The following is a 142,699-nucleotide window of genomic DNA, read 5'->3' on the forward strand; positions in this document are numbered from 1 at the left end:
ATGATGCAGCTTTAGCACTTGGACCAGACGTTGTCAGTCAACCAGCGATGCCGTCAGCAGCTCATGGGATCAAAGAACAGAACACGTGAAGTGGGTCAGCGCGGGCGGGTGGGCACTATGGCAGCGCTTGGCTGTAAGAAAAGGACCCGCTGTCCAGTGTGTGCTGTTTAATTGTTGAATTTTAGCTGAGAACAGCACGTAGAACAGCATGGAATAAAATGTGCCTACATTGGTATAAAAAACCCTGTTCAGTCTTTTTAATTTAAAGAAAGCAAAGGCCAAAAAAAAAAAAGTAAGTAAATACATAAATAGAAAAACTGGAGGTTGCTGTACCTCACCATGAATTAGAGGTGCTTTGTCCTGAGCAAACAGAAAAGGAGTTCATGCGGGGCTTTTCACCGGGGAAAGAACACCGGCTTGAGGCACGACAGCAGCACCAGCAGCCAAACACGGGACCGACCGGGCGGCGTGGGGAGTTCATCCCGGAGGAGTCAGTTGTGCTGCACAGGAGAGAGCCGGGAACATTTCCATTAACAGCATTTCTAGCAGCCCGGCAAAGGGCAGGGGAATGAAACACCCGGAACACAGAAAGGCCACCAGCTCTGCAGGCATTTCCCAGCTGTGGAGCTCCTGGTTTTTAAACAAGCAACCTGTGAAATGCTGTCTGAAATTAATAGAAGACTTGTAATGAGATAATATAGTAGACCAAAAACTACAAGCCTTTTCATGAATGTTTACAGCCTCTAACCAGTGATTAAATAGTTTAGTTCTTCCTGTGCCACCTGCTTGGCGAAGGGGATATCGACCAAACAAGCTCTGTAGCGTGGCAGAGAGAGAAGGGGCTGTTCTGCTGGGTAAGCGAGTGCTGCCGTCTGCTCCCACCATCGATCTCATGTCGTCTAAATGGTGTAATTAGGCTTCGAAGTAATGGGGCAGAATGGAAAGTTAAACTTTGTGAATGCTACTTATTTATTTCCTTGCAGTGGCTGTCAGGAAACGCTTCTGTCCTACAGCTTTGATGCTATTTGGTCCAGCACACTAACCTGAACAAAATCACTGTGTTCTGCGTGCTTCACCCCCGGAGAGCTGCACAGGCAGAGCTGGGCACCCCTGACACCGGGGCATTTCATCCTGCGCTCCATCATTGCCTCGGAGAGCTGTGAGCTGGGCAAGGTGGAGCATCGCAAGCAGCCAGGATCACCAGGCAGCACCGACACCACCACGGTGTCTGGAGCCCACGGCGTGGGGGGCACTGCACACAACAAGGCACTTTACAAAGGAGATGGCAGTGTGCGGTCAGATGTTTTATGGCTGCCTTTACAAAATCCAATTTAAACTGCAATTCATCTTTAGTGGCAGTTTACAAATCGATGATCGGCATTTCCAGCTGACACTGGGGCCCTGTGAGACACTCGTGCACTTTGCAGCCTCTTTCCCTTCCTCGGGGTTTCTGTGCAGCCCTGGACAGCAGCGACCCTGCCCCGTTGCTCGAGGTGCGGACAGCACAGCGACTGATGCGCGGGTGCTTGGCATCTCCTGGTCCTCCCCAGTGCCTGGCACTGCCCGGCTCCATCTGCCAACTCCAGGACCTCCTGCTTCCCACCAGCGTCTCAACGCACCCGATCAGCTGCCTCTGGAGCATCGCTGCTGTTCTGTGCTGCTCAGCTCCTTGGCAGCCGACAGCGCTGGCTCTGTCCAGCGTCGGCTCTCGGGAGAGTTTGGGACTATTCCCAGCTCTAAAGCCCGCTCGTTTGACTCCAGACAAGGACCACCCCTGCGCCTCGCCTTCCTGATCTGTCAGGCTGATCAGGGGCTTCACGTCACTGCTGTAAAGCTTTTACCATCCACAGCTGTGAATGTGGATGCCTGCTTTAGGGCTTACCTTTTATATTGCCATTTTTGCCATGCCTGAAGATGCAACCAGAACAAAACCTTTGCGCTATACAACATTTCATACATTGCCCTCCCATGAAAAATTCTCCTGATGTGTATTTTTCAATTTCAAAAGGAATAGAGGTTGTTGTACTGTTGTAACATCTCTCTGAGAGGTCAAAAATACAGTCTCTAAAGTCACAGTAAGGAGCAAGTTATATATTTGGATTATAATCCATATCATAAGCCACTCACACCAAGCCCCTTCTCTGCATAGGACACAAAAACCCAAAAGCTAGGAAAGTTCTTTTTAATTATACCTTACCTTTTCTTTGCAGGACGAACAGACAAATTAAATCATAATGCAATGATAAATCCCCTCTTTTCCAGCCCACACTGAGCAGGAGAGAGCACCATGTTCAGGCTGACCTTGCTTGGGAGATGGGGAGGGCAGCAGCCACCTGCGACAGGGCTCTGGAAAGGACCCTCAGCCTGGTCCTCCTCCTCCTCACACCAGGTGAGCACACCCCACTCACCTCAGCACAGCACCAAACCTCCCCAAACTTCATCAGGCCAAGCATCCCCTACCAAATGGGAGTGAAATGCAGGGTTAATTAGGCTCAGGTGTTCACAGCCTGCTCTTACCTCTGCTTTGATGAAACTCTCGGAAGGACCATTACAAAACCAGACCTCAGCAGCCATGAAATAAGCTTTCGTGAGACAAAGAGCACCTTCCCCTCTGCCTGTGTCCAGCCCCCACCCGCGGCTAAACAATAACCAGTTGTTCTCTCACCCAATGTCCCTTCCCCAACCAAGAAAGGGAATTGGGAAAAGGACAAAGACTTGTGGGTTAAAATTTAAACAGATTTAATAAAATAAAGAAACCATTATCAATGCTAACACAAAACACACAAAATTATGCTCAGCCCATAGAGGGGTGGCAAGTCACTCCAGGGACAGCAATTGTTGAGACGAAAGAGAAAGAAGAAGGAGGGAAGAGAGCAGAGCAAAGAGCCCCCCATCCCCAGCAGCTTTCCCATTTATAGTGAACATGACATTAATATTATAGAACACACCTGGGCCAGCCTGGGGCAGCTGCCCTGGGTTTAACTGCCCATGGCCTCGATCACCAGCCCACAGCTGGGCACACACTGAAACAGCGTGGAACAGAAAAGGGATGCTATAATTTTATCCCCACAAAACCAGGACACCCTCAAAGCCTGGGCTTAACTTTTATGTCTTAATCAATCTCTGCAGTTAGACTAGCTGTGCCATCAGGACGGACGTGTTTGCCCCGGCAGTGGGCAGGTGCTATTTTTTTCTTCACATCATCAGTCGTTGGCTAAAAGCCTCCAGCGTAGCGATGGTCCCACCGCCGCTGCCGTCCTCTTGTGAGCCAAGTGCCGCAGCCTCGTGCGACGCCAAGAGCTTCGGTCGCTGCCTTCCAAGCACAACAGGCAACAGGGAAATGCTGATAACCTTTCACTAGCCAAAACGTTCACAGCCCGCGTGCTGAAACATATTTATCACCCCCGGCGGAGGCTATACTGGCAGGTAACGCCGCGCCGACCCGCAGTCAGCTCCCTCCTGCTGCTGCTCATCTGTGCCGCAGGTCCCTGACGATCTGCTCGTTTCACACAGAAATGCCTTGAAAGCACAAACAAAATCCTTTCTTCTTTTTTTTATTCAGTCTACCTCAATGTTTTTAGGCCAGTGTAAACCAGTGGGAAAAAATCTTACAGTTTTACAGCGCAGCATGGAAACTTCCATGGAAAAGCTGTTAGAGTTAGCGGCTGAAGGAGCCAGGAATAATATTTAAACTTTCTCTTGAACTGTTTTGAGACAGGCACAACGAGTAAAATCACTCTGGGCATTTCATAATAAACCGATGCTGATCGAGTTGGACCTGACCTAAGGGCAGCACGAAATGCCAGTGGCTGCTTGACAGGCAGCTCGGGGAGAGGAGGCAGCAGACGAACCCACCGCAGCCTGCACTCCAGACAGGGGCACAGATTCAAACAATAAACCTTTGCTGGTTTTGGTCTTCTGCCACAGCAGATGCTTGTTGTCGTTAGAGAGCCGTTGTTCTAGCACAGGCAGCTACCTCCCATTTGGACACTGATGCTGATCCAATAGATGTTATGAAAATCATGAGTAATCTCACCAGCTCTGAGTTGTTCCAATACAAGAACTATTCAATTAGATGTATTGCGACGTCTGTAATATTTTCCATTCTGTTTGATCATCTCCAACAGCTTATTCTTTTGCCAGCTTTTTGGTTTAGGGTCTGTTTGGCTGCTTGGTTCTCAGCCTGGGTGCAATTTCTGTTTTTTTCCCCCAAAAAAAGCTGAACAAAAGTGCTTTTGAGAAATAGCACCAGCAAAAAGACCCTATAATTAGTATCCAAGCACCAGGAAAGGCAGCACTAAGACCCTTTGTTTCTCAGCATGAGATTACTTTCCAGTGCTAAATTTCTTTTACTAATTTCCTATGCAGCTATTCCGTGTCTCTGGGTGTGCACAACATCCAGTGCTCCATGCTCACCCCCAGCGAGAGCTGCAATTAAGGTAACAGACAGCAGCTATCAAAGAGGAAACAACATTTTCATGCCCATGCAGAGGAAAAATGGGTAAAAGAGGTGCAATACGAAGGCATAAATGTCAGTACATTAACAGAAGTGTTTCTCGGTTGATATTTCAGCTCTCCTGCACAGATTTAGCCTTTTAGAGCTGAAGGACTCGGGAGCAGAGTTTGGATACAAATTGTTCCCAGTCCCTTGTGCCGCACGTCTGCTGATTTGCCACTGAAACGCTCGTCAGTGGGACCTTCTGCTGCTGCTGAAGATCACGTTTGGTTTGTTCTGCTGCTGTAGTTACCGTTCCGCTGCCGCCTCCCCTGCTCCTGAGCATTAAGCAGTTCTCGGGCTGTTCTGCGCCGTCCCCAGAGCCTGGGGGCTGCACCCTGGCCAGGGCAGGGTCCCCGCTGATGCCAAGGGCAGCACCAGGCAGGGCAGGCGGCACAGGCAGCGGTGCTCCCTTTCCTATGAAATATCACAGATGGTTAATAATCCCTTCCCCACCAAAAATCTCCATTCAGCTTTATCTGCAAAATCAGGGTACACAAACTTGTGTGATATGTGCCCTTCTTTAATTCGCAATTTAATCAGACATCTCTGCTAATTAATTATCTACGAAGCAGCAGGAAATATACACTAACATGTGACCTCATTGTGAAGTGCTATAATTGACATCGCTGTCCCCTGACTTTTATGTGCTGCTAATTGTAGGAAAAAAACTCTTTCATGCATTGTTAGATTTATTAACCATGAGCCGTGGGTGTCCCTGGTACTCCTGCCATTTGACGGGGCACCCCTCAACCCAGGGCTGCCGGGTCCCGCTGCCCTCCTGGGAGAAAGTGGGTTAAATAAAAAAAATTTTAAAAAGACATGATAGGAAGTTTGTATTTCTGAGCCTCAGGAAGTGTTATGAACAGATGAAAGAAACAAAAATGATTTTTAAGTAGCCTTATAATATGGTATTTTAATATTTTAATTAATGGTATTAATTAAAAATCTATTGGAAACACAAATCAGTGGAAGTGCAGCGTGGCAGATGGTCACAGAGGTCGTGCCCAAGTTTTCTTGTTCGTTGAATATTTTCACCATAAATTTGCACCTGCTAAACTGTGTTTCCTTCTCTGCATGAATCCGGGGTAAGAAAAATTGCATTTTTTGCTTAAACCAATTTTCTCCGTATTGCTCAGAGCTTCTCACTAAAGGGAAAAGCTCTTCCTGTGGTCGCTCCACAACAGACAACTGCAGCAGCCTCCAATAAACCATCCGGCTCCTTCCCCAAGAGCAGCCCTAACTCCTGCGTTACTGCTGGAGATCATTTACATTTATAGAGAGGCTTCCTTGCTGAATTTCACTGAATATGGAAACGTTATATAGGAGTCATCCTTCTCCCAGCTCTGAAATTCAGCTGACTCCAGGGAGAAACAGAGCAACTGCTTAAAAATGGTGCACGAGTGTGCACCACCCTCTGGGTCATTTGAAATTAATTCACAGGCTAATTTGGGGCTCATAAAAACCGTTTCTGGGTGAAGTTATTACTTGCTAAAAAGACCCAAGCCCAGAAAACCCACATGTCTGTTTCTCTAACGCTTCCTCAGTAAGTACTTGCAACTCTGGTTCTGAATATACCAGGGTCGCTGCAGGTGCCAGAGCCCACAGAAGTGAGGACAAAACAGGTGGTTCCAGCCAGTCCGTTATCCCCAGCTCTAGCGCAGGGGAATCATCATCCCGGGGTGGGAAATTCCTGCATCATCTTTTGCAGGAAAAGCGTTTGTGCTGTCGGGGCTGGCTGTGCTCGGCGGGGTCCGGGTCCAGCCCGCGCTGTCGGACCTCACACCGCGCGCCTGAGCTTCCCACTGGGGAAGCACGACCGTCTCCAGGTGCAGACCCCCAGCATGTGCCATCCCATCAGGAAAGAGGCTCTACTCTCCCATTTGCAATGGGACGTAAACAGCTCGTGTTTCCGACAGCTTGGCCTTTCATCGGGGCTAATTTGCACATTTGTATTTTGAATCAAACGGCGCCTGGCCGCTCTCCCCGGCTCGGTAATGAGATTTTCTGCCCATCAGACATCCTGCACGCTCAGTGGCTGACATGTTTTCTAGATTGCATAATTTATTGTGGCTAATCAGCCTCGCTACTGGCGCTTCTTTTTTCATACATCAGCTCACCGGCAGTAGTCAGAAAATGTTCTTTGCTATAAACCACTTCATTATCGTACTGAAAGTCTTCTGGAGGAGTGAGCTACTAAGGCAAAAAAAAGCGAAAGCAGATTCCCCTCCTTAGCAATGCTGACTGATGGTTTCTTTTCCCATATAACTTCAAGGAAGAAACGGTGCATTTGAAAGAAGTTGTGGAAACCTCGTCTCTTTAAGCTGTTCCAGAAGATGTGCAGCTCCGCAGCGACGCGTTTGTCCTGTCGGGGACACGGCAAAGGATCAGCAGCGCGGGACTCGCTGGGTGACACCGTCAGAGCTGTGGCCTGTTACAGTGATGGAATGCTCAGGATTTAAAGCCCGTTCTGCTCAAGACCCCAGAAGTTGTCTGGAATATTAAATTCTGCCAGCCAGCACAACGCACAGCTCTGCTGCCCGAGGGATCACGCTCCGCGCCAGCAGCGAGGACGGCACCGGCCAGAAAGCGCCAGGACAGGGGCCGGCGGTGCCCCATGCCACCTCCCAAGCCCAGCTACACGGGGAGGGTGAGCTCCGGGGGCAGGAGGGTGCCCAGCTCCTCGCATCGCCTCACACGTCCACCTCGAACCCGCAGGGCAGAAGGGTTTGGACGAATTATCACGGTCGAGCCTGGGGTAAGACTCACGTAGGGTTTGATGCCAGCGGTAAAAAACAAAAAGCCTCGTATGTTGACAACTGAAACACCGGGTAATTACTTAATTGCTCCACAATTCCTACCTGGGTACAGAAGCCTGCAGCACTCAGGCTAAAAGCAGGAGTCCATTAGTAACGTGAGCAGCAGTTACTCCCAGACCACAGAGGAGCACAGACCAGGAGCGCGTCCTGCGGCGGTGCGGCGTTTGGCAAGCAGAGAGACGGCTGCCACAGCCACGGCCGAGGGAGGGCGAGTGCTCGGGGGAGAGGCATCGGCTGCAAGGAACAAACCAACCCGGTTCCCCCAGCCCTGCCCACAGCGGGGTCCCCGCTCCAGCCCCCCCGGGACAGCCCGTGCTCCAGGTGCTCCGGCTCCTTCTGCCAGGAGCGCCCGTCTCTACCCTCACACCATTAAGCTGAACGCAGATTTTGGAGTCAATGTCTCTGAAAGAACGTCAGTGGTCAGTATAGACACACTCCTCTTTCTTCAGCTTCTTATGCCAAAAAGCTTGTTCTCAGAAAAGGCCCAGAAACCCTCAGGCTGAGGGGTCCCTGCTGGCACCCCGAGCCCTACTGCCGTGGACATGCGAACTCACACCAGCCTAAACAGAGCTACAGACCCAAACCATCCAGAACTGAGAGATCCACACGGGAGAACGAGAACAAAACTCAAGCAAGACATACCATTAAAAATGCAGCATAAAAGTGATGCTTTTATGGCCGTACTGGGCAGACTGGCAGCAGCGTGGGATGCAGGAGGGGAGGGGGGATTCTGGTACCGTCCAGCTGGGCAAGGGGCACCCCTCGCCCCCTCCCACCGCACAGGCCAGCAGGACCCATCCAGGGCTGGACTGGCAAGAGGCAAACAAGAGAGCAAAGACATTAGAAAGACATTGCAGAGGAACACTGCCAGAACGGGGACGTACAGCTCAGATGAAATAATGCCGGAGGCTGGTGTAGCTGTCAGGGCTTTAAAGCGTTTCCTTGCGCTTCTCGTAAGCCAAACACACCGTAACTCTCCAGGCGCTGGCCAAGGCCCGGCCTGAACCGAAACGGTGCGAATCCCCGGCTCTGCCACTGCGCTGGCTGCCGGGCAGCCCTTCCCCAGGGACGGCACCGGCTCCTACGTGGCAGGCACGGTGCCCGGGGTGGTACAGCGGCCCGGTGTGGCACAGCGGCCCGGCGTGGCACAGCGGCCTGGCGTGGCACAGCGGCCTGGGGGTGGCACGGCGGCCTGGGGGTGGCACAGCGGCCCGGCGTGGCACGGCGGCCTGGGGGTGGCACGGCGGCCTGGGGGTGGCACGGCTGCTGCCCCAGCACTACCACCCGCCAGCGGAGCCTGGCTAATTCAGCTGTCAACGCTGCGTGTCGATAACCGCCGCTACAAAGCACAGATAATTGTCCCACTCCAGTTGGCTTTGCCAGGACTGGAGCCACCCTTGCGCCAGGCGGGCCAAGAACAATAGGTTCGGGCTTGGTTCTTGTTCCCGGGGCAGCTGAGTGTGTTCCTCAGCTGGAGCCACGGCTATTAGTAACGCTGCACGGTAATAGAGTGCTGAACGCCAGGTTTGTCCCCAAAAGACCTATGAACAATGTATAATTTCTTACAGGAAACAATCATTTATATAATTCCCGTGAACTTCTGCTACCGCGCCAGGGGAGGAGGGAGGGGGAAGGCGTTAGTCATGCACTAGCAGATGTTTTGACTTAAGTGACTTTTTTTTAATTTCTTTTAAAAACAAAGGCTGCATCTCACCCCGGAGGCTTCCCGAGAGCCCCCTCGCCCTCTGCAGAGAGAGCTGCTGAGCTGGGGCTCTGCTCCTGCGAGGAGTAACGCGACTGCTCCTGCTGAGTAGCACCGTGAGCTGCTGCGGAGGGAAGGGCAGAGCTTTCTGCCCCCCCAGCCCCGGAACATGAGCCCGTGGTTTAGTGATTCAAAGCGGTGAGGAGGGCAGAAAGGAGGCGACTTCCACCTGGGTGCACACCAGCATCCCTCTCCCGACCGTGCGGGACCCCCCCGGGCACAGCACGCTTCACTGTGAGCCCCGCGGAGCGCCTGGTAGCCAAGGACTAAACCAGAGGATGCTCATAATCCCACCAGCACGGGCTCTGCAGTTGTTTTCAGCCTCCTGGACGAGCAGCCAGAGCACCAGCGCCAAGCTCTCACTGCTCATCTCATTTTCAAAATCCCCCAGGCAGCTCGTTATCTTAATTAAGATATTTATCTCTGTTAAATAGAACCGAACACATTTGCGTGTCCACAGAGACGTGTCTTACTCATACTGATGGTGGAATTAGGAGCTGCCAGGAAGGTGTCTGGCCTTGGGACGCTGACAAGGGGCATGATTGCATTTAAAGGGCTGGGGTAAGTTTTGCTCCAGTGCTGGAGCTTCATTTCCAAGACACAAACCTCCACTGATTTTGTAGCATCAAGTATTCCAAGAATGAGGCTTTTAAAGATTTCTGGGGAGGGACGAGATGTCTCTATAGTACAGAGCAACACCGGTTTACCTGCAACGCAAGGTGCAGCCGCCCCACGTTGGCACCGTAGAGCCCAGGGCAGAGCTGCAGCTCCAGGGAGGTGGGGGACATTGGTCTGGTTACGTGCCAGAGCAGGAAGGGAGACATTCAAAGAAAAATGTTAAAATTAAAACTAAAACCAGATTCACCGAAGCCCAGAACGTCCCGCAGCGGCACTAACCGGTGCCACCGTCCCCCAGCTGACTGCTGTCACCAGGCAGACCCCAGGGAATTTGCTTTTTAAAAAACGCTTTGCCAGTTTCACGAGTCGATCTCACCTGGCAAATCCTTTCCCCTCCCCAGAGGAAATGAACCACACGCTCGCAGGGAACACCTCCAAACCACGCGCACCCACTCAGGAAAACCCCCACGGCCTGGCTGGGGACGCGCTCGCCCCCACCGTGCTCCGAGCGTGCCATGGGCAGGGGCACCAGGGAGGAAAGAATGCACAGAGCAGCCCAAGGGGAGGCAGCCCAGCCACAAGTGATGAGGGCACTTTTAATTTATACCCGTAGCAATTAATATACACCCTTATCAACCAAGCAAACGCACTAGAGCAGCTGCCAACTGCAACCTGGTCTGGTGGAAGGTGTCCCTGCCCATGGCAGGGGGTTGGAACGAGAGGGTCTTTGAGGTCCCTTCCAACCCAAACCCTTCTGTGATTCTATTCTAGCAAACAGGGCAGCACTGGGCAGGCTGGGGCAGAGCCCAGCAGCTCACTGCTGCCCGCAGGGACCCCCAGCCGCAGCCGTGCCCCAGGGCTGAAGGCAGCAGCAGGGTCTGTAAATCCCCTCCGAAGTGGGATGCCCGGGGTGAGCCACTGCCCCCCGCGTGGTCCCAGGCACCCCCCGGGCCCAGGCTCTCCTGGGAGGGGATGCTCCTCTCCCCGAGGGACGGGCGACCACCCCGGGCTCGACACCGGCCCTGCAGCCACCAGTCACAGCGTGACCCGTGCGCGGGTGCCACGAGCTACCCACACGCCTTGGGCACGCCGCGGCACAGCGCTCCAGTTCTGTGTCAAACGCAGATGGAAAATCTTTACCTCATTTGCTGAAAGCAATTTAATGTCTTTACACAGGAAAAAAATTAGAATGTATTACTAATTTGGATTATTTAATTCAGTCAGCAAGACTGAAAGCACTCGCTGCACTTCAAGTCCAGGTTCAAAGCATTAATCACTCTGAGTTCCGCCACCATTTCCTCTACATTTCATTTCTATGTCATTTTTTCATTCATTAGCTATGAGCATGACAAGTGGCAGGCTGCCCTTAGGTGCATCTTTAAGGCACATACTGTGAAGGGTTGTTGGATCCACCTAAGGATTGAATTATTGGATCCACCTCAATAAAAGGCAAATTACCCTCCGAGCATTTCCTGACAATTAATTGCCCAAAAGATGACTGGAGGAGGCCAAGGTTTCATTTCAGCACCTCAGAGCAATCTCATGCTGAACCGTGAGGTCCTGGGTGGGGCTGAGACGCACGGTCAGGGCCCTGCACCAGCGTCATCTTTCCAGGAGCATTCGCAAAGTTCAAGGCAAGTGCTGTGCGGTTCCTCCTTACCGGTGAAGAACACGGCGTTAGTTCAGTGTTTTCAGCCCAGCCTTCGCTTTGTCTTCTTCTGGGTTTGCACTTAAACAATTTTTGATTAGAAGAACTTACCAGCCCTCAGCCCACTGAAAAGCAGGACTGGGAGATCCAGGGGCCCGTCCAGCTGCTCTGCACTCTTGCCTTCGTTGTGATAACAACTGCACAGGAGCGCTACGGGATCCCCGACACCTCTAACACCTTGTACCTCTCCAGCTCTGATCACCTCATGCTAATGAGAAGCATCCCTGCGCTGTGGGACTGGGGGTCAGGGAGCCCGGGGGCAGCCCATGGGGTGACAGTGCCGGACCCTCTGCTGGCCCCAACCCGGCGGAGCAGGCACCACGTCCGTGTGCCACCTCGTTAGCCACAGATAGAAACAGCTTAATTCATCCTGTGATTTGCCACCTCAGGCGTGTCTGTTTTATCTCGGGAGTCGGCGCTTTACAAGGGAACACCATTTATTGAGGAGAAGAAAACAAAAGAGTCCTCGGGAGGAATCGATGGGAGCTGCTTCCCCAGCCAATATTGTCTAAAAAACAAATGGGTCCCGCTGCAAAGCAGAGGCGCTGCCACGCGTGCTCCGTGAAATACCGCGCTTGTTCCCACCCAGCCAAGCAAGAGTCACTGGCCCCTCTTCACATCATCGCTCAAGAGTAATGTTGTCATCCAATTTTCTATGAAAAAAATATTGCAGAAGAGATGATACACTCTGATGCACATATTTCACAAAAGACAGGCTGCTCCAGGCAGAGCAACTTATTTAACAAAGAAAAAATATATTAGTTCCCTTCCCAGATCACAGATCAGCTTCATTCCTCCCTTGGCACCATTGTTTGCACCACTGGGGCTACACGGATTACATCCGTCTTCGTGTCAAGCAATTTGCATCCAGAAATGGAACTGTGGATGTGCATGCAAATCAGCATGCAAATCATCTCTCCTTTGATTTGCATATGCTGTTAGATTCACGAGGCAGTGCTCAAGTGGACCTGGCAGATAATTACAGTGCAGTGCATAGGCCAAAAATACAGATTTTAACGTCCTTTTTGGTAAGTAGCAATGTAGTAAACCAAGTTAAAGGCACAATGGGACTGTAAATACGAAGAGCCAAGTGGTATTTAACACCCAAATGGTGCGTCTGCCTCCAGTTTCCTCCCCCCTTTTCTTTTCTTAAAGAAGTCTTGGTGGAAAAAAATCTCTCCTAGCACTTCTGTACAGACCTCAGTGATGGGAACCTCTGAGGGGTTCTACAATATGGGGCAAGTGCAGCATTTGCATTTAAATTAACTTTCCACACTGCTGCACACTCAGGGTTCCTCCTGGTCCCAAACCCCACGTTCTTCTGATGGGCTTCACCGTCCCAGCCCTGTCACGCTCCCGCGGTGTGGGGGACATAGCAGCTCTGTGCAGTAACTCTGATGCACCAGGCTGGTACACACACGTATTTGTGTGTGTTTAATCTTAGAGGGAAATCAACGCATATGTGAGTGTGCAGTAGTGTGGAAAGTTAATTTAAATGCAAATGCTGCACTTGCCCCATAGAAATTAAGTAATACACTTAATTTATTGTCTATACTTAAAGTTAATGATTATTACTGCTTCAGCCAGGTAACTAGACCTGTTGGAGAGAAATTACCCAGGTCTCAGTTTTCAGCTAAGCAGAACCACGCTCGGATTTAGGCACCTAACGCCTAAACACGGGCAGGGGGCCGAGGGGCCCACGCAAACACCCCATCAGCACCAGCCACGCACGCAGGCTGGGCAGGGCAGAGCCGCAGAGCCCGGCGCTGCGCTGCGGGAGCTCCGTGACCCGCACGACGGCCCGGGGAGCCCGAGCGGGCCCCGCCGCTGCGGAGCTGCTGCCACCTGCGGGCGGGACGCGGGGACACACGCGGGGACGGGCCCGCACCGACCCGCAGCGGCGGGGAAGCCGGGGGGGGGCTGCGAGGGGCGCGACCACCGGGCACGCGTCGTGTCGCAGCCCCGCACGCCCCCACAGCCCACCCGAGAGCCCGGCCAGGCCCGGCCCCCCGCACGCAGCCGCTGCCCGGCCCCCGCCGAGCCCCCAGGGGCTCAGTTCCCAGGGGAGGTGCCCAGGAGCCCCCCAGCCCAGGGAGCCCCTTCGGCGAGCGCCGGACCGTGCCCGCTGCTCCCGGTGCCCGGGGAGGGGGCGGCAGAGCGGCCGCGGCCAGGGCGGTACCGGCAGCCCGGAGCTGCCCCGCAACCCCCCCCCCCCCCGAGGCCGCGCTCACCCACCGGGAGACGGGGCGGTGGGTCGCTGCCCTCCGGAGATGCGGGTCGGGTCCCACCCTCTCCCCATCGCGGTCCCACCCTGGTGCGGGGCTCCAGCTGCCGCACGTCGGGGGGGATTGAAGGGATCGGGGGTCTCCGCTCCTCTGGCTGCCGGGACGGGGGGAAAGGGGAGCTGTGAACCAGCGGCAGAAAAAAAACAATGGGAAGAAACATAATACAGCCCCGAACTAGCTGCCAGCCGCAGCCGCTCGGGTGTGAAGTGCACTCTGACTTTACTGGAGCTGTTTATTTAGACATGGAGATTTTTATCCTTTCAGCAGCCAGAAACACGACGAGGGCCACGGCTCTCCGGGGAGGCAGGCGGCGGTGGTTGTCGCTGGGTGCTCTGGCCGTGCAGGTGCTCTGCGAGCCCAGGGGGGGCTGCGGGGAGGGGGGCAGAGCCCAGGGGCCCCCGTCTCCCCGGGTGCAGCACCGCCTGCTTCGGGGTGACCCTTCCCCACCCCGCTGCTCCCCGAGCCGGGCAGCGCGGATGGGCTCTGCCGCAGAGATCGCTGGTGAAGGCTGAAACGTCATGTCTGCAGCACCGCGCGTCGCAGAGGTCAGCAGAGCAGCAATCAATCAGGAGGGATTGTAACAAGGACTGAATTGAGAACGTACACGGATGGGATGAAATTAAATATTAATGGCCACTCATCGCTCAAGCTCATCTCTCCTCGGCAGCACGCTTGAGTGAGGCCATACGGGACACGCAGCAAGGCAACGCGCTGGCTACGAGCGGCTCCCCGCTCTCCGCGGTGTAACGCCGGCACGGCCGGGTGCTCCCCGCAGCACCGAGGGCTGCTCGAGCTGTGCCAACGCCGCCCGGCCCCGCAGTCACTGCGGCAGGAGGCAGCCCCGGGAGCCAACGCTGGCCGGGCTGGTTGGTTACCCCTGGCAAGACCATGGGCGGTGAGTGGCTGGAGGGACATGAGAGCAGAGAGTCCTGGTCCCCTCTCCACCCCTCCAGTGGTAATTAACGTCTGCGTAATGAGCTTTTGGAAAGAAAAGCAAGCGACTCGTCCCCTGCTTCGCTGCCAGAGCAGCCCTCCGCGTTTGGAGAGCAACGCTGGCCTGACGCTCCTGCGCCGCGAGCGCCAACGCGCTGACCTGCTCGGAGGGGCTCGTGGCGTGAAAGGCTGGGGAGAAACGAGGCAGCAGGGAGCTTCAAGGCAAAGCCTTCTTTGGAATAAAATGGAAGAACATTCCCGTTTTTTTTACCTAAATGCATTTTAAATAAAATTTAGAAGAAGAAATGACACCTCTGAAACGCGGGGCGCATCCCGGCTGCTGTAGATCGGCACAGGTCCTCCCACGCCAACGGAAACGGGCAAACTCACACCCCGCCGAGGCAGTGGGTTTTTTTAATTGGCCTACATCTCTCTTCCCTGCGTATTTTCACCATATGCCCAGGGCTGGGAGGAAGGAGCCCATCTGTGCTCTCCGTGGTTCGTCTAAACAAAACACTGCGGAGCACACCGAGCCAGCCGTGGTGAGCGGCCGCGGGCCTGCAGGGGCAGGGGCAGGGGCAGGCAGGGGCAGGGGGGTAGGCAGGGACAGGCAGGTGCAGGCAGGGTGCCGGCCCACACGGCTCCCAGAGGCAGTAAATATTCTGAAACCACAGCCGGTGTTTTTGAGAAGTTAAGCAGTTTTATTGAACGGGATGAGCTCACACCCAGCCAGTGGCTCCATCTACACGGCATCATCAGCACACAGGACAAGGGGACCCGCTCGGATGCTCCAGCTGCCCGGCATCCCACCACACCTCACAGAGACAAGGCTAGAGGAGGAGGATGGCCATCACAGCGGGCACCAGCTGGTGGTCCCATGGCTACCCAGCGTCACCCAGCCCATCACAGCCACACCGTGAAACCACAACGCTGCTGGTTAAATCACACGGGCCGGGGTTTACAGAAATGACCCACGAGGGTCCTTCAGCCGAAGGAACAAAGCGCCCTGTCACCACCCCCCGGGGACTGACACTCGTGCACGTCGCTGAAGGTCTGTGCAGAGGCGAGATCCACGTGGGTGCCGCAGCTCTCGAGGCAGGACCATCGAGGGGACGCCGAGCCCCGGGGAGGGTGGGCGAGTGCCAGGCTGCCCCTTGGGGGGCAGCCACGGCCCCGTGGGACGGGAGGGGAGCGGGCAGGCCCGCAGGGACCCGGGGGGTCTGCAGGAGCTGAGCCACAGGTCGGCACTCGCTCTGCACAGCAGAGGAACAACCGCCCCGTGAAGCCGCCCCGCTCTCGGGTGCCGCGTCCCGCGGAGGGGCTGTGCTGGGCTGGGGGGGCAGCAGCATGGCCCCCGGAGATGCTCCCCCTGCCTGCTCAGGGCAGCGACTCACCGTGTCGCTGGGAGCCCTCAGGGCTGGCGCTCTGACGCCTGGAGAGGCACCGAGGGTCGGGGTAAAGCGACTCACAAACACGAGCGGGTTCCAGTTCCGACACTCCTACAACGTACGTGTTTCCATTTCAGCTTACAGAAAAATACATTTCTTCCCTTAAATTTACAGTAGTTAAAACTACAATTTGAATACCGTATGAAAAAGGGGTAGTTTATTCTTCAACAAAACGTCTTGGTTTTCTTTTCTTTAAAAAAAAAGAAAAATAAAATCAAAAAGGACTTTAAAAGCAATCGATCACCCCCAGCACAACACAACTGTACAAAGGAAATCATGACGGGTACAGCTCCGAGGACATCGACTCCAAGCATTTGTTCTGGTGCTCAAAAAGGCACTTAAAGATAAGAAAACAATTGTATTAAAAACCCGCAACAAAACAAACCAAAGGAAAACGAAAGGCAATAATTTAATAGAAAGACACTGGGACTTGTACCGTATCTCCAAAAGTAAGAAGGGAGGGGGAAAAAAAAACCCTAACGAACATGGGTTTGCTATCAAGTCATCTCTGAAAGTGTATCAAGAAAGCAGAAGACTGACAGAGTGTTCTCCAGGAACTAAATGGAAAGAAAAGAACAACGACTGGCCATGAACACGCAGCTCTCTGCCAAACGGGCTCCCTCCCTCCCCCCTGGGTCACCCCCAGACCAGCCCGAGCGGCTGCTGCCTGCGCTGGCCTCGGCGTGAGCCTGTGTGTGGACACGGGGGGAAATCACGGAGGAAAATAACCATCAGTATGAGCCAGCCGCGGTGATTACAGCTGTCAGCGGAGTTACAGACAGGTACATAAACCCCCTTTCCCCTTACAGCATCCTACGAGAACAAGGACAGAGTCACCACACACACACTGCTCCCCACCGCGCACCCACAGGGTCGCTGCGCGGCTTCTTTTTTTTTTATTTCTTTTTTATGATTATTATTGGGGTTTATTTTTACATTGAGCTACCTACTAAGTGCAAAGATTTGGTGAGTGGCCTTGGCTTTCACCTAACCGGAGCCTATTTTTTGTACAGTTTACATGTTAACAGTTACTTTCCAGCGTTTAAGCAAGTACAGCGATATATACAGAGGGGCAAGGGGGGAGTGGGGGGTGGAGGGGGGACAAACGCCGGGTGTGTGACACCGGGTCTGTACCCAGCGCACAGAGGGATGTGCCAGCGCCCAGACACGCGCCTCGCACGGCATGGGGGCGGCTGATGGGGCACGGCACACGGGCGAGCCCCCAGCCCAGCGGGAGCTGGGGCAGGGCCGGGGGGCTCAGCCGCCCCCGCGGCCCCTCCGCTGCCTCCTGGGAGCCGGGCTGCTCCTCGGGCCACGCGAGCTGGGCTCTGCAGGGGCCTGGGGAGAGGAGGGAGGTGAAGGGGGGAGCAAAAAGAGAGCCCCGGGCAGGGCAGGGGACTGCTGGGTGAGGCAGGAGGGCGCAGGAGGGCCCAGAAGGGCGTAGGAGGGCTCAGGAGGGCTCGCTGGCTGCTGGCCCAGGGACAGACAGACCAGCAGACACCAGAGCGAGCGGGAGGGAGGGACGAACACTTCCCAGTTTCCCACTGGGCTTGTACGTGATCGTGTGGAAGTGACCAAATTAAACCGCGGGTCATTGCAGGGAAACCTGTACAAGAAAAAAACTGCAGGAGAAGCACAGAGTGTCTTGAATTCAGCGCTTAGAGAATTGATTATCAGACAAAGTACCATGCAATGCCCAGCTCTTTCTGCATATTTTTTTCTCTAGGTTAAATGTTCAGAGGGAAAACAAAATGTAGATTCTTTTGCATAAACTCAAACTGTTGTATTATATAGTACAGTACAGAAAGTGCAAAATATCACCCCATCATCAGACCGGTTCCGCATCTGATATGGTCAAATATGGCTCATGCTTTTCATGCAAGAAGACGCAATCTGAATCAAGACCCTCATGTGCAACTTCAACTAAAGGAACGTTGTACCAGAGCCTCCTCGCCTGCTCGGTCCCAGCTTGAGATACCATCAGCTTTTTTGAAAAAAACAAGGAAAAAAAAAAATAGTGTGTGGGGAAAGGGCAGTGAAGCATCTCAGAACTGTGTGAGTGACTATGCTTTACCACAGGTTTGTCACTCGTCCTTGTTCAGTCCGAAATCTCCAGTGAGGTCAGGGCTCCGTGGGCGCCGCGGCGCGGGCAGGGGGCACCGTGCCCGGTGCAGCAGCTCCGTCCCCTCCCGGGGCGACGCCGGTCTCTGTCCCCGTGGCCTCACACATGCTGGCAGCAACGAACCTCCAGCTCTTCTCCAGGGGCCGGCAGGGAACAAACCCCACTGCATCTGTATCTTCCCCCCTGCCCATTTATTTTTTTAATGTCAAGAGGTGCAGAAAATAAATTCCAGGATTGGCCTCGTATTGCTCGACGCACAGCTGCTACGTACCTCCACACACACACACGCACACAAATAGCCTGGGAAACATCCCAAATCAAGCCAACATCTCTAGAGAGGACATTTCAGAGCCAGTTTCTGAGGTAAAACTACTTTTTAAAAAAAGTCCCCGGATTTTGTACACTTTTTTTTAATATATACTTCTACATATCACGTGTATTCTCCAGTGCCAACACACAGACCCGCCGCCTCCTCCTGCCGTAGGGCTGCAAGCTTGGGAAGTGTTTCTGCGTGGGCGGGGGTGTGCGCACACGTATGTACAGACACACACACGTATGTACAACCAACCGCCGGGCCCCGGCCACGCGCCTGGTGCCCTTTGGGAGAGGTTCCTTCTGAGCACGGCTCTGCTGAGCCGCTGGCTCTCCCCGCCACGTTCCCCATGCCTCACCCTACATGGTGCCCGATTTATCCGCCGAGCTGCTGGGGAAGAGCTTCTCGGTGGGGGTGACGGCGGGGCTGCCCACCCCCGAGCTGCTGCTGCTGCTGGAGCGGTGCTGCACCACCGGCCGCACCGGCCGCATGGGCGGGGGCCGCAGCTGGGCCCCGGCCAGCCGGGCCGACAGCGCGGGCTTGAAGGTGGTCATCATCTCCGTGGTGGAGCTGCTGCTGCGCCGCATGGCAGCGTCGGGGTCCCGGATCAGGATGGTGTGGAGGGGGCTGGCGGGCTCCGAGTTGGCGGCGCCCATCGGGGGGTTCTTCATGGGCTCCAGCGTGTCCAGGACCACGTCGGGGGCCTGCTTGGCCGTGTTCTGCCTCTCCAGCTCCCGCAGCTCGTTCAGCGCCGTGCTCATGGTCTTCTCGATGTCCTGCAAACGCCACCGACAAAGGGACGTCAGCACCGTGCCGCAGCGTCACCCCGCTCTCCCGCACCCCACCCCAGGGAGAGGGCCCCCGTCCTGCCATGTGTGTCTGTGTGGGGGTCTCTGACCTCAAACAGAGCCTCCGGGCAAAGGAGCAGCTTTAGGGGATGTAAGGCCCAAACTCTGGCGCACAAAGGCACCCCGTGTCTCCCATGTCGACAGGAGTTTGGTCGCCAGCTCCAAAAGGAGCAAGCACCACGAGCGGTGGGGTGAACACCAGCCTGCTCACACCTCCATCGAGAGGGCACCTCCCCTCTCCCCCGCAGCAATGAGGCTGGTTTTTCCCCATAAAGGAGGCCCTGCAGCCTCCATCAGACGCACGGGACCCCGCTGTCCCTCTGCCTGCAGGGCAACGGCCCGTGCGGGGTGGAAGCGCGCAGGGATGTCTGTGTGGTGAGCAGCACGATGGCAGCTCACCATGAACACAAGAGAGGCAGCGACAAGGCCTCTCCTGGGCAGGGGGAGGCAGCCGAGGTGAGGCCGGCCCCAGCCCCTCACCGCCCGCCGTGTCTCCTAGGCACGGCCCCCACAAGTCCTCCAGAAGGTGAACCCAGTTCAACCAGAAGTGCCCATTTACAGTAAATCAGCTAAGCTGCCCCCAGCTGTAGTGCTGACAGTCACAGCCAGACACAGAGAGCCCTGGTCTGGCTTTGCTTAAATCCACCTGAACTGATTCAGGCCCCTCTGAAAGGGGATTCGAGGCAACTGAATCGGTCAGCAGCTCTAGTGAGCTCTCCTCGCTGCCCTTGTGCAGATGAGCCCTTCATTTCATAACGTGTACAAGACACTCAGTGAGCCTCAGATAACGTTCAGCAGAAGGGAAATAATTATCAAGTCAGCTCCAGTGAATTCTATTAAGCTGTTCAGATAATGAGTGAAAACATTCTCCCAGAGCTAAGCCTCAGGACCACCAGGTCCAGCAGTCCCACAGACTTCAAGGTAAGTATCGATTTATGTCAGCTGAGTGAGAACCTTTTTCAAGGTTTAAAAACCCAACCCAAACCTCAAGATAACTGTGCACAAGGTGCTCCATCCTCAGCATTCACCCACCCCTCTGCAGACTCCAGGACCCCACAGCCCTGCACTGCCCCGGGGTGCCACCCTACTGCCCACCAGCCGAGCCCGGGGACTTGGTGCGTGCTGTCACCCCGTCCTGAGGCAGATGTGGTGGCCCAGCTCGAGCATCGCTCAGGGCACGCGCTGTGCTACAACCGTGACTCTAAACTGACCCCACCAAACGCAAGGCGACGGACAGAGAAGCTGGGCAGCGTGCTGCAGAGCAAGAGAAGGAGCGTGGCTGGTGGAGAAGCAAACAGGGCAGTAAGAGCTCTTCCTTCCTGCAACCACCATCAATTATCCCACTGAAAGCAGCTGACTCGCCATACCCCAGCCTGCCAAACCCCGGGGCACGGGAGCTGCTGCCAGGGGTGGGCAGCGGCTTCCTCAGCAGCTGCACCCCTCTGCCTGGGCACCACCGACCGTCCCGCAGCTCCCGTGCCCAGAGGGTGGCATGAAGCAAACCCCCTGGGAACTGCCGAAACAGGGGATGCTGAACAGCCTGTCCAGAGCACGCCCAGCCCCTGGGCCCCAAACCAGCCCAGCCCACGGCTGTTGGCACACATCCACAGGGACTGGGCACGAACTACGTGGTCCCCGAGGGGCTGGAGCGTTCTGCAGCCGGCTCCGTGAAGGGACTGTTCTCCGGGACGTTAACAGGTTTGGCACAACCCGACTGGTACCTGGCTGGCGCCTCCTGCCAGCGGCAGGGAGGGGAGACCTGCAGGCCACGCTGGAGGAAACGTGAATGGCAGCGCCGTGGAACCGACAGCCCAATGTGATGCCGATGCTGCTGCACGGCTGGAGGTGTCAGACTGGGATTAGACACACTTGGAGGTCCTGGCCCCAAAAAGCCACCAACAAACCTGAAGCACCTTTCTCCAAACACTGAGCATCAGTCAAATTCTGACTGGGCAAATTCAGTCTTCTCCTCCTCAGCTCCTTATGGAGCAGCAGAGGAAGATAACGCGCTTCCCTCTCTGCAGGAGCTGCCAGCGCACTTCAGTGGCGGATCGAACGTTTCTGTCCGTTGTTTCAGAGCAGCCAGGTTTGTGGAGGGAGGCAGCATCATTTATTAGCCCAACCAGTACAGCTGGGAAAGCAGGGAAGCTGCTGGTTGCTCATTTTTATCTTTACACCGTCGCAGCCCCCACAGCACTGTAATTGTGCAGTGTGTTGGGACAAAGGGGCTCTGCGGCACGACCCAAGTGAGTTTCCTTTTACAGCCTCTCGATCCCTGGGCACCGAGAGCCGCTTCACAACCCTCTTACCTCGGCAAGCGCTTCTGCTTCTAGAGATTTCTGATCTCCGAGACTACTGTGTCTAGTCGATCCACAGGTCGATCTCAGCGGGTGGCCATCAGCCAAGGCCTTCCTGTCTGGGAAATTGATGCTGCCTGCGCTGCCGAATGTCGCCATTCTGCGCTTTTCGGGGCTCTCAATCCTGCCCCTGTTAAGGGGTATTTTGTGGGGGCTGCTAGGGCAGGCCGCCGCTCGAGGAGGAGTGTCTATGCCAGGACCCATCCCTCGGGGTGGGCTGTGGGTGTCCCCCCCGCTTCGACGGCGAGGGATAGCTGCGCCGTCAGACCTCAATCTCACTCTGCAAAGAATCCATCACAAGACTAGGTCACCGGCCGGCAGATGGAAAGCGTCTGGTTGCATGCTGCAAGACAATCGCTCAGCTCCGAGAGTTCAGATCAAACCAAACTCGAGCCTTTCGGCTCCAGAAGACTAAGGCAAGAGGGAAGACAGACATTTTAGCCAGTGCCAAGAAAGGGACAGCATTGTATCTGCTTTTCTTAAGATCTACATTAGCAATGCACGTGAAAACCCCCTCCACGCTCACTCTACTCTGCAGCGCTCACTGGAGCCTTCCCCTCCGTCTTGCCCTACACCACACACCGACTCTCCCCGCAGTGGCAGCGACCACCAATGTGTTCATGGGAAAATGAGCGTTTCCTTACCGGCCCAGCACTCCCCCGAAGCCATAGTCCACGATATGATCCGTCGGAGACTGGATGTCGTTCTTGGAGGAGGCTTTATCGTCCAGCAGCGGCCCGCTGCTCGCCTCGCTGTCTGCCTTCTGGCTCAGGCTGTCGGAGAACGCATCGTCCCTAGGAAAAGGAGACTCCCCTCAGCAACAGGGCTCTGCCCCGGGAGGGAGGGCAGGGCCCAGCCACAACGTGGATCTGAACATCACCGCTCCAGCAGCTCCAGGCTTCGTTAGCGAAGGGCTGGACCAAGGCCACAACCCCAGACAGTGCCCAGAGCCTGGAGAAAGCGAACACCACGTCTCCACATCCCCCCACGCTGCAGCTGACACATTAACGAGTGTGGTACAGGACTTGTAACACAAGTGGAACTGGCGAAGGACCCTGGGACCTGCCTCAGGGCAGGGGGGCACCGAACCACGCCAGCTCAACGTGCGCAGGGGGCAAGGCCAATATTAAGCCTGGGTCATGCCGCTTTCAGGAGTCAATGACAAATGGGGTTTGGGCACACTGAAGTATTTAGTGCTTGGCTTTATCAGCTTGAACGAGAAGCAATCTGAGCCAATCCATGGAGAGGCAGGTGTGAACAGGTCCAGACTTCTCAGCAAAGGCGTTAAATGTGGGAAAATCTGACCACATATTTTAGGCAGCTGAAGTGGAGGTTTGTGATTTAACATCCTGGGCCAGCGCATGCCACTTTACTCACATGTCTTGCACCACAATGTACTGGTGGGGTATGAGGCCATCCACACCGTTATGCCTCCCTTCCCACCAGTCTTCCGACGCCCGGTGGTACAGGAGGAGTGAGGCCCCTTTCTTAAAGGAGAGCTCTCGGGGAGATCGTCCAATGTAGTCAAACTTTGCTATGGCTTCAATCTGCTCCACTTCTGCAAAGGAGAGAAGCACAGATAGAGAACAGCTCAGGTCAACAATCACGAGGACACAATAAATCCTAGAAAGAGGCATCTCACCAGAACAGCACTAATGCTGCTGCCCTAGTTTCCCGAGGGCATCTTACACTGACTACAAACCATCTTATTTTTAGACTGATCAATTCTTTTTGTTCTTCCAGCCTTCCCGGAATCTCTTACAGACTCACAAACTACCAGCAATTACAAAAAGCTACAAACCAGATGGGGAGTAGTTGAAATTTCCCTGTGTGCATATGGCATCATCACCCGCCGTCCCATTTTCTACCTATGAAGCGATTTCTTCGGTTACAGAACCCCATTATCCTCCAGATGGGGATCTTGTCAAGCCGTGTCAGACACGGTGATCAAAGCCCCCCTTACCTTCTCTTCCTTCCCTTATCCTGGAGACAGTTTGGCCTGAATTATTGATGAGTAACGAATCCCCCTTTGGGGATCCATACAGAAACGATGACAGCAGCTCTGGCCAGGCAGCTGCTCTGCATCACACCCCCACATCTGCAGACCTTCCCAGCACTCCACCTCACCACTTCTCCACTTTTTCTAATTTAAGCTCTACCAGACACCAGGGATTCACAAACTGGGAGCTCAGGGCCTGAAATTCAAGAGGGCTGAGGCAGGACTTCACTTTGGGAGGTCGTGAGCACACCAGGAACCTCTGAGTCCCTCGCCAAGGGCGTCGCAGTGAGAGCTGCTGGTGCACCCGAAGAGGAGCCCGTGGAGCAGCCCAGCTCTTCTGCAAACCTGCTCCCAGTTGGGAGCACCGAGTCCCACAGAAACCGCTGCAGCGACTGCAAAGCAACGACAGCATTTCTCTCTGCACTGGCAGGAGCGACCTGCACTGCACCTCACTTCGCTCCCAGACCCAGCTACCTCTAGCCACTACTGGAGCCAGCAAGCACGCAGTTAATGTACCATGATTATTTGAGACACCCCATCACTTTAAACCCCACCTGGAGACTGGCAGATGGGCAGTGACAAAGCTAAGCAGGGCAAATCTGCCCAGTTCCTCCAGATCTGTTACATTCTCATTAAAACACGGAAACTTGCTCTGCTCCATCCACCCCATCACTAACCACAGGCTCAGCACCAGCAGCAATCAGGATGCGACTCGTTACTCTGCTCGGCAGGCTGATTTTCCCCAGCTTCAAATACACACCCACACCAATGCAGGATTGGCAGGGAATGCTCCGGAGGAAACGGAGCAGGGGAGGTACCCAGGAGGGCTCTCACAGCCCTGCTAAGATGTTGGGTTTCCCAGCAGGGAGGGTGCATGGGGCGAGGCGAAGAAGGAGTATGTAAATTCACAGAATAAAGCTGCTCCTCTTCCCCACACTTGCACTGCAGTTAATCACCCAGAAACTCCTATCAGGGCTATTAATGCGGCCGTCCAAGCATAAAATTGGCTGAATGGCAGCTTGCTCTCCTTCATCTCCTAGTCCTGTCAGCTCCTGTCTGCAGCTGAAAGCAGGTCCCTCTTCTGTCTGGGCTCACCGTCATCGCTGGTGTGTGGCTCCGTGCCGTTGTCATGGTCAGCCTCGTCGATGGTGCCTGGCTCGCTGTGCGGGCTGTCACTGAAAGAAAACACACCCTGCTTTCAAAGAAAGAACGAGGTTCTGTTCCCCAGGCACTCAGCAAAAGTAAGTTGTGGAGGGAAATTCTGGCCCCAGCGACACTTGGAAGAGTTATGGGTTTATTTTATAGGACCGAGGTGGTCATTTTAAATCGCAGCAGATCTCTGAACTCGCTCTGAGAACAGCAGACACTCGCACCACGACCTTCCGGCCCAGAACATCATGTTCTTTGCTCACCATCTTACTCCTATTTAGCAAAACAAACACAAAGTGATACCGAGTTAAAATGTCCCACTCGCTCGTTCACAATGAGTTTTAGTATTTTATCCTCCGCTTGCATCGGTGAGGATGGCGGCGGGTGAGCAGTCAGGGAGGATCAGGGCTCAGAAATGTATAAAACTGGCACACAAATCAGCTCCAGCCTGTTACAAACGCCGCTTCGTTAAAACTCAGACCTGAATGTCAGTTTAGAACTCCAGCACCCTCCAGACAAACACGTAACATCACTCAAAAAACAAAGGGAACTGGAAGGTTCAGATTAACTTTGGGCTAAGGGTTTTCATCCAGCTAGCCAGTTATGATGGAACTGTGGGACTTTACTCAAAAATTCCAACCTAAGAGGAACTGGGTTAGAATTGACCCAAAATTCTGTTTCGCTCTGAACACACTTCTGTGAACCTGCAGCTAAAAGATTTTTTTTATAAATATAAATATTCACGCTGGAAACAATTTTCTTCTCACATTTCTACTGAGGTTTGTGATGCTGAGTCAGCATGAGAAAAATGAAAAGTAAAACTCGGTGAAACTGCCTCTGTTTTCACCGGCAAGGCTAAAATGAAAAGCAAGACTGATGTAAACCAGGAGAGACTAATTGGTTAGGTGTGCAAAGTCCTCTTACTTTTATGAAGGTATTTGTAGCTAAGAACCATGGCCTGGTATGGAGTAAGATTCTTAACCAGCACGAGCATACCAAGTGTACATCACCTGAACACCTAACTCTAACGTGTAACAGGAACACAGGCACAAAGGTGTCCCCCTTCTGCAGAGGGGCAAATTCACCCCAGCACCGTGCTCAGCTGCCCTGACTACTAAGTCTGAACTTCCCAAAGCTCTCCTCACACCCCATCCTCCCGGGGACCTGCTCCCAAAGCCCTTCTCCTACACTCGTGTGAGCTGGGCTCAGTTCTCTAACCACCAGGAATCAAGGCACAGCCCTGCATTCTGTCACAGGTTCACTCCCCACGTACAGCGCCAGAACAACCCTAACAAGGGGACCTGGCTTTAGGTCCTGCAAGCCGTGAAGTCCTGCCCCCGCTCCTTACCAGTACTCCTCTCCTCCAGTCATGCACTTCTCGTAGACAGGTCCTTCCAGCTCTCTGTGGCTGGGGAAGATGCCCTCGTGGTTAATGATGATGGTTTTGATGACCTCATTGACATGGGCCTGGCAGGACACCGGATCCTGCCCGTCTGGGATGTGCATCAGCGTGGGCCCAAAGCAGATGGCCAGGTTGTAGGGATCCATCATGTTCTCGTCGCTGTACTGCGACAAGCTGCAAGCACAAGCGTTAGGGAGGTGCAGTGACAACTTTCCCCCTTTGCTCAGAAAAATCTCCCATCAACAAACCCCCCCCGCCCAAGAAAGCGACCATCGCCGTGCTGTACATCTTCCCTGAGCACCCAGCCATGGCCAGGCAAGGCTGAGGAAGGAGCAAAATACAACTCTCCATGGCAACAACAAAAAAGGACCCATGCAACAAAGACAGGGAAGCCCTGAAGAACAGGAGGGCAAGGAGAAACTCAATGAAAGAGGAAAAAAAAGACTCACTGATTAAGGAAAGCGAAAAGATATCTCATGACAATGATGACAGCCCGGGGCAGAGTGACGATGATCTGCTGGATCTGGTGCACTCTCTCGGTAGGGCTCTCGATTTCTGGAACACATGGAGAGAATGCACAGCTTTAAACCTTCTCAGGGCCAGACAACACGGCACCAGAGGGCCTTGCTCCAGGTCTAGGAGCCCCCACGCAAGGAAAACCACAGCCCGTTCCCAGATTTGACCCACCACTGAAGTGCAAGCAGAGAAACAGTGCTCCTCCACGGGGGAATTCATACGTACATTTAGATTCAGTATAACAGCAAAGACATTTCCATAGTTTTATTTTTAAAATAACTGTTTAAACATTATTTAGCTCATTCCTCAACAGCTTCTCTACCTCTCCAAACCCTGAGTCAATACAGCACTGGAAAAGGGGAGCAGCGCTTGGTTTTCCAGGGCAGATTTTTAAATGAGGTTTTTATTCACGTTACTCTTACGGGTTAACCATCAGGTCCTTCCTGAGATGCTTACTTTATTATGCTGGCTTAAACTTTGACATTTGCTAACCATAAAAAAATCCTCTGATAACGTGTAGCTGGGTTGCCATTTGTTCAAAAATTCTGAGCAAAACATGGCTTCATCCCAAAGATTGAAATCTTTATACTATTTCATTCTGGAAATCTTTCCTTTTGAGGAATGTATTTATCCCCTGTTATTGCTTACTGGGTTCTCTGCTGCTTCAGTTTGGTTTCACTTGAGGATGTTTGTAAAAAAAAAAAAAAATCAAATAAATAAGAAGTGGATAAAACCCTACAACAATACATATCTGTTCTGAAACCCGGAGGAACAAACTGTCTCGAAGCACTTGCCTTTTTTCCCTTAGCAGAAATGTTTCAACTGGCCGTAATTCAGAGGAATTAACAGAGTAATCATCAATCACTCGACAGCACAGGCACACCCCTGAACGAACCTCCACAAAGTGCTTTTTCTATCCATCTGTTTCTCATGTGCATTTGAGAAACGCCTCCAAGTAAACTCCCAGTCCCCCAGAAGGCAAAAGGAAAAGCCAGCCCGTCCCCCGCCACCAGCACGCCCGGCTTCCCCGGCACGGCGGCAGGAACGACGCGGCTCTGCAGATGCAGAGCTCCAGATGCACTTAAGGTCAGATTTTTAATGGGAACAAGGCAATTTAATTCATTTTAAATCTATCCTTAATCGAAAGGTAGCAACGGCAGCAGGAAAAAAACAGAGGAGGAAAAGGAAGAGTCTTGCTAAAATGAGAAAAAATAGAGAGAGAAGATACTGCTATCCAGAAAACTAACAGATGATGTTTGCAATGAAAAGCTCCCAAAAGCTTAATAAATTGTGCAAATTGGCATTAATTAGGGATGGTTCCAAAGCACAAGCCTATCTGCAAGCACACAGACGCTCCCATCACCGAGCACCGGGCACATTTCCTGGCACGGAAGGGGACTCGTCCCCTCCTCTGAGCTCGGGGTCCCGCTCTGCCCGCTGCCAGCCCCTCGGGGAGGGCAGCCGGAGCGAGCGCTGCAGCCCAGGCTGGAACTGCTGGCCCGGAGCATGGAACTGGTGCAGAAACAGCTTGTGTGCCGTGTTACGGGTGTGCTGCGCTGCTTTACACACCAGAACGGAAAGGCAACAGCGAAATTTCCTAAAGCTACTACATAAAACCACTGTTCTTGAAAAGTAAGAGGAAATTCTTCTCCTCCTGGAACAAGCCCATCCCTGCGTCATTCCCCTCTAGATATCATCTGTCTCCCCTGACATCACTAAATCTCTAGCAGTTACACCCATTAACACTGAGGAGGGGGGAAGGAGCCAAACGAAGGGCTTCAGCACATGTTCACCAGTCAGCCCCCCTGGAGCTACCCACGTAACGAGACACTCGAAACCCCAGACAACCCCGATGCCTCTCCTGTGAAATAAAGTCATCCTGCAGCCAAAGCGCGCCACACGCTCCTCCATCATCTCTGAAACACCAGATTCATTCTGCCTTCTTCCTTTCCCCCAGGGGAGTCATTTCCACGACTTGCCAATAAATAAGTGTCATCACTACAAGGTACTGAGAGAAATAAACCCCAGCTGGGATATCTCTTTCTCCAGTTGCAGAGGAACGAGTGGAGCTGGGAGGAGAATTCAAGACAGAACAAGAAGCAAGCAGGCTCTCCCTGACATCAGTCCCAGACCCTCCATGATTAAAAACCCTCAGCTTCTACCTCTGCTCACATCCCAAAGCACCTTCTGGTTTTCTTTGGGATGGGAAATGCACACAGCAAACACCTGGAGAACAGCTGATCAAGTGAGGTGGAAAGCAATTCTGCAGACCTCAGGGGTCGGAGAAGCTTTGTGAGTAGCCATGAGTTATTGATGTCACTATGTTTAGTAGAAGACACCGAGCTAGAGCAGCGAAACCCCTTTGGGTCCCAGCAGCCACGGCCGCCTGACACGTGTACTTGCCCCCTGTTTATTGCTTCTCTTGTCCCACCCTGTTCTCCAGGAAGAGCCCTCACATATACTTACTTATAGTAGATATCAAATCTTGAAACCTTTCCTTAGGAAAGAGGGGGTTTTCCAGTCCTCGGAAATACAGCTTCAAGACTCCAGCCACTGAATTGATGTCACGTTCATTTTGATCATCAGCAAGGGGATCTTCACCTGCCCAGAGAAGAGTTTTGATTTCCAGCATTACTATCAAGTTGGACTAACACAAGTGTTTGTTACTAACTCAGTGGAAACCCCAAATTTCCCCCAGTTCAGACCCCGCCCCGTGTGTGGAATGCTAATGCTGTGCATTTTGCCGGCAAGAGGAGAGTTTAATGAGGTGCTCTGTCACACAGCATCGTGCTGAGACATGCTATAGCCCTACCTACAAAAGCCCAGTTTATAGATGTCATTCATCGATTTTCCTTCACAGTTTCCAGCCCAGTGCATTTTAGTGTTTAAGGCAACAGCTCAGAGCGCTGAGCAGATCTAAACAACGGTGGGTGACAGCTGGAGAAGACAGGCTTGGCTGGAAGATGCAATTATGCCTCTGGAATAGATTGAACAGTTCTGGATAGCATTGTACCGACTTAAATCTATGAAAGGCTTCCAAAACCTAAGGGATTTGGGCATTGATTCCTCTTAAATTGGCAAATCCTCCAGCCTCTGACAATCTCACCACTGCCTTGTTCATTGGCCTGGCCACCTTCACCCTGATCCTTCCATGCTGCTCAAAGGTTAATGCCGTGGAGGCCATTACCCCCCTCTAGACTGTCCCTTTCACAGCTTCACCTTCACTACAGGGCAGGGCAGAGCCATCCTGCTGTCACCCAGCCTCACATCTTTGATGTGGTTTCCTCAACAGAATCTCTGGCAACTCCACAACCGACGCTGCCACCAGGTACACGTGGCAATGCTGCTCCTCCCTTGTCAAACCGCTGCAGGAAGGAGGAAAATGGATCTCCAACAAACTATTTTATGGTTCTCAGCTGAGGTTTTCATGCTCTGAATGACTGTGGAAAAGATCTCTGCACCTACCCCTACTTCTCGTACTCTTTCCCTAAGTGACTCTTCACTACTGCTGGAGATACAACACTGAGATACCTAGAACGGGAGAAAACCTCCTCGTGTCTCGTAGCACAAAGGCCTTCAGCACAGACCTTACACAACGTCTGATGCACCCAGCACACACTGAACCTCCCACCGCCGACCTGCTCGGACCCGGCGTCCCAGCGGCAGCCGCACACCCTGCCAACCCACCTCTCTCAAACGAATTCTTGATGTCATTGACTTCCACCTGGGAGCCAGGAACTCTGAAAATGCCCTGCTGCTGAAGGCCTGCAAAGGAAGAACGCTTTAGAAAAGATCTGTGGGACTGTTACACGGCACTTTCTGGTAAAGAACAGCAGAAACCAGGAGTCAGTGCACCTGGAGAGAAAGGCTCAGAGAGCAGGAAGGGGACAGCCTGCTACAATTCAGTCCTGCTCATATTCCCCAATCAAGGCCCCCAGATCAAAGCCCCGAAAGGGCTCCTGTTGGCCAAGGGCCTGAGCGAGCAATTTAACCTGAATAAGTGCTAACGAGACCTAAATATTTGTCAGTCATGCAGTGCTACATCACAGTCAATGCCACTGTAATTATAACCTGAGCCCACGTAGCGAGGGCTGCGGGCACCTCTGCTTTATTTCACTGCTAACTACAAGCGTTTAATTCCTTCGCAGAAAGTTTCTGTTGATATTACTGAATCAACTTACCGTACAAATTGATGTAACGAATGCAGCTTTCTACTACAAGAGGAATAGCCTGTCCTGAATCCTTTATGAAAGGAAAAAGTAAAAAAAAATCACTGGTTTATTGATCACAAAGCATGGGAAATGCGTTAAAGATTGCAAAAACAGAGACTTGAAAATCAGTGCCATTGAGTTTAGTAAGAGGACAGGCAAGAAAAGGAAGCGTTACACACACCAAGCCATCAAAAAGTGCTGAATACACTATGTGTGGTCAGTTATGCACAGACAAAGCTTTCCCTGAAGTGTGTGAGGGACTGCTGCTCACTGCCTGGCTGAGACAGGGGACTGATGCAACAGGATCACAGCTATCCCATTTCAAAGGTGTCATGCTGAGCCGAAACGAAACTTGTGCTATACCTGTCTGATGAAATAAGCTTCCAGTGACAGAGCTTACAACAATACTTCCACCTAAAGAAAGAGCTATTGTCAGCAGATGCTAAAAAAAAACCCCAAACCACCACAGTGTGTGAAATGAACTGCCTGCACCTGAACCTGTGATGGCTTTTGGCTTTTGTTTCAAAGCCGCTTCTCTCCAGGCCCCTCGCGGAGGGAGCTCAAGGGGGAACAGGAGCTCTGTCTGACTGCCTACGTGGATGTTTATTCCCCCTGGGGCTTCGTTTGGTTGTTTTCCCAGTAGGGTACAGTTGCATCTCTCTGGTTAATTCACTCCGTCTCACAGACGGGCCTCCAGTAAATACCTGATTTCTCGTTCGCGCATTCCTCCTTCCTCTGAGAACACAAAAAAGCAGCAGAGTGGGAAAAAAAGAAAAGATTAAGCAAGGGTAAGTTCAGTTAGAGGTAAGCATCTCTTTCGGAGGCCATGAACGCTCAAATGCAATGGCAGCTTAGCAAGGTCCAACTCAAGCCTTCAGGCTGTCCCCCCTCCCTCCCAAACCCGCCTGGGATGCTGCACCCGAGCCTTGGCAACCCACACAAAGAGCCTCTCCAATTTCTTCCCTCCCTGAACCTGCGGCACTCGCAGGAGCCCGAGGCCAAGGCCAGCCCCTGCCTGGGCACGGGGGCACCGGCAGCCACCTGCAGCCCTGCGCCCCACGGCACCGCAGGGTCCCCAGCCCCCAGCACCGTCCCCTGAGGAGCCTCCGCTGGCACAGGACACCCATCCGCTCAGCGAGATTTCCACTGCAGCCAGTTCCTCCTCCACAGCGCTGAACAGGCTGAACTTTAATGAGCATTACTTTCTAAAAATCAGCTTAAGTAAGGAATAATTACAAGTATTAAAAAGATTACCGGCTTTGTCAGCCAGGCCTGTGCATTACTCGTGACAGCACACTGTTTATAAACACTGCCCTGAGGCTTACGGCTGCACTAAGAGAGCCTGAGAGAATAAACCGGGGCCGGACAGGGCCTATCAGTGTACCTAATCCAGCAGTTTGTCATTACTGCTTCCTACAGCATTTTCACTAAAGCTTTCTTCAGCGCAGGTTAAACACTGAGCAACTATCAGCAGCTGGCACGGAGACGAGCCAGTGGGACAGTTATTATTAATATCTTTTGTTGAAGGATGAAGACAGCACGTCTACCCTCGCACGCAGCCACCCATAGGCAGGGTATTTCAGCTCAAGGCTGCTGGTCCTTACAGCGGGGAGATGCTTTCTGGGAGCTTATAAGTCTTTTTACCTTCCCCCTCAGCCACGGGGGAAGACGACCACCAAAAACGTGTGTAAAAAGGGCAGGGGGGGGGGTTTGTGGATCCTTTGAGGGTGCTGGGCTGGGTTATCCTTGCTGTCTGATCTTCCCTCCCAGGGAGGGAAGCAGAACTGGAGGATGGGGACGCTCAGCCAAGAGCACCTCGTGCCACACAGCCGGCCAGCCAGCACGAGGGTCCTCACTGCCACCCTCGCCCCGGGGCATGCAGGGTGCCACGGGACGGGGAATTCAAGGAACACCTGAGGGGCGAGGACAGTGATGGAGAGAAATCGTCACCGAGGCAAAGTGTGAGCTGGCCACATCAGCTGGGTGCAGGGAGGACCAGAGAGCCCCCGCCGAGGAAGGGAAGCGGCCAGCAGTCGGGACAGGAAAGCTGCCATTACATTCACAGCGTTCACAAACTCTTACTGTCAGCCAGCGAGTACCTTAATGAACGTTTCCATATTGCCGTTAAAGAGTTTATGATTATAGACTGAGAGAGGCCTAGGTCTCCTCATTTTCTGTGGCTTAGGGGGAAGACATGGGGGCCTGGGAGAAAACGGAACAAAAGAAATCAACAAAACACTAACATAAATGCAATGACAGGGTGAGATCTCAGAGGTTATGACTGGGAATAAGAAACAAATCAAACAGAAAAATCCCCTGTGAGGACTCAACAAAGCCGTGCTGAACACAGCTGGTCACAACCGTCCTTGGTACCCACAACCTGCAGATACAATTCTGAGATCCCAAATACCAAAACTGCTGCTCAGCGTTTGTGCTACTGAGGGTAGATTTAGACTAGACATAAGGAACACATTTTTTACAATGAGGGTGGTGAAACACTGGCCCAGGTTGCCCAGAGAGGTGGTAGATGACCCATCTCCCTGGAAACATTCGAGGTCAGGTTGGACGGGGCTCTGAGCAACCTCATCTAGTTGAAGATGTCCCTGCTCACCGCAGGGGGTTGGACTAGATGACCTTTAAAGGTCCCTTCCAACCCAAACTATTCCACGACGACATTTTAGAAGTAAAACGAAGGCATTGGTGCTCAGTAGCATTTTTAACACCTGCCTCCTACCTCCATCCGTTCAGCACTCTCTCAGCCTGAAAAAGCACGAAGAGCACCTGAAGACTTCAACTGATTCCTTGATATATCCAAAATAAATCACAGCTACCCCTGGAAAACACCGGGGTATTCCTGCTTATTCCTAAATGGACCTCATTCTGCTCATAGATGGCCAGAAAGAGGGAAGTGGGAACACTTCCACCTCCCTATAGCTAACCTCTGTCTGGGAGGCATTCCCAGGGATGTGAATGGTTTTCCATCTTTCTGGCAGGCATTCCCAAGGTCCAAACCACCAACCAAAAAGGTGAGCCCGGCCAACACACCCGAGCAAACCCACCAGCCACTCTAAGAACAGCAAAGGCCGGCATGCACACTGGGAAGTGGCATGGCCCCACCAGCTAGTGATTGAGGGTCCTCACCAGTCACGGGAACAGGCCTTGAAGACCCCGTTGACCTCAGCAAGGGTAACAGGCACCTATTGCTTCAGGAAATGAGGCCATGGAAACGTGTGACTTATTTTAGTGCAGTGGCCAGGACTTTGGAGGGCTGCTTTCATTAACACTATTCACAGTTTGATTTATCCTTCTGATAATGAAGGACATTAAGACCCAAGCGCCTAGAGCTAGAAAAGGGAGAAAACCAGCACAAAATCTCTAACCGATTTCTGATCTGTCTTCTACCCCCGGGCTATATTAATGTCTGTAGAGGAGAGATCACGACTGCAAACGAAAATGAGTGCTAGCAGCCTTCATGCAAAAGTTCTCACAGAGTCAAATGGACACGTACAATTTACACCGAGCTACGAGGCAAAGGTGACAGCTGTGATCCGCTGGTTCCTTAACCAGATGCCTTCAGTTAAGCAGTTTGACTCCACGCTCCTATAGCTTCTCCCACTCCTTCAGCTGGTAACTGAGGAGCAGAAATGACTGCTGGCCACTCACGCGCCCGCCGGACGCTCAGCGGGGCAGCCCCGTGCTGCAGACTAGAGCCCCAGGGCCGTTCGCTGCTGTAATCTCCTTGGCCCGGGGGATGCCCTGGCACAGGGCGGCCAGGGCAGCCCGGCCTCCGGCTGTATCTAGTGGGAAGGTTGTTCTGCCTACACTGCACAAGGGGGAGATTGTTGCTGGTTTGTTTTCCTTTGTGAAGTAAAAGCGACTGCTGAAACAAAAGCAAACAGAAGCAGCGGGGAGCTGTGCCATCATCCCTCGCGTAGGAGGCAGTCAGACATCCCTCTGATTGTCTTGGCCTGCGCCACCACCCCCCCACGGGCACCCGCTCCTGATGAGCAAAGCACACGAGCGAATTCTCCCCTCCGATTTCACCCAGCCGTTTGGGCGAGCTTTCCTCGCTCAGTGGCTCAGCCGCTGCCTGGCACACCCCGAGGGCCCGAGCCCACCACCAGCCATGTGGGGCACCGAGGGGGTCAGGAGAGAGAGCGAGGCACCCCGCCGCCCTCTGCCAAGGCAGCCCAGGCCTCGCCATCTGCTTCAGCATTTCTAACACAGAATGGGTTTTTTTTTGCTGGTACTGCAAATTTTATTAAACACTGAAACAGGGTTGTAAAAAGATAACACAGAGAGAGGTTGTACGTGTTCTGGGGAGAGGTTTGGAGGCTTTGCTGGCCTGTGTCTTACTGTTAGAAAACCAGCACACTCGTAGCCAGCCACCAGAGCTCTGTGGAGATGCTTTATGGGCTGGACACAGATCAAAGCCTCCTCCCTGTGACATTCACCCCGAGCACTATCTCCTGCTGCAAGGGATGGAAGTCTGAACACAGGCAGAGCAGCCAGGGCTGGGAGAGGCTCCCGGGGGCACATCAAAGTCCTCAAGTGAACAGGGATGGCAGGGAGCGGGGGGACACCGTTGTGTTGCACTGTCTGAACACGACCCAACCTCGGCTGTGCTGCAAGGCTCTGCACAGCCCCGTGCTGACACAGCACTTCCAGGCACTTCAGAGCCAGTCAGCCAGAAACTACACCGCAGCACAAACAAGGGCCTGTTTGTCATCACCCGAATTAATCCACTTTGGGTAACGCAGCTGAGAAGCAGGGCAGCGTGTGGGGAGCCGGGGATTGCCTGCCCTCCATCCTGCCAGCACAGGGGGCTGGAAGATGGTTAGATCTGAACCCTGTGAAGCTGTACCAGCAGCAAAGCAAACCACCCTTCCCACGGCCACCCTCCTCCTGCCCGCGCGAGCCCTTCCCGAAAGCAGATGAAGTGGAAGAAACCGCTCACCTGGTTGTTCCACATTCGGCTCTTTCACCTATGAAGAAACACAAGTTTCTATCATCTCTCCACGTTAGTCACCACCAAACGACTGTTACAACCCACTCACACAGGCACTCCCACACTTCTGGCTCTGCAAGCCCTGGGTTAACAGCCAGCAAAAAGAAGGTGCCTGTGCCCGAGGGCGCCGCAGGCTGGGGAGATGCTGGTCGCTCTACAAACCCCTGCCACTAAAAGACATATTAGAAGTCCAAGACAGCCACAAGAGAGGGAAAGCATCTTCGATTCCCACTGATATTGAAGGTTTATTTGCAACATGAAGCCCATCTTGTAAATAACCAGATGCACTGAGGTCCTCTGCAATAAGTGCTCATCGACACTAGCTGGGGACTGGCCAAGCCCAAGCAGGGAAGGGGCAGCCTGATAAGGGCTGAAGCCCCTGGGGAGGCTGCTGAGATTATCCAGCTGCCTCATGGAGGACCACTAACAGCACCTGAGTGCAGCGGGGTATTCAGTGCCCCGGCTTTTCCTCTGAGATAACAGTCCACGAATCACCATCAGGCAGACTCTGTGCTGGCTGTCAATATCCTCATTCCCTTCGTGTATTTTTTAGTGCTTGGATTTCATATAAACAGCAGCATATCACCACTGATAAGATCTGTTCATTTTATAAAGTATTTGTCATTCCACCAAAAAAAAAAAAACTAATTTCACATGCTGTTTGTGCCTTTCTCCCAAGCCAGGAAAGCTGGTTTGTTCTGCTTTTTTCTAAGGGACATAAGAGGAAGCATTTGGCTGCACATGCCTCCTTCCTGCTCTCCCTGGCACCTGCGGAAAGCAAGCTTGCAGCCAATTCCTCACTGAAAAAGAAAAGAATTCCACATGAGTGTTTTGCAAACCCAGACTTCTTCCTAATGAGAATCAGCTCACGCTGCAACGCAGCATTTGGCATTTCTGGGCTAAATATTTGCTGAACGCCTACATAGCAGGATGATCCCATGGCCTGGGAGAAACTCGGAACGTTTTCATGTGAAAATCTTCCACGGCTGCTTTTGCACCACTCTAGAGAATTAAAATGCCTGACCCTGCACTATTCCTCCTAAGTATGGCATTAGTACAGCTCTTGTGTGAGAGACCAGGATGGGATCAAATCAATCTTCAACAGATTCATCACTTCTTGCACCGATCCATAGGAGTCTTAGCACTGTCTCCAATAAGCAGAGCTCTTCTCTGCATTAAGATCTGCGATCTCTGGGCAGAGCCTTCTGGTTAAGGTGCTACATAAATACTGAAACTCCTGACAAAAGAAATACGTTAATGGAGCCCTGTGTATGTACCCTTGCAGCCTTCCTTGTGCTCACCTTCTGTGCCTTGACTTGGCTCACTGTTCACTGAGTGGGACATACCCCAGGATCTAACTAGCAGGTGGATTTTAAGGCTAAATAAATTTGGCAGAGAAAATATGTTTGGCAAAATGGCCAACAAAAAGGTTGGGTTTTTTTATTTTTTTTTTTTTTCACTCTGAGCTGAGTCGTCCAGTTTTTGTATTGTTAAAGCACAACCATGGACCGCTTGTGTATTTTAATTTAAATATATTCTCTTCCGTTGGAAAATCAGGACACTAACTCATCTCCGTCTTCTTTACACTGGAAATAATGCAATTTTTTAAAACCCTTTAAAAGAGCTGAAAGCTTCTCCCAGGGACATGGCTGCACATCACTACCCCAGCAGTGGCAGATCCCACCTGGAGCCACGTGCTCCTGCCTCCCTCAGAAGTTACTGCCCCTCTGTTGTATGAAGCCTGTTCGTGTCTATGTGCTCTAAACCAAAATTCTGAAATTATCTGGAGTAATAAAAGCTTGCTGTGGAAAAGTTAGTTTTAAAAACAAGAATGATTTGCAGTTCTGGTTTAGAGCAAGTCGTAAACCTACAGCCAGCAGGGCAAGGGGCCTACCACATCAACAAGGCTGCTGGCAAATCTGTAACGGAGAAGCACAGCATCAAGGACAAGAAAATACCTGTGTTCAGGGCTGCACTAAGGGGGGAAGAAGGGGGAGAGAAAGGGAAAGGGCAGAGGGTTGGCGTGGGTGGGAACCTCTTTGCTGGAGAAGTAACACAGCACTTTGGCACACAGTGTAAGATTCAAACAAATCTCTCTACGTGCACTCCCAAAGACAGGTGGGAAAAGAGTAAAATTCCAGGGAAATAATGATTCTGCACGTCACTGGTTACACTTAGTAGCAGGAGCCAACCACAGAAGCCATCAGTCACTCAGAAAAACACAGACAGCAGGCAAGGCTGAAAGATGAGACCTGGTTTAAAATCATGACGTGTGATGGGAGGTTCCTCCCCGTCCCGAGCCCCGCGACTCACCTTCTCCAAGGGTCTGCTTCAGCAGGTCGTGTTTAGCCTGGAGCTTCGTGATAAGGTTACTGCCATTCAAATACTCTTTAAATTTCTAGAATTAAAAACAAAACAAACAAGGTGAGTTCAGACTCTTGGCAAAAATAGTCCCTAATTGCTGTACACGTCTGCCCGGGGGGCTGCTGGAGGGGGCTCGGCGAGGCTGACAGGCTCTGACAAACCAACACGGTCTAATCACTTCTCGCTGCTCCAGCCACCGTCCTGATGATCTTATCACCCCGGTCTCCTTGGTGCTGCACCTCCTGCAAGCTTTCTTTTGTCAGGCTTCTGGGAATGGCCTGGAAGATCGAAGAGGCTCCCAGCCCGCTGACAGGCGCTCGCCTCTGTGCAAACAAGCGATGCAGAGCGAGAACTCCCCGGGCGCGAGGCCTCCCCAGGGCAGGGACCGTCAGATGCTTTATGCACTGGGTGACACTGGCTGTGCAGCACAGCTCCTCGTTTCACTGTGAGACTGTCTTAACTGGTGGCTTATTACTCACATTTCAAGAACGATAACAGAGCGCCTTAGATCTGCCTGGAGGTGAAGCACCGGCCCAAGGCTGCAGGGGAGACCCAGCACACACACAGCAGCCAGGCCTTGCAAAGCCAGGCCTTGCAAAGCCAGGCTGGCGCAGCTTCCTTCTGTATGAGATGCAAATGACTGTTCCATGCATCCACGGGCCAAGGGCAGACTTCAGCTGTGCAGGCCAGAAAAGGAAGGCTTGGCTGATGGTTCAAAACTGCAAAGGCCTCCAGGGCCAGGCACTGAATGGCGACACACTGCGAGGCTGCCTGGAGCCTGCTGCCCTGCTCTGAGCCACTCCTGCTGAGTTCTGCAAGTTTTCAGTCACAACTGGCTGCTCCAGTTGTTCCTTCAAGAAGAACAAGGCAGACACTGGACTGTCAGTCCATCTGCACTACCCTGCCGCTGAGAAATGCATTCCAACTCCAAATCAGGCAGAAGACAAATACTTAAAGAGACTGAATTGGTTCTTGCTCTTCAGTAATGAGCACCTACAATGGGACTCAGCCCTAGCAATTAATGCTTTGTGTCCTGTATCTCATGAGACGAGACTCACTGTAAAATAGAACATTTCGGTTTCCTGCTGGTTGGCTCTCCTCTTGGCGATGTTTATTTTGCTCATGTAGGTCTCTGACGCAGCTGATTTGACCGACTCAGTGGAGCGACTATGCTGGAAGGCGTCTGAGACATCAAAATCTTCCACCGTCAGCATGTCCTGCAAAGTCTGCATTGTGGCATCCAGAGTTTTTTCGTACCTATCAGAAACAGAAGACAGCACAGTTTTGAAGCAGACTGGGAAAGAGACAGATCTTGAGCCAAAACAAGTGGCCAACAGGCAGCTCCTAGGCACCGGGCTCGCTCCCGCGCTAGCTGTGGTCAGTGGGAGCTCTCAGCACTGTCGCTGGAAGGACCCCACACCCGAGCACACCAGGAAACCCCTGCACAACAGCAAAAGGCTCAGCAATGCTGCCTACGAGGCCAAACACGAGACCCAGAGCAACATCTTACCTCTTCATTCTCTATCTTGAGGGTGGCTAGTCGTGACTGCAGCTGGTGGTACCGCATCAGCAGCTCGGTCTGCACAGGCTGCTGGGCGCTGACCTGACACACCTGGGACAGGAGCGGTGCCAGAGAGAGACAGGAGAGCAGTCAGTGGGTTGTGCACTGGCCAGACATCCACATCTAAATACCTAAATGACTCTCTCCAGCACCCAACAAGCTCCTCGCAGCCTCTAAGGAGGCTGTGTCACCCTAATCAGCAGTGCCCTGGACCTGGGCCAGCACAAAGCATTTTCTACCCGGCATTTGAAAGCTGCACTCTGAAGCCTTCCAATTACAGTGGGTAAATTAAAGCTCCACTTCAGAAATCTGTTGGGCAGCTCAGCTGAGAATCAAACCACAGGCTTCCTAATTGGGAGAGATACGGAGCAAGAGGGAGACTGAAAGGAGGAGCCCTAATGAGCCAAGTGCCTCATTAAGAAAGGGAACACGAATAGCAGTTTGTGAAGACAGCACAGAGGGATAAGGAGTCAGATACAACTTAACGGTGATGGTTAAGAAGAGGAGGAAGCCAGCCCAGGCCGGGCTGCGAGGCACCTGCAGCCCCTCGGGTGAGTACGCTACCTCATCCCCCATGTGAGGCTGGAACTCGAACTTCAGCGGAGGGCAGAAGACCTGGTTGCACATGTCCATGATGGTGTGCTTGTCACTGCGTGCGTCCAGGTTGTCCACGGCGTTCTCGATGATGTCCAGGCCCTCGTGGCGGGAGGTTTCCAGGTTGTACTCGGCAGACAGGTATGTCCTGAACGTCCGAGCGAGGCTGGCGTGGAATCCCAGATCACAGCACTGAGGAACATCAAGGAAGGGGCCGGTCACGCAAACACTCCCACCCTTGTTCTGCACGGTCACGTGTACATCAAACACCAAAAAAAGCATTGTATGTCCCAGAGAAACATCAGCCCTGTCATACCTGGGTGTATTTAACAGCGTACTGCAACACCGTATGAAAAGGCAAGAAGGGAAGAGGACTGAAGGAGAAGAGGTACCAGGGAACAAACCCCTGCGCTGGACCCTCGCCACGGCACCAGGGTTTAATACCTGTCATTTCACTGGGAAGGACACAGACGTTCAAGCAAGGTGGCACCTAAAAACATGCCCTGCAGTATGTGCAAACCCTTTTATCCTCGCTAGAAGCTGCCCTCCTCTCACGATGGAGCAGTTTCTCATGCATAACTGATCGCTCTCATATTCACCTTGGGGAAAATGATAAAACTCGGAGCTAATTGCTGCCAAAATACTGTACATTAGACACAAGCCTGTTTTTAAACTCTCTTCTCAATATAATTGAGTTTGGCATGTTAAGCACAGCAGCAGCAGAGGGGTTTGCTGCTCGGAAAACCTAATCACAGCTGAGCAAAAAGCAACTCCTAGCAACCCCGCTCCCAGTGCCCAGCGGGAGCCCTGGCACAGCGCAGCCCTCCGCAGGGCTCTGCTCCGAGCAGCCTGCCTGGGGAGCGGGGGCAAGGATGGGCACCAAAGAAGCACCCAAAATTTGGAGGTCATCAGATGTTGTTGTGCAGGGAAAGGCAAGGCAGAGAGGCTGCTGGAAGCAGGAGGAGCACAATGGATCAGCCTGAGCCGCACTCCTGGGGCTGTAAGGAGAGCCCAGCAGAAGGGCTGCAGTCCCAAACTGAAGCACACCTATTTCTGGGACATAAGAGACGGCTGGAGTTCCTGACAGAGGACCTAAAGTTAGATAATTATGGTTTTATCCTCTGTGAGGAGTTTTATAACCATATGTCCCCGGTGCACCCCTTCCTGTCTCCCAGCACCGCACCGGTACCGCTGCATGGCACAGCACACCCTGGTCAGCACGGGCGGGTACACCGTGGCACGCTCACGGCCTGAAGCTGTTCGGGTACCTCTGCACACAAGCACTGTGACCTGCAGGGATATGCCTGGGCACAGGAGGGCTGTGGGTCACACGGACACCTCCGTGGGAGGAACAGAGGGGCCCCAGGAGAAACACCTCCCACGGTACGTGGTACCAAAGTAACCATGGCCAGCAAATTACTCTTATCACAGGATATGAAAACTGCCGCAGGACAATTTACATCACAAAAGTTAAGACGCTGCTGCCACACAGATTAAAGAACGAGTAGGCAGTCCTCACTGTCCAGGCTGTAACCAAAACCACCCCGGCAGAGCACGGGCAGGCGTACGGTGAGCACGCTCCAGCCCCAGTGCAGCCCCAGCAAAACCACTGCCAGGAGGACCAGTACGGCACAAAAAGCTACAGAAAAGAGAAGGAAGATTGCTAGTGCAACCCCAACGACCCCAAACAAGACCAACTCTTCCACAGCGGCAGAACTCCTTGTTGGGAACCAGCATTTCAGAGGCCCCTTCTCCAGCTCTACAGCACCCACAGGCAATATTGAACCGATGACGAAAGGCACAAAAAGCGATTCTGCATCAGAACATCAGTACTGATAAAGTGAAACATGAAAACTCAGCTGGTGCCACGAGCAGCTCCAACCACAGAGTCATCCCGGGCTTTCTGCCGATCTGAAGAGACAACCCTCAGCTCAGATCAAGTCACAGGCAGAGCTGTATTTCTAAAAGCAGCAGTAAAACCACCACGGGCCGGCTCCCGCTCGCAGATCCACAGGCCTGTCCCCATCGAGCCTTTTAAAGCAGTGAAACCACACGTGCAATAATGAGGATTTTTGCAGGAATGGTCATAATCCACCATTTATCCTGCTTCTATTTAGTTCTCAATATTTAGCACGTTTCCCAGCGCACCTCCTAACCCCTCACTGTCGTTCTCTCCCACCCCCTTGGAAATTATTGCTACTTGGCTAGAAAAAAATAATACCAGGAGAAATATCTGCCACTGTTCAAGGGTGGGAATTCCCAAAGCATACAAGACTGAGCTACTGCAAAGGAAAACTGCTGAACGCCGCAGAACCCGAGGAGACAGGGCTCAGGGTGATGACAGATGCTCTTCAGAAAAAATTCCATGTGAAATCTTCCCTTTACTGTGAACGCCGAGCTCGCGCTGAAGCTGGCAGCTATTCACAATGCCCAGAAATGGGTCACTGCTGAACACCAGGGCAGGCGCTTTCCTTACACGCTGCAGCTCCTGAAGTCTCTGGTGATTAGCACTGGGCCGGCTGCTTCACACATCAGTGCCCAGAGAAGAAAAGACAGAGCAGGGACTTCCACGAAATTCTCAGAGAAACACACAAAGGGGAAGGGAAAAGAAAGAAAAAAAAAAGACTTCAAACTCCTGCTCCCAGCTCCAGAACAAATGGCATTTTCTCCCCCCTCTCATCCCTTTGATGGAAAATAAATTAGAACCACAAGTAATAATCCTTAGCACTTCTGCAGCGCCTTTCATCTGGAGAGCTCAAAGCTCTCCGTGTATGAATTCATTATGTCTGGTAACACCCCTGCAAGGGGTGAAAATATTACAGTGTTCAACTCGAGAAATAAGCCGACACCTCAGAGGTTCAGCAAGCTGCTGTTGGCCAAAACGCCATGGAAGCAGCCAAATCTGTGCGTGTGTCTCCCACCACCCACCGCTGAGCGGCAGAGGACCACCAGTGCCCATTAACCCCAGTGCCAGGAACCCCGTTTTAGACACAGGAGTGGAAGCAGAGATAGGAAAAGGTTTGCCCAAAGCCAGGAGGAAAGCCAGCGAGTCCTCAGACCTGCTTGAGCATCTCAACATCTTCTCTCAGGCAAGAGAGGCACGACACTGATCACATCCGAGGCACCAAACTGCACTGGCACAGGAAAACAAGAAACATTTTGAGAACAAGGCAGCACCCTGTGGGTGGAAAACATGGGAGTCTGAACTGCTGCCCAGACCTGCGATGAACTTCAGTCGCTGCCCATCGGCGGGCAGAGCTGCCCCGTCCTGCGGGATGGGCAGACGTCCCCGCTGCTCCCTTCGCCCCCCGCGTACCCGGGCAGGCTGACAACGCTGGGTGCTGTGTGAGAGCCTAACTCACACCTGAAAGTATCTTCAGATCTTAGGAGGAATGTTCAAAGACAACACAAACTGCTTCTGTTCTCATCCGTTTTTACGGAGAACATTTAGTTGCTAAGTGTTAAATATGCAGAAAACAAAACGGTTACACCTCTGCAGCCTGCAGCCACCACACTTCCCTCAAAGCAAAACAGCGCCAAAGCAAACCCTGTTACAAAAGGTATTCCAGCCAAGTATGACAAATGCTGGTAAAAAAGCAACGCTCCCCCGCAACAAAGAGGCTCTGCACACTGCAAGATGGACCCAGGCAGCAACGGAAATTAAACCACGCCAGGAGAAGGCAGAAAGGGCTGAGACGCATCAGCAGCCACAAATAATTGCTCAGAAAAGACGGGCAGAAGCAAAGAAACGCGAGGGCTGTCTGCCTTTGATGGGTGCTGCCCCCAATATTCCCCTGCAAGGTTGGTGCCGGGTGGGAGGTGGCTATGGGGGACGCTGAGGTGCTCACTGCACTGCACCCGGGGGGCACTGACCTTCTGGGCACTGAGAAGCGGCTGTGGCAGAGCACGTAATCTGTCATGGCACGGTAAATGGGGGACCATCAGGTTTTTGCAGTCTGAGGCCAAGCATCTCCTACACCCGGTGACAAGTACATGTTTTTAAAGTGCGCCCTGAACCGAGTGAAGGGTCCCCCATGCACGCCACGGCCTGGCTCGCAGTTACCATAAATCTCTTTCAAAGGAACAGTCTTGGTCCATCAAGTTCAGTGTTTTGCCGAGGCAGCAACCACGACAAACCCCTGAACAACTGACTGATTTTTAGCCAGACGGGGAATGATGTGTGGATACCGCAGGGGAAGGACAGGATCCTCCCTGACCCTTGCAGTAATCAACTCATGCCCTGGAGCTGAGATTTGATTATTTCTAATCAAAGGTTCCTTAACTATAAATATTACAGAGCCAAACACTATGTAGTCCTTTTCAAAATCTAGCTATAGTTAATTAACTCCATGGTCTCTGGAGTACGTTTCTTTCTGGAGGATTTGTAACCTGCATTTTATTTTGCTCCTTAATCTCTGTATAGTGCTCCCTCTCCCTCGTATATTTTCTTAGGGCTTTTTAATGGAGTGCTTGGTGGTTTGGGTGTTTGGGGGATCATGGTTTTTGTTTGTTTGGGGGGTGATGGTGGTGTTTTGGTTTGGTTTGGTTTTGTTTGGTTAAGATGAACGCATTGGTAAATGAATCTGTTAAAGGACACGAAGTCCTTGAGGCTATTCTGCCAAGCTGCTGGGAAAAGCAGCTGAAAGTGTCAAGAAATTCTTTTCTCTAAAGGAAAGTACTGTTGCTTTTTTGTACCAAGCTAACAAGGTCTGTCAGACAAAGACTGCTCATGGTCTCCAGGCAGGAAAATTTACAGACTGCATGACACTTCTAAATCATAAAACAATTAGCACATGTGCCTAATTAATTTAGCAAGCCAACGCCAATGTCTGTGGTATCCATGTGAGGAATAAATTGTTTACCAGGTGCAAACTTTGGCAAAAAAATGTAATTTTGTCGTATTATTAAAGCTGGGGCATATTATTAAACCCAGTGGCAGGGAGAGCTGAGTGGCTCGGGTGCTGTGGGCTGCCGGTGGCATCCCCAAACCGCCGCCTCTGCGGGAAACCGGGTAACAGGGACCCAGCAGCCGTGCGGTAGAGATGCATGATGGTGCAGTGACAGTGGTGCTTTGCATGGAGTTTCCATGACAAAACGTACCTGGCTCTTCGGCTGGCAGGAGCCTGCTATCTGGCAGAAAGCCCACTCAAAGGAGAGCACGGGAGGAACCTCTGCGCCTTTGTGGAGCTGCAAGGCTCTCTATGCTGGAAAAACTGCTTCAAACAACAAAGCAAACCCCCAAAAGAGACCCTCTGCTTGTATTAATGAGTATCTCTTCATTAAAGCCAGCGGCGTCACGCAGAGCTACCCAGGCCGGGGGAACATCCCCATGCAATCACACAGGGAAAGCGCCGCACAGAGCCAAGCTGCTGCCTGCGCTGGGCTCTGCGGGCACAGACGGGCCCAGGCAACAGCCACTGCCTGAAACAACGACAGCGTGAGAGGCAAGAGGTGCCTAAAACCAGAACCTAATGAAATGGTCTGTGGCTGCAGCACCTCGGAGGCTCCCTCTTGTTCGGGAGGCTGAACCACGCACACGGAATACAGCCACGGTGTCTGACCGCCCAGCCCAGCCGGGCCCAACTGCCCAGCTCAGCCCAGCCAGGCCCAACAGCCCAGCTCAGCCAGGCCCGACAGCCCAGCTCAGCCAGGCCCGACAGCCCAGCTCAGCATTTATACAACCATTATATTTTCTGGCCTCTACCCTCTTTACATTGCTGCTAATCCTAGAGCTGTGCTGTGAGGTGAGTAAAGCCAACTGAAGATTTTTGGCATAACAATTTAGACTGCTGTTTGTTTCCTAACTTGACTAAGCATCACTTGACCATGTGAAAAACAACAATGCCATCAGCTAAGTTTTCTAGGGACCAAACAATTTGGCAGTAACGTGTAATACTAAATTCCTCGGAATTCCCTTCATTTACTTGCTTGTTTGTCTCAGATGTGGCAAACACACCAACCCGCAGGGAAGCAAGCTGCTGTTTCAAAAGGATTTACAGGAGGCTGAACAAGTGTTGGTGGATCAGTACGTATTGACACCGACTGCTACACTCTACTCTGCTAAATCCAGCGATATCTTTCATGTGACCACTTCAAACTATTTTGCAGCCATTTCACAGGGAACTCCAGAGGGATGGGTAAGCAGCTTTATCTCCACTTCACATACATGGCCAAAGAGATTAACTCGGTCACGTAGTTAATGACAGAAATAAGAGACGAGCCCAGGCGTTTATTATAAACATCTTTTGAGGGAAGAGGCACAACGGTGTACTTTAAGCCCAAGGCTAATTTGATCTGTCCCTATATTCTTCTCTTCCTTTCTAAAGGACAAAACAAAAAGGCCACTGGAGACAGAGGGAGGGACAGACACGCTCTGTGCCACTTCACGGCTCCTCTGATCGAGTTTTACATTTCTCATTAAAAGCGAAGCCCCGGGAGGACTCTCGCCCTCTCCCCGAGCAGCTGGGGCCCTCTTCCTCGCCAGAGCGGGAGATTAGCAGGACGGCTTTGTTATGAAAGTCACCACTCTGCGGTGATGCTGAGGGCACGAGAAATGTCAAGGCTGGGCCTAACAGATGACACTGAGCCATCTGGGATTTGGGGGAAATGCTGCTAAATTAGCTGCTCCAGTGTCCTGACGGTTCAGATTTGCGTACAAATCAAAAAACTGCACGTGGCAATTTGTGCTTGATATGAAGGGTGTGCGAGAGCTCCCCCGCCCCGCTATGTCCCGGGAAGACAGGCCGGTACATCGTTAATCATCGCCCTTGTGACGCTCCTTCTTCTGGAGCGGGCTGAAACCCTTCTTGCCGTGCTCTTGGAAAATACATTGAATTTGTACAAAAGTCTGTTCAAATAAACTGCTCTTCCTCTGGGGATTTAAAATTAGGACACCTGTGTGCAGCTCACACATCCTATATTTTGTTTTCTTTGGTGAACAGAATACATAATTAGGGGAATTTAGCCGCACAGAGTTAAAGATGCTTTAGTTAAAGCCCCCTGAAGGGATTCCTGGAGTGAAAAGCCAACTGCTGACTCCAGTGGAAGTGTCAGCAAGGAAATAAAGTTGGGAGGAATAATATAAACAGCCAGAACTAAAACAGAACTCAGCAACTCTCCAGGAAATCAAAGTTCCCAAAAGTCCAAGAAAACAAGTCATTCTTACTTAAAAAAAATAAATAAATGAGAGAGAAAATATACACAACAAAAGCAGAAACCCCACAGATAAAACAAGGTGTTATCACACCTTGCTATTCAAATGTCTCCATGATCAAGTTATTAGTTTTTTAATATGGCTAAATACATCTTAAATAATAAAGAAAACAAAAAGGACGTGCTAAGAATATTTTAGCATATCTCAAAATCTTGGAATCATCAGAGGGTCCGCATCAGACTTGCTTTAATTAGTGCTTAGAAGAATAAATATATGTTAGTGGGTTAGTAAAGGAGTTAAACACTCCAGCGCATTTTTAAATCATACATTTAGGTAATGATGAAGCCAGAGACTAACTCAGTACTTATAGATCAGTTATTTATGTGCTCAGTGATGCAACTCTAGCAGGAAGCAGCTCTGCATCGCGCAATCTATACCGCTATGAAGAAGCCTATTAAAGGAAGAAATGGAAATCTCTTCTCTCGAATCATTTAAAAGCAGTTCACAGGAGTCGCTGATACACACACGCGTTCGGTTCCTACCATCACTACGAAAGCTGCTTCCAGCAGCTCCTGCCCTGAGGCTACTCCCTGCAATGAGCACCTTGGATACACCTCAGCCAGCGCCTTCCCAGCTAGGAAAGCACTTCCCCGTGTGCTGGCAGGGGGTTGGACAAGATGATCTTTAAAGGTCCCTTCTGACCCAAAGCATTCTATGGTTCTATCCCTCCCATGTAATGGCAGCTCCAGCTCTGCTCATAAATGCCTACATCAACTGGGGGGAAAGTCAAATGTGTGTACGCAGCTGGGAGGAAAAAACCACCACAGGGGAAAAAAAATAATCCAAATTTACAGCACATTTTAAAGCCCCAACAAATAACCGTTCATTACCACTTCATGAGAGTGCATTTAAGGACCAAACCATGTTTAAGATTTAGCCGTGCCCTCATCAGCAGAAAACAGGCAGGGTGCACGCAGGGGGGGGAGGCACTTACATCGATGAGGTCAGAGACGTCGTGGATGTAGTATTTACTGACGGCTGCGTTGGTGGCTGCCAGGTTCAGCAGGTAGTCGTTCCTGGCCTTAGTACACTTCAGCTTGTTTTCAGAGTACTTGGCTTGTCTCTGAAAAAGCAAAATGGAGTGTCAGAGCACAAATAGGATGCTGCTTGCACAGCTTCTCTTGCCGCAGGGCCCCACAGCTGGGGTGTGATGGGTTAATTAATAAAACTTGGTATCAGGTATGAAAACAGGCACCCTTGCCAGGATGGAGATCACATCTGAACATCCCTGGTACCGCCAGCCAAGGCACAACGAGCGCGTTCTGCTCCAGCGTACCCAGTGCTTCCCGAGCACAGCTGCTCCTCCTTTATCTGTGCAGTCATGGAGGTTCTGGCATCAATCAAAATTAGAGGGCCAAATTTTCCTCCCAGATACGCTGACATACGTTTGGATTTGCTCCAGGTTTATGCAGCTGTATCAAAGTGGAATCTGGCCCAGAGGCCCAAGCTACAAAATTCAGAACAGGACCCAGAATCCAACACTCTGCAGGAAAGCAGATGTGCTCAGGTCTGGGGCATTTGCTCAGGCAGAGCACTAGTCTAAAGGTTTAGCACAAAAGATTAACCCTTCAAAGCAGCATGCTGCTAGACAATGCCCCAGTGCTGGGTCACCACGCGAGCAGGCGCGTCCCGGCTGGGGATGCTATTGCTTTTTCTCCAAATTTAACAGAAAAATTACAGTTTTGGGAGCTCCTGAGATCTGGGGGGATTTGCTGGAGCCAGAATGGAGTTAAGTGTTTTGACTGGCAAAGGCAACTAAATGCTGCACTTTAACTCCCAGACAGTTCACAGAGGAAGAAACACTGTTATTTTATATATCTGACCCCTTTTTTGCCTGCCACGAGTCTCTGACTGAAGGAACCCTGAGACAGCTATTGCTCATTGTTAAAAGCGCTTTTTTTTTAAAAAAAAAAAATAAGCCATGAACAAACCACAGCCCCCCCGTAGCTGAGTCCTGTGTCTGGACCACAAAGCATCGCTGTGCCACACCAGACACATGGGTGGGCCGCCCTCCTCGGCTCCCAGCACGGCTCCCCGTCCTTCCCTCTCACCCACCTTCTCCTTCATCTTCTCGATCTTCTTGACGGAGCTCCGCCGCTGAGGCCTGTCCTCGTGCCGCAGCAGGTTCACGCTGATGTCCCCTGACTTGTTGAACTGCTTTTCCTCCTGCTTCTCCGCCTCCTTCAGCTTGCTCTCAGCGCTGATGCTTTCCGCGTGATACATGTGGTAGGTCTTCATCACCTGAGGACACAGAAGTTTGTGAGTCTCCAGCCACACGAAGCGTCAGTGCATGAGAAGATGGCGGCCGTGGGCAGCGTGGAGCAGTCCCAGCTGTGCCAGGGCTGCTGGAGGCCACTACAGCACTAAGGAACAACCAGGTGGGAAGAAAAAGCCCGTAAAATTAACTCACCACCAGCCCTATTTCGAAATGGCACAGAGCTGGTGTGAGAACCGTTATCCCCACTCAGTCCCCGCTGCAGGGACAGGCTGAGATGTGCCTCCAGCACACATCTACCTTCAAAGAGCGCTGTGTTCTTCCTACAGGTAAATGAGAAATAACTTCCAGGGCTTTGCAGCTGGGATAAGGGTCTCCATGACAAGAGACTGTGAGGAGGCCAAAGTCAACCTGAAGTCACTTTTGACCCAACCCCTCTGTTTCTACACTTGAACTTGCCAAGCCAACCCATGAACATAACCCCTGCTCTACCATCCTGGCCCTAGATCCCATCTTGAAGGTGAAGGACCTGGAATTTCCAAGCAGAAATGGAGTTTGTCTCCTATCACCACTTAATTGTCCTCTTGCTGCCGTCAGCAAGCACAGTCACTGCCAGGGGGGACTGCAGCAACACCTAGTCCTTTAAATTCAGGATCAGTGACTCTGGATAGACGATGCTGATCTACCGCCAGGAAAGCTCCTGCAGGCAGAACTTCCACCACAGCCTTTCCTTTGAGATACAAAAGCCCAAAGGGCACGTTGTGATCTGGCAAGAGGAACACATCTGCTCTTCTCTCTTTATGCCTTTAGTCACGTTGTCCCCTTTCATCATCTCCCTTCAGGATCTGGATGGTTTATTTCACATCGCCCTGACAAGGCTCGAGCTGCCTGACTTCTCGCTGAAGATCAGTCTCACGCAAAGCGCCTGGGCACCACCGGCAGCGGCACGGGGACAGGCTTGCCTCGAGGCCCAGGGAGCAGGAACCCACAAAAGCAGAGTAACTTTGCACAAGCCTTCATGAAAAAAACACAGAGTTTTCCTCAGCTGCGGGCATCAGCAGGAACCAGGAGTGTTTAACTTGGACCAGGTTAGGCTGAAACATACAATCTCTCCCCTTGCCAAGGACAAACAGTAGCCACAAATGAGCTCCGAGTGCTGCGTCGAAGCCCGCACAAACGTGCCATCACTGGGTATGTAAAATTGATGTACTGGTACATCAATTTTAGGCAACTGCAAGGAATAGTAAGCAAAGGCTTGTGCCTTGTTTCTGAGCTGCTTTATTTCAAAATCCTGCAAATTCTAACACAGATTCAAGCCACCTGTTTCAAACTGCAGTTTCTGCAGCGAACATCACAGGGCACGCACAAAACAGACAACTTCTGGGTTCTTCCTAAGGAGAAAGACTAGAGGGCTTCGCTGAGCCCTCCTCATCTTCGCTGCCTCCATCTCCTTGTGAAAGACTCAGAGGAAAGTGAAGAAGAAACGTCCTGCACTTGAGTGCAGTCGGGAAGCAATGAGAGAGGTTTCCCCAGCACCCAGAGAGGCCCCAATGCAACGGAAAAGCCCAACAATTAAACCATGGTCCAAACTGCGTGATTTTTGTGAAATCTAGAGGTTATGAGAAGGTTACCCAGCCAGAAAAACCTGAGCACAACTCAGCGCTTGTCTCCGTTCACCCACGGCCATGCCCCCCTGCCCCAGGCGCTGCTGGAACCCCTTTTCCCATCGACTCCAACGGCTGCACGAGGAACGTCGGCAGCCGGAGCACGAGGCAGGACCCCACCGCTGTACGGTACCTGTGCACAAGCTCTTATTGATCTATTTGTGAAGGACCGGAGAAACTTTCCCTAACAAAGGCTCTTCTCCCTTCTCTGTAATTTATCCCTGCTTAAACCTGAAAAGGTAACGTGGGAACCAGGTTTAAAGCTTCTCTAAAAGCCTCTTTAACAAAGTGCAAAGGACCTAACGTGATCATGTTAAAATATTTTCCCCAGACTTCAGCATCCATGTCGCTGAAATAGACGCCTTGAACAGCTCGCTGTGTTGACCGTGTTCCTCACCAGCTGCCACGCAGCACAGCTCGCGCTTGGAAATTCAGGGGGTATTTCTGTTTGGTTTAATATCTGCCTTAATTTTGAACGGGGACTACCTGCACTGCAGCCATCAGCCCTTTGATCCGCGATTCCCCCGTGCCTTCTCGGCGCTTGCCGTTGAGTCACGCTGTCCCTGCCTTACACTCGTGCCATAAAGAAAACCTGCCACAGCTGCATCCCCGGGATCTTTTATGCAAATAAGTTAATTAGCTGCAGGGGAGGAAGAAAAATATGTTCCAATGTTCATTAGTTATTTAACAACACCAGTTGTGTTTTCCAATATTAATAACACGTTCTGATAAAGGCCATTGCCAAAATACTGCCCCTAAAGGGCACTGTTTGCTGTCTTCAGCTAGAAGCACTTTATATTTCTAACCAGCTCGTCATTAAGGTTCTGACCCAGCAAAGCAGCCAGATCAGGAACGGGGTGACCCATGTCAAGCACATGCTTAGGCCCTCCTGAAGTCGAGGAGACCAACACACAAGCCCAGATGAGCGTGGCCACAGGCGAAAGCCTGCCCCAAACCCCAGCCCCCTCCTCTTTGGATGGAGCCCATGGCACGACCTAAGGGACACCCACGGCGTAAGGTCTGAGAAAGGGACGAGTCCATCAGACCGACGGACACTAACCTCCATCTCCCTGGTCTTTTAGGAAGGCATGAAAGCAAATGTGTTCTTTTCAGAGGATTTCTGTGGCGTGATACAGAGCAACACATCAGCGCGTTCGTACCGTGCGATGCAGTCAGCCATTTCCAGAGTGTGACACTCACACAGTGCTCTGGAGTTACCGTTTTTCTTACCCTAATCTTGGCCTGACTTCTTCAGACAGGAATGCATACAACACAGAAAGGGACCTGTGAGCAGAGGAGCAAAGAACCTCCAGCCTTCACAGACTCCAAGGTGATATCTGTCTGCTGGAGTCTGTAAGCAGGAATCAAAAGCACGAAGCTGGCTTTAATTCACAGTTAAATTATTTCTGTGCCAAACTATTCACAAGAAACTCCTACTTCAGAACGAAAGTCATCTACTTCCTTTTTAATTAAAATCAGCGTGGTTTTGGGGTTTAGTTCTTTCCACACAAAGAGTCCACAGGGTGACTTGCATCAGAACAGCAACAAGGCTGAATTAAAATCAATTTAGCTATTCTGGCTTAAGTTTGAGACAGTGAATGCCCGAGAAGCCTGTAAAAACTATATAGTTTCCACAGATGCACAGAATTCCCCTCTGAAGGGCTTAGAAAGCCGCCTAGCCAGGGCACAGATGTGATATGGGCACAAGGCTTGGCCACAGGCAGGACAAACGACAGCAGACAGATGACATTTACAAGCAGCAGCTCGGTGTCCTTTGAGCCAGGGGTCCTTGTCCTGTGCCTGGTTCTGTCGGCAGCCGCGGGTATCGAACGTGCTGCTCCTGGGTACCCGTGCTGCAGCGCACACGCCAGCAGCGGGGCAGTCCTGACGACGTTCCACAACACCACCAGCACGCCGGGCCAACCCGCGAGCCCAGCATGCAATCAAGCCTGTTTCACCCCGTGTCTCAAGGACAGAAAACCAGCCTGGAGGGGAGCTGGTTTGCACTGAACAGATTTAAGATGATCCTGTTTGCCTAACAGAGCCTGCTTTTTCTTCACATTTCATCATCATTTCCGAAATAAGCGTGTCTCTTGCCTGCTCCTTCCCAGCCGGATGACACAGTCGGTTTGTTATCTCGGCAGCAAGGTCAGTTCAAAGAAAACACAAAGCTCTTCCAGCCGTTCCAGTCTGTTTCACCACTCAAACACATTCTGCTCAGCATGGGAATGGGGGGAAATCTCAGCTCCAGTGAAGAGGAGTTGCTCCCGCTGAGTCTGCAGCAAAAAGTTCCTCTCTGTGCTCTTTGGCCATGCTTCAGACCTCTGCACACTCCTGATCCTCAGACTGACCTACCCACGGCCCTCAGGTGATGCTCCTGTCCCGTGTCGGGGCGCTGCGTACACTGGTCCACAGGTATTAAGGTCAGCCCAGCCCTTGTTAGCCTTTCCTTGTTTTGCATCTGTCATGCTGCTGTTGTAATTAATCTTAATTAGTCACCACCACTAACACAGCTTGTGACATTCAACCATCAACAACGCCCTCCCAAATCTCACACAGGCTTTTTCATCCAACCTGGCTGTCCACCCACACTGCAGGTCTCACAAAAACTGAATCCTTCAACAACCAATGCAGAAACGAACCTGTTAAGAGAAGATTTATGGCAGAAATTTCAAGTATCATTCATGCTCTGCTGTTTAGGCCTATTTTTCAAAAAGATAGAATAAAATTATTCTTCAGGAATAAACCTACTCCAGAGTTATTTATGTACCAGTGACAGATACAACCAAAGAAAGAAAATATATCATCTCAATTTTCCAGCACAAGACAGACTTTATATTGCTTTGTTGATCCTAAACCACAAATAAAATTTAAAAAGCCAATTGCTACAGGGTAAGAGACAGAAGCAACACAAAGACATTTACTGCCCTACTATGAAAATCCACTTGAAGAGCAATGTCCTGAATAACAGCGTACGACCTCACCCGGAGGCACAGAGACAGCTCCACAACCCAAGTGCTCCCCGGAGCAGGGAGACGGAGCTGAGAGCACAGGAGCTAGAAGTTTTATGCATTCCTCAGCAGGAGGTCATGTCCAGCCATCATCCACACGCCACCAGACTCACACGAGCAGGTTTCAGCCACAAATTAGCACTGCCAACTCCGAGCACAACTTCTGAGCCGTTAGCGCCTGGCAGAAATCACCAACCGAGGGAGAAATTAAAAGGGGCCTAAAGGCAACAGGGTGTAGGAGGCCCGGCAGGTGAGAGCATTACAGACACCCGGGATCATGCCCAAAACATCTCCGTTTGTGCTGAAGTGAAGCACTCAGATGGCATGATCCACCGCCCGACGCAGCCGCAGGAGCCCTTCACGGTAGAGCTGCTGGGAAATCCTCCTCTGCTGCCGTCAGAACCAGTGAAGGGTGAAACGCTCCTCACAAATGCAAGAGGAACCCACAGGCTGCATCGCAGGACGGCCGGAGGGAGGATGAGCCTCCTCAGGTCCCTGACACGTTGAACAGACATTTTGCTCTAACAAATGACACGGCCTGCGCTCCCCTCGCTGCACGGATAGGATCAGCTCATTACTCACCGTGTAAAGCTCATTGGTGACTTTCAGGAGCTCTTCATGCATCTGTAAGCCAATCTCCTTACTCTGGAAGACAAAAAGAAGAAGAGTTGAGACTCTTATGCTCACAACATGCATTTCTGAACGGAAAACACATTTTGGAGGGAAAAGTAAAACTATGACTTCCAAATACTCCCTGCACATGCATCTTAACCCTTTTCTCCCAGCTGCATTCACAAGACCGTCTGCACACGCTGTGGACAGTGCTGTGATAGCACTGCCCTGCCAGCAGCACGTCCTGGGCTGTGGTCAGCAGCAGAAGCACGTTGCCCCCAAGGCCCTGCGCAGGTCGAGCGCCGGCAGCAGCACGCAGACGCTCAGCCCTCGCTCCGAACACTCCCAGCACACCATGGCTCCAGAGGACCTCACGCCACTCGAAGGGCATCAAACTCTGGACGTAGACAGGAGGCATGGAAAGGGGGAACGGGGTCCCTGCAAATGCCCACGTCAAACTCGGGAAGAAGAAAGGAGGAGATGGGTTTTTCCCCAACTAGCTGATCAAAGGCACGCAGAAGGTCTCCAATGCTGCCAGAGTACTGGCAGGGACAGCATGGCACCAGCAGAAGGAACAGAGTCTGGGGACTGGCGAGCTGGTCGGACTGGGAAGCAGTGAGTTGTTGTTCTCTTTTCTTACACCAAGTGACCAACCCGATCCTGACAAAGCCAGAAGTGCTTGTTCCCAGCCCTGCCACCCCCATGCCCAAGCGGATCCTGCTAATCCCCAGCAGAGGCTTTCACACCCATCCCACAGAGAACAAAACTACAGCAACCCCTCTCATGCCTGTAGGGTTTTTCTGTCCTCCTTTCAGCTGACAAGGGAATGGGTGGACCTTGGCAGCACAACTGGCTTCTGGTAATGCCCGTCTCAAATACCTTCTGCCCCCTCAGAGATCTGCCCTCTCCTGCTCCCTGCCAAACACGAGACTTGCCGTTCTTTGCTCTGCAGTGGAGTTAACAAAGCCACGTACATTTTCATTCGAGACATTATTTTAAAAAAACAAACCAGCCCTGCAGCATGAGAAATGCCCCAGGGGCCTTATTTATCCCACTTCAGAAATCCTGTCTAATATCCTTCCTGTGCCGGGAGCTCAAAAGCCATCAGCAGCAGGGCTGCCAATCCACATCTGGGCTCCGTTTTTCCCATTTCTAAACACTAAAACCAAAATACAGATGGTCTCCTCTTCCAATCTGCCTGTGACAGTGAAGTTTAAAAGTAAACTGGCATTTTGATTTCCTTTAATTTTCTACAAATCCTTAACAAAATAAAATGTGTGATTACCAACACGAACACACACAGTACAGCAAATCCTCACGCTGTTTCAGAATTGCTGCATTTTCATTTGAGGTCGATGTTTGTCCGCGGATCACCCAACTTGGGTTTCAGAGACCATGATGAGGAACATCACACAGTTTTATTTATTTACCCTGCAAACACACAGGGATGAGTCTGGAGCGACAGACAATCTCGCTGTGCCCTTCCACTGCAGTACTTCCCTCCAGCCCACGCTCAGCTGTGCAGATCTAACACGTAACGCCCTCCCCCACGCTGGGGGCTCGTTTCAGTTAAGACTGGCAGAGTGCACCAAAGCTGGGCCTGCTTCGTAGCCAGAAGAGTGTTTTATAGCTTGACTTTGCCTATTTTTCCACAAAACCTGCGCTGCTGGCTGTGGGTAAGCGTCTGCTGCGCTCTCCACGCAGAGCTGGCTCTGGGTTAGTGCTACAGTAACTCCCACGTTACTTAAACTGTACAGCATTCTCCAGGCATACAGTATCACTTGTCCATCTATCTGGATTTGATAGATTTAATTAAAGATACTGGCTGCTGTACTTGCAATTCCCAATCAGCTTTGGTATCTCAGAACGCAGATGATCAGGGCTGCCCAGCCCCAGCGCTTCAGGCTTTGGGTTCACCCTGACCACGACCCGCTCTCCTCGATTTGCCTTTGGTAGCTCATTTTCTGACCCAGTCAAACCAAAGCCTCTCTCAAAAAGGACATTACATTATAAAACAGCTACACCACAGTTACATAATAAAGTTTCCAATTTCACAACCACAACAGCCAAAGTTCGGCAAGCTCAGGAGAAAGCTCACGGCGAGCGTAAAAACTCATGGCATCCTCCTCCCTCCACCCCCCTGGTCTGCTGAAACCCAACTATCAGTTTGTATTTTCACTCTTCTCACCAGGCAGGATGAAGCAGCGCCGGTCGCCTGCCTCCTCCAGCACGAACGTGGCATTTCACAGGAGAGGCCACAGCTCGGGGAGCTGCTGAACCTTTGAGCTTGGCTGCAGATCGAGTCGGCTCCCACCCACAAATCCAGCGGTCGGATGCTACTGCAGATGTGTGTGCACTGCTTTCCTGCCTCCCTTGTAATTACACCCCACATCTCTGTAGAATCTTCTTGGCTGGGAAACATTTATTATAGCTTGAAGATGTGTTTAAACTAAGTATAGACACCGCCCTCTCCTCCCTGAAAAAAAACCCTCAAACCAAAAAAACGAGCAGTTTCTTCCAGATTTCCTCAAATAACTCCACGCATTTTTGTGCCCACAGGGAAAACAACATCCCGTCAGCTTCCTGGCTGGGTGGCTAAAGAAGCCCACGACACAGAAAGGTCTTCTAGTTAAAGCTAACTGGACAACCTACATACTCGGAAAGTTTAACCTTAGGTTATTAAAAGTTAGAACTGAATGCAAAGGGTGAGGCAAAGAATAAAAGCCATGACTGATGCACGCTGCTCCTATTCACATGTGTGTGAGGTGCCAAGAAGATGCCAATGACCAGCAGGTGCTAAGTGCCCCCAGACATCTGGAAACCTCGTCTGCTGGAAGCCCCCGTCCCTCTCCCCTCCCACCAACACCGGCGGTCACCAACTGGTCTCAAAAATCTCACTGTGGCTTGCTAATGAGCGAGAGACCTATTAAAAGCACGCACCCCTCACAGATACATCCAGAAGAGGAGTTATTTAAGTCAGGGTCTACAAATGGGGGTCTCGGAGCCCGGAGGCCCCAAGCCTGCAGGAGGTCAGAGCCGCACGTAACCCCTCCAGCTGACCCCACTCCCCGAACCGAGCCTTCCCAAAGCAGACGGAGGAGGACGGGCTTGTGGTGGAGCAATGGCCCAAAGTCAGCCGCAGCTCCTGCCTCTGCCCCAGGCTTCCTGCGCGGCGCAGGGCAAGTCCACAAAGCCGTAATTTTCAATCCTAATTTTAGACTCCTAAATAGAGCAACAAAAAAAGGCCCAGTTGTCAGCAGTGTGCCGTCCCCACGAGTCACACCGACACAGGGGGACCGCAGGTGGGTCTGCATTTAAAGACCCATTTGCTTATAGACACTACACACCAAACGCCCTGGATCCTGCTGCTGAGACCAAAGTGGTCTCTGGCACCATCAAAAGTCTCTGGGCATCCAAGAGGGCAGCGTCCCACCTCGTGATGCTGGAGCCTCTTCCAAAGGCAGGCAGGCAGCTGAAGGACTCGCCTCTCCTCCGAGCTTGCTGCCTCCCCTTTTCATAACAGAGAAATGACATTTGTGTGTTTATGGGAGACAACACCAAAATGCCTTTCCAATTCCCTAGTACCATCCACAAAACCCAAACCCCGATTTAGCCCCTTGCTTTATGCCTTCCATTCCTACTAAAAAACCACAGTTGCTTGCTGGGATGGCTTCAGTTTAACAGGTTTATTAAAATTCCTGCCGTTGCAAACAAAGTAAGGGGGAGAAGCAATACAGACTGCTGGCAGCGAAGAATACTTATTTTAAAGACAAAGAGAAGAACTCTCTTCCAGACAGACACCGCTTCTTCATTAAATCTCCATCCAGGGCACTGCAGGATGGGGCATAATTAAATTCACTGTCACGGAACGTAATTAAATCTCACACTGGGGAATAACGCCGCACGGTTATTTCGGACACAGCAATGCTCTGTCTCAAACATATAATTTCCTGTATTCCACACTCGGAAGAAGCAGCAGATTTCTTTCCTTCTGCCGCAGCAGGAGGTAAAAGGGGAGATGACACCTGCCTGGCCAAGGGGCCGGCGATGTGTCCCTCACCCAGGTCTTCCCTCTGCCAGGAGGTGCTGTGAGATTTCATGGTGACGGAGACCCACCGTGACAGCAGATCGAGTCAGCTCTCTGCAGTGACACATCCCAGCGTCCCCGTTTATTGCCTGCCTGTTAGCAACACTAACGCTTGCCGTGCTGGTCTCCTCCTGCGCCAGGAACGTGACTCACACTGGAAGCTCCAGGGAAATTTGCCCAGTTGAGTTTTCCTCCTCTCCTTCCCTCGTTAGCAGGGCTGGCCTGTCTGCCAGAGCACGCAGGATTCCTGAGGACTCCTCGGCCCATTTCTAACCCTGCTGACCACCTGCCCCAAAGGCACCCGCAGCCATTTAACCAGCCGCACCGGGGCATTTCGGTGGCAAACAGCTGCGTTTCTCTTCCAGCCTGGGTACACAGAAATTTACTACCCTGCTTTGGAGAACAGCAGTTTCTGTGCAGCAAGACGCCGTACCCACTGGAGGACAATTGCCCTTTGTCGCTGCAACGATCACCAGTCGGTGCAACAAGTAAATGATATCGTTACTGGGTCTTTTTATTAAAATGCTGGGGCACATTTAATATCCCCGTGGGCTCCTCGTTCACTGGAACAGCCAGCAGCAGAACAACGCCCCGCCTCGGGGTCGCTAATGAAAGAGCTGGCCTTGGGTCTCCAGGCTCCAACAAACTCCAACTATGAAAATTGCCACATTTATATCGTGGCTTCAGCCCAGAGGGTCACAGACGCAGGGCCAGGCGTCAGGAGAACACCCGATCTACCCTGCTGTCCCTGCCCTCCCATCACCCACCCCGATGGGATGCAGTTGGCACTTGTGATTGTCGCAATAGGTTAAATACTGGATTCTGAAGCTCTGCCAGGAGAAGAAAGATGCACAGTTTGTTGAACTGCTGGGATAAAATACAAGTGGGGGGGTGGATTATAGCTGTGTACAATTACACAGCTTCGGTGCGCAGGGGTTCAGCTGAACAATGAGTTCAGAGGACGAGCCAAATCATACCCTCGCGTAGCCAGATCACCAAAGCCAGGAATTCCTGTATTCCACATCTGGGAAGGGCAGAAAAGAAGGGGAAGAGAGAAAACAAATCACTGGATGGGAACAACTGCCCACGTTGTAACACAAGAACTATCAAAGCCCAAATCCAGGTTTGAGTCCCATTTTGTAAATAGTTCCTGCGGCTCACAGGCACCCTCCAAAGCTGTCCTGTCACCAAACGCAGCCACAGCAGGGACCCCAGCTCGGACCCCAGCCTGCAAAAAACAGTCAAGAAACGTAATCCAGCTTCTCCTCTATCTTTGAGGATCCCCTTACGCCTCCTGGAAGCCCTGTTCCCGAGGCCAGTGCAAGCCGTCACTGACCTCAGCTGAGGCGAGGCCAGACCTGGAGTTGGCTCAGTTGAGTGTCTCCAACTCAAACACCAAAAGCTCAATCCCCACTGGCTCCTACCTCCCCCCTCTCCTGGATCTGGGGAAGCCAAAGCTTTCCTGGCCGGCCACAGCGACCGGCGTGTCCGAGCGACGCGCGGCCGAGCGCCAGGGCCCGTACGCTGCCGGTCAGCGGGAGGGCAGAACACTTCGGTGGAGACGGACAAAACACAACGGCCCCGTTCCCCGATGAACGGCCCCCGCCGCTGCCAAGGGAAGCCGAGGGCAGAGGCAGCCCAGCACCCGGCATCTTTCTTGGCAGATGATCACCGCACGGATCAATTGCTTCTCAATTACGCACATCCTCGTACCCCAGATCGTCGGTCCCTGCTGCTCTGCCGAGCCTGTTTACATTTACATAATGAAAGCACAAAACACAAAACCTTCCAGTTCCCCTGTGTACCCGCAGCATGTCACAACCCATTAATAAACTCTGGATGGGAGGAATTAAAAGTGACATCTCTGGAAAAAAAATGTTACCCTAATTTACCATCAAAGAGCAATCTACAACAAACCCGAGCAGCTGAACCACAACTGCGGGCGCCTTTAACCCTTCCGGAGCCGGCTTCTCTGCCCAAGGGCCCAGTGTCCACGGGAGAAGGGCTTCAGGCCCTTCACTCAGCACACTCAGAACCAGACCGGACAGAACAGGGACAGACACCTCCTCCGAGCAGTCTCGTGCCAGCTGCAAGGCTGGACCGGGTGTTTAAAAAGCCTTCTCCCAGGACGCTCACACTCCCACACACGCCTAAGGCTCTCACCAAGCACTGCTGCAGGGTGGGAAGTGCAGCCCCACATCCCCGTTTGGGCACAGTGTGCAACAGGTTAAGAAAAATAAATAACCTGAATCTCCCCAAAAGTGCCGGCCTCCATACCCACACTAAGGGCAAATGATGACACAAAACAAACCTCTTCCATGATTTAGCCGAGCATTATTTCCAGGGACACGTGAGTCCTGCTACAATTTAAACCTCAAGGGACAGATGCAAGTGAAACCACAGATCCCCACATCTCCATTGTAAAACCTCCTCGTGATTAAAAGCAGGTGGGGGCCTTGGCAGGCTGCAGATGGAGTCAGCACCGCTCCACCTCTCCTGGCAGGAGATGGGGGAGGGAGAGACACAGGGCAACTATTTCTATAGAATACAAGCACTGTGTAAGTTTAAATTTAAATTCAAAGAGAAGGAGGGAGGGAGAGACAGAGGAAAACACAAACACAAAGAAATAGTTCTGCTGAATGGATGAAATACTTTATCATCTTGTCCTGGATTGACTTACTACAAGAAAAACACTTCACACACTCCATTTATGCCCTTGTTTGAACATTGACTGGACTTGTCCTATGGTTCAAAATGAGATACACCACTCACAGACCTAGGATAGTCTTAATATACATCTCAAAACCGGGTTCAAAGTCAAATGCAAATGGGAGGGAGATTTTGAGACTGACTTCGAACTGAACTAACCAAAATATCCCAAATCTGTCCAATTTCTGGAGGCCCGAAGGACAGGAAAAGGGATGATGTCCTGGATCAGAGCAGCAAATCCAAACCTCATGTTGCAGTTTCACTTCTAGGTCAGATCTATAAACTAGAGGAAACTGGCCATAAAAATATCCCATTAAATTTACTCTCCAGCTGGGCTAAGACAACCTCTGATTTGAGAGCCCTTCTCCTGCTGGGAGAGGCAAGCATCCCCCCGGGCTCACGCCGCTCACTACCTGCACTCCTCCAGCTACCCCGCTGAAAACAAGCAATAAAGATCAAGAAAAACCTAAGAGCCATAAAAGCAGGCGAAAGGTCCACCCAGCCCAGCAGGGTGTCCCCGAGGGTGGCCACTAGCAAACGCCCAGAAGAGAAGCAGCAGGAGAGGCCGGTGACGAGCCGCTGGGCTGCACCTCCCGAGCCCAAAGCTGCACGGGCAGCGGGGCCGGTGCTGACAGGGAACACTCCTTCACATCTGTCCCACTGCCTGGGCCCTCAGGGTACATGGCTGGCTTCCAAAAACATGGTATGAAGCAGCAAACATGTAGCATTACCCATAATATTGCAAACGTAATATAACATATATAGTATTAATGATGCTAAAAGTCTTTCCCTTTTACCTTCTTCTGCCCCACGCCTGCTGACTGCCCATGGCTTACGTTAGCAGGCACGACATGGTCCTCAGTCCTACTCGCCTCCTACAAACTGCTGTGACTTTTCATGCTCTTACAACATTACATACTGGTCCTGGTCCACCGGACTGCGAGATTCCTGCAAGTCCTTGATGCTCATTTTTAATTTGGCTACCATTAATAATTCTGTATCATCAGCAGACTTTGTCATCTTACTATTCAGCCTTTTCTCCAAATAATTTATTAGGAACTCCACTGAAATTCTCCTTCCCTTTGATCCCTGTCTTTCAACCGACCATTAGTCCAGAAAACAATCACTCCTTGTCCTTCAACAGCTTCTTTCTTTAAGAACTCCAGCGAGGGACCTTTTCCAAAGCCAGCAGGACACTGCAGGCACCGTGCCAACTTCTGCACATGATCACTGGCTCCTGGAAATACCTCTGCTAGATGTAGGAGGCACGACTCTTCTCCTAAGGAAGCCACGCTGACTCCTCTCTTGTACCTGCCTACATGCCTGTCATTCTGCTCTTTACTAAAGTTTCTCCCAACAAGTCTGTGTTTAAAGTCAGGTTGTTGATCCATCCTCTGAAGCCCTCCAGGAGTCTAAAAAAAAGTCATGCTTTCCACCTTTCATTTCCCTGGCACTGTCGCCAGTTTAAGCACCAGGTCACACCTCACTGCTAGTCACTTGACTGTTTATATCTCAGTTTCTTTAAAATTCTTGGATAAATATTAACTGGAAAGATGATAGGTGATAGTCCCTTGCACAGGTTTGCTCTGCAACATCTAATGACAATCCAGTTGGATAAGGTTCCTCAGGCTGGTAACACCACCACCCCCCCCCAAGAAAATCTCTAGTCTAAGCTTTTCCATAACAAGTACCAAGAAGAAGCCAGCGGGCCTTTGGCTGTTACCTCGTGGCCTCTTTGCCCTCACCCATCCATCCCCCGCCACACCCCGTGGCAGGTTTCTTCCTTGTGATTTTGGAGAAGTTTTTGTCAGCTTTATGGCCTTAGGAAGTTGTCTCTGAGAACTGTATTTGGTCTGCCTTACTAGGGTTTTACATTTTCGCTGTCCAGAGTTCAAACTAGTTTTCTCATTAAGAAGAGACGTGCACTTCTTACAAAGCCTTGTTACCTTTCTCTGCTTTTTAACAATGTCGGGTTTTTTGTACCTCTTTAGACTTTTTTTGGGGGGGGCACGGTTATGTAGAAGTCCGCAGTGAGCTTCTTTTTCAGACTGAAATGCAAGGTTGGATCCTCACTGAGCAGAGCCTCCGTCACTGCTTTGGTTGTTACCTTTTTGAAGAGCCTGATGACATCCTCGCTGATCTGCGACAGCCGGACGATGACATTGTTCATGAAGATGTCGTTGAGGGTGGCGTGATCTCTGCTCTCTCGCCGCGTCTGCGTCAGAACCAGGTACCAGCAGTTCACAGGGGAAAGCAGGTGCTGATCCTTCCTAGGGAATTGTAAAAACAAAAAAATCAAAGCGGTCGAGTGAACGAGTCAAAAAGGCACGTAAGCTCCAAACGACTGTCAGCATATTAACGCTGCCTTCCTCCACCGCACGCATCTGCTAGGGTCTGTGGTGCCCCCAGAGCAAAGCCGTGAGCTCCTCTGGGCTGCCTCCGGCCCCAGACACCGCTGCAGCACCCGCCGCAGCATCCCCTGCTGCCACCACCCCTCTCCCCCCCTCCCCAGGGCCGGCACCCCCAGCTCCGAGCCCCGGCACGCTCAGCTCATGGGAGAGGCACACGCACACGAGGAGCCTGCGTGGGCTCCGGCTCTGAACAAGGGCACCTTCCCGAGCCCATCCTGGCCAGTTCCTTCCCCAGGAGACACGACACAGCACCAGCCCAGCACCACACAACTGACCAGCAACAGCCAGATGCAAAAAGGACAGAGAGCAGCTGAATGGCGATTCATTTTCAGCAGACTTTTGCACAAGACAACAGTAAAGCCTTGCTCACTAGAGAGCCCGAGTAAACAGATTAAATGGGATTTAGGAATATGGAATAAATAGGATTTAGTAATTTAACAGCAGAAATCACTGCTCTTGCAGCTGAAAACAGGGAAAAAAAATCACAAGGGGTTGGAGAAAGACTGTAAAGAGCCAGGGGCTAGCAAGGTTAAGTGCATCAGGCAGGCAAAACTCAGTTTTCTGGAAAAGGAGCTACACAGTGGCTGCAGTCTTTGGCCATTGAATTGAACGACACTAGTTTCATCTTGAGCAAAGGGCATAACCCCAGCTGAGAGACTATTTCACGGACAGCACTGTCAGACAAAGAGACAGAGACAAACGCTATGGCCAGGGGAGGCAAAGGTGGGGAACTCCAGCTGATGTGCTGCGAGGGAAGCAGCCAGGATGGGCACCTGCCTCGGTGCCCCGGGGCGCAGACCCTCCCGGCCACAGCTCGGGGGCACTGCTTGGCGCTGCCCAGCGAGACCCTGCGGCCCAAGAACCACCGGGGAGAGCCCGTCCTGGCAGGGAACACAACGAGCAGCACGGAGGAAAACCCTGACAGCTGCCAACACACACGTGTGGACGCTGAGCACCGTCCCGTGGAGCCCAGCCTGGCACCTCCGACCGGGCACATGCAGAGAGCAGGGACCAGCTCCTCCAGCAGCGATGGGACGGGGGCACCCGCTGGAGCCTTGAAGCCCCTGATGCCAACCAGCCAGCGCGACTGCACGAGCTGCGTGTCCTCACCACACAGCACAGTCACCTCCCGGATTAAATTCTGCCTCGAGCTTGTTTGGGTTTTTTTCCGGATCGTTTTTGGTTTCAGCCAAGCTTGGGAGTGTGGTTAAACTGAAAAGAGGCTGCGTCTGAAAACCTGCACACACTCACACACCGATGGATTTTATCATTTTCATCATCAGTTTGAGTTTCACACAATTCCAGCGTCCGGTTCATACTCTCTACTTCAAAGCTTTCTTTCAAAACATTTCCACTGCAGACTTGCCTAGCTTCAACACTGTACGGGCGCGTCCACAGAAAACATACATACTTCATTTTAAAACCTGCAATAAATTAGATTTCCAGAAACTGCTCCCAAGCCTCAGCCTGTAAGCAGGCCTGTGTGCCATGTGAAGCACTCAGACACGTACGGATGGGACTGCACGCAGCAACCAGGGTTTGTAAAACGGGCCTGCTGCTATTTGCACAAACGAGCAGCTGAATTCAGGGCTCCTAAAAAAAAAAAAAAATCGAGGGGCTTGACTCCTTCCTAGTCCCTGATTCATTTTCTTATTGCACCGCTCGAAGGAGCACACAGTCAGTCGAATGGGGCAGCGCGGGTCAGTAACGCTGTGGTGAAAGCCTTGGGAAAAGCCATTTCTAGCTCTTTTTGTGAGCCCCGCACGAGGTCACCACTGATGCTGTTCAGCCCACTCCACTTTCGGACCGTGCAGCTGCAAACCAACATCCAGCGTTCGAGCCAGCCTCTGGCCCACCCTTCTGCACCGTTCTGCCCCTGGAAACACCTGCTTACTTGAACTGGTGCTCTCTGGAGCTGCGTATCTTGGAGGAGAAGCGTTCAGCCAGTTTCTCCAGGCTCCGGGAGTACTCCAGCTCGATCTCAGCCTTCCTGCGGAAGAACTCCTGCAGGTCCTGCAGCAGCTGCAGGCGCGACTCCGACTGCTGCTCCAGACATTTGAACTGCTCCACCAGCTGGGTCCGGATTTCTGCGTGCACACAAGGGAGGCGGAGGAGAAAACACAACGTCAGCAAACACTGGCCAGGAGGGTTGTCCTGCCTCGTTTCAGAGCAAACCGCACTGCTAGAGCGGGCTCCCTCATGAGCCTCAGGTTTAATTCAAGCCTTGCTAAAGCCAACAGATTTTTTTTTTTTTCCAAGTGAGAGCTGAAGAATTTCATTCACTGGTCTCATACTAAAATCTTTGTCAAAATAAACATCGGTGTAAGTACACAGAGACCAATCCTCAGAGCTTTTCAATTGCCTTTTTGAAACGAGCAAATGATACTTCAATTTATCTAGTACGACCTGCAATCCTGTATCCTTTGCACATAAACCAACATATTATTTCTTGATCAGTGATCATCTGAACACCTACCGAACGGCTGGCCATGGCCTGAGGGAGCTGGCACTGTGAACACACTCCTCTCACCCACATCACCCAGCACAGCCGGGTTAACTGGCAAATCAAACTCATCTTTGGCTCAAAGGCTTAAAGCCTTTCAGACCCTCCAAACTCCAGCTCACCAAACACTACAGACTTCATCTGTGCCCACCAGCCGTGGGCAGCCTGGTCTCTGCACAGCACGGCCAGCTGCCTCCTGCGAGGAGCGAGCATCCCACAGCCACACCGACCTGTTCTCCAGTGCTCACCCTTATCTAGCGCTGCCCAGGCACAGGAATTCTGTTCAGCACATTCAAATTATTGGAAGACTGGTTTAATGTTTCTCCTCTTCACACGACAGAGTTGTGTGTATCCAACAGCACGTGGAAATGTCGCTGCCTACGTGACAGAAGGACTCAGCCTGTACTAAGAAGGAAGTGCTAAAATTGGTAAAGCTCCTTGGCAACAGGGCTAGACCTCACCCTTGGTTCCTCCTCCAAATTCAGCATGGCGAGATGACCAACGGCAACTTACCCGCGAGAGCCACAGCAAACTAAAAATACCTGCGCTTGGATCGCTGCATCGTACCTGGGAGCTCAGTGACCTGAACCAAGGCAATACAGCGGGGTCGTTCCAATGCATGAAATAGCCTTGAGTATGCATACGTACATATATACATATAAAAATAACTATATATATATAAACACAGGTGCACGCAGGGCAGGCTGGCCCTACCAGTCCCCCGCCAGCATCAGGCTGCCCCACAGCTTCGCAGCTACAGCAAGGTCCTGTCCAGACAATCATTACTCCATACTGGATGCTGAACTGATAAATTATTAAGTAACAATCATGCAAAGCACTGACTGAAATCACAAAAGATTATGGACAATTTCAAGCTCTTTAAATCTGTGAGGATCCCAAATAAAGGAGGTTAAAATTGCCGTTATAAGAATCTGATATTCTTCAATGTTCCTTCGTAGAACAACTATCGTGCGAGACTGAGCCACTCGCAGCCCGACAGGTGAGCTTGGAGAGCTGCAGGAACAAGGACACCTACAGCAATCTCATTAGTGGGTAATTTAACGATGGCAGTAATGGGACTGGAATCTGCAGGCTACGTGAAGGTCACCTAAAAACCAAAAGCTCCTTGGAAATAATGAACATTGAAAGCTCCAAAGTTATTCAGTCGCCTCACGTGGGATCCTCTGTGGGCACTGCTTTACAGCACCTCCTTTATGTTCTTGATGCTTCATGAGAGGGGAGCACAGTTCATAAAAACACATCTGAGGCTCATACACATCTGGGTGAGGGGCTCAACACACCGCACTTGGCCACCAGCAAAGCCACCCTCCGCTCCTGGAGCCTGCCTGGACAGCCGTGTAACCAACCCTGCGGCCGTCAAAGCACTCGGACTCGGTTCTGACCTCCATCCATCCACCTGCCAACACGAGGACGCTGGACACCGGGGCCAGAAGGGCCGTGGCCGTGGGCAGAGCAGGCAGGGTGACGGAGCGGGGATGCTCAGCACAGCTGCTGCCTCCACCCAGGCAGGGCTCCCCGGGGACTCGGGGCTTCTGCTGCACACCAACACCAGCCCTTGTCCACAGCTGAGCTGCAGAGCACCCCGAAATGACAGACAGCTCAACTACATAAGCAATGCCAGAAATATCCTTTGAAAAGAAAATTTATGGCTTGTAAAAGAATGGAGAAGAAGAAATTAAATTCTCATTGCAAATGAGGTCTCAAAATGACTGGTGTCAGAGCGTCTTGGTCCTCACTCTGGTGCAAAATAAGCAGTAACCTGTCCCTACGGTATCCAGCACCGTGCCAAAACACAGCGCTGCTCCTCCATCCCCGCTCCTTCACATCTGCACTCGTACATGGAAAACAGATCTGCTGCCCTTGCAATGGCCCTTTCTGCGGGGGAGGGAAGGGTGCTTCAATGCCACACAGCAATACCTACCCTGGCTTTGCCACAGAGGTGCACGAGAATGCCTGCAGAAGCTGAGGGGACTTCCAGAAAGCAGCAGCACTCTCATCACACCTGAAAGCCGGGCCAGGCCTTGGCAGCTGGCACTCACACAGCCGAGGCTTTACAGCACATCACGCGTGCGCAGCGCTGCGGCTTCGGTTCCCTCGGGGACGCTGCTCCTGGGGGCTCTGTGCTGTGCCAGAGCTGCGATGCCCCGGGGGATCAACAGGGGACGAGCACCTGCGCAGCCGTGGCTCCCGACAGCTCCCTCGCCTCCCACCCGGGCGGAGCGGGACAGCGATGGCACGCTGGTGTGTCACCCCCCGAGCACCCCGAATGCTTCCCGGGGCACGGCTACCGTGCTGCCTCGCACGCACCCTCCCCGTCACACAGCATCTCACTGGCACTAACTGGAGCTGAGGTGGCCAGGAGCAACCGCCTGGGAATTAAACCTCCTAAAAGCCCACTGCTGCGTTCCTACAGGATACGAAGGTACCAGTTTCATAACCAAGTGTTTTTAAAACCTTCACATTCCCCCGTCGACAAGAGTTTCCTTCCCACACAAGGTCAGTGGAAATTTCATTACATCCCACACGGATTTTACATTCCCACTCCTGCTGGTGCCAACACAGGACTTGCTTTACAGAGCTCTGCCTTCCTGAGCAAGTTTGATATAGATTTTTTTAAGAAAAAAAAAAAAAAAACACCACAAATTTGATCTCTAGTTCTCTTTTCATGGTGGATTACAACCCGAGGCGGTGTCCAGAACAGCTCTTAACAACCTTGACAATGCACAGACATACAAGGAATATCAATAAAGCTTCTCCAATCCTTTCAGTTTCCTACCTCTTCCTATTTTCCTCCAGATCTGAGCTACTGCTGCTCATTTGATCTTTTTATCTGGCACAAAGATTTCTCCTTGACTCTTACAGGGGTCGTTCAAGGCGGCTCAGACACCACCACCAAAGGCAGAGCCTCGCCGAGGCTCCCGCAGCTTTCACCACCCCCTGCTCGGTGTAACGGGAATCGGCAGGTTGTGCCCATCGGACCCCCCACCAGCATCCCTCACCATCAGCTCCCTCTCCCGCATTGTCCCACGTGTGCCAGCTCACCCCAGAGCCCTGGTGCCAAGGAGGGCTCCACGGTGGCACGTCGGTCCCACTGGCGGGGGAGGATGCTCTTGGGCATCCAGGCATCGGCACGACATATTTTGACCTTCGTCAACAGCATTTCTTTGTTTCCCCCACTCCTATAACGCGTCGCTTCAGCACTTCCACGTTTCCTCGCAGGAGTTCAGCCAGGGCAGCACCATCTCAGCGCGCAGAGGCCAAGGGCAGCCTCTCCAGACACGGACAGCCCGCTCGCCGTGACCCCAAAGCTGCTCAGCTACGAGCAGTCACACAAACAAACGGAGATGGCCACTGACCCCAGGAGCTGCTGCTGCATGTTAAACGGAAAGCATTTGCAGTAGAAACCAAAATGAAGGGCTGCTGGGATCGTTAATGCAAAGACAGAAGCAATAACAGAGAGAAGGACGTTCTCCAGCGCTCCGGAGGTCTCCGTGAGTCAGCCGCTGGCACCACAGCCCCCGACAGCGCCCGCATTGTCGCTCCCCTGCTTCCATAGTTACCTTGCTGCTCCTTTCAGTTAAAAGGAACTTGCCCTCCAGTAGCCTTTTCGGCTAATCATGAGAAAATACAGGCAGGCAGAAAAGCCTTTTTCCACCCTCCGTGCCTGCTGCCTAGGGAACGGGCAGAGGCACTCGCAGCACATCCATCCTCTCCAGCCCCGCCGGCGGAGCAGCCACCGTTCGCTGTTTGATCCCAGCACCCTCCATCTCCCCTCTCCCTCTGACCCAGCCTGCTCAGGCACCAGAGACAGAGCGTGGGGTCCCCAGCGCACCCAAACCCCCCAGGCCTCTGCCCACGCCTGATGGGCGCCAGCCGACAACCCAGACCGAAACCCGCCCCGTCTTTACCAGCACTGCGAGCCCTTCTCTGGCCAGCAGCACCAGCACGAGCTGCACCCGTCCCGTCCATCAGGGGGGGATTAACTGGCCTTTAATTATAACCTTCAACCAAGTGCCAATTATGTTTTCCACATCAGACAAATATCTCTTCAGCAGCTGACCCCAAAACCTTAAACTCTGCAAGGCAGAGCTAGAAAGCAGAGGACACTCAGGGGAAGAGATCACTAATTGTGTTTCTGTAATTGGAGGGAGGGGAGTCATCTCCCAGCCCCTGACTGATGTGCCTCGCGGAGAGCTTTTAGAAAGGACTGTCCCAGGGGAGCTGGACACAGGCCCTGCCTCTGCCCCGCTGCTACCTGGCCAAACGGCTGCTCTGTGTCTCAAATAACTGGCACTGAGAAACCCCCGGGCGAGTGTTTTATCCCAAATGACCCGAGTCAGTGGGCACAGGCTGGCGGAGCAGGGCAGCACCTCCGAAGGGCGCCTGGAGAGGAGGGGCTGGCTTTGGCTGTTAGAGAGAAGGGGGCAGCTGGAAAGGAGAGGCCCAGGTTTGGACTGCGAACGCTCCTGCTTGCCTCCCTCTTCCCCAAAGCTCCGGCACGAGCCCCTCTGAGCCCAGGGAACACCGTCCACGCTCATCCTGACCTCCATGGTTGCCCGCTTCCCCATAACTGTTACCGAGAAGTTGCAGCAATAGCAGAACTGCTTCTGCTCACGGCTGAAGAAACGTGTCCAGGAGACACTGCTACACGGTGGCAGGCTGGTACATCACACAGCCTTGGCAGGTCCTTATTTACACCAAATAAAAATAATCTGGCAAACTAGAAGGAAATGGGGTGCCTCCAAGGGCATCAGTAACAAGTTACTCAGTGAAAGCTAAAGGTTTCTCAAAGAAATGACCCTTTCTTGAGGAAGCCAGCCTTCCCCTTCGGGTTTTGTAACGTTGGGCGCTGTTCCTCCTCCGATACAACAAGATTTACAGCCGCCCAGGCAGGGTTTTCTCTCAGGCATCAGCCTCCGCGGTGTCAGCGTGAAGGCAGCGCTCGGTGTCAACGGGGAAGTGTGTTGCACAAAGTACCAGAGAAATCTCTGGGGAGAGGTATTGGTCGCTTCCTTAATATAAGCCTCATCTCCCAAACAGTCTGATTGTCACCAGCCCTCGGGTTGGAAACCGACGGTCACCGGTGTCACTGTGTGACAGAGCAAAGCCAAGGCACCTCCCCAAACTTTTTCAAGACTTCAGAAAAGCGTTGTTTGGGCTGGTGTTGACATCTCAGCCAGCACATCAGGGTAAGTCTCATTTTTTCCTCTCCTAGGCTGCTCACCTCATCCATTCTCCAGCGAGGACAACGCTGGCAGCCGTGCACAGGGCCCAAGGACAATTACGCGCACCCAAATAGCATACCTCTGACAGCACGGGTGATGCAGTGTTTTACAAAGAACGAAATTATTTGGGATAAACCGTGGCCAACTTGAGCACTCCTATTAGAAGTAACATGCTTATGTGGAGAGGTCAAGATGAAGACAGCACACTCAGCTCTAGCTCATTACTAACATGCCGCTCGTTCAACCAGTTCCACCCTCAGCTCGCTGAACGATATTTTCCATATGGGCTCATTTTTTAAATATAACAATTAAACTCTAGAGGAATGCCACTAGATGAGTGCAACTTTAATCAGTGGCATTCCTTATTATTATTATTATTCACCAATTCCTTGTGTCCTCACACAGTTCACATATTCTCCTGGGCAGGAGAACCTCTGAACTTCAGGCATTTACAAACACCATGTTGAAATCCCAGCCCCAGCTGCAACGGTGACAAAACTCCCACCAGCCTCAGCAGAGCTGGGATTTCATCCTTTGGCAGCACATGGAGTGAGTGAGACAATCTCGTTCTCCGGCAGTTATTTTGCAAGTCACCCCCCTTCCAGTAACCCCTGGCTCCAATACTTCTTCCCTCAAATGCTAAGGGCCAAGCTCCTTAACTGGAGTATTACTGTGTCCAGCTCCGGGGTCCTCAGTACAGGAAAGACATGGACCTGTTGCAACAGGTCCAGGAGGCCACAAAATTGATCCGAGGGTTGGAGCACCTCTGCCATGAGGAAAGGCTGAGAGAGTTGGGGCTGTTCAGCCTGGAGAAGAGAAGGCTCTGGGGAGACCTTATGGTGGCCTTTCTATGCTTAAAGGGGGCCTACAAGAAAGATGGGGACAGTCTTTATAGGAGGGCCTGTCATGATAGGACAAGTGGCCAATGGTTTTAAACTAAAAGAGGGGAGATTTAGACTAGGTGTAAGGAGAAATGTTTTACAGTGAGGGTGGTGGAACACTGGCACAGGTTGCCCAGAGAGGTGGTAGATGCCCCACCCCTGGGAACATTCGAGGTCAGGTTGGACGGGGCTCTGGGCAACCTGATGTAGTTGAAGATGCCCCTGCTTATTGCAGGGGGGTTGGACTAGATGACCTTTAAAGATCCCTTCCAACCCAAACCATTCTATGATTCTATAAACTGGCATCAACCATAGTGGAAACCAACGCCAGCAGATGTACGGTGCTGGTTACTTTCTTCATAAACAGTAAAACATCTTAAAAAAAAAAATGAAGTAAGTTTGAGCCAAGCAACCGCAAGCTAAGCGGCAGAAGGCGTGATGGTTCACAGCTACGTTCACTTTTGCTCATCCCATCGCAGGTCAAAGCACCACGAGATGAACAGCGGCACTTCTTGCTGCCGTACCCTCAACACGACACTCGCAGCCCAGCGCCGTGGCTTTACAAGCCCCCGCACACTCACTCCAGCAACAAAGACTCCGTTTGGTCGCAGCACCCTGGCTGGGCCGGAGCCACGGCTCGGGGGTTGCTGAGCTCTGCCCAGAACGATGCCACCAGCTGAGCTCCCAGGCGGGCAGCCTCGGGCAGCCGTTCCTCCAACATACGTTTCACCCCGCTGATTTGTGACAAGTGAGAAGATACGCTTGGCAACAAAAGCCATTATTTTCCTCACAACTGGGATCAGACCCAACAGTTTATTGCAAATATAGCATGGCAAGTTGGGCTTGGAGGAGAATCCAACTCTTCTACAAATATGGAATGCACTAGGAAGGGCATTTGATTCCCAGTTTCTCTTATTTCCCCCTTCAGACTATTCATGTGCCGTCTTCACTAAAAGTCCAGCCCCCTTCCCCACAGAATTACCTCTTATGTATCTTCTGGTGCTTTGTCACCCTGTTTTTCACCAGTACGCACCGTTTCCCTTGGCAGAGCCCTCGCCACCCATCTAACGCACCGCTAGCCTGGATTCACTACTGAAGTGCCAAGCGGGCCGTGACACCAGCCAAACCCACCTGCCCCGGGCCAGCCCCGACAGCGGCCAGAGCCCCCCGAGGCGCGATGCTCAGGGAGCTGGGCTCAGCCTCCACCACAGCCACGTGTGTATGAGGACAAGCAGGGCGCAGCCCCGAGAGCCCACGCGGTACGACGTGCCCACGGGACACTCCCACTCCCCATCTGCCCGTCTCACCCCGCTCCACAGCCAGCTCCCACCGCTGACGTGGTCCAGTGGCAGCAGAGGGGATGAAGGGACAGAATCACAGAATCAATGAGGTTGGAAGAGCCCTCTGGGATCATCGAGTCCAACCATTGCCCTGACACCACCATGGCAACTAGACCAGGGCACTAAGTGCCATGTCCAGGCTTTTCTCAAACTCCTCCAGAGATGGTGACTCCACCACCTCCCTGGGCAGCCCCTTCCAATGGCTAATGACCCTTGCTGAGAAGAAATGCTTCCTAATGTCCAACCTGACCCTCCCCTGGCCAAGCTTGAGGCTGTGTCCTCTTGTCCTATCGCTGGTTGCCTGGGAGAAGAGGACGTGCTGCCAGAGGAGCATCCAGCTCGCCATGGCTGAATCGGAGTCAAGGCTTCGGCAGGTCCCAACAGTGACACTGTTCAGCTCAAACAGCCAAGGAGCTACACGGACCATGGCCTGGAGCATCCCCAACGCAGAGCTGCCAGCCATGCCTCCTCCTTCCTGCCCGCCACCTCCCAGCACCAGCCTGGGGGCACCCCTGGGGCGGCGAACGCCTGCCAAAGCTTCAGGGGAGGAACAGAGCACACAGCCCAAAGCAAGCAAACAAGCCTCCCTCCTTCCCTTGTCTGTCATTATTAATAACCCTGGCTAGAAAAAGACAAGAGATTTGGCTCTTTGTAAAACAAAGAGCCAGACAAGCCTTTTATCCAGAACTAGACGTTTTGGATTTAAGAAAAAAAGAGAAAAAACAATTCTCTCAAGTCTGAAAACGACTCATGTGGCATTGGCTTTTTTCACACGGTTTTTCCATGGGCTTCTTTTATCCCCAGCCTAAGGGATCCATCAGGAGCCAGCCCAGCCAAAGGCACTTCCACCAAACAGTCCCGCTTGTGCCCTCGCCCCCACCCTGAGCCCTCGCACCGTCACCCCCCGGGGCTGTAAGGTCACCTCCTGATTGGTGACTACTAAAAAAGGAAGTGACAGTGTAAGAAACTAGACCTTGAACTGAGTGACTTCTTCCCTCCTGGGAAACCCCTGCCCTGGAGGGAGGGCGGGCCTGGGGCAGCATCCCCCAAGAGGAGACGCAGGGTTTGGAGGCCCCGACCAGCAGCTCGGGGCAGCCCGGCTTAGGGAAACCCCACCTTCGTTTTGCTGCTAATCAGGCCGGTTCCTGGAGCGGAAGCTGAGGCACGGGCAGCGTTACCCTTATCACGACATCGGTTTGCTCCGTTATCCCAGTATGAACAAGCTTTACACCCCCCTACGCAACCCCTGGTCAGAAGGGTTCAGCGAGGCATTTGTGCTTTCCCTGGCAGAGGAGCCAATGCCCCCGCACGGGGACGACACGCAGCAGCCTTCTGCAAAGCAACACCAGCCGAACAGCCCACCGGTGTGACGCCCCAGCTCTCTCAGAGGCACCACAACATGAAACACCACCAGTGGTGAAGGACCTGCCAGCCAGGTCAGCCTCTTCCTCCCACAGCCTCCCCAGCAGCCTGCAGAAACCAGACCAAGAGCCCTGAGAGACCAGAGCAGATACCAGCACAGTGGTGTGGAGGAACGTCAAGAGCTGGAGGAAGCACCAGAGTCATTGCTCGTGGCCACCTTGCTCCCCACTCCTCCTCTCCAGGCCACGGGATTCATGCTGGGGTTTGTGGTAGAAAGCAGCCATGGGGAAAGAGGAGAGACGTGGAGGTGGATGCCAGAGCAGAAGAGCTGTCCCACCTCCTTTCCTCCGCCAGCACAGCGTACAACTGAAGGGAGGATTCAAGCCATACAACACAACGTGCAGCTGCTCCAGGCCTTAACACAGCACCTACGTGGGACCTAACAGAGAAGAGACCTTCCACTGAGGTGTGTTTGAACCCCAACGGGTCAGACCACCCGATTTGGAGATTTATGGCAACGCCTCCTTGCAAAGGGGGCTCTCCCAGCTCACAGCACTGGTGTGGCTGCTCTGCTCTGAAGGCAACACTCTGCAGCCTCTCCCAGCTCCATACCAGCTGGCAAAGAAACCCTTCCTCCCCACCTCTTGTTCTTTTAAAACGGAGCACAGACAAGTCACCCTACAGCACCCAGCCCTCTTCTCAGCAAACCACTGTAGCAAGTGCAGCAGGTTAGGCCAGATTTAAGACAACACTGGTAATTTTTTTATTATTATTTTTTCACATTGATATTTAAAATGCAAATGAAAAAATCATAAAATTTCAAAACCAAACTGAACAGTTTTTTGCTGTTACACTTTCACACGAATTAGGACGGCATCCTTCGTGACAAAACAGCTGTAGGAGCAGAACCAACGGATCAGAAAGAGGTTATGTCTAGTTAGAGCTAACAGCTATTTCCATCGCCCTGTTCTCCGGCACTTCAGAGGGGGGAATTCCATCGCACCAGAAACGATACACCAGAACTCACTTATCTTTCAAGGTCACGAAGTATCTTCCTAGATGACAAACAAACCTACTCCCACAAAATAATTAAAGACAAAACTTTCCACAGATGAAGACTGTCTGACAGCAAATACAATGATGCGTTGCAATGATGTTAAATTTAAAAACAGAAACAGAACTTCAAGCCACACACGCGCCCCAGATGGGAGGGAGCCGACCCTGCCCAGACACCGACGGGTGTTTGTGCCCTCGGCCGCAGCGTCCCCGCGCTCGGGAACACCGACCGCAGCAGAGCGCGGCCGCCTCCCCGCCTGCCCTCGGCGTGAACAAGGTGTCGTCAGGGGATGCCGCGGTCCTGCCTCCCTGAGAGCAAGGAGAAGGCGAACCCGCTGCCAGGGGAAAGGCCCCGCTCGGGGGAGGAAAGGCTGCCATGCCGTGGAAGCGAGATGGACAGCAGAAGGGGTGCCAGGAGCAGTACGTCCTGTGCTACCTGGCTGCTAGGTTTGTCACAGACAAAAAGCTCTTCTGATATTGCCCACTGACTCTAACTATTAGCTAAGGGAAATTACTTGGAAAAAAAAAATTAAAAAGCTGAACTCCAGAGTCAAAACACCTTTTCCTAATAAGAAGAACAAGTCCAAGGGTGGACAAAAACCTCCCAGATAAGTCCATAAGCAGAACTGGTCCTCAAGTGAATGTATTGCACATTTTTCCATGGGGCGTCAGCAGCTCTCGCACGCTGTCTAAATGCCAGCCCCTAATGAATTCAATGTGCTGACGACTGCACTGTTTTCTAAAGAGCTTGGCAAGATGTTCAGCATTATTAGAGAAGAGAGGAAAAACAGAGCGGAATTTAGTCATTTAATACCCTTCTTCCAATAACTGAAGAAACATCCCGGTCCCACAGAGGTAACTCCAGACACTTCCGTCAGAAGCAGGATGATGACACAGGAAGGACTGACGGGGAGAACGGCCAAGTCCACACGTCTGAACCCAAACTTCCCATCGGAAACATTTGGGGGTTAGAGCTGTGTTCAGACACACGCAGGGTCCTGTGTTTTCACTAGTCCCTCGAGAAAAAGCCATTTTTGTCCTGCCCCCAGCAGAGACTCGTCACTCAGAGCTTCGCCCCAAGCCCGAGCGATCCCAGGTTAGCGGTGATGCTGAGGGCCGGGGCAGGCTGGACCACGACCTCACACACAATTTAGGATCATGGATCCCACCTTCCCAACTCCTCCCTGTTGGGGTGTCCTTGGCACAGACCTGCACCGGTTCAGCAAGCAGCAGTCTCCAGCAGCCCGGAGGGGTCACGCTCCTCACACAGCTCTGACACCGCTGGTTTTGCAACTGATGGTTACTGCAAAAAGGAAGGTTAAAATGGTGCAATGACTCCACTTTTGTCTGACTGAGAGCAACACCGAGGAAGTAAATCTCATTTACTCCCCGGATACACACCGTTGTCGGGGCTACACAGCCCTGTATTGATTACACTGATACACTGGGAGGGATAATTTATAGGACTGGAGGTGGAACAACCCAAGGAAATACTTAACAACATAAGACTTTGGGGTGGTTTGGTTGGTTTGGGTTGGTTTGTTTGTGTTGTTTTTAAACAAGCCAAACTTCTACCAGGCCAACGACACCGGCTCTGGGGGAAGAGGTCAGTTCCAAGCCTCCAGCATCCCGACGCTCCTGGCAATCCTCTGCTGCCCGGGTCTTTTGGGGGACCCCCCGCCTCCACCAGCACCTTGTGCACCACAGCCCAAGTCAGCTCATCCCCAACCGCTTCCTAAGTAGGAACAGGCTGAGAAAGAGGGAAAGCACAACAGCTGGCTGCCCTGGGTTTGTTCCTCTTCTATTCTTTCTTGTTGGGAATACAAGAAAGATGCAAGAAATCCGTAAGAACTGGTTAAAGCATTAAAAAGAGCGAGCCAAACAGATCTGTTGCTGTGTTTGTTCGAGATTTAAGAGGAACAAGAGGAAGCCTCACAAAACCAGATGGTGGTTTTTTCCCCAGAGCAAACAGATCCCTGGCAGCCCTCCTGGGCAGCCGCAGCAGCCCCCGGGGCTGGCCGTGCCCCTCTCCCCAGCACTCAGCGCTGGGCATTGTCTCTGTGGGATCGGATGGAGAAAGTCTTTCATACGCTGAATGCCCCTGAATGACGTAAGGGGAGCTTTGTGTTTTGGGGCTATTAAGATGCAAAGGGGAATGCATTCAGAGAGAGAGCGAGCTGTGCAAGAATGTGAATCAGCCCTGAGTCACTGGAATGGAATAAAGGAGAAGATCATTAAATGGTTCACGCCAGCACCTCCCATTCCTTAATCCAGACACAGAAAGATTTCACAGATCATTAAGAGAGTGGAGCTTTACAGTCAGTTACTAGAGTGAGCCCTGGGTATCCACACGAGCTACCCAACTTCTTACACAGCAGTAACAGGATAAAATATTAGACACAGAAGTCAGATCAGATTATCCAGCAGTGCCTTCTGGCCTGAAAAAATTTGTGCATTCATGGATCCGCTGAACCAATTATCTTCTGCGCTAATGCTTTACACCTCTACAGACATTAAAAATACATATTAATTCCTTAAAGAGCTTTTCATCTAACTTCTCAAAGCATCCTATACATTGTAATCATATAAGCCTCAAAACCTCGGAGAAAGAGGGGAGAATTAGCACACTAATTTTACAAATAGGTTAAAAAAAGTCTGTCCTTGGACTTCTCTGCCACTGTTCTGTCCCTCACCATGACATTCTGTAGTGGAAATGAGCTTGAACTTCACTCTAAGGCCAAACTGCTTACAGTCTGTGAGGGACACAAAAAATAACAAGTGAAAACGAACTGCAAAACAGTAGACTCAAATTTAGGAGAGTGGAGCAATCGGCATGTCTGACAACGGCAGTTGCCCAATTTCTTGGTTTAATGTTCCTAAAAATATCACGGGCAACAGGCTGCCAGAGCCTGCACCCACCACCGACGTGCCCAGCGCGATGCCAGCGCGTGCCCTGCCTACATCCCTTCCTCTGGCCATGGAGGGAGACCTGTGCCCTGGTCCTGCTGCTCTGCGGGGATCCAACCATCCCGCTGCAGAGGCTGAGCTGAGTACAGCACACTGCAAACGAGGGAGATACAAGGCAGGGAAAGGCAACCTGCAAACCACATCAGAGGGAAGGTTCAAGCAACCCTGAAGTGCCAAGAAGCCTGAGAAGGGCTGCCCAGGAGAAGGTTAACTGTCACACTGTGTAACCCATCACCAGAGCACTCCAGGTTCCTGGTACGAGAAATTCTCGGGGAGATGACTTCTACACCCTCTGTACTTGCCTCTCCACACAACCCCTCCCTCTCAGTGGGTGGAGCACCGCACCACACATACCTAAGGCTGCCTAACACCTCCAGTTACAAGTAAGAGAATGAATGAGTGAGAGTACATACAAACACCCCACATACATGCTCCCTATAAATACTAACAAATTGCACAAGAGACCAATTGTCTGTGGATGCCTTGCGCGTGAGATCACAGCCCATCCAGACCCCAAGCACCAACAACTTTTCCTTAGGGCACCAAAGCGTTTCCCCATTTAAAGTTTCGACATCCCCTGACCTGTCAAGGGCTGAAGACTGGAGTGCAACTGGCCAGGTTCACATCCTGAACCCACTGGGGCACGGGGACCCTGCCTGCACACACCAGGGAGGAGAGACCAGCAGGAGCAACGCCAAGGACAGGGCAGACCCATCCTCAGCAGCTCCCCAGATCACCCCGAGGCTTTCCAGCTACGACCAGTAACTCCGAAGACAACGCGATGCTCCCCACTGAGGCGGCTGTGGTAGGCTCACCCAGCCTCTGCTACATGGGAACTGCAATTAACCGCTGCGGTTAATTACGTTACAGCACGAAACAGCCGGGCTGAGGGTAAGCGCAGCGTGCTCTGCCTGCTGCCTCCATCAGCACACGGCCGAGGAGAGGCTCAGCTGCTGCCAGGGAACGGCCGGTGCTGTTCGCTCCAAAGCCTCTGCCCCAGAGGAATCAGCCAAACGTCAGCCCAAGGCTCACACTCCTCTGCACTCTTCCTCCTCTCCCAGAAAAGCACAATATTGGAACAGCAAGGGAAAACTATGCCGTGACCTATGAAAGTACATTGTCCATCCTCAGATCCAGCCAGCTTGGAAACTGCAGAAAGGAAGCGCAAAGATAAGGAGGAATTTCACTTTTCGGTGCCTCTGAGAGGCGAGAACCAGACATAGGAGAGGGCGGGGAGAGACCTGCTTTGGGCTTTGTAAAACCCAACGAAATGTGGCTGTGGGCTGGGGCCCCAGTGTCCTCAGATCCTCATCCCAGGGGAACAGCCACCACACGTTCACGTGCACGGGGGACAGCAGAGCCTGCTCCCTGCCAGAGGTGGGTCGAGCCCTGACTGCCAGGCGAAAGCAGAGCCCCCTCGTATCCCCGACCGCAGCTCGGGGCAGCCATTCACGTCAGGGGCAGCCAAAGGACATCTCACATGCCAAATATGGCCCACAGGCCTGCCAAGCACAACCTTTATCACAGAGCTGCAGTTAACAGATGACTGATGGCTCTTGATCCAAGCCAGCAGACCCTTTAAACAAAGGGAAGAGTTTCCTCCAGAATGGGCGGCCAGCACAGACTGCAGCACTGCACTCTGGAGTAGTTTAATATTTGATGAGACTGTTTTGCTCTCAAAATTGGGCCAGGTTTGGGTGCCTATTCTCATACGCTGGTCTATTTTTAACAGAATTCAGTTTTAGAGTGAAGAGGAGACCTGCTGTACCTTACTGTTGCACTGCAGAAGGGCCACGTGGATATTCAGAAGCTAAAGAAAGTGCGGTGGAGAAACCAACAGCTGTGGGGAGACGTTCTCCAAAGGGCTTTCCATACCAGGCAGGATCCAGCCAAATACTTCACAACTTCATGATGAACTCATCATCTACGACAGAGCTGGAGCATGTTTCAGGCTGCAGACAGCTCAGCTCAACTCGAGGCTAATAACATGCATCGCGTCGGGATCGCTGGATTGTGCAGCTGCCACCCACAAAGCAGAGATAACCGCCCTCGCCTGCTTCAGTTCTGTAAGAGTCATCTCACCCTCTGGTATGAAGTGATCACGTTACTCCCTTCAAAGGAAGGAAAACGAGCATAAAGCATATTGTCTCCTCTCACCATCTTCCCCAGCTCACAGGCGTTATTTATCGGTGGGCACAGAACTAGATGGCTATAGATAAACAATACCCATGAAAACATAAAAATAGCCCGTTGTAGTATCAGGGTGTTAAATTCCCACGCAGGAAATAAGAAAGGGCATCAGTGCTACAAAGGTACTCGGGCAGCTCGCGAGAGGAAGGAAGTCAGCAGGCGAACGCAACTGACGGGCACCAACGTACGTGGTGTTTCCCTGAAGCACCATCTGAACAAAGTGCTCCCCAGCAGCTACAGCTCTGGCTAAAATCAGCTGTCGCTGCAGGTGTCTGTCACTTCCAGAAAATAATCCCTCAAATATTTCACTTTATTCCCTTGGCATGCACATAGCCAGAATTTCCACAGTGCTCTCTGGAGGACTCTCCTGCCATGCTTGCCTTTAGCACACCTGCAAGGCAGACAACATCTGCATGTAAGCATTCCTTCTGTCAAGGCACTGCTTAAAAAAGCAAATGCCTTCCTTCTTTTCTGCTCACATTCAGATATGCAGAATTCTCTGATTCTTTGAATTCATATTCCTTTATACAAGGCAAAAATACGGGGCTTTCAGGTTGACCAAGGTACCAATCGCAGAACAACGTTTGCTTACAAAAAAAAATGCCATCCTAGCAGGGTGAAGCAAATGAAGATTTTCATTTGTTTGTTTATTTAAACTTCTGCCTACCCAAAAGCAGATCTGACGCCTGTTCAAAACTCCTGCACGGTGTCCACTGGCATGTGCCACCACCCGACCCACCCCGTGAGCCCATGTTCCCACCTCAGCTGTCCACGGTGGCCTGGGTGACGGTGGGACACCCTCGGGGACACCCTCGGGCAGCCTGCGCCCTTCGTGGGGATTTGCAGCCTTGTTGGAGCCTCAGGCTACGGACACGTCTGCCTGCCCTGTACAGCCCTGCTGTCACACGTCCCTTCTTTGCTCTGAGACTGTGAGACTGCACCTAACATCCAAAATACATCAGGAAAAAAGCAAGCCCAGGAACTCCCATATTATTTATTTCAACTGCTGGCTGCTTGCACATAAATGTCATGCTGATGCTCGTCCACGCAGCCCCATAGGTGACCGTGGGGATATGCTGGCTGGAAGCCAGAGAAGAGCCCAGTCCTCTGCATGCGACGGAGCTGCTGTCTGTTTTTTTAATAGATTCCTCCTGAAGCAGATTGCTAATTGCTCCTGATTTTTGCTCTTCTAAAATAAGCTTAGACTGCAATCTGCATAGATGTTGCAGAAAGACTAATGAACCACCCACCTGAAATTCAAACGTTAGCAGAACCCCCAGGGAAGGCAGGCATGAAGGCAGGCACCAGCAACCCTGGCTACGCCACTGCCGCCCCGCGCCCCTCGGTCGTCAGACGCGAACCCCTGTTTGTCAGGAATTATTAGAGGATCCCACATCCCACTTTATTTACTCAGGTCAGACGTGCAGCAGGGAACAGCCCTGTAGGCACCTCCTCAATTCCACAGTTACCTGGACCTCCGCTGCCTCGCTCGTTAGGTGTTAGTCTGCGTGAGCGTGGGTGCAGCTGAGCACGTCCTGAGGGTGGTCAGACCCAAAACTTTGCATCTCTCAATAACAGCACACATAGCTAGTTACTATAGATTTTCTGTCTTAAAACTCTGTTAAATTAAGGGTTTATCTACTGCTGTGAACTCTCCCTCCAGAGCAGTGGAAATACAGCTGTAGAAGCATCACTGCACTAGCGCACGCGAGCCCACGTGAATCTGCGTGAGCTCCCTTCCACCACCTGCAGAACTGAAGCAAACTCTGAGTCACCATTTCGGTTTTTTCATTAATCCCACAGAGGACCTAAAGGCAAACAACCATTTAACTCTGTACTACGCATCTTGAGAGCACCTTGTAATTACCAGTTCTGGTTCTCTTCTATGTGACAGCTTCTCAAAATATCCTGCGGATCTCTCCGTACATCCCAGAACCTCCCTAACTGCCATCCCAGCTGCAGCTGCTGCATCAGCTACAGTATTTATATCCTCTCTCTGCTGATTCACTATTGTTCCTTGCTTATTTAGAAGCTGCTTTAACTAAATTTGCTTTTGACAATATCACATTCATCACTCAAACATGTAATTCTGACACTTTGCCCTTCCAAAACTGATACAGAAGAGCCGTCCTTCGCCTCTCTTTGTGCGGAGGGGTGGCGGGTATCGGGTATTTCCTTGGGGTGCACTTTCTTTCCTCCTCCCCACTCCAGAAGTTCAAAGGAACAGAATCTGGCTAAATCTGGCAGAAATAGTACCAATTTGGCACGGGACCCGAGATCACATAGGGCAGCCAACCCTGAACATGCCCGGCTGGATGCAGGGGGCATTCACGAGCAGACATGTGAAAAGCCACTGAGCCGCTGTTGTCTGCTTTGAGCTAACGGACAGCTGCTTTCAGCCCTCTCCCCTGTGTATCTTTTCATTTGGCCCTAGCACGCTTATTCACACCACGCTAATGTTGCCAACGCTAACTTAGGCTAATTGGAAAGAGACTAAAGAAAGCTATGAGAACTGGAAATGCGTTACAAAGAGAGATGAGGGATTTTCCACAGGCTGGCCAATTAGAACTGATTGACAAACACCTTTTTTTTAATATCTATATTTATATTTCCCATGTATTCATGACAAAAAAAAACGGTCTGTTCAGAAATTGTTTCTTCAACACTTGAGTCTTGTTCAGACTGAAACACCCAGACTCCTTTCCTGGAGCACAATCCCTGAACCTTGGGGAAGACCTCTGCCTAACAGACTAGCACCTATTAAGAAATGGCTAGGAACTCAGAATTTAGAACAAATGTGCATTAATACTTAGTTAAAACATGCAGGGTTTGGGCAGCAGCACTGCCTTACACACATCATCATCTCTTAATGCATTATTATGAGGCTGTATTCCATATGGGAATTGTTTTCCAAGCTCTCCCAGAACCCCCTTTTGAAATACGGAGCTTCTCTGGGCAGGTATCTTGAACTTCCCTTGGCCCCAAGATCATCTCTAGGGGTCAATATCCTCAGGCCATTTCTAGCACATGTTTAGGACAGGGTTTGACACTGGAACAGCCTTCTGAAAACACAGGGAACAGACCTTCCCCATCCACTCCCAGCAGTGACTGATCAGAGGCTCTCACCTCCTCTAACACAGCAGCACATCCGCAGTCCCTCTGAAAATTGTTCTCTTTCTCTACCTGACCCACGTGGCGAGAAAAAGCTTCTCCTGACTGGTCAGCCTAAGAGCAGAAAAGAAGTAAAATTACTTTGGAAAGTGTTTATTCATCGTCCCTGCATATATGAAACCCCCACTGACAGCTTGATGAAAATCTGGCAAAATATTTTCCTAAAGTAAAAAAAAATTTTGAAGTAAAATTATTAGACAAGTTCCTCGTGGTTATGGAAGCACGCAATGAAATGACCTTAATAACAACAGCAAGTTAAGCTCAGCAAGACAACAACTTAATGTTCTTAATATTTGCTTCGTCCAAGTAGCCTGTAGGCTCAGCTATTTTAAACATAATTCCCTGAGCCTATGTAATACATGTGCAATATGTTATCCGTTGGTAGCATTCCAAACACGCGTTATCTCTCCTGCTCTAACTGCTCCATGCTTTGAAGGCATCAGCCACAATTTTCCCCACCTTAAGACTGCAGAATTGGGCACAAGAGCCCCTTTGTGAGCAGCTGCCCGCCGTCGGGCTCCACCTGCCACCGGGTGCCCTTTGTGCATTACTTGGGCATCCCTTATTCTGGTGAGCAGCGTGACAAAGGACGTCGCCCCAGTTCTCAGGGCAAGCGCATCAGCCCATTCGGTAGCACCTTTAACCTCTGCCCTTCAGACACTAATCACCACCCGCTTGGATTAACTCTCTTAAGAACCGAGCATCCTGCGGGCTCCTCACAAGGCCATCCTTTCTTTGCTTTGCTCCACACGTTATTCTCGTTCTCTTCCACACATCAACTTGCCCAAATTTACGTGATTCTGAAATTTGTTTAGCACCATCTCCTCACTCAACAGCCAGACCTAAACTAAAGCCTGAATCTCACCATCTCCCAACTCAACATACACTTGTATAAAACGCCTCCTCTGCTCGTCTCTTTGTACCTGTTTCTGTTAATCTAAGATTCTCCCAATTAAGCTGCACACTATAAGCCAACTGGCAAGAGAGCCACAAACATGAGCAATACAGGGGCCTCAGCAAGGCAGCAACCCCTCCCCAGCACCGGGGAGAGCAAGGCCAACTTCAACTGCTGCAGGAGAAGTGTGGTCCAACCCCAAGGCCACCAAGCAATGATGGCAAGCCCTTCCTTGCCTGATGCTAGATGAATTTTAAAGAGCGTTGTCGCTCCTGACTGGCAGTGCCAGGTAAAACCTGCCAGTGTGAACAGCTCGCCATCAACGTCCGATAGCACTTTATGGACTGAAACCCCCCTGGAATTGCAGCTACTGCTGGAAAAGAGGAAATGCGGCACGGTCAGGGGATTCCTGAGGTCCCAGACAGCAGATCTCATGGGTTTGGATCCCAAAGTAAAGGAAAACATTCACACTCTTTTTGTTTCAATTCATTCTTTGCTATTGCACGTGTATGCTTATCAAATAATTTATAAATCAAATTAAATATTTAAGCACTTCTGGTAGAAAGCTGTATTTTCCTCATATCCTTATGCTGTATACAGCTTAGTTTAAATATAAAATTTTAAACAAATAAAGGTGGTAACATGCTGTGACTGCTCCTCACATGAATTACTAATTTTATGATTACATCCTGCCATCAGTGCTAGGAATACACAGAAGTCTATAATCACACAATAACTGTGTTTTCCTTTAACACAAGCCCCTGTGGCGGAACAAGTCCCGACACAGCACTACAGAGCATTAATGATTTGCAGCAGAATACACGAAACCAGCCTGAGCAGCACCCCAGCTCCGTATCCACCGACACACCACGTTATCTGGGACTAATCAAGCTGACACCCACCCTCCCCTGCCGTGAAGGCTGTACCCAACACCCAAACGCTCCCCAATGGAGATTTCTTCCCAGTTACTGAAGTTCTGCCAATATCAGCAAAACAATCCAGGAACTACAGATGATACAGCTCCCTGGTATTTGTTTTCTGTGCAAGAACCATTCCTTTCCTCAGACGCTCACAATGAAAGATGATTGTGCTGGCTACGAGCAGTCAATATTGACCAGTATCACACGAAGCCATCAGGCTGCTCCTGCAGAGCAGCACCAGCTGATCAAACACTGCCAGCAAGCACGCAGAGGAGCAGTTTCGAGCTCACTGGGAAAACGGAAGAGATTTATCTCACTGAATTGAGAAAACAAGGTTTTAACCGCTGAAGCAGAGCAAGCACTAAACCAATATAAGGTCATTGTTCTTCTCTTCCAATACGCACATGACCACTGAAGCCTCCATCCACTCCACTGCTCGTCCTCTCCTCCGACCTAAGCACACTCACGCCGTTTCTTGCCCTTCTCTAGGCGTTACCCACTCAGTACCTTGCTCACACCCTTACAGAAGGAACACACTGGTCTGTGCGAAGAGGAGGCTTCAGGGCCCAGCCCTGTGGCTGAGGGCAGGCAAGAATCTGGTGTATTCCTAAGCTTCAGATGCTCCCTGATAATACCAGCACTTGAGAATTTACACCTACCTGTTCAGGGACAGGCAAGCAACTTTTAATGGCAGAATGACCTAGCACGTCTTTTTGCCCTTTTTCATACTGTCGCCCCCTAAGATGACGTTTTTCCTTGTTGAAGAGATACAGAAGGGAGATGAAGGGCATGGATGGTCTTTCATCATTTAACAGATGGCCTCTAGCACCAGCCATCAAGCTGAGTTCAAATGATTGCAATTTGAAGGAAAAAGCTGACAGTGACTTGACATGGTCTCTTACTTAAAAATGCGCCAGATTTCTTTTGTGCCATATCCTTATTCACTTGGATGTATTATCATTCCCTGCTCCTCCTGATTGCTTTCCAAAAGTGATCTAAATTCATGCGAACTGGTAAAGGGTAATTATTCCTATGAATAATTAGTGCATGCTAATAAATGCAAAATAGGACAAAACGCTAAGTTTTACCAGCACTGACAGTTCTTGTTCATGATGTTCATCATGTAAAGATACGTGATACTACAAAAAGAGGAAGAAGATATTACCAAGAAGAGGAAGACAAAGATACTACCAAGAAAAAGAAGGTATTGCCAACGAGAGTCAGAAAACGGAAGGTCGCACTCATATCGATATTTGTCATTAACCCTCACTGTCCTGCTCCGCTGATGGCCACGCAGAGCTCAGTGCCTCCGAGCACCAGGTCCCTGCAGGGCCAGGGCAAGCAGTCAGGAGCAGGGACCACATGAGCCAGCTCAGGCACTGCCAGCAACCGGGACAGCGCAGGCCGGGCTCCACAGCACGCAGTCCCACCACCGTGCCGCACAGCCAGCCCGCACCCTGCCCCACGCAAGCATTTAACATCTGCAATTTCCATTAAACATTATTAAACTGAAGAGCTTCACACAGCATTCTTTAGAGGGACCTCCAGCACACTAACTGTTGGCCTGCTTTGTCACAAGGGTGCCTGTTGAGGTCCCTCTGAACAGCAGCACAATCGTCTGGTCTATCAACCACTCCCACTTCAGAACACACAGCAACTTCCTTGAAAGCATCAGTCAATCATTCCAGGTGGAGGACTGACACAATGATTGCTTTCTTCGCCTAGGATACAACTGGACTCTAAGAAAAGTTTTTTGATTTCTCTGAAGCAATTTTCTCCTTAGAGTCTTGGTGCTTCCCTGTGCTGCCCCTTCTACTCAAGCTCAGGCTTAGTCCAAGAGCTGATGGTTTTTCTTTATAACGTAATTTCCAGTTGCTGAGGCCAGGCCACACATCACTTATTACCAAGTCATCACAGCATGCAGAGCACAACAGCAGATGCAGCTAATGAGGCTGCTTTAAACAACATGATAAACACATATGCTGATGAGCCAAGGCACCGCTGCTTTTCCATTTGTGCACCTCCACGAGTGATGGGTTGTGAAAGCGTCACCCATCATCCATCACACGGAAACCTACTCATCAGGTCCAGAAAAAGCAATTCACATTTCCCTCTCTCATTCACAGAGCAGTAACGGCTATAAAAGGAGATTTATGCCACCTTCTAAATTCTTTGCTAAGCAAAGGAATAACACTTTAGCCCATGTAACTACTCGGTTTTACAAAGGATGTCTACTCGGTTTAGCACACGGCAGTACAGATGTCAACCTGATTTACAGCAGAGATAAAACAGGTTTAGCTTGGATCCATCGTGTACCTAACTGGCAGAACAAAAGTATGGTGGAAACGCAGCTCCAGTGTCACGGCTGCCTTTCCCAGGCTGAGCAAAACTTCCCTCTTGAAAGACAGGACTGAAGAAAGACACAGTAACAGTCTTCCCCTGCACGAGGAGTTGTTGTGCGAGGATCAGTTGGTCTTCACAAGCACGGAGGGAGACACATGAACAAGCTGGCTTCTTTTCACAAAATAAAATTTAATTTAAATACTGGGAAAATCAGTCTAATCAGAAACAGTTAACAGACTAACCAGGGAGGATGTCAGATCTCCCATCACTGCAGGTTTTTATCAGCAGATTAGATGAGCATCTGTCAAAGATGTCTGTGCTGCCAGGAAGATCTAAAGATACAGAAAAGAAACATTTTGTTGGGGAAATAATACACATTTTAATAAGCCAACAGCACGCAGGCGCCGGCCCTGCCCCACAGCGCACGGGCGCTGGCCGCCATGCCGGCAGGCCTCCCGGCCTGCACACCCAGCTCAGCCAGCCCAGGCCCTGGCAGTCCACAAAACTCCCCTTATAAATATGCGAAAATAACAGTTATCAGTACAAAAAGGGCACAGCTAATAATATTTAGGGAAATAAACATGAAACTTCCCCCAAGAGTTGTATGCTGCCTCTTAGAAGGAGGGCCAGGGGGTATCGCACTCATCCGAGCATACGAAGCAGCTGCCAGAGCTCTCAAGGCCTTTATCATTCTGATGGCCTTGTGCTCGTTCCCTTTTTGGGAAAAATCACACATAATGGCCTTTAGGGAACTAATTAAGTAAATATGCTGAAGCTGAGGAAGGCAGAAGGCTAGGGACAGATCGACCAGGGGAGGCAGAGTGCATGAAAGAAAACATCTGAGACCCTTACAAATAATCTCATTTTTCTAACGCTGGTAAAGTAATTTTAAGATCAAAATTGAGAGTTATACTTTCTTTGAAAGTTTTTAAATGTAAATTATGAATAAAAATACTATCACTTCAGTGAAACGGTGGAAGGTTACATATTAATATTTCCCTGAAATAATGTCTGTCTATATCTTATGTGACTATATCTTATTACGGATTAACTCCAAACTCTTGAATTCAGTGAAAAATCTCCCTTTAACTTAGGAGCCTTTGACTCAAACCAACACTGAAACTGAATAAAACAAGGTAGGGAAGTTGTCCTAAGCAATGTGCAACTACTGAAGTAAATTTAGCCACAGATTTCATTAATAATTAAAAGCAAAAGAACTTTTTTAAAATACATGGATTTTATCTCCCCCTTTCCCACCAAAAAATGTCACAAGATCCCTTTACACATAAAGTATGTCCAATAAGTTGCCTCCAGCTAGGATATTTTATTAAATGCTGGATAAAGAACAGCTGTATCATACAAAGCTATAATTATGTTTTAAGGAGAAGATCATCATCATGGAAGCATGATTTTCTATTTGGATTTAAAACTAGCGAACAAAATAGCAATTTCCCATGCTAATAACAATGTACAGCCTCAGTCTCCTTTTGAGCACCTCCACGTTTCTGCCCTGCTATCAGAGGAGACACGCAAGCAGACACGCTCGCTGGCAGGGCTGCGGGGACCCAACGCGCGCTCATCAGCTCCCGAGAAACAGGACGTCAGCCGAAATCTTCACAACCACCTTACAGCCACTTTCGGCACACTGACTTCTCTCTTGTCAGAGAGGAGGAACAGAAAATACCTTATTTTACAGCTGCAGAGGCCAGAAGAGCTCAGCCCTGATGCATACTGAAAGCTCGTGTTGCAACAGATGATGCAAGTTCTCTTTTCATATTGCTATTCTGCTTTCTCCCTGCATTTCCTCCTCCTGGTTCATCTGCCCGCTGCACTCAGTGGCATGTCCTTATTTGACTGATATTTATAAAGGACCGAAAGAGGGGCTGGGGGACTGCAGAACATACCCCTGCCGACAGGTTACCCGCAAACCATCACTCCGAACTCTAAACTATGTGTATTTACATTACTCATTTTGTCAAAAAAATATTTTTCCCCGTGGAGCATCATATCTGCTTTTTTTCAGCAATAAACTGCAGCCTGTTAAACAGGAGAAAAAAAGGGGAGGGGAGGCAATCAAAGGGCTGTTATTTGTCTCTAATGAATTTCAGAAAATTTATTTTTTTTAAAAAATCTGTTAACAGCCCAGGCAGCAACAGGAAACAGGCACTGCTCGAGAGTGATGGGGAAACAACGGGTTATAACACAAACACTCGTGTCGGCACAACAGCAGTTACCGATTTCAAAAAGCCCAACACCAGCAGCCCCCGTTGATATGATACTAAAGATCTGAGCTAAAACAGGGCTCAAAGATGACCATCGTTACCACTAGCATCAGGCAATGCAGCACAAGAGCAGGCATGGTGGCCGTTCCCGTCCTGCTCCAGCAGCTGCCGTGGGCACGAGCAGCTTCGACCTGTTTGGGGAACATCTGCCACCAAAACTGCCGACCCGGTCACCTCGCGCCACAGACTACTGCTGGCCAGTACCTCGGGGCTCGGGGCTTGGGGCAGTTCTCCACCATTTTGGATACACAGCCACTAAGGACCCACGGAGTGACTCTGCCCCACTTAAAAGCAAGCCGGGGAGCACGGAGTGGGCCAGGACCCCCATGCCAGGAGAGGAGTCACAGGGCTGCGACTGCCAGCCACCCACCCCACACATGCCACTGCCCAGCCTGGACCACGTTACAGTGCACTCCTGCCACAAAACGGAGGCAGGAATGTATCTTCTCAAACAGACCTTTAATTGGCTGAACAGCTGGAGATTATTTTCTTGCACTGACAGACCCGGGCACCAGCCCTTGATGAGGAGGATTTGGGTTCAACTCACTGCAGTGCTGCCAAATACTCCCTTTGACTCCGCACACACAATTTTCACAGCTCACGTCAAGGGATCGGCACGTACGAAGCACCGCGACAATCTGGTCCACATCTCAGCCCCTGGAGGCAAAATAAAAGTGTCCTATCGCACACTCACGTTGCAAGACTAGTTCACCATTATAGAAAATGTTCAGTTACTATGGCAACGGGAAATAGAGGGGGAAAAAAAACACACCACACTTAGATTGGTGTAAATACAGGCTTTCACATGCAGATTGCAGTATTCTGTACTTCCAGTTCATACCAATTTATGAATTTTCAGTTATTCAGCCAGACAGTGAAAACTGAGTGATTATTTATAAATATAAAAGTCAAAGTTCATTCCTAGATCAATCACAAACAAAAACAGGCCTGAATTTGTCATATCTATTATTCACAATGACTAATTCACCCACCTCCAGTTATATGTCAAAACCTAGTCATGCTAATTTTAATTACTTAAATTAAGGGGCAACTCTGCCCTGTTTCCCTCATACTAAATTTGTTTACATACGTATGTCTCTGCTTTCTCCCCTTCATGGATAACACACATAGTAAACAAGGAATAAAGGCTTTTAGTGAATGCTTCTAAAATTCACTATATTCAGCTCTGAACTGCTGGCCTGAGGGTGAAATCAGTACCGATTCATAATGTCTCAGATCTTTTTTTAAGCTACAACTGACCATTCATAGAAAAATGAAAACAGTCTGAAACAGTTTTGGCCACCAGCTGTGATGGTTTTTAAGTTCCAATGTCCTGACTCCAGTCATGCATTTTTCTCCTTTTTTGAGCCTTTTCAAAACTGAGTGCCAGGAGCGCACACAGAAACAGGAGACTCGCACCCCAGACACCTGCCTGCTTTCTCTTGCCTATTTTCTACATGAAACCTATCAGGAAACATTGAGTCCCTCTGTCCTATGAAGAGCACGTGCAAACACGCATGCAGTAAGCCATCGCGTGGCTCCAGCACGGGAACCCTTCAATAACTCAGCAGCAGCACTAAAGGCCTCATATTATTCTGGCAGTGATACCAGGCAGTCCACAACCAGATGGATGTATTTGTAAATAAGGCAGATCAGTTTTGTCAGGTTGTAATTGGTTTTAGAACAAGCAATTCCCACAATGACAAACAACAATTAAAGAGCACAGAGCTCCCACAGTGTGCAGCTCCGAACGGGTTTTACGAGAGGGACAAAAGCAGAGGAGAGCAATGGAAGTGCTACCAAGGATTTCATCCCTAATGATGCCACTGAGGAGAAGGGGAAAACCCAGCAGCACTGTCAGGGTGATTCCAGAAGAAAGCAGAGCCTCTTCCACCTCTCAGATGTCTGGTGCCTGTTCAAGCTGCAACTGGAGCCACAGCAAACACCTTGGCAATTCAGAACCTGCAAAGATCAGCTGTCCTTCTGTCTTGGCAAGCCATCTGGATGGCAGGCTCACAAGGAACAGCTAAGTTACTGGGAAACCTGAGAGTCTTCACACAAGGATGCTATTGGGGACAAGGATTTCTTTCCAGCAAGCTCTGGACATCTGCAGTCTGGTGAAGACCCCAAAAAAAAGCTAAGGAAGAGGTCATGGAAGATTTTTTTTCTTCTTTTCAAAAGCATATTGCCACCATGAATTTCTGCAGGCTCACTAGTTAGTTTGATGGCCATAAATGTCTTTTTTACTGTCATTGAGAGGTACACCATGGACAAGGACACTGCAGCAAACACTCACCAGTGACAACGTGACCAGCCTCCACATAAATTCTTGGCACGCTGACAAGACTACACACACTGGGGACCAACGGGGTAGCTGGGGTTCACGCCTGGCTCTCATGCACAGCCGCCGAACTCCCAAGGAGAAGACCTGTGACTATTCCCGTGACCAACCGCTGCTCTCTCGTGGAGCTTATCACCGCAGCTTTGTGCAAACTAACTGTCAGAGCAGCTGGATTACCTCCACGAGAGCATGCTGTGGCTGATAAACAAGGGTCCCGTTTCACCACGTTCAAACCAAAGAACCAGTTCTGCTCGTGTGCCTCATCTGCCCGAGACCCTCAAAACACTACCCCTCCTCATGAAACCTCTCGGGTGTCACCCACTCCTCAAGAGAGACAGCATCAACAACCCATTCTCCAGGTGAAGAAGCTTTGGTGCTGAGAAGCCTCACCACGCAAAGCCACAGCACCAGTCCGCTCTCAAGCCTGGCACAGGAGTCACGAGCACAGTCTTGGGTCCCTGTTGTGCCCTCCAACATCAAGGACGTACCCCAGGCACGTCCACTGCTCCCCGCATTTCCACACTCTGTGGCACCCAGGGGTATGATGTTTGGCTGCAGTAAGAGGCACAGCTAGCTGGACATGGTACAGCGGTTCTAGAGTAAAAAAGGACATTTGCCACGAGCTGTCAGAGCCCCAGTACTACATCTTCTGAGGTGACTGGGAGCACGTTTGGGTCTGGAAACGGAAAATGGCAAACAAACGTTCGTATCTATCTATCTGTGCAAAGTTGTTTCTAAGGAAGGTTCTTGAATATTCTTTTTTTAAATCCCCACTGAAAGTTTAATTCTGAAGAGGTTATTCTCTGGTTTTGTGACCTGCAAAATCATCTCCTTCCGCCCGGTGCCTCAGGAGAGGTACGCCATCTGCTACACGTTCCACTCCCATCTGACACCAAAGCCATCTCACCGCACTCAGAAAGCGTTTGTAAAGCAGTAGGGAACTACAGCAACAGCACAATCCACGAGATGTACGAGAACATGCCGTATGATTAGGAGGAGAGGCAAACAACATGCATTTCTTTCTCCTTTTCTTCCCACTCACCCTTAGTTTTGAGCTGACCTCTTACATGAAACAGATTATTGTTATTCCAACAGTGTATCTCAAACTGCCATCCCACAAGGACGAGGACTACATGAGTCTCTTTTTGTCATGGTTTTACTTTCAGGGGTTTATAATACAGCATTTTCACTTACAGAATGTTTGCTTATTGTTTCTTCAGGGATTTTAGCAAGAGTAGGTCAAGAGCATAGAAGCACTGCACAGGAAAAACTGCTTTTAAAGTATGAATCACTCAGAGCCATCAAGCAAGGATGTTAAAAGAAACAAAAAATGCTTTAGAAGAACCTGCTGCTGAGTGCCTGCTTCCCAAGTCACTTGATACACTCCAAGTTAAAACTGGTTCAACGCTGCTATTTATTTTTGTTCAGTTTTTGCCAGACCTCCTCAACTTTGTCCTGAACTACCCAAAAAATACTATTACAGTGGAGATCCTGATTTCCAGATTCATTTATTACAACAGCAGCAGTCCCATTCACTTTAGTGGTTAAAAAAAAAAAAGGGCAATTCGAAAGTCCCTACAAAACATTTAGTGTATTTAGTGGAAAGTAAAATGAAGAATGGGAGGTTAATCTTGCAGAGTTTCTGTATGTGACTGTCACAGGCATTTCAAAGAGCTCTGGCTGAGATGTCAGTGTTACAGTTTCCACTGGGTGCAGCACTGGATGTACACAGAGCTTCACACCTTCACGGTGCACTTGCAAGCCGTTTGCTGCAGAATAGCCTGTATAATAAGTCCATCTTCTTCATCTCTCTCTCTGGCTGACGTACATACCCAGCCTTAGCCATAAAACCAGTTCCCCTAAGGTGTGAAACGAACTGGTTTCTATCACAGAGTAAGGCCAGCTGTCCCCAGCTATCAGTATTGCTGTACAACACCAAAATAACTCACATTTTCCTACCCATGATGGACGTAAGCTCCGACTGCAGCTTGCTCTCTCCTGGAGCTGCAGTACATCTCTAACATGTGAAGTTAAGCATTACTTGCACTGTGGTGGTGAAGATCCATCCACTTCTGCCCCACAGACAGAGGAACGCTTCGCCCTGCCCTGAGGAGCCAACAACCTCACTTGAAAACAGGAAGCAGCAGTTGAGTCAGGCAAACAGGCAAGAGGCAGCCCGGGACCTCAGCGCGACTTATCGCCCCAGATCAGCCGATCAGAGGGTTTTCTAGACCTCACGGAACAACCAAGTTCCAAAAAGATGGTTAAAGGAGAGCCACAGCACACACGCTACCCAACCGCTGTGGCAGCACAGAGGACCCGTCCGACCGAAGCAAACGGCCGGTGCACAGGCAGCTCCTGGCCCTCGTGCAAGACGCAGAGCTCAGGGACCTGACTTCTGTTCCTGCTCCTAACCACCGCCCTCTTGCCCGAGCCTCCGTGCCTCTGCAGCTTGCCATCAGCCCAACAGGCAGAACGCTCCTGCCTGCCCCTCGGAGGCACTAGGAAAATAAAATCATTAATACTCTTAAACATTTCAGAACTATTACATGGGTATTTACAGAAATGCCAGTGTTATTTAATCCAGTAGCCTCTCCCAGAGCATCGCTTTGATGCTGCAGGGGAAACTATAATGTATCCAGCCAATTGTGTAATGCTCTACATGGGGACAGAAATTGTTTTCTGCTCTCTCTAGCAATCCCATTCCACCCTGAAGCACGATATTCATTTGTGCTGATCTCAGCATGCTAACCGTACATAATATTGACTGTAAAAGTACTCAGGCCTTTTGAAAATATGCCCATCTCCAAAAAGAAGCAATCATGTGTGCAAAATAAAACACACATCACGATATTCCAGCCTATACTTGGTAGAATGTAACCCCATTGACCAGCACTGTACAAATAACTTCCCAGTAAGCAATTAGCACCCTCTCGTACACCGCATTACTGCTGAAGTGCTCAACGTGACATCCAACAAGGTCTTTTACCTGCAGGAAGAGACATACCAAAGGAGGAGACCTTCACCAGACTTCCCACCACTGCCCACTTTGGAGGGGTGGATACAGACAGGCTTCAGTCGCTGCAGCATGAGAAGGTGAAGGGTTCAGCGTGACTCTTTCCTAACCTTGTAACGAACGTTGCGGGATCCCTCACACAGGCGGAGGTTTGGCACATGATCTCAAGGGCATGAAGCACCACACGCCAAAGTCAACGGGAAGCATCCCACCCATTCAAGAAGGCTTGTTTCAAACCCACAGCGCAACAGAGTCATATTTTCAAACAAAACCGTCTATCTTTTGGCCAGAGCAGGACTTTCCTAGCCCTTAACAGTCATTTGGGGCACACTGTCCCTCCAGAGGAGTTAGCACGTCCTCCCAAATAACAGAGAGGCAAAAACAGCTGCCTACAATAACATTCTCTTAGAAGGCCCAACATGTCTTCATCAACTAACGGTGTGTCTCCTTCCAGGGGAGGTCACTGCTGATGAGTGGACCACAGCATCCTTCCAGAGGTGCTGTTGAACAGGCATCCCTATCCGGCTTACACGGTCCAGAGACACAGCTCCACAACGACCACAGGTCACATGCTGCAACACCAGCATAAACCTGGAGTAAGTAATCAGCTTTTGAGGGTAAAGGAACAGAAAATGGGGAGTTTAAAAAGCTAAATATACCCTTGTGCTCTTGGCAGGATAATCTTGCAGGCAGTGTTTCTTCCTTCACTAACTGACCAGCTAAACACAGCGTCTTTCGATGCTCTCACACAGCTTTAGTGTATCGCTTCCCATCAAGGAGGCAAAGCAGTTTGCAAGAAGGTCAAGGGCACCGTTTCCACCTTGTCCTGAGCTGCAGCCCGCTGTTCCACACGGCATTCCCGCTCCAGGGCTACACCCCCAAACAAGACTCGTCTGCACGAGGCTGCGCCTCCTGGTCATCCCTGCCCAGCAATGCAACTCCAATCTTGTAGCTCTCTTGTAGCTTTAATCCTGCTACACTGCCAATAATGTAAAATGACAGTGAGATTTTTTTTCTCTCCAGATCAGAAAAAAAAGTCTGTATCTTTAAAATTTCACACATTAACAAGCTGTCTTGAATAAAACATCCTTTAGGCTCTTCCCAAATATACTTCTTTCACACAGAGAAAATCTTGAATTCTCTCTAGAGCCTTTGCCAACACAAGCTTTAGACTGCCACACCAACAGTTTGATCCCTAGTTCTTACTCTTTTATGAGTTCTTCTGTAATCTCAATGATTAAATTACAGCGTCAGAGTTAAATTTCCACAAAGTAAAAAAAAAAGGACAGGGAGTGAGATTCAAATGCAGACTTTCTTCCCAAAAACCAGTTCATTTAAAGCCATTCCATCACTAACGTCAGACGGCAAGTCCTACCTATTGCAGCAGGACCTTGTCTGAGCCAGAAGCTTTAAACATCACCAGCAATATAAAAAGCAACTCCTTGCTGTGAGTTCCCTCAGACCTCAGCTGCTGGCAGGCTGTGACCTTACACAGAAGCTTTCCTGAAAAGCATTTAGTTCATCCGGGTATGTCAGCTTTCACCATCCAGTAAAGCAGAATTCCAGTCACCTCGGGCAGGGGGAAGCATTTTCATTCCATAGCAAGGGTTTTTATTCCCATTAAACAATTATTGATTAGTCAGTGCATTTGACGGAGAAAAACACTGCGCACACACAAGGCCAGCAACCCAAAATGATCTAACGGGTGATCTTGAGATGAGAAATCTGTTCTTCAGGTCATCTTCTCTAAATGAGCCGTTCCAAGTAGCAGAACATCACCTCAGGCTCTAACCGTACCACAGACTAGCCCCAAGGCCACAAATAACTCTTTGACCACACGAAGCTAATCAGTGCTACAACATCTAAACGAAAACCAGCCTTTGGGGCTCTTTCATGGTTAAGCAGAAGCCACTGTTCCATGAAGTCCGTGATAGGGACTTCTGCTGTGATACCGTTCCATGAAGCTGGACCTCAGAGGTGAAGCTGGTCCAACAGACGTAGAAAGGCAGTAGAAAGCCGGGCTCCCTTCTCCCTTAATGGGAATCATTGAAGCCAGACCTCTGTCTCCTGATCTCTGGTCATTTACATGATTTTGTGTCCTCTTTTCTTTTTAAATATTTACTCTTACAATACAAGCAAGATAGCAAGCCACCACTCTCACCTCATCACTGCAGTTCGCTTTGCTATCTGGATAACAACCAAAGCAAGAGCCGTGTGGATAAAATCCCTACCCTGGAGAGCTGTAGCCCCGAGCGCTCCCAAGAGCAGCAGGATTAGCAGCCGCCCCAAGAGCTGCGTCCCCTCTTCTCTCTCTGTCCGACAGACAGGCCGCTGAGGCTCAGGGGCCAGGAGGGACAGAGCTAAAAAAATCAGGGCTGCTTGCCTAAGGAGCAACCTCCTCTCCTCTCATCTGTCTGATACAGACACAGGCAAGAAACTGCAGACAATTAACGCTGTAATCGTTCTAACAGAAGAGTACTGAGCCTTCCTGCACGCCTGCCACTGCTACAAGACGGAGCAATATTTTACAGAGCTACTCTGAGAAGCAAGATGCATTAGAGCAACTGCAATCCCTTGCCACATATATGACTGCTTCTCCCAAAGGCCTTGGTGAAACAGGAAAGTAAAACCTTCCCCCCACCCCAGAGCTACTCTCCAGCTCCAGGGAAAGAAGAGTGATAGACACTAATGCAAATTCTTTTCTGAAGCTGTTGGGCACAGAGAGGCCGCGTAGTTTTCCCAAACTCTCCAGCTCCCAGACTAACAGCCTGCAGCACCAAACGTCTCCACGTAGAACCTCCCCTGAATGTCAGCTTGGCTTCAGCCGTCAGGAAAGGACACCAAGTGAAGCTAACAGTTTTGTCATCCAGGGGTTGTTTTAAGGCAGCTCAACAGCACAAGATGCACAAGCAAGAGAATCTCACAGCCGTACTTTTCTCCCCGTTTCCAGCTTCCTGGTGTCCCCAGTCCCCCCCAGGCCAGGGGTTCCCCCACCACGGAACTCACACCAGTGCACACAGACACAGCACTGCACAGCCACGTCCACACACATGAGTACCAGCCAAGAGGCACTGCTGTTGCTCCCCTCTCACGAGGCTGCGCCCACAGAGCTAAATCTGGGGACCCACCTTCCAGTGGCAGCCAGGACCGGAGCACCAACTGCCCTACGGGAATTGTAACACCACATCTTTTTACATATCTTCGTTTTTAAAACAAAGGGGAAGATTTAAAATAAAGAGGATGATTTAACACAAAGGGGATGACTTAAAACAAAGGAGATGATTTAAAACCTCTCCCTCCCTGCCATGGACAGGATCCTAACAGCTGCCGCCTCATTGATGAGTAATGACAACACTGGGATAAATAACAAGGCTGTATATTCCCCAGCCTGGCACGTGAGGGCTGCCGTGCTGTTGATGGTGCCGTTTTTCACATGAACTCTAAAACCAAGCTGCTGACCGCTCACGGTCATTAAACAATCCCACAGCACCATGGCAGTGAGAAACACATCAGCCCTATCACACTGACTCGGTCCCAGCCCAGGGAATCACACTACAACTACATAAACTCCCTCAGTAATTTTATTTTTATACTCCTCTTTGCCCTCTCTCCCAAAATTGTGTGTTGCAATACACTGTTCACCAACCGCCTCTTCCCAAACCACTGCAGCTGTCTTCCAGAGGTGAGAAAAGGGACATAAAAATAAGTCATCTCGGGTCAGTTTTTCAGAGAAAAGTTTATACATGAGGCTCTTGGAGATGTGAACAGCTCGAAGTGCATCCAACAACCGCAGGCGCAAAGCAGGAGCACTGGGTGAGGACTGGAAGCCCTAAGGAGGTCATCAGTGACAGGTACAAACCATTATTACCAGTCCCTGCGTGGGATCAGGCTGTTTACTCATTTCTGTGTCCTCCCTTGCTGCTATGATACATACCAATAAAACACACAGAGGTGGGGCACACGCAACACAATAGTTATTAGCAAGAAATATTCATCTTTCTAAAGAGGAAGGTTTGCTGGCAGCTCAGCAAAAGCCTCCTGGGATTAAATCACCATTCGGGATTAAATAGCCACCCAGGTTGTAAGAAAGGGGAGATGACTTCATGCCAGTTTTGCTGGAGAGTGGCCCAAGGGGCACGCGTGGACACGCTGCTGCGCCCCTCGCCTGATGCCAGGCGTTACCCGCTTGAACCGCTCCGTCACCAGCCGCCTGGCAGGGGCATGAATGCCTCTGGAGTCAGTGAAGGCATTTCAGGAGGCGATGGCTGCTGCTGCCGTGGGTGGTAGCCTAACAAACAGCTACTGAAACAAAGCCAAATTCAGACAAGACAAAATTTAAGAGCTCGAGGGGAAGAGTTTCCCCCCGTCACCTTCAATGGCCAGCAGAAGGGGAGAGTAAATCCTGCTCCTGACAGGTGCTGAAACTGTGCACACAGAACTTAAAATATTACACCTTGCAGAGGCTTATAAATATCTGTTAAACACCTGAAGCGCATTTGGTGCTGCACTCTTATGGCCCTTAAAACTCTTCACCTGGAACCAGGACTAGCTACAGGCCCTGAGTAAGTGGTGTAAGAGGTTTTTGCCCTTATCAGGAAGAAGGGTGGATTGATAAACAACATCCCTTGCACCCAGGTACCTGCCAGCTATCAGAAAATAAAATATCTAGGCTTGCAAGGATGGAAATGCCCCTTTTCTATTGAAACACAGCCCTGGGCTCTCAGCAGAGGCCTGACCTCAGCTCCTGCACACCCCCAGGCCCCTTCCCGAGGACAAGCCACAACCTCCAGGCTGGACTCATCATCCAGCACTTCTGCCCGCAGCTGCTGTGAGGTGGCACACAGGTGACGGAGGGTTGGGGACCCAGACCATCCCCACCGGAGGCCCCGCTCATCGCACACGAGCCGAGGCAGAGGGGCAGGGACCCGCTCGGGGCAGGGAGCTTCGGCCGTGAGCACCCCACACTTGCTCCTCCTGGTCCCCACGCCAGGCCCCGAGCCCAGGGACACAAAGGAGGCCTCTGAAGCGGAGAACAGCCCAAGGGAGGCCTCTTCACCACCCCACACTTCCAAACACAGCTGGATTTCATTTTTTTAATGCACTAGAAGAAAGTCACCTTAATGAAAGAAATCTGAAGCGAAGTCTGACCACCAGGCCCGCAGCCTCCCCGTGGGGAGCACAGGGCCTGCCCAGGGACATCGGCTGAGGAGCAGCCGGTCACTGGCTTCCACTTCAGACAGATGCTCCCACGTGAGCGGGAGGGTTTAAGAAGCACAGCTGCTAAATGTGACTTCTCCCCCTTTGGGGGGGTCAGGCCACACTAATGAGCTTCAACCCAGAGCTTCAGCTTCCCCCTCCCTCACGACGCGGCAGGAGAAGCACAGCCTCCCACAGCCACAATCCCGTACACCGCAAGGTGCTGGGAGACAAAGCCCAGCCGGGCAGCAGGAGCGGGGGACCTGGACGCGGCAGAAGCAAGTCCCACAAAAGGCTCATGGCTTGTCCCTTGGCCGCTCTCTTTGCCGGCGTCTCCATCTTTAGAAGGAAAACAATGCTTTCCTGCTTACCCATAGGCACCTCCACTCTGCCGTGCTTGCTTAGACAGCTCCAGCTGGGGCCAAAGAGGGTCTGACGAGGAAAAACACACTTTAGTGATGTCACCTGTCTTCTTTCTAAATATCATCCCCCATTCTGCTAGAAAGCCAGCACACACAGCACCCAGGCCTCCAGGCCCCCATCCAGCTCCCCGTCTAAACGGGGCCACGCACCTAGAGAGTTCTTGGGTTTCGCGATGCCTTGACAAGAAATAGCAGCCATGGTGCATCGGCACGCTCCACTTCCACCGCCCGGCCCCAGCGAGGCAGCGCCTGGAGCCATGCTGGCGCGCACGCAGAGCTGGCAGCCAGAGCACTGGGCCACGCACCGGCCGCGCCTGACCCAGAGCAAGGCGCCCAGGCACGCTCGTACACACATTTCTGACCAGCTACCGCGAGCTGGCTGCTCCTTCTCCCCTCTGACCGCAGAGGGGGCCTGAATCCGAGGCGTTGTAGGAAGGTCCATCCCACCAGCAGCTGCACAGTCGCTGATGGTCGGTCGCGTGCAGGAGCCTGCTCGCTCAGAGGAACCATCCCAGCCTCCACCAAGGCGCTTGGGACTTCAGCTTTGCAGGAAACATGTCCGATAGATTCAATTTGTTTCCATTAGAGACTGCCAGTTAATCTTTATTAGGAATCACATATATACTTCTCTGCTGTTCTCTGCACGTGGCCCTCCCAGTCCCCGCACACGGAGGTCTCATGTAAAACCATCTGCCAGGACCACGCTACCAGACTCCACTGAGGAAACACAGAGAATAAGTGGAACATAACAACAAACAAATCTATATGGGAATCAACCACACAAGGAGCAACGCTGAGCAGTTATTCTGAAGCCTCACAGTAGAAAGTAGATCAGATTCGTCAGGATCTGCTGTCGCAGACAACTCCACCGACGCCGACGGAGCTACGCCAAAAACTCCCCATGTTTTGGTAAGCACCACAGCTGAGCCAATGGAAATGTTGTATCTGTTTCTGTTATTAATATTTAGCAGTTTCCTACCAGCCCACCCCAAGGGATGGAACTTCCTTCTCTTTTGCACAGAACCATTTTATTAAAGGGGCTGTGAAGCTTCGATGCCTCCTCCAATGGGAACCAGGCTTCCCTCCCGAGCAAGCCATAACCCCAGAAAATAATTTGGTATGGGCATTTTCCCAAAATTTTCTGAGCAAAGTGGAAAGAGAGCAATAGGTAAGAAATGAGAACAGACGTAAGAGGGATGCAGCTACTCCAATAGAAAAAGTAAAATGAAGCTAACAAGCAATGATAAATTAACCTACGCTGCAGTTCTCCCATGAAAATGGGAAAAAACACATTGGTTTTCTTTGGCCGCGGGTTTGCAAGCCGTTTTGATGTTTTTATATGCTAAATCCATCAAAACTCTAGTTCTATTATCAATTTACACAGCAACGAAGAGTCCTAGAAGTGCAAGAAATCATCCCTTTACCACTGCGCAGCCAGATGCACCGTTTACAGCCTACCGTCTCCGGGGTCGCCGGGGATGCTTCTCACCCGCCAGCCATATGACAGAGGATGCTGCTATTGACTCACAGCAGTCTTGCTGCCAACGATCATCAAATAGATCATACACCGACCTGAATTTTGCCAGGGTTAAAGAAAAGCTTCAGGAAGCAATATGAAATTAAACAGCCAACCAACAGGATGCCCAATTTTCTGCAAGATTTACGATGCCGTAGCATAGACGGTCGCATCTACATAATTAAAACTGGTTTAGTTTTGCTGCATTAAAGCAACAAATCATACGTTCAACTGTAATGAGGAAAAGACATTTATTTATCTTTCTGGACAGACAGACCAATTAAAATGGTCTAAAACATCTGAAAACACTCGCTTTAAATTGTGCATCTAAGGATCTACTGTATTCTATATTCCGCAAGTAGCTTTAATGTGGCAGTTGTAAACATGCAGCCATATCTTTATTGGCATTTATTTTTAACGCAGCCATTCCTGTCTGCAAATCTAAGACAGACAAATACAAAGATCTCAACCACCCCAGGCCTCTGCTCTACTTCCCAACAGCCTGAGCAACAGCGCTTTCCAAAACTTCCCTACAAGTCAGTCTAAGCAACATCCCTTTTTTCCACCATGTTATTCCCAGTTGCCCCTCAGGCTCCTCCAGCAATACTTGGGCAACGGGGTTTTTTATGCACGTTTTTATGCATGTTTTATGCCTGCACTGCTAGACGGTTATTGCCTTGCAAGGACCCCGGCGCTGGCTGACACCTCCCACCTTCCAGGCTGCACTGGCAGATCACGCTGCCAGCACCCTCACCATTCCCAGTCCTCTCTGACACCTCTTTTTTAAATGCATTTTAAATGCCCCTCTGCTGTGAATTACTTCCACTTCCACCCACACCCATGTGTTCCCTGGAGCTCCCCTGCAGGGTTTTCCACCTTTCTCCCTGCTATTGTCTTGCCCACGCCGTGGGGACCACCACCGTGCTGTGTTCGGATTTCAGCCCCACCCTCCATAACAAGCATCACTTCTTCAAATTTTCATATTTTATCATCTTCATATGGCAGCTCTTCTGTGCCAACATTTTGCTTCCGTTAGTCTCCCTCACCACCACTCCTCCTTTTCTTTCTTTCTTTCTCCCTATTACTTTCCCATTTTAGTCTTTCTCTGGAGATTTGGGTATCCATCTTCACCAGGGTAGCAGGGGTTTAGATATGAATAGAGTAACGGCTAAATCCCTGAAGGAAACAAACAGTATCTGGGATAACGAGGTGGCCTACATGAAATCCCTAGGTCAAGCCAAGAGAACAGGCCTTGCAGAAGGGGAGCAGAAGTGGAGGTGGGTGATTATGGTCACTGTCACAGCCTCAGGAGAAGGTTTAGATGATGACAAACCCTCCCCCATGTCAGGTCTTGCTGCCACCAACGACACACAGATCTGTTGTGTTTGCACATGTGGTACACAACGAATCAAAGAAAAAGCCCCATTCCCTCCGCGGAGCGACCTCGGCAGCCGCTCCTCCTCGGGTCCCTCCTAACATCAAGCACCGGAGCCCCTTCACCTCACTGAGGTCACCTCGGGACCACGCTGGTCCTGTGAGGGACCTGACGCATGGCAGGGATGGAGCTGCCACCACCTCGAAGGCAGCGGGCAGGCAGCACATGCAGGCGTTGGGGTCTGGCTCTGACCGCCTCACCCCAGCTTCAGGCACAGTTAAACCCTGACCACATCCACATTAACCTTTATTCAGATGAAAATACAGACCGAGCACCCTAAACCAGAAAATGGACACTTCTGGAGGTACAATTAGGCACAGAATAGTATCAAGGAAATGATTACCACCTCATCACCAAACTCTGCCTGCGTTACAGCTGCCCAAAACGTGATCGCTGTGGGGCAATAAACCACCCTTATACATGACCCCAGCATTAACAGTCTAACATATGGAAACCATGAGGCTGCGGAAGTCGGGCCAAGAACAATTACAGCAAACGAGTCTCCCAGTCACAGACAACAAGAAAAAAATACTGGAGATGTCTGCAGCGAAGCTTTTGGAACAGATCAGACCCAGTCTCGCCTTCAGCCACCTCTCTGCAGCCCTGAGCAGCCGAGAAGCAGGAACCACCTGGCCCAGGGCATCTTCGAGAACAACATGGGAACGTGGGACACCCTCCATGAATAAATGCAAATCCCCTCCCATAAAACAGAACAATACCACAGGCGAGAAGAATATTTCATCTGCCTAACTGCAGGGTGCAACAACATCAATTTGCCCAAATTACACACAAGCAGAAAGGTAATTGGCGCTGAGCAGAGCGTGTTGTGACTGTTACATCACTCTTCAAAGCCAGCTACAAAAGACTGAAATGCAAGAAAGTAAACAATGGCACGGAATCAAGAGCCAGCCCCTTCCCCAGCACCCTTCCATCTGGCGCTGCTCTGCAGCCTTCCAGCAGCTACTTCTTCAAAGCGCTGCATGTGCAGCCCAGACGTCGCTCGGCTGAGCGCAAGATCCAACACGCCAAGTGACCTCCCGAGGAAACAGGAGAGCTGTTCAGTTTGCACGTTCACGGGTTAATTCGCAGAAAAGCTATTTTATATTTTCAATTAACTCTGTCTTAACCACAGGCTTAAAATGGTGAAACACAACTATATAAAACAACCAACCGAAGGGACGGGAGCCAGTCTGGTACAACAGCAGGGGGGCTCAAAGGGGACAACTCAATGAAAAGGCATTAAGCAGTTACGTATCCTCCAGCTGAAAGTGAGAACTGCCACCAGCTAACAGAACCAGGGACTGTTACAATAACGAGCAGACTTACAAACCGAAGTTATCCAAAAATATCAGTTAATACGGTTTGCTACTGATACTAAGAATCCTGCGTTTGTAGGAGAGGGCTACGCAGACTGGTTTTTTTCTGTCTGACCACACACGCTCAGCCTGCAGAGATCCGTGATGTTTCAGAGGGTACCAACTTTTCCATAATAAGTCTAATAAAAATTAATCTGGAGCCTGATATTTGATGCTCAGTGGTCTCAACAGACGCAACCTTTAATTACATTCTTCTCTAATATTCACAAACAAAGCGCTCTGCTTCAAAGGTCCTCCTCCTGCAGCACCGGCACTTGCATAATAACGATTACGTCCCTCGAAACCGCCGGGCCCGGTGCACGGCGAAGTTCCTTACATAAGAGCCGCAAGATCACCGTCCCCCCTCGCCGGAGCGGCCCCGCCGCCGCTCTTCACCGCAGCAAACCCGCTGCCCCCGCGGCCGCCACTCCGCAGCCCCCGGGCCCGGCCCACCCCCGAGCTCGCGGCCGCTCAACCGACAGCGGTGCGGGCCCGGGCCGGGGGGCTGAGCCGCTCACAGCCCCGCACCCCCCGCGCCGGGGCCGGTTGGGGTTTTAATCATTAGCAATTACAGAGAAGTTTCCCACGGCGCCGTCCCCGCACGGCGGTGGCACCGGCGCCCGCCCCGGGACCAGCAGCGCCGGGGCTCCCGCGGCCGGGACCCCGCCGGGGCCGCTCCCCGCGGAGGGGGCAGTACGGGCCGCTGCCCGGGGAACGCGGGCGCCGCTCCCGCAGCCAGCGCAGCCCGTCCCCGCCGCGCCCCGCCCCGCACACAAAGGCGCGCACCGAGCCGTGCCCCGCCGCGCCCCGCAATGCAGCGGCCCCGCTCCGCACCTTTCACTTGCGCCTCGTAGTCGGCGATGATCTCTTTGTCCTTCTTGAACCTGCCCTGCGATGACATCGTGCGGGACGGCGCGGGCTCCGCCGGGACGCCCGCCCCGGCCCGCCGCGCTCCGCGCACCGCACCGCCGGCCCCGCCGCCGCCTCACCCGGCCGCGGCGCCGCCGCCGCCCGCGGCTGCCTTCATTGGCGGCGCCGGGGACACCGCGCACCGCCCGGACCCGCAGCGCGGCCGGCCTGAGGAGTGGAGCGCAGCCGTGCCGAGCCGAGCCGAGCCGCGCCGCTGCCCGCCGCCAGCCGGGGCGGGGCCCTGGCGCCGCTCCCGCGCTCAGGTTGCGCGCGGGGCGGGGCGGGGCCGCCGTGAGGGGCGGGGCGGGCGCGCTCGCGCCCCTGCTGCCCCCGCCCACCGCCGCCACCCCCGGCGGGGTCCGGGCCCCGCGGGCTGGGGGGGGGGCGGTGTGGGAAGGGGGGCACCGAGGGTCCCGCTGAGGGAGGGAGGGAAGGAGCTGCCGGCTGGGCGCGGCCCCCGCCCTGCCCTCAGCCCCCGGTTCGGCACAGCTCGGCCCGGCCCGGCTCGGCCCCCCCGCCGCCCCACCGGCTCCCCTCGCCTCCCTAAAGCCACGCCTGCTCCTTACCCACAGGCCACAAACGCAGCCGCGGTGGATTTACCGACATAAAAGTAAAGATGAACAGGAGCAGAGCGGCACGAGGGAGGTTCACGGCACAGCTGAGCCCAAAGGCTGTTCAGCTGAAGCTGGAACATCTGACTGGCACCGTCCTTTAAAACCACACCGGGAAAGCTCCCGGTCCCCAAACACAGCAAACCCCGTCGTTCAGAGCAATAAACAAACGTTTGCTCTCGCTTTTCCAGCCCCAGGAGCAGGCCCAGCACACATGTAAAAGGCCATTTTGAGGAGAGAAACTCCTGCTGCGGGTAATCCTTACAGAGCATCACCTCGGGGTGCGGCTGCAGGCCGGCTTGTGGAGGGAGCGCTTCGTTCTCCCTTCTGTTGATCCATCATTGCATTAACCCTGGCCCTGGCTCCTTGGTCAACCACTGAAATACGTGTATTTTAGCAAAATCATGTTTGGAAAACATACGATGCGCAAGGCTGGGCTCTGTAAACTCCCCTCTGCTTAGGCCAGCCTCCAAGCACCCCTACACCGCTTCTGCTGCCCTTAAATCCTCCCCTGGAAACCTTGTTTTCTAGCACTGCATTTCCTCCCCAGAGGTTTGGAAATGAGGGGGTCTGGGGGGGCAAAACTAACTGCGAACCAGGGTGGGATCCACCCAAACCACTGTCCGAAGGTAGAGGTTTCCACGTGAAGATGCGATGCAGCTGAGGGGGTGCCCAGGCAGCCCCGTCCCCCGCTGCCCTGGGCCGGGTGGGCAGGGACGGCGTTGTGGGGCCCACAGAAACAGCCTTGCGACACAGACACTGCAGAGCCCCGGGGGGGACCAGGGAGTGACGTACAGGGGACAGGGAGTGACCTATGGGGGACCAGGGAGCGGGTCGGCGCGAGAGAAAACCCCTTTGCAAACCAAGGGTCTGACCCTAATGAGTTCTCCAATCTTGCCCAGAAGCTGTTTTGAGGGAGGGGCTGCACTTGAACAGATTTGTCATTTTTTGTTAACAATTAAGGAGAAAAAAAGGAAAGAACGTTCATTCTAGCAGAAGATCAATACTATTTAAGGCTCTTTTCCAGGGGTTTTCTGGATGAGTAAGAAAGAGTGGTTGGCACCCAGTGCCATGAAAAAACCCACGCACTTTTGTCAGCAAAGGGTTTCCAAAGCAGCACGCACTGGTCCTGCGTATCCAGCCGCTCGGGGAGCCGGGCCCTCTGTGTGGCTTCTCTGTCCGGCCCCAGCTACTCTCCCATTCCTGCTCTGCACAATGGATCCTTTTGTTGGCATCTTGTGTGGAGGGAATTCAAGGAGATCTGATGATTCGCAGTTATTCTGCCAGCTTACAAAAAATAAACCAAGCCTATTGAACAAATAATTTACCTAGCCCTCGCAGGCAGCACAGAGGAGCATTCTGCCCTTCCAGCAGCCATGAAAAGGCCCCGAGAGGAGGGAGACAAAGGGAGCGCTGCCGGGGGAGGCGGCAGCCTCCGCAGAGCGCCGGGCTCGGGGCTCAGCGCTGCGCAGCCATCGCTCCCGCGGGGCTGAGGCGCTCGGAGCCAGGAGGAGCGGGGCGCAGGGCAGCCCCGGGCACACCCCGGGCACACCCCGGTAAAGCAGCGAGCCCCTGACCTGATGGAGCCAGGCACAGATGGGAGGAGGAAGGGTAGGAATGAAGGGTCTGACAGGGGAAGGGTTGGGTGCAGCCAGCACGAAAGAGGCAGGAGGAAACAAGTGGGGAAAGAAAGAGGCTGTGAGTAATCCTGGGGGTGAGCTGAAAGGATGCAGCAGGGACCCGGGTGCAGACCTGCTTCCCTGGTGCCAGCAAGGAAGGTGGGGCGGGATTAGGGAAACACCAGCGCAGGAGTGTTGACACCTCCATTAAGGACAACTAGGAAGTCTGGAAGAAAAACCCAGTTGCCCCAAGGCCCTGAAGTCTCCCCGAATTGCCCTCTGACTTCTTGTAGCTACTTCCTCGCTGCCAGCCTGCAAAATCAGTAATGGCTCATGATGTCGGGGCTGTACCAGGGCGGGCAGCTTCCTGCTCCCATCGTTAACGTGGGCCCCAGGGAGGCAGCAGACGTGCCTGCAAGGTGGGTCCGGTCTGCACACGGGGCCTCCTGTTCCCTTTAGGACCGAGTCTCCCATGACAATGACCGGCGTTTCTTCCTTTGTGGACACTGTTTTGTCACAGGGCTGAGGTCAACTTAACCTCGGCGACAGCTCCGAGAGAGCCGAACCATCCTCCTTGTTACTACCCTGGTGCCCTTGCAGAGCCTTGTACCTATTATTGGGGGGCAGGTGGGACGGTGGGTCGGTCACGGAGGTGACGCGCCGTCCGTGCCTGCTGAAGTGGGCAGGGGCTGGCTGCCATTGCCCCTTGTCCCTGAAGTCCCTCTGTTGAGCCACGTGGAGAGAGGCCGGGGAATCCCCCTTGTCCTGTGCCCTGTGTGCCTGTCCCAGGGCAGGAAGTTGGTTGTAATTATTTATGAATGATTTCTAATTATGTATTAATTATTTATTATGATGTTGGTTGTAATTATTTATTAAAGTAGCTAAATAGGTGGTGGAGTTGTTCATCTGGGGAATGTAGAACCTCCCTTTTGGCTTTATCCAATTTTTTTGTGGCCTATACTTGTGTTGAAATAAAGTTACCATCAGGTGTTCTAGATCACTTGTTGATTCTAGATCAGGTTCTAGCTCACTTGTTGGTTCTAGCTCATGCTCTAACTTGCCTGTTGGGTCTATATTGGGATCCAGTTTGCTTGACGGTCTAGCTCACTTGTTGGTTCAGGACTGCCTCTTTGGTTCTGGAGCATGGTCTAGCTCGCTTGTTGGTTCTAGACCATGTTCTAACTTGCTTGTTGGTTCTAGATTGGGTTCTGGCTCACTTGGTTCTAGATCACTTCCTTCTAGTTCTCTGGCTGGTTCTAGCTCAGGTTCCCAGTCATTGCGGGGCTCTAGAGCAGGGGAGACTGGGAGTACTCCTGTTTTCTCATCACACAAAGATCTGTGGTACTTGCTGATTTTTTTCCTTTCTCATTTTCTTGCTGCTTTTTTTCTTCTCTGGAAGTTGAAGGCCCATAGGCTGGGGGTCCTGTCATCCCATAGCGCAGCTCTCCCCACTTTCTAGCATGTTGACTCACACTGCCTCTGTGTCCATTCTTTTCTCTAGAGACAACATTGGAAACTGGACCCGTGGCAACCTCCTACTTGCCCGTGTCCTTCACGGCAGCTGGTTGGAGGATTCTTGACAGACTGTCCAAGCGTCTTGCCTAACGCTTCTCATATTGCCCTTGGGACTCACTCTTGTGCCCACAAGCACAGCAGGGCAGCTGTGTCCATTATTTTCGAGTATTCGTTCAAGTTAAGAGCCAGGCTGCATCAGCAACGCTGACTTGCATTTCTTCATTTCTGCAAACAGTTTTGTACAGAGATTACAGAGAAGTTACCCCGTGACAGAAACAAGGAAGCATCTCTCCAAAACACAAGACTACAATCTAAAATTCAGCACACTCCCCCAGACTTGGACTACAAGCACAGCCTCGGTAAATGTGTGCTGCCAGAGCAGGATATTCTTCCAGTCAAAACACAGCCCTCAAAGAGCTCCACAGCTCCTCACTGCACGGAAAACTCCGGAGTGTCACCTGCTTCACCACAGGATGGAACCACGGTCAATCCACCAAAGGCATTTTCTAGAAGGGAGGTTCTGCTGACACGCTCACCCACTCTAACCTGCCAAACCCACGTCAGCAGCCAGGCAGAAAGCTTCTTGCTGCACAGAGACTTGCCTGCCAGGTCACAGCCACGGACGTGGCACGGAAGTGAAATACCAAACAGCAGAGCAGAAGCAGAGTTTTCTAAATAATCTTTGCTATAAAAGAAGTGTTTTACTGTGTCACTTCAGGACAGATCAATTGTCAGACATGTACCATCTGTTTTTGCGAAAATTGGGACAGAAAATATATATAAGCCTTCATACTAAGGTTTAAACAATAGTCAAATGAAACTTGCAATAAACCAGATTGAGCACTTTATAACAGAATTACTTTTAACACGACATATTTGACCTAAATCAGAACAGTCTGATGTCTCTTTTGGGTGGTTTCTATTCCTCGCAACACTGCCAGTCTAACTCTTTCTCCCCAACAAGGGGTGCAACTTCTAGATGTCACAAGTTGCAGAAGTTTTAAACAATGTGCAGCCCTTCAGACACGTAGCAGAGACACGTTTGACATCACAAATGACCTTTCCCAGTTGGACAGACATTTCCAGGGAGAAAACTCAGGATACGGGCGTTTGCACCCACCACATTCAGAAGAAACTCTTTTCGTTACTTGACGAGCGCATTAATGGAGAGGACTGTGCGGTTTCTCTGTAGCAGCCTGAGGTTTCTCTCCTGAACCTTTTGTTTGACAGGTGATTTATTATGGCCCGTAAAATGCCCCAGACACTCCCATTTTCTCCTTTCTTCAAGCTTGAGGTATAGAGAAACCAACAGTAACTATGGCAACGTGGTCACTCCAGTAAGGCTAATGCAGATTATTTCCAGGGCAGCAGCCTTGTGTGTGCTCAGGAAGCAGAGGTAATGTTTGCTTAAAGCAACTCCTAAATTAGGGAAAATTCTTTAGGCAGAAGCTGTCTTGCACTCCAGAGTAAGGCAGCTCATGCTCCGGGACCCCAAACCTTCCCTGGTCTTTCTGCCTTCCTGAGACCTTCGAAAGGCAGAACTCGCTATGCCGTACCTTGGTTTGATGGAGCTGGGGAAGGGGGACGACCTTGGCCTTGGGTGTGTTGCAGGACCCTTTGGAACCTCTCTGGGAAGTCACCGTAGACCCCTGCTTGGGCTGGAAAAACTTCCACACGAACTGCTGGAAAAAGCTTCCACAGATGCATTTCCCAATGCAAGAATAAACTGGTTGGAGACATGTAAGATGGAAGCTGTTTGCCCTGCACCACATCACCTTTGGGGTTTTGAACCTTACACACTCTCCTGCCAGCGAAGTGCTGTTATCTTGTCATACGAACAATAAGAGGACTAGTTCTCCCTCTGTGCCCTTTTTTATCTGCGTGAAGTGCCGTTGTACCTTGGCACTGACGGAGCCGTGCCCAGCGCGCGTGGCACACACAGACAGCCCAGCGCCGAGCGACAGAACGTTGGCTCCAAAGGTCCGGCTGTAACTGTCCCCGCACAGTCCTTGCCCTCCGGCAGCAGAGGGTTGGGGCTCTGGGGGTGACGGTCCCACCGAAGGCTGTGGGGTCACTTGTCAAACTGCGCGCTGCCATAACGGAGCGATTCTGCACGTGCGGAAGAGAACCAGAGACACAGACTCGGTGCCCTTCTCACGGTCTGTGCTACAGGAACAGGGGCTGCGGGGTGGGAGAAAGGAACTGAAATGCAGTATTGCTTCAGAAACAATTTTAACATTCATAAATTCACACGACCTCTGTTACAGTAATTTAAATCACACATTTCTGATCCACAACGTTGGCATAAATTGAACTTTGCCAAAACTGAACTTGCCGAGAACTGTTTGTTTCTTTTTAAAGAATATTAAGGCTTTGGGGATTTTGGTACAGAACATGAGTTGTGGCTTAAAATACATAATGTCTGCATGCAAAAGAAATAAAGTCAAGAAATCCAGTGTTTCTAGTCACCCACTGGATTTAAATAAGTTCTTTTGGTTTAATTGGTTTCTAAGGGGAAGGAGGAAAAAAGCAAGGCAGGAATTCTTGTCACAGGAAGGCATGATTTCTATCTGAAACCTAACACAATTAGTGGAGTAGTGTTCAGTTACTGAAGGCAAAAAAGAAGGCAAATCAAGAGTCAATTGAGTTGCTGCAAAATTTAATATCTTGCTGTCATCTTTGTTCTTAGCAGCGAGTTGCTGTAGCAACAGACCAAAAAAAGAACTTGCACTAGAGGAGGAGCTTGCTGCTCTTTTAGCAAGGTCTTTTCATCGTCCCTGAATTACTGTTTGTGAACAATCAGCCACATCCAGCGCTATCAATGGCCACAGATACAAGGCCAGATCCTGCAGACGTTAAGCCTGTCACAAAGAACTGTGTTTTCAGCTCCTCTCTGTAGGTTTTACCACGGCAATTCTCTTTTGTAGGACTGAGCCCGTTTTTATCACGTGAGGTGCAGCTATTCCTCGATCCGTTTGCATCAGCAGCCGCTCTGCACCTGGCAGATCCGCACCGCTCCTGGCTCTGCATCCTATAAATAAGCAGCAGCTCTTCCTACCGCTTTCTCTCCTGATGATGCAACGGCCCAGCAGCTCATGGGGACAGGGCACGGGGCAGCAGCTCCTGGGCTAGTGACCCCAGCAGCGCCGGGGCTGGTTCCGCGAGGCAGAGCTCCCCGAGCCGGGCGCGTCGGGTCCCGCGTGGCGCTGGCTGCCGGGCACTGATTTGCTTTCCGACATCTGGGTCACCGCTATTTATTTTTTGCAATTAATTTAGTCACACGTGATCTCTGTTTCTCCATCTGCAATTTGAGACCCACTAATCGCGTTTTTAGGCACTTTGGGATCCAGAACTCACAAGCACGGATGGCCGGAGCCTGGGCCTGCTCGGAGAGCTCTGCCCGGGGACGGGGCGCGCCTGCCCGCGTGCCCCTGTGGAACGGCCCCTTCGCCACCCCTCTCGCCCAGTGGGACCAGCACCTCCCAGCCTGGGCGTGACAGTCCCCGAACATCCCTGCAACAAATCAGAGTCACTGCACGTCACAGCACATCCACCTTACGTTACGCTTGATTTTATTTGCCAACAAAGCACAGAACTAAGGGCTGATAGACCCCCCCCTCCACAGCCCGCGCCTCGCCGGGGCCGGGTGTTTCCAAGAGCAGTCTCCGTCGCCTGGCAGCAGCGAGGGGCACGAGGCAGGAGGAGCGGGCGGGCAGGCATGGGGCCCACTGGGACAGAAGTGGGGTCTGACCTGGGACACCCCTGTTTCCTCGTCTATAAATGCAGTCAGTGTTCCTGCTTTCTTCTGGGGGCACCTGCGTGCCTATCGATGCGAAGCTCGTGTGCGGGCTGGGATCACTGCTGTCCTGCCCCTGCTAATGAGCACCATCGACTTGCTGCGGAGATTCAGCCTATTTTTTTTTAATTTATTTTTAAATTTCACCCTGTTGCTTCTCACTCCGGCCTAAGTGAGCCCAGGCTGCTGCATCCTCTGTGCCCAGGGGCACAGCACCCCGCCTGCCCAGGAAGCTGTCGGAGCGATGGCTGGAGCCCTGCACGCGCCCTGGTTCACATCTCTCGCTGAAATTACTCAAATCTGTGGTACTTGAGGCAAATTATCTGCAAGTACCTGCAGCTGGACGCAGGCGCTGGGGAGGAGGGAAGGCCACGCCGCGCAGGGACCCCCGAGCCCCTCGCCTCTTTGTTCGCAGCCGGTGGCAGCGGGGGGCTTCCAGCAGGAGAGGGGAGAGGAGAAAAGGAAAAGCCTGGGAAACTGAGAGCGCACTGTGCTGCTCGCACAAAGCACTATTGTTCGGGGGGCTCAGGGATGCATTTCAGCAGGGCAGGCTGGCCCCGGCGCAGCGCGGCCCCGGCGCGGCACACAAGCGAGGGGAAGCTGCATGCGGGGCCTTGTGTCTGAAGTGACAGCGATTGATGAGGGGAAAGGGGCCAAGTGGAAAACAAGCCTTTCAGGGAGAGCTCAGCCCTCTCGTTAGAGCTGAATGCAGCTGGCCAAGGGGCCTGCTCGCGGAGAAGCCCCAGGCTCCAGCCACATTCACAACTTCATTGTGAATTCCAGCACGGCACTGTCATTTCCTGAAACACAGAGTGGAAAGTTTGGGGGTTTTTTTAAGCACCCCTCCTCAGTAACACTCGCCTGAGGAGGAAGCCCTTCCTCTCCTCCGTGGCGCAGCCACACAGCTCGCCAAACCTGCACGGGAGGGGAAGGAAAGCGGTCAGGGCTTTTTTTTCTTTTGAGAAAGACTGATCACAGAGGATCTCACTTATCTGTTTTATTATTATTACTATAATTTCACCTCTTAAAACAGAGGAGACCGTGTTCTTGTTATGGTTTCAGGGCTGCTTAGGACGGTGAAAAGCACTGATAGGGGGGAAAACATGAGAAAGAAAAGTGCAGCAAAGAGAAGAGAGAGATCAAAATGAGAAATTTCAGTGTACTGTTATATGTTATAGTTACAACAGGTTGGTAAACACACTCGTGTTGACACAACTAATCACACAGGTCCACATAACGCTCTCGCCTCTCCTCTGCGGGAGCCCTACCCAAACTGCCCGCACATCACCTCCCAGCCTGGACCACAGCTGGGCAGAGTCCAGCACCCACGGGATGGTGCAGTCCCCAGCGGTGTTCCCTCCGCCTCCCCCTCCTCAGCGGTGCCTGAACACAGGTTTTCTTCACAATTAAACACAACTGAACTTGCTGCTCTGACCAGATAAGGCACATCCATTGAAAAACAAGCTGCAAGGAGGGTGAAACTCCCCCCCAGCACTAGCAAAGAAGCAGAAAGCAAACAAACAAAGCTGCACCACAGGCACTGGGGCCTCAGAAAGCACAGGGGTTTGTCCACTGTCCTAATAAAGCTGCTACTCTGGGGCTAGCGCAGCTGATCCTCCCTCTTCAAGCAGAGTCAGGGTTAATCTGCAGCGTCACTGCCAGCTAGCGCTGCCCCGGGTCCTGGAGGCACAGCCCTGCCGATGGAAAACCTGAGCCCAGTGGAGCCATGCTGGTAGAGATGCACCTTCCCGTCGAGAAGAAAGGCTGTTCCTGTAGCAGCATAAATCAAACCCTCCTGGAATAGATAAAGCAACATAAGCACTTTGCCAGTATCCGCTGTATCAGCACGCCTGGAGCTGGCCAAGCGCCCTTCCTGGGTCTGCAGGAGGGCTTGGGCAGGTGCCCGCCCAAAAAGGTGTCACCGTGCCCAAGCCGTGTGCCACCACCCTCTGACGAGGGCCACTGGACCCTGTCTCAGCTGTGAGGACAGCGATGCTCCTGCAGGTCACTGTGAAGCCTGGCACCTTCACCCGCACTGCGGCTCGGGCTAAGCTACGGGGCTCTGCACTAGCCCGGAGCGAGGGCTCGCAGACCCCACGCCGCGCACCGCCACGGGGACACCGCTCTGCCACGGCAGTGGGAGCAGCCAGCTGGTGAAGGATGGAGCAGTGCTTTAAACCACCACAGTCATCAGCTGCGGGCACGTCTGCCCGAGCCCTGCCTACGGCCTCCCCTGGCTGTGCCCGCAGAATGCAAAGCGACTCCCGAAGTGACGCAAGGACAGCGATCTGCTTTTATGCCTTGCTTTTAAAGCTCTGTTTTCTTCCCTCCATTCCCAGCGTCACCGTGCTTTGGGTTTGAAAATTTGTGTGCATAGTGAATCTAATTGGATTTTTATCACTTTTGTCTCCCTCTCTGTAGTTTGCACACTACGTTAGGCTTTTGTTCCAACGCAGTTCAAGGCAGATTTACTGTGTGAGGAGATGCTGCCTAGCAGTGGCTGGCAGAGCTTCAGAGCAGAGACAAGTGTCACGTAATAGATATGCTATTGATAAGCTGGCGAAGCTTTCGCAACAGGGAGACCCAGGAGAGCCGGGATTTTCAACAACAGCAGCAAACCCCATTGTATCTGAGCAGGTTCTTCTGGTTGGAGAGCTGCACTGCGTGAGGAGGAAGCGCTGCGTTCGCTAGAGCTGCAGCAGCTGCGTGGGGCTGCGTCAGGAAGGCTCGAAGAGTTCCGACAGAAATAGCAGCCCTCCTGTTGCTCCGTTACACCCCGATGGCTGGTTTCTCCTTTCCCTTTTTATAAACTCACCATGTGTTGACTGGCTGTGCTGCTTTCGCCGCTCTGTGAAACACGAAGGTGGGCAGAGAAACAGCTTATTTGTCGCCAGAGGTCTGTTCCCGCGGTGGGTTTGCCCCAGCAGAGCTGTGCATCACACCTCTGCTGCCCAGACCTCCTGCGATGCCAGCTGATGAGGTGATGTGAATCCCTCCTTTCAGACAAGATCAGGAAGGCCCCAGCATGTTCTAAGTATAGCATAGCCATGACTGCTTTCCAGAGAAGAAGCGGCACTAGTTTCTGTTGGCGCTGATTTGGCACTAGTTTCTCATGTGCCAATCATTATGATCTATTTCCTTTTCCTACCCTCCCCCTTATCACTGCAGCAAGAAAAATCTGGTTTATAGTGACAGTGGCATATCCATTAGATGTTATTTAAATGTATACAGATTCATAGATGCTTAAATGTACTTAGATCCAAATGCCTCGAGAAGGAAAAGAGGACAAAAGATTTTGCTACAAGATAATAAAAAGTATATGGCATAAGAAAAGCTACTGGTTAAACAATATCAGAAAATTTAAAAAAAATTACTGTGGACTTTTCATATCTGTGTTCTTCAGTCTTAAGGAAAAAGACCACCCTCCCAAAGCAAGGAAAACAGTGCTCAGAAAGGAAAAATTCCATTTACTGAGGACTCCCCAAAAACACAGCGCAGCGAAAGCCCGAGCCCGCTGTCTCCAAAGGCAGAGCGGAGACCCAGCCTACACATTTTGGGTTTCAGCTTCTCAAACAGCCAGATGGGCTTTTTTATTCATTTCACTACTAGAAAATACGGCAGCGACCTCAACTACCTGCTTCAGGTCTAGGAAGGATCTCTGCCCTGTTGCACTGGAATTTCACCGCCCTGCAGAGGTGTGACACCCAGTTAGTGCTCATTAAAAACACATCTCGCTTCGGTAAGGACAGAATATGGGGTGACTGCTCCAAAGCACTGGCATTTCGGGGGTGTGCACCGCATGCAACAGCTCCAAAATTTGAGGAGTAGAGTAAAACACGTGTAAACCAGGAATTCAGCGGTGGTCTGCCAGCTGTCTGTATGCCCAGAGCCGGTGCAAAATGTTGCTGTCAGATCTAACTGGCAACCTCAACAGCAACACAAACGACAGCACAGCCTGCTTGCTCACAGGGATGCAGGGCCAGTACTACCATTTGTACGAGAGACCCAGCGCCCGGCCAGAAGATCGCGTGGTCGAGGCCGAGGCGGACCTGGGCGGGCAGCGATAACAAATTAATCTTTCATTTCGGTTTTAATTAAGTTCCCCTGCCTCAAAGCTGCAGAGACAAATCCTGAAAAGCATAATCCAAGAGCACAGTGACGGCTCAGGTGTCAAAGACGAGCAATACCCTGAGCTGCTGTCGTTTCAATCGTAATTTCGGTATCCTAAAGGAAGCCTCACAGTGTTCAAGGACTAACCTGTGATTTTCTAACGCTTGCAGCCTGACTTTCTGTATGACACATCAAATGCCAGCCAAGTCGTACATATAAGTGCACGCTTCATTCTTGTCACCAGATGCTGATTTACCTGCACTCAGGATATTATTTTTTCCATCCTTTCTCACACTCGCTCACTCACTCTCTTTCAAATAACTCAAAGACAGCTACTGATATACCTACTTCTGTAGCTCTTTTCATGTCACAGGCTGAAGGACCTATTCAATCCCTGCTTCCTTCTTCACAAACAAGTCTGAAGCCTCCCGTTCCCAGTGTGACCCGAGCTATGCAGGATCTCCCAGCATCCTCAGGACCGCGTAAGCAGCCCCCTTCTGTAGTCACTGAACAGTACCACCAACCCTCTCACCTAATATTTGCTCATCTGCTCATTCTCTTTTCACTTAGAGGTATGTGTGGAACAGGGTGTTCTCACGGAGGTTTTGTCTGGGATTTTGGTTAGTTTTTTTCCCCAGGCAGATATGCAGAAATATTTACAGAAAGACTAGAAGTTGTCTCTAGCATTACCAGCTCCTTGCCCTTCTGCAGTGCTGGGAGATGCGGTCCCTTCTCAGCCACCATCCTGGCAGCTGCTGTCTCCTGTTTCTGTAAGCCTTGGCACCCTTCCCGCGTCCCCTTTCGCTCCTGGTCTAGGTTCTTCCCAGAGCTGTTTCTTTGCCAGCTTCTGGCACCTAGCCCTTGGCATGCACTTAAGAGGAGGAAATTGAGCTGACACCGGCACAAGAGCCTGCTGCAGCCTAACGAAGAATATGCTGTATGCACAGACCCGGGCCAGAGCGGAGGGAGCACTATTTCCTGAGAAAATCACCCAGCAATGTCACTCGTTTCATAACCAGCAAACTTGAGCCAGGCCACAGAAGAGCAGCACGCAAAACACTGCAGCCCTTCAACTGCTAATGTTTTCAAAATGCTACAAAAACTCTGCATCAACAGGCCAAGATTTTTGCTCTAACATATTCTGCACAGAAGTAAATACCACTGAGCCACACATGGCTCGCTGTGTAAGTGTGGTTCAGGTTTGAACATGGGGGAAGAGTTGCTCTGTGTTCCCTCAACTGCCACCTCTCATCCAAAACAGCTCCAGTTCAGAGTATCCAGGTTAAAAAAGAACCAGGTGAGCAGAAACAGCAGCTGACACCTCCATAGGCTCCTACGACGTGAAAGCCCTGGGGAATCACCAGGCAAGGAAAGCTGCAAATTCAGGAAGACCAGCACCTTCCTCGAGTTCACTTCCACACGCTGATCTACCCCACAAAATAACACACCACTGGTTGAACAACACTTGCCATTCCCATTCGGGAGCCACATCTGACATACTGTGGTGTAACGCTGCAGGTGGTTTTTCACTGCAGTCTTCACCAAAACGCAGGAAAGTTGGTCCCCTGGAAACTGTATCACACCTACGTTAAATAAAACACATCTAACACATCACCAGCATAGCTTGCTACCAAGGTAAACTACAAAAGCAATGAACACACATGGCCAATGGGTGTAACTATATGGAAGGATTTTTACACCCCTCAAAACAAAATCTCACAGAGAGGAATTTGGGTGAACGACCTGTATCAGCAGTAAATTGGATTCATTACTCCAAAAGGGTCGTTGTCTGGCCCTATGAAACGAGTTTGGTGATCCGTCATGTTTCAGAATTCCAAAATAACAAGTCTTGATTCTCTGGCTTCGTTGTTTTGTAGCTAAGACAAGTCACTGTCTTGCGCTGAAGAGATTCCCTCAAGCACAGGGCGAGGCACGCTGGTGGGGCAGCATTAGAAAGTGAGACGGCCTTGCCAGAGGATTGGTGTTCACAGCCCAGGAGAATAACAAACTAGGAATTACTGTGATGACTGCAAGTATTGCATATGAGCCACATTTGATGAAAAAAGTCTGCTTCTAACAGCTATGTAGTCATGGATATAGAACAAACAAATTCTAAATTGCACAAGAACAGTGAGAAAATTTAAACCTGTAGTTTGTTCTAGACTCTGCTCCCTGTGGAGTTGCACAACTTCCCCGGTTTCACTTTAAAATACCTTCGTAATTTAATGTCAAATAGCTGGGAAGTCTGGATTCCCTGCAGCTGATTTCACAGATTGAGCTCAACAATATCTAACTCAGAAGGCATCTCCCCTCAGCCTCTCAAAAATGCAGCGCTGTAGAACCTGTTAAGTAATCAGTCAGATATCTGCTTGAAAAGAACATTCGTCACAGCGCAGTAACACTGAAAAGTTCATATGTAAACCAGAATGTGCAAGGGGTTTGTTTCTGGCCTAAAAGAGAACATAAATGTATGAAAAAATCATACAGATCGGCGGTGCTTCACGAGACCCCAGTGGTGACTGTAGGTTTGGAACGGAACCTCCATTATCAAATCTGAGTTTCCATCGTGCTTCCACCCTCATCTTTTTAAAATGATTTAGGATGAAGGTGTAGCAGGAAGCACATGTGTTATTCAGGATTACTTCTCCTCCTAGGAGAGGAAGGTCTGCCCACCCACAGAAATATGAAGCATGTATAACTGCAAGTCCCCGTGTGAACTGTGCAAGCCCCGAGGACTGAAGGAGCTGCTGTGTTTGGCAGAGAACAAGTAGCAGAAAACGCGGTGTTTACACATGGCTGTTTGTCATCGTGGTGCTCCCCGCACACCACTTCCAAAGGAGAAGGGGACGGCGCTGCACACAGGCGCCTTCCCGATACCACTGTTAAACACAGAGGAGATGGATGAAAAGGTCAGGCGGCGTGCAGGGGAGGGAGAGGAGGGTCCGGGGCAAGGCACGTGCAACGCGCCAGGCCGCAGAGCGAGGTGGCAACTGCCAGCGTGTAGGATAAACCCAGCGGAGAGGGAATGGGAGGGGGAAAAGTCACGGATCTTCCTCAAGTGCTCCACGAGCTGTCCAGCCTCGCGGGCAGCTCCCATCTGGCGGGCAGATCCCAGCCCGCGCCGCAGAGGGGACGGCGTCCTCCCTCCTCCCGGCCGCCCCAGGGAGGTTGGTCAGCAGCTGTCCTGGGTGCCCCGCTCTTGGAAGGCCTGTCTGTGCCGCTCACTGTCAAGTGCTCCAGAGGAGAAAGCCAAGGTCTGAACGCTTTCTTTGGGTTTTTAAATTGGTTTAAACCAGCATTTACATAGCAGTCGTTCAAAGCTGTTAATATAAAACGCAAGCAGAGAGCACGGTTGCAAAGTCCCCGTGTCGCTGCAGAAGCAATGGTGGAGAGCAGGAATCCCACTGCAACAGACCTGTTCAAGCTCAGAACAAATGCAGGCAGGCTCCAAAACCATCTGGTTCTGAGGGTTCAAAATGGTGATACTACAAGACATGGTAAATTAAATTAAATTTTAAAAAAAAAATGTGATATCTCTCTTGCTTTTTCAAAAAAACCCACCCCCCAGACACTTTTTTTTTAATTTAAAATGGTCATTTCCTCTGTTCTCTCTGTCTTTAAAATGGGGTGAAGGTACTGAACATTTTTTAAGAATGTTTTCAGAATTGTTCAGAAGCCTGGCAGCAGTCACAAAGTCACCTCTTACCAGCTCCTCTTTTTGTTGTGCCTAGATGTAGAACAGAAATGTCCTGAGGTATCACCATTTTGAATCCCCAGAACCCCCCGTGCCTTCCTTCTCCCGCCTCACGTTCCCTGGCGATGTGGAAGCACACAGACCGTTTTCCGCTTCTCGCTTTCTTCCAATTGTCTTTCCATGTGCAGGAGTCAAGTATTCCTTCCACATAATAATTTCTTTTTAAGAAATTTAAGCCTTTCACTATCCTTCATGTACAAATACCCTGAAAAATTATTTGTAAAGACATGAATTTTTTCATCCATCCATCTCATAGCACAAAGGAACACCAACTCAATGCAAGTCTTTTCATGGCACGCTCTCCTCACCTTGGTTACGTTCCCTGTTTCATACATCTGCAGCATTCAGACCTCTCACTGTCCAGATGACATTTTCTCTTGAAATGCACCTTTCTAAATGAGATTTCTGATTTGCACGTGCCAGTGCTCCTAGAGATGAAAACACCTCTGCTAGAAAAATGAACATCGTTCACAGGACTGAATTAAGCACTTGCCATATCCCATTAAAAGGCACGGATGAATTTGGACAGATCTTGCACCACAAATGCTGTACCTCGTCCCTCCCCGTGTGTCACACAGCCTCACGAAGAATAAGTAAGATTCAGTCATTTCATTCATGGAAACCCCCTTTCAGAGTGACTCACACCCAGACCAGCCTCCTGCCAGCACAAACTCCTGTCACAGCCACTTCTGAGCAAACCTGCTACTCTACGAAACCAAAAGCACAGGGACGTGATTCCCAAGGTACATTCTTGTGCAAAATAGAGTACAAATAGGCGATCAAACTGTTCGCTTCACATGTTAAAAGGCAGTGCAGACCTCCCACTTAAAAGCAGTCATGTTTAAAATAGAAATGAATTTTCACTAGTAGATCAGTTTAATAGATTTTTTTAAAATAAACCCCAAAACCCAGCCTCCCCAAAACGTTTTTTAAGTGTGTAAGTGTGTGCCAATCTTCAAATCTTCAAATATTCTTACCAGAAGGATTTCCATTCAGTACCATAATTTAAACCTTCCATGTAGGACATACCTGACGAAATCAGGTTACAATTAAGCTAAACTGTTTGCAGCCGTACTCAGCTGCAATGCCCACACAGGTTATACGCAGGCTAAGAGAATCCTCCGCAGAGTCACTCTCACAAAGGCCAATCAAACTTTTGCCGAGCTTCTGCAGCTGAACGAGTTGTAATTTCCCAGTAAAGTCCCTGGAGCCTCGCTGCGCCACGCACACGGCTACCCACAGGACACGGTGCTGATTAACTCCTGATACACAGATCACCTCAAATGTCAGTGTAGTCTATTCAAAACGCACTAAAATAGCTGTGCTTTTCCTACCAGAGAAATGACCAATGATGAGTTAGAAACAATTGACCAGCCACGAACAAAGGTCTGAAACAACAGCTTTTATATGGGCAGTTTTAGTGACAGGTGCTTATTACAACGACTTCAGAGAAACAAAGAGGTCAAAGCACAAATGTGGCACCACTTTGCACACAACAGCCTGGTTCTAGAGAAAAGAGGCTGAAACCGATTTTTCTCAGCTCAAAATATCAGAGAGCGCAGGATTGCTGAGCATCTAACACATCTTTTGAATGTATGGTTTAACATGACAGATGTTAGAACAACAGCTAGGAGTCTTATCAATCCTTGCATCCCCGTAGCAGGGAGTTTAACAGCAGGTAAATTAATAGAACTGTTTTGATATTGCAATACATTATAGATCTTGTACAATTCCATCCTAGAGAATAATTAAAAAGACTTTATAAGATAGATTTTCTGGGGAAAAAAAAAAAAAGAGACTTTATGATTCTATTCTATTCTGTTCTGGCCCCTAAGTGATATTTGGCATGTCTTTTAATATGCAAGCCTCAATTTACTCGCTAATAAATTAGCTGTTAGGGAAACAAAGCTTCACATGAAAAGTATTAGTAAAACACAAATGCAAACTATGAAGACATTCATCAGTATCTGTGGTATCTCCCAGAAGCTGTATATTCTTGTAGCATCAGTATCCTTTTGGGCTCAGTTAGGAACGAATCAGCCTTCAAACTTCACCTCATAAAAGAATTAAACAGATTTCAGCTTCAGAAATGTACATATCCTGTGAGAGTGCACTCATTAAAACAGCCAGAGGCTGCGATTTGACCAGCAGTAACTGGGACAAGCAGATCTCTTCTGTTCAGTAATGAAGGTATTATCGTTGTCCACTTCATCTCAGAAACCTGCCGTTCTTTACTATCAATTACTCACGCCTAAGTTCTGTCTAATGAATCACTCACATTTGCAAACACAAGGGAAGGTAAGTGACTCACCAGTGAGTCACTGCTGTCACTCTCCAGACTCTCAGTGTCACAGGCAGTGCAAACTGTACACGTCTGTTGCTGTTGTTGTAGAGAACTTTTCTGTTCCCAACAAGCAGCTACATGAAAATTACTGACAGCAATGACTGAGTGCAGAGCAAGGCTCTCCTCAGCCAAGGAAGGGATGGAAAGTACATGAAATACAAGGAACTAGAGTCCAGTAACATCCAGAGTGTCCTTCTCCAAAACTGGCCTAGTGGTGTTCCCAAGTACGAGAAACATTAGTGGATGTGAAGCAGCAATCAAGTTTTACCTCAGGTTTAAACTTGTAATCTGATCAGCTGCAGGAGCTGGAAGAAAGAAGCCTCTGCCACGTGTCAGGGCCTGGTGATATATTCATATGGGGAATGAGAACAAACATTCTGCTGTATCAGATGTTCCTCTGGGTAAAAGATCTGACTTATCAGGGCCAATAACCCGATCCAGTATCAGGAATTCTGCAGTCTAAATCCAGGGGGTGGCTTTTCTGGCTGGAACATTCTCCTTTTTATATAAAATCACTCCTCAAGGAGACAACTTGGACTCTACCCAGCAAGACACAAGGAAGAACTCTGCTCCGAAGCTTTGGAAAGTAACATCTGGCACGCACTGTATTTAACAGACCTGCAAAATACTGATTCCTTGTAAAAAAGCAGTACGAATAATTAATCATGGGAGCAGTTTAATTTGCACATGAAGGATTCTCTACCAGTTGATGGTTTTATGTAAAGGTCATTTTTTCAGAACTATGCTATAGGCAAACAGAAGATTCAGGCTGGATGCAGGAATTATTGAGTGAAGCTTCATGTTACAGAACCAACCAGAAGTCACAAAAAATGGCTTAAAAGTGAAGGTCAAAGAATTCTACATTGTTTTTAATGTAGTATGCCAAACCCACACAGTTGTAAAATATATCAACATCTCATCTCAGTAGTGAAGGAATTTGATTTTTGTCTAAAACATCCCACACAGTTCTCAGTGTCACTAAGGATCTCAATAAATGGCTGAGGGATCTATTCTGTCAGGACATGAACTGGAAGAACCTATTCTCCTACACCCATGCCTTGAATCGTCCTTCCAGCGTTAGGCTGACTGTCAAAACCTACTTTCCAGCTGGCTGGCAAGAGCCCCAATTAGGCAGTTTGATGAGGAGCACGCTGTGCCAGTTTCTGCCATCAGTAATGGACCAGTGTAGGTCCATTGTTGCTTTGAAACACTGAAAAGCCGAGCTCACACTACCTATTTAATAGCTTCAAGGTGTTAAAGCATAAATATATATTTTTAAAAGCACCCTCTGGAGCCAGGAGACAGCCCTTTGAGACATCACATATGGCTTCAAGAGAACAAATTTGAAGCCACAGATGAACTACTCTCTATTTCTGAAAATTATCTCTGAGGCCAATGGTTACAAGTCCTCAGAGATGGATTTGGTAGCGCTGGAAATCAAACTCACCTTCTCCAAGTTCTTCTAAATTCTTGTGCTTGTTGAGGACTGAGCCCAGCAACCAACAGCCAGAGCAGCTCAGATCCTTCCTCAGGTCACAGGTTCATGGGGAGAGAGCACGCGGGCTGCCTGTAGTAGGAAGAAAGGAAAAACTGCTAGGAAGCAGAGTACAATGCTTGGCATCAGCTTTTAGAAGAAGAAATCTACTAAATTACATTTGAAACCACTGATCAAACCCCATTTCATTTCTGAAATGTCTTCCCTAACTGGTATTGTTTTGCTTTCCATTCCCAACAAAACAAGCCTGATCCAATTAAATCCAGTCCTGTCACCAGCTACTCTCATTTTCTCCAAGGGAGGCAGGAAGTATCCTTCCTCCTGTCAAAGCTGAATTCATCTCAGTGGGCTCTTCACCTGCTTATCATCAGATCTTTAGCGATGAATAAGTGGAGCAATTATCATCTGATGGCTGCTACATTAGCATAATTGCTGAGTCTTATCGGAGCTGTGGCTGAGCAGCTGACTGAGCACAGGAAAGGGCCACGGCCACGGCCACAGCTCCAGTGCAGATCCCAGGGACTGGGGTCCCTGAGGTAGAGGAGTGCTACTTGAGACATTTTAAAGGTGGAGGACTGCGACAGAGAGGATAATATTTTCAAATATATCTAAATAGCATAAGAGGGGGGGAGCCACAGCTCAGGCAGGGGTGTGCAGACAGCTCCTTCACGGTGCTGCAGTGGAGGGGAGTGGTCAAATACTCAACAAGGGATCTAGAAAGCCATCTCAACCTAAGCTAGCCAGCAGGAAACGCAGAGAGAGGAGGTATGGTTCAAGCCCTAAAGCAGTTAGACACTTCTGAGTTTTCACTTGCAATTCCCCGCCTGGCCTGTGGCACATAAGACAAATTATCTTTTCCTGCAGAAGAAAGTCTTTCCCCAGGCCCCAGTGGCTGGATTACACCACCTTGCCCTGCCAGGTCTGGAGGTAGAGCCAGAATCCAGGCCAGCTTTGTCTCAGAGAAGCACCTCAGCTCCAGACGAGGTAAGAACTGACACTGGAGAGGTAACTGCAACAGCAGAGACTTAACCCCCCAGGCTGAAACAAACAGCTACGACACCCAAAGAGAAGACTTCTTCTCCAGGTCCTGTTCTTCTCTGAACAAAAGACCAACCCAATCCATTTGCCAGAAGCAAAAAACACAATCCACATCCGTATTAGCTGAAATAACAGGCAACTCTTTTCCTGAATGCGCTTTTCAAAGAATTAATTTTCTAAAATATATATTCATTCAAAATCAAAGGAAAACTTAACAATAATGGGATCTGGCTCATCCATCCTCAAATAAGGCTTCAGGCTTCAGCTACCTGTGACTACAGCTTTTCAACCACCCCTCCAACTGCCAAACGGAGCAATGGTCTATACAAATCTGCACAAGTCTGGAATACCTTGGGAACCCGTTTTTAGTAACATTCAGCAGTACAGGAATATTCATTTTGTTGGCATTTCTCTTAACAGCCACGCAGACAGCGTGGTAATTTCCTGTCCACGTGCAAGACCCACACACAGGGCTTCACTGGTGGTCTGCAGTGCGTCCATTTTCATTAACAGTAAGCTGATATGATCTCTGATATGCAGATCTAAGATAGCTCACCAGAGGGAGAACGCTTTGTGAGTGTAGGAAGAGATGTAAATGGAGCACAAGACTACTATTTCTGGAGATTCTCCTGATTTTGATTATCACAGTGAACCCAGGATTACCTTGAGATGAGCCTCAAACGTATCTAGTGAAGCCAATGAGGTTATCCCAGAAATTAATTCACTCTACTATTTTTGTATGTATTCTAAAAGAAGCTATGGCTAAATAAGCAGAATATAGAAAGCCAGTCATTCTTACATAAATGTGTGGTTTTCTTCATATCCACAAGAAAATGTGTGGAACTGTGCTTTTGCTGTTCACGAATCTGGATCTAAAATGTTTTGTCACCACAACCAAGAGATAATCCTGCTCTGTCCTGCAGTGACATACTAGTACAAGGACAGAGAGACAGCTGGAAAACGTTATGTATTTGTGACTTGCCAGAAACAAAAAAGGTCTCATGCAGCACCGCGTTGGAGGAAAAAACCCACGCAGAACAGACTTGTACTGAATCCAGGTAAGATCTCCACAGCTTCCACTCTAGCACTGAATAAAGGCAACAGCGTGGTGCTAGTGCTAGCAGTGCTCATTAGCATGCTGCTTCTGCAGGGCACAAAAAAAGTCATTTGCAGCTATCTGGTAATTCCCAGAAAGACAAGAGTGCCGACTGTTTGAGAGCCCTGAACCTACCTGAAGTCAGCACTTCCAATCTGTTTATGTTTTCCTTCCTCACTGTCTAATTGGCATTGCTGCTGTGGTTCTTTCTCAACCATTCTGCCACAGAATCATCTCATTATTTGTCACCCGAGTTGCCTTATTTAGGTATGAACTGAAAGAATCCATCCAGTTGTCTGGACACCTTCAAACAAACCTGAACCCCCAAAAAAGCCAGAAACACAGAATTTTCTCATGTGGAAAGCTAGTAACAAAAATTAAAAGAAAACCCCAATTCATCATATAGACATCTAAACCATGCTTTCTTAAAACAAATTTGCAAGTTATGCTTAAGTGACTCTTCCAAAGTCACGCAGCAGATCGGTGGCAAACTAACCATACAGCTGCTGTGCACAGCCGTGTACCTATTCTGAGGCACAGGATGATACAAAATCCAGATTATTGCTTTTTTATATTCATCCTATAGTCCTAATTATAGGATAAGTTATTGGGTTTAGTAAATTAAGTTTATTGTAAATGTTCTTGAGTTATGTGCCAATATTATGAGACAAATAATTTACTCCAGGATAGTATCAGGACACTTTCTTTAGTTGGACGATTGCTATTTCTGTCATTCTGTGGCCTCACCCCGAAGAGCAGGAGTGAACACAAACACGGTACCTCTGGACACCGCCTGCTGTTTGAAGCGTGCCTCCCAAACGGACAGACCCAATTCACCCGGCGCACAAAACCTTCCAGACAAATGGTCAGCAATGTTCTTCTTCAGGTATGCACTAAACCAGCCATGAAATCGATGCTGCCAGCTCATCAGGAACTACCATTGCCTGTAAACGAGTCCAACAGACCTGCCCAACAGGTAACTTCTTGCTCTAACTGAATGTTTCTCCTGCTGGGAGCCAGTTCCATTTCTTGGCTCTGTGAAAAGGGGTTCATAATGCACATGAAAACACAACTCTGGTTTTGTCTTGAAGACAGTTTGTCAGTTTTTCTCTCCTACCAAAACACAGGTCCAATATTGTTTATATGTAAAAAATATATTTGCTGTTTGGATAAATGCAAATACATACGGCACTACCAGTGCGACAATGCGCACCGACTCCCACAGAACAGCACGGCAAGAGTTCCTTTCTCCACCTACATTTGTGACACTGCGTCCCAGCTTACGTATTTATGCAGCACCAACTACCAACGTATCTATGATCTGCTTCTACAGAAAGAGATAACACACAGTTGAAAGCTGGTTTATCTCATAAAGAAGGCTTTGAAATGTACAGGAGCTGTCTATAACCGAGGGTTGATCAAAGAATGAGAACTGAAATAGATTCCACAGAAACCGTTCTGAGTTTTGCCAGGGTCAGCTCTCCTGTCCCATACAGTGCTGAGCAGATGCCATCACCGCAGGGCATCACCACATTCCCACTGAAAGCAGCTCCAAAATTCTTGTAAGGCTTCAATACAGCGATTTCAGTGGCAGCCAAGGACACTCCGACACTTACACGGCTGGGTCTGCCCAGTTTTTAGGAGGAAAGCTGCAAGCAAAGTGTGGTATTGTTCCAAAAAAGAGTCTTGCATGGGTATTAGACCAACAGATGTCTTCAGCTACCATAGGACCTGGCCACTAGCAGGAACAATTCTGCAAGTAGTGCTTGGAGAGGTGTCAAGAGCTGAAGCATAGCAGGCTGGTTACTGGCTCTCACCTTTCAATCTGAGACCAGCTGGGAAAGGTCAGAGCTGCTGCTGATAGGCCAGACATATGGGATTAATTTAAGTGTCTGGCAAACACCTTCACCAAAATATGATGAAAATTCTGCTATTTAAAGTAGCTCAGCAAGCCGAGTTCATTATCCCACTTGAATCACAAAGCTCTCCCTTGCTATAGGCGTTGTTGCAGCACAGAGCTAAGCAAAATCTGTAAAGTCGATGTGAGCAGCACCACACACATCCCGGGCCCTGGCCTGTTGGGTTCCCTGCCTGGCCAGCGCTGTGCAGGGTGTGCCCACGCTGCTCTGCAGGCACGGAGCCCGTCAGCAGGACGCTCTGCATTGTGCCTGCCAGCAAACCGCACTAACGTTATCTACAACTTAGAAAATACTGCGGGAAGGGTGTAGTGTCAGCGCTCGCCAGGGACACAGCGCATGGGTATATACAGGTTGTGCAGCCACCATCACACCCCGCACCGCGGCACCGTCACCGCGCTGAAGAGCTCTTGCACGGTGCCCGCAGTGGCTTAGAAGAAGGTGCAAATGTGCCCCAGTGGTTCTCTCCAGCTTATTTTTAAGTTCTCATCAAAGAAGTCATTTCACAGAAACTTCCTCCAGTATGTTTATGACCCAAATTCCGTGGTTTTAATTCTATATTTTCAGACTTGAATCACAAGTTAAAAATAAACTGATGGAATAAAACCCCCACCCTCCCTCTCTGAGACACACTCTCACACACAGACTTTTCATGTGGAAGCAAAGTGATGCTTCAGAAGGCTTCAGGGGAAGAGCAGTGCTTCAAGCATCCTGCTCGTCATTAAAATGTGTCACAGCAGAATCAGAACGTACACAGGAATATGAAAACAAACGTTGCTGTTGCCAGTACACGCTGCAACTGCGGAAGAACAAGCTGCAGGGACAAGTTGTGGTTACACATATAACTCCAATGCTGGGAAAAGGTAAAAACTGTGGGATCTGAAGAAGAGAGGAGGAGGGAAAATAGGGCGTACTGTGGCTTCGTGCAGCTCACGCTTTGTCACACTGACGCAGCCGTGGCCATGGAGGATGTTCAGTGTGGCCTTTCTGTGTCTCTGAAAACACATTTAGCAGCTAGTTTTTTATTTAGAAATCAGTTCTAGTGCTGGAAACATCCCGGGCAGCAGCAAGCGGCCGGCGGAGAGGCCGCGGCCACCAGCGGACGGGCCGCGCCGCCGCCACCCCGCCTCGGGCAGCAGGGGGCGCTGCCGCCCTGCCGCCAGTGCGCGGGCGCGGCGCCCGACCCGGAAGCGGAAGCGGCGGCGGCGCGTGGTGGTGCCGCCGGTCGGGCGGCGGGAGGGGAGGCGGCGGCTCTGCGCGGCGGTGGAGTCCGCCGGCGGCCCGGCATGGCGGAGGCGGACGGCGGCGCGGGGGCAGCCACGGCCACGGCCACGGCCACGGTCACGGCGGAGGGAGCGGCCTTGGCCCCGGCCCCGGCTGAGGAGGGCGCGGAGCTCGCGGCCGTTATCGGCGCCACCGTGCCCACCGGGTTCGAGCTGACGGCGGCCGAGGAGGTGCAGGAGAAGCTGGGCTCGGCCTGCGGCATCAGCAGGGACCGCGGGAAGATCTACTTCGAGGTCCCGGCGCGGAGCCTGCCGCAGGTCCGCTCCCCGCCGCGCTCCCGGCGGCCCGCTGCCCCGGCGGCGGTGGCTGTGGGCAGGCTGGCGCCGGGCTGAGTGCGGCCGGCAGGGCGCGGGGCTGTCGTGAGCGAAACGCGCTCGTTTGAGGGGCGCTCGGTGCGGTGCAAAGTTCTGCTTTGGCGGCCTTGGTTTAAGAGCTGCGCCCAGAGCTGTGCGAGGGTGGGCGAAGTGAGAGACGGAGAGTGTAAACCCGTGCAAAGCAGCCTGCCTTCGGGCCCTGCACGTGGTGATAACCCCAGATACACAGAACGCGTGGTCTAGATGTGAGCTGACAAAATTCTGATTGCAATAAACACAATCCCCTAGACACACACGGTTAGTAACGTGCCACCGTGGTTTCTTATTTCTTCTAGGTCCATCGTCTAAGGTCAGTGGATAATCTATTTGTTGTTGTTCAGGAGTTCAAAGACTATCAATTTAAAGAAAACAAGGTGAGTTCTCATTTTTCAATCAGTTCTGGAGTGGTTTTTTTTTAACTTAAGACTAGTTTCATAAAGTATTCTGTTCCATGAACAAGGGGGTTTTATTTTATTTGTGATATTATCCCGGTTCCTCTTTGCTGGCTCATAAAATGGAAGCGCAGTCGTGTCATCTAACATTATTTCTTCAGCTGTATGTGTTGCGTAGGCAAAATATAGGGTGAGAGCTGATACCAGCTCGTAGGTCACACTTAGACATAGGACACTAAAGCATCACTTCAGTCTCTTAATTTAGTGTTAGCTGTTTATTTGACAAGATAAATGATGAAATACTGTGGGTTCTGGGACTTAAAGTGCAGTTCAGTTTAGTTATGGCAAAAATTGCACAAAAAGCTGTCAGCTTTCCTTAAATGTGTAGTAGTTTCCATGTTTAGGAAACTAATTTGAGAGTCTTAAAACAAGGATAGCTTTAAAGGAGGGAATGAATTCAAAGCACAACTTTTTTGTCTTTTAAAGGAAGATGCTCTAAAGGATTTGGAAGATTTGGTTAAAAAACTGCCTTGGACCGATCCGTTGAAAGTTTGGGAGCTGAACAACAGCTTGAAAAAGAAAAAGACAAAACGCAAAAAACATAATCTGCAGAGTACTGCAAGCAAAGAGAAGCTGAATGACGGTGGAGAAGAGGAAGGAACGGATCAAAAAGACGCTAGTAATCGGGAGGACTGTGCCCAAAACGCTGCAGGGGCAGAACCCGCTGGCAGCCAGGACGCAGAAAAGACACAAGGAGAGGCCTCCCAAAACGGGGAGGAGGAGGAGGATAATGAACACTCAGATGCTAAAGCCGAATTGCAGGCGGGTTCTGGGAGCGAGACCAAGGCTGGTGAGGGTGAGAAGGGTGAAGGAGAGGCGAAGGTGCTGAAGTTCCGTGTGACGTGCAATCGAGCAGGAGACAAGCACAGCTTCACGTCAAACGAGGCTGCGAGAGACTTCGGTGGAGCCGTGCAGGAGCACTTCCAGTGGAAAGCTGACATGACTAACTTTGATGTGGAGGTATAGTGGTGTGCCTTGGAAATAACTTCTTAGTTCGTGATGCTGATGCTTAGAGATCTCCAAAATGCCCTCAAAACGTGACTCTGGAACTAGAAATTGGTGATGCTGAAATCACGGCCGCCTCAGGGGCATTCATTTCACTGGCAGGTTACGTGCGTCCTCAGATCCCACCACGTGCCTAGTGCTTTTGCTACTCCTCTCTACTTGCAAAACAAAACTTTTTAAAAGTCAGCATAATGATTATAGCACTTTTTTGAAGTCTTGTGTAAAAGATTCTGTGTGAATGGGAAAGCGTGTGAATGCTCTCCTGAGTTTTGTCTGTTGGTGCCATTACACGTGGTGCCCAAGAATGCTCTTTTATACCTATTTCATGTTTTTTTTTTAATTACCATCTAAGATTCTCATAAATACTCACTAGGTGTGCTATGGAAAACTTCTGTTACTCCTGAGATTTAGTTCAATTTTTTTCTTTAGGTTCTTCTGAATATTCACAATAATGAAGTCGTCGTGGGCATTGCATTAACTGAAGAGAGCCTTCACAGAAGGAATATTACACATTTTGGACCCACAACTCTTCGTTCAACTCTCGCTTATGGCATGCTTAGGTCAGTGCAATTGCATAGCAGCATATTATTCTCAGTTAACGAGTCATTTTGTTTCGGAAATTAGATCCTTTATTCCCCCCCAGTGCTTCCTCAAAAGCCATTTCTGTTACTTCTTAAAAAAGAAAGAAAAAAGGAAAAAAAAAAAAAAAAAGAAAAAAGCATAGTTGCTGAAACAGTGTGCTTTGTAATTAACAGCAGGTGTTTTCCAGCTTAGTAGACATTTGCTGTGATCCATTAGCCAATATTCAAAATACTGCATCACATTCTTCACAGTATTTCACTGTATTGGTGCTTATAAAATGCTAATTAACAAATGGAAAAAACAATCACATAGAAGTTGTTTTGTTAAAAGGGTAGAATCAGTGATTAAAATAGTTCAGTTTTCCTTCCTTACAGAAATTCACGTTTTTAAGACTTTTCTCACCATATCTTTTTTCTGTTCCTCAGACTCTGTGACCCACAGCCAACAGATATCATAGTTGATCCCATGTGTGGCACAGGTGCAATACCAATAGAGGTGATTCTTCCTTTCTTTTTTAACTTAATGAAACTTGACAGTGTCTGCAACTGAATGATACCTGCAAGTTTTCTTGGTAATAGCTGGATAGCCAACTCCAAAATTATCTCACCAGCTCTTCAAGAAATACAAATACACCTTTTGTAAATTACCCCATTTTCCTTCCCAAAGCTGTAGCAGGAAGAAACTCAATCCAAAAGTATTTTGAACTTTTAAGGTGCATAATACCTGTAACAGATACCTGTTACAGAAGTTCAAAGTCATTGATACCCACTTCAGTTGCTTTGTTGTAGTTATAGAGTAATTCTTCTGTTTGTTTTGTTTTAAATTAAGCAGTGTTGATGCTAATGTTGCATATTATCAATATTTCCCCCAGGGAGCTACAGAATGGCCTAGCTGCTACCATATTGCTGGTGATAACAACCCACAGGCTGTAAAGAGAACAGCAAACAACATCTGTTCTTTACTCAAGAAAAACGAGAGTAAGGAAAGGTGAGAAGAGGACAACTGATCCTCTTTGCCTGTAGGATCGTATGTAAAGAAATCCATTCTGCATCAATGCATTTGACTATCTTACATTTCCTATTTATTCTTTTGCTAACATTGTGTACCTGCTCCATTTAAAAGTATTCCCAGTGAACAATATCTGAGATACACATCTTTGCACTTGCAGCGGCACGTCCCTGGGCATACCCTTAGACATCATGCAGTGGGATATTTGCAACCTGCCTTTGCGGACGGGCTCTGTGGACATCATTGTGACAGACATGCCCTTTGGAAAGAGGTGAGGAGTCACTGCTAAAGTTGCTGCACTTAACTGCTGCTGCTGCATGGGCTCACGTGTCCAGGGTTAGGGTTCTCTCCAGTTACTGAACTGGGCCTAATTAAGGAGTATTGATGTACTCTGTACCAAAAATGCAGTTGAAATTAATAGTAAATGTGGTCCTGAATGAGCTAATCCCGGTCTGAAAGACCAACAACAGTTAACTATTTTTCAGTGCTCACAAAATGGATCTTAATGTATTTTGCAGGATAGGGTCAAAGAAGAAGAACTGGGATCTCTACCCAGCCTGCCTCATGGAGATGGGCCGGATCTGCACACCAGGGACAGGCAGGGCTGTGCTGCTTACGCAGGACAAGAAATGCTTTGCCAAGGTATGTTGTGTGAGAGGAAATCAAACCTATTTACACGTGAAAATATAATGAGAAAAAAATGGTAAGCTGACTTCCTTACAGAAGATGATCTATTTTTAGAGCGATAATTGGTAGCATTTAAACAGAGTTTTGGACCTGAAGGGTCATTTGACGTTGCCATCAGATGTGATTTAGAGTAATCAAAAATAATTTCTAAAGCAAATTTACCCTTATTACCTTGTCTTGAAGCCACCACCGCTCCTTAGCCGTCTTTTTGGATTGCAGGCCTTGTCACGACTGGGACACATCTGGCGCAAAGGTCAGACTGTGTGGGTGAACGTAGGGGGACTTCATGCTGCAGTGTATCTTCTGAGACGCACCTGGGAAAGAGCAGAAGAGAAGAGATCATTCTGGTAACCTGGCGGGAAGAAAACAAGGGACACCTCCAGAACTTGTGGAATAGCAGTCTGGTAAAGCAGACACCTGAGAGCGTAGGTCTGTCCCTGTGTAAGAAAAAACCAAACAACCTATGTGGAAGTTGTGTAACAGGAATACTAAACCAGGGATCAACTTGGGAGCTACCAGTTGTGCTGTGTTATGAAACCTTGTTATTTAAATCACCTCTTTCCTCCTTGCCACCCAAACTGAAATTCACTAGTGGAATGAGTAATGCGCTCATTTGCCTGAGTCTTCTCTACCGTGTCTGTTGTGTTTTTCAGTTAACTGTTTATTTCCTCTGCTTATAGTAGAAAACATGTTGAGGCAGCTTTGGAGGTAACAGTGAATTTATTTCCCAAACTGTAGAAATCGTACATGTATCTTAAAACGACTAACAGGACTACTAAGACTGACACCTTGAAGGGTTTAGAGGTAGTATCTCTTTAATGTAGGATTTTTCCAAATGGAAGTTTTCTAATTTATAACATTGCCCAGATGTAAGCTAAGATAATAAACCAGTACCTGTGTTTTAGGTCTGATAAGCAAGTGCCAATTAGTAAACACTGATACCACTGTTTTTCTTACTTGTTACCTCAGCTTAGTGCTAATTATTAGTAAATGTCTAATCCATATTTTAATGTACCACTGCCATGGGTGAGGGGGGTGACACAAAACAGAGCCTTAGCAAACTGCCTGTAGTTACTATTTGAGAGCAGAGATACTTTTAGCAATTATATTTAAAAGTTCATGTTTTCAGTGTCCACAGCAGACACATCAAGGGGGCAATACGTTTAAATTTATTAGGTGATTTAACTGCTGTAGTTATGCCACAATAATTACAAAAATGTATTAACCTGTTGAATAACTTGAAGTTGCAAATATTTTTTTTCTTCTGTAAATGTCCTGTGATTTCTCAAGCCTCTTACTCTTCACTCATCAGAGGATGAAAACACTAGTTACCAGTTTGCCATTTTCATTGAGGTGTATTCATGCTGAGTAAGTGTTTAGAGGTGAATTAACAAGTATTAAAGTTTTAGAAGTTTTGCATAGGAGATGAGTCTTAATTGTATTCTTTTTCTGGTCTGTGTCCAGTAGAGGGTAATGCAGCCCTTTATTCACTACACAGTTGTCTTTCTGGATGAAATGGTGCCAGCAGCGTCTGTTTAATTCTTTCCCACGCCGCGTGGTTTCTCTGACGGTGTCGAGGTGATGCACACAGTTGTGTGAGGTGGCTGTCTGAGTACTCCTGCCCTAGTGAACACTACAAGTTAACCTGGATATTCTTAAAATGCATTAAGGCCTTGGTGGCTTGGTACTGTTGGTATTTTTTTTAAAGGAAAACTAAGCACAGTAACATTTTAAGATCTTCTGGTGTTCACTTTGAAGTGTTTTTTTTCTTGAGTTAAAGATCAGAATGACATTAGTAAAACAGTCATCCCTTCTGGCATGAAAGGTGGAAGGGTCATGTTTTGTTTTTTAAACCACAGCTAACATTAAATGGATTCAAAGCAGATTGACGTGACTTAGCAAAGTAGGCTTTACCTAACAGCAGGAGATGGAAACTAAGATTATTTATAATCTTTTTTTTAATTGCTGCAGAGAATTTATATTTGATTTTCGATACTAGTCACACTAAAATGTACGGCCTCACAGAATTGTGTCCTATTTCATAGGAAACCATAAGTTTGACATCATTGAAGAACTTGGGAACAGGAGGGTACGGTGATACATGTACACCTCTGCTCTCATGTGAATGTAAATCTGCTCAGAGTTGTGCAGTGTAAAGCAGCTTCTCTTAAACATTACACCTCTGTTTTTATGGAAGATTGGCACCAGACACTGAGGAGCAACATCTTTTTTCCAATTAAAACAACCAGCCTCATTGTTTATATGTGCTGTGCAATCCCACAACGCAGCACGGCGTTTCTCACAGTAAGTACCTGAAATGTGGGCTGCTTCCAGGCTGGGAATTTAGTTTTCCTCTCGGAGAAGGGAGGCGGGATTTCTTTTGGAACAAGGCCCAGCGAGCCGCCCCGACAGTCCGCTGTGGCGGAAAACAAAAATGTCACTGACAGGCGGTGTCTTCTGTGCCAGTTTAGATACTTCTCCCTCAGGCTGCTACAGGGACAGCGGGGAAATGACGAAATATTCCCGTTAAACGCTGCCGCGGCGCCGCTCCCCTCACGGCGACTGAGGGACGGCCCCGCGCGCGCTCCCCTCACGGCGACTGAGGCACGGCCCTGCGCGCGCTCCCCGCCACAGCGGCCGCGGCGACGCGCATGCGCGAGGGGGCGGACGCCCCCTCGCGCATGCGCGTCGCCGCGGCCGCTGTGGCGGGGAGCGGTTGCTGTGATGGCGCCACCGGGCCAGGGAAGCGACGGGCCGTGCCTGCGCTCCGTGGACACCCGCGAACTCTCCGAGGTGGTCTTCAACAACCGCAGCCCCCGCTCCGTCCTCCCCATCTGGGTGGACTTTGAGGGCAAACCGCGCCGCTACCCGGTCCTGAAGCCGCGCACCGGGAGGATCATGCACAGCTACAAGGGTGGGTGCGGAGGGCTGGGCTGTTTGCAGCTGCCCCTACAAACTGCTCGTTCAAATGCGCGGTAACCGCTGGGTTTGCACCTTGTTCTGTCCCAGGTCACCTCTGGCTGTTCCGGGACGCGGGGACGAACGACGGCCTGCTCGTCAACCGGCAGGAGCTGTTCGTGGCGGCTCCCAACGTGAACACGGCAGACATCACGCTGCCAGGTAAAGCACAACGGAAACAGTGAGAAATCAAGTATTTGAATAATGAAATCTGCCTCAAAAATAGGAAGAGATCGTGAGGGCTTCTGGAGAGCGCTGTGTCATTGCACTGTGTTGATCAGAGCTGTTGATCTCTCTGATGGGTTTCATAGGGCACCTCACAACAGGAAGCAAAAAGTTCTTTTCCTCTCTTTCTAGTGGCTCTCGTGTCTAGAGGGTATGTCCTGTGAGGAGCAGCTGAGGGAACTGGGATTGTTCACCTGGAGAAAAGAAGGCTCAGGGGAGACCTTATCGCTCTCTGCAGCTACCTGAAAGGAGGTTGTAGCAGGGTGGGGGTCAGCCTCTTCTCCCAGGCAACTAGCAACAGGACTAGAGGACAGAGCCTCAAGCTTGGCCAGGGGAGGTTCAGGTTGGACATTAGGAAGCATTTCTTCTCAGCAAGGATCATTAGCCATTGGAAGGGGCTGCCCAGGGAGGTGGTGGAGTCACCATCCTTGGAGGGGTTTAAGAAAAGGCTGGATGTGGCACTTAGTGCCCTGGTCTAGTTGCCATGGTGGTGTCAGGGCAATGGTTGGAGTCGATGATCCCAGAGGGCTCTTCCAACCTAGTCGATTCTGTGTGTTGTGAATAACGCTGCTGCATGTTATGTTCTGTGTTCACATACTTGCAGAAGTGCTGTCTGTGTCGGCTAGTGAGAGTCCTTGTGACGAGGTCGTGTGTGTGTTTGTTTTTAACCTCAGTGTTCACCCTGAAAGAGAGATGTCTCCAGGTTGTTCGCAGTCTGGTCAAACCGATGGACTACAGGAAACTGGACATTGTTCGGTCGTTATATGAAGAGCTGGAAGATCATCCTGATATTAAGAAGGATCTTCAGCGGCTTTCTCTGGAAAGAAGTGAAACACTGAGGAACGGAATTCTGGAATGACATGATTACTCACTCCAGACTCTTTAAATAGAAAACCACTGAGTTTAAGCAGGGATAGTCACCACGAAACAGGCCGAGAACTAATGTCTGTATTTTAAGTTCTGAAACATAAACTCAGTTCAATTGTAGAAAACTTGCTGTGATGGTAAGTTGGATCCAAAAGACCAAACCACACGTAGAAGCACGCTGGGTTCCTCATGGTTCAGTTCTCTTCTTCGTTATGCCTCCTGCAAACCAGTGACTCGAGAGGCCTTGCGCAGGTGAAGCTCAGAGAAGTTTTATTTGGACTATCTCAGAACACTGCACTGGGCCTTAAGATGAGGTCATCTATTTGGAGAATATTCATACAGATCAACTTCCATTGTATTAGAAAGTAAATTACACCAAGGATTGATTTAATCCAGACTCTAATGGTTATAAGGGGCAGACCAACACCAGTTTTGCTTGAATAATTTGTTTTTGATGTAATTTCACTCTCTCACACTTAGCCTAGATTTGCCTGTGAATCACAAAGCGTGGGGAGTGTTTGTGTATGCGAGGGTTTCCACCACCACCACCTGAGGACCTGACCTGAAACGTTACGTTGGTGGAAAGATGATGTGTAAATGCTTGGGGTTTTCTCTGCCTCTTACAGTTGCATTTATAAACCCACGTCATACCAGCCCTGAGGCCGACACATCTTTTACACAGATCATACCTTGAGTGCCTCATTTGTCCTTCGTGATTGGATTCTTGCCTAGTTGATCCCGAGGTGATCCAACCTAGTCAGCCACGTAGACTGGATCCTAGTTCTGGGACACTTTTCTGCTCCACAGCTGCTTCCCCAGCTGCCTGCACAGGCTTCGTAGGAGGTAGATGCTCTGAGTCCTGCCTTTTCCCATCGCAGTGCAGTAGTTCAGGTCATAGCGGGAGGCCTTTTTGGGGAGCGTGGACCACTGGAGTTGCTGGTGTCTCCTAAGGAACAGAGAGCAGACTATCAGCTCATATGGGCCTATTGCTAGGTCCAGCTCACAGACAGATCCAGGCTTTATCACAGGCTAGATAAGCAGAGGAAACGTTTCTTCACCTATATTCTGTCCCCCCCCAGACCTCAGTTAGAATGTGTATTTGTGTGAACGTACACACGTAATTCAAAGCAGCATTGCTTTCAGCAGATGCACGAATTGCCCACCAAGTAACAAATGCTGTTCAGTGTTAAAGCAGGCTGACAGGAGATGATAGGTCATTTCCGTGGCATGTGTTTCTTCCCAGTTACACATTCTAAGAAACAGCTGTGAAACTGAGAATATCAACTTATTCTGTGAGTATGAAACGTCTCCCCTTTTTGTAGACTTTTCTTACATATTTGAAGTGTATGAATTGATCTTTGTCATAAAAATGCAAATCCATGCTAACTTTTTTACTCTAATTCTGTCAGATAACTTCACAGTGCTTGTAACTCTATGCTTGTATTCCTGCAGTCCTCCTGAAAGTCGTTCTAGCTGAGCAGTAACAGATACTTTTGGATTTGAGTTTACAGACTGTTCCAGCCCCCTGTCGCTGCAGGACCACATTGTGGCTAACACTGAACTGTTACCACAGCTTCAGGCAGTCTGTGCGTGAATGTAGCTACATTGCAACTGCTGCTTTCACCACGGTCTGCAGGTCTCTCTCAGAGAACAGGGAGCCTGTGCAGGCCTCGGGAGCAGACACCAGTAGGCCACCCAGCTCCTAGGAGCCCTCAGGTTCAAGGGTGCCGCACTGTGCTCCTGCAGTGGGGTCCTGCAGATACCCGAGAGGAACTTCTCTCCTGATGTGCTCCTGATGCTGTGCGTTGTGATTAACATGGCTCTCCTGCCAGCCAGTTGCAGAAAACTGGCCTGCTTGACTCCGTAGTTTTTCTTTTAACGTTGTAGGTATTCAGTCTTTGGTTTAACAGATGTGTACATGTCACAAACATTCTGTATATTTCTGATTTATGTGGGGTCTGTGATCTCTTGTGTTGCTTATTAGAAGGATTTAAATTTATTCCATTAGTCTGTGACTTATTCCAGTGTACAGCCCGTTGGTGATACTTTTCTAGTACAGTGTTTATCACTGCTAGTGGGTCAGGTTCCCTGGATTCCTGCATGGTAGCAGACAGAAAAGCGTACTTAGGTATCTGTGACTTGCCAAAAACAAACCTATGAAAACTACCTCATGATCTCATTGCTCACGGGAGTATCCTGTCTGT

The 142,699-nt window shown here is 50.5% G+C and overlaps 3 protein-coding genes across 3 annotated transcripts; 2 read left to right on the forward strand and 1 right to left on the reverse strand.

Moving 5' to 3' along the window:
- Nucleotides 1-16,459: 16,459 nt before the first annotated feature.
- Nucleotides 16,460-107,834, reverse strand: SRGAP3 (SLIT-ROBO Rho GTPase activating protein 3). The gene is made up of 22 exons (XM_068408482.1): nt 107,706-107,834; nt 66,329-66,521; nt 64,131-64,293; nt 55,198-55,260; nt 49,781-49,966; nt 48,660-48,788; nt 40,483-40,704; nt 39,851-39,969; nt 39,416-39,614; nt 38,307-38,391; nt 35,943-35,970; nt 33,085-33,187; nt 30,956-31,016; nt 30,462-30,539; nt 29,241-29,375; nt 26,708-26,813; nt 26,205-26,432; nt 24,803-24,882; nt 23,086-23,266; nt 22,353-22,502; nt 21,661-21,988; nt 16,460-19,279 (listed from the first exon to the last, which is right to left on the reverse strand). The coding sequence occupies exons 1-22, from the start codon at nt 107,770-107,772 to the stop codon at nt 18,863-18,865; spliced, it is 3,321 nt and encodes a 1,106-aa protein (XP_068264583.1). The 5' UTR covers nt 107,773-107,834; the 3' UTR covers nt 16,460-18,862.
- Nucleotides 107,835-132,315: 24,481 nt separating this feature from the next.
- On the forward strand, nt 132,316-137,869 carry THUMPD3 (THUMP domain containing 3). The gene is made up of 9 exons (XM_068408480.1): nt 132,316-132,615; nt 133,008-133,085; nt 133,590-134,123; nt 134,598-134,728; nt 135,176-135,245; nt 135,622-135,737; nt 135,919-136,029; nt 136,277-136,400; nt 136,665-137,869. The coding sequence occupies exons 1-9, from the start codon at nt 132,361-132,363 to the stop codon at nt 136,794-136,796; spliced, it is 1,551 nt and encodes a 516-aa protein (XP_068264581.1). The 5' UTR covers nt 132,316-132,360; the 3' UTR covers nt 136,797-137,869.
- Nucleotides 137,870-139,141: 1,272 nt separating this feature from the next.
- VHL (von Hippel-Lindau tumor suppressor) lies at nt 139,142-142,494 on the forward strand. Its single transcript, XM_068408481.1, has 3 exons — nt 139,142-139,359; nt 139,455-139,565; nt 140,303-142,494. Exons 1-3 carry the CDS (start codon nt 139,170-139,172, stop codon nt 140,485-140,487), a joined length of 486 nt encoding a protein of 161 aa, XP_068264582.1. The 5' UTR covers nt 139,142-139,169; the 3' UTR covers nt 140,488-142,494.
- The last annotated feature ends 205 nt before the right edge of the window (nt 142,495-142,699 follow it).

Source organism: Nyctibius grandis, chromosome 10, assembly GCF_013368605.1.
Source record: "Nyctibius grandis isolate bNycGra1 chromosome 10, bNycGra1.pri, whole genome shotgun sequence".
NCBI classification, from domain to species: Eukaryota; Metazoa; Chordata; class Aves; order Nyctibiiformes; family Nyctibiidae; genus Nyctibius; species Nyctibius grandis.

Bases quoted from the DNA above. Each gene is read 5' to 3' on its own strand.
- SRGAP3 (XM_068408482.1), bottom strand. From the start codon at position 107,772: ATGTCATCGCAGGGCAGGTTCAAGAAGGACAAAGAGATCATCGCCGAC. The intron at 35,971-38,306 runs GTGAGTCGCGGG...GTTTCTTCATAG, and splicing joins GAAGCAGACCCTTGGAGAAG to GTGAAAGAGCCGAATGTGGA. The intron at 29,376-30,461 runs GTGGGTTGGCAG...TTCTCTGGGCAG, and splicing joins CAAGAATTCGTTTGAGAGAG to GTGAAGATCCCCTTGCTGAT.
- THUMPD3 (XM_068408480.1), top strand. From the start codon at position 132,361: ATGGCGGAGGCGGACGGCGGCGCGGGGGCAGCCACGGCCACGGCCACG. The intron at 132,616-133,007 runs GTCCGCTCCCCG...TATTTCTTCTAG, and splicing joins CGGCGCGGAGCCTGCCGCAG to GTCCATCGTCTAAGGTCAGT. The intron at 136,030-136,276 runs GTGAGGAGTCAC...TGTATTTTGCAG, and splicing joins GACATGCCCTTTGGAAAGAG to GATAGGGTCAAAGAAGAAGA.
- VHL (XM_068408481.1), top strand. From the start codon at position 139,170: ATGGCGCCACCGGGCCAGGGAAGCGACGGGCCGTGCCTGCGCTCCGTG. The intron at 139,360-139,454 runs GTGGGTGCGGAG...GTTCTGTCCCAG, and splicing joins GATCATGCACAGCTACAAGG to GTCACCTCTGGCTGTTCCGG. The intron at 139,566-140,302 runs GTAAAGCACAAC...TTTTAACCTCAG, and splicing joins GGCAGACATCACGCTGCCAG to TGTTCACCCTGAAAGAGAGA.